Here is a 144,179-nt window from a genome sequence, read left to right as displayed (position 1 = left end):
GCAACTTACCTTAAGTTATGTGGAGGTCCTGTCTTAGACAGTTCCTGATACTTAAGTACTGCAGTGTTCTTTTGTTGGTACTTATTAAGTTCTTCTATATAGAAACATGGTGAACGACCACTGGCCATTTTTTCCTACAGTAACCTACAATAAGAGAGATGTTTGAAAGAGGTGATACACTCAGAACATACTTAATCTAATTATCCCAGTCTAGTTTAAGAGACAAAACAGGATAAGATGACTCTCCTTTATACAACTCATCTCAGTCCCACATAAACCCAGAGAAAACTTATTACAAAATCTTTCTTTCTCTCTCAAGGACTACACAATCAAGCTAATTTCTCCAAGATTTTCTACTTTCAAAACTCAACTGGCCAAAAAAAGGCTGGAGGTCCTTCTCTGTAACTTTTCTTTCTGCTTCCACTGAGTGTCAAGTGCAAGTCTGTCCACCTGCTTGAGAAGTTAAAAGCCTGCAAGAGTAGAATTATAATTATTTATGTTGAGAAGAAAAAGGTTGAGAGTATATATAAAGTTTATAAAATCATGAAGGATTTAGCTGTATGGACATTGATTCTTCTATGAAATCCCCCAAAATCCCCCCTTTGAAATTGTCAGAAGTCAGTTTTAGGACAATTTACTTGGCAGGCAAATTATGCCCCTGTTTATGGTTCTCACTGGAGCAAGATAGTAGCAATGATTTAAATTACAAACAAAATCTAAAAAATATAGAATCTAAATATAAGAGCCAAAGCTATAAAACTTTAGAAGGAAACATAAGGGTGAATCTTCACAACCTTATATTTGGCAATGGAATCTTAGATATGACAGCAAAAGCACAGCAACAAAAGAATACATAGATAAATTGGGCCTCATCAAAATTAAAAATGTTTATATATCAGAGGACACTATGAAGAAAATGAAAAGACAATCTACAGAAAGGAATTTTTATAAATAATATATTTGATAAAGACCTAGGATCCAGAATATATAAAGAACTTTTACAGCTCAACAACAAAAAGAGTTAAAAAATTAAAAATAGGCAAAGGACTTGAACAGACATTTCTCCAAAGAAGATATACAAATGGCCAACAAGCACATGAAAAGATGTTCAATATCATTACTTATTAGACAAATGCAAATCAAAACCACAACTAGATACTATTTCACACCCACTAGGCTGGTAATAATAATATTAATAATACAGAAAATAAATGGTGAGGGTATAGAGAAATTGGAAACCTCATATATTGCTGATGGGAATGTAAAGTAGTGCAGCCTCTATGGAAAAGAATTTGGTGGTTCCTCAAAAAGTTAAACTTAGAGTTACCATATGAGCCATCAATTTCACTACTTTGGTGTATACCCAAAGAACTGAAAAACAGGTTTTGAAATACTTATGCAGGAATATTCATAGCAGCACTATTCACAATAACCCAGAAGTGGAAACAAATCAGATATCTATCAACTGATGAAGGGTAAACAAAGTGCTCTATATCCACACATGGGATCTTATGCAGCCATAAAAAGAATAAAGTATTGAAACATGCTACAACAGAGCTACATGTCAAAAACATGCTAAATGAAAGAAGTCAGACATAAAAGGTCACATAGCGTATGATTCCATTTATGTGGAACAACCAGAAAAGGTAAATCCATAGGCAGGAAGCGGACCCTGTTGATCTCTCGTTTCTTATTAGAAAGCTCTTTTGATTTTCCTTCTTCCATGGTCACTCTTTCTAACACTCCTTAATCTTCACAGCCTTTAAATGCTGAAGTTTCCCCAAGGCTTGGTCCAAAGACGCTATTCTCTTCACTCTATACTTTCTCCTCAAGGTAATTTCTCTCATGACCATGATTTCAAAGATCATCTATTTGTCATTAACTCTAAAGTTTATACATAATTTATGAACCTCTTACTGAGTTTCAGATCTCTCTATCCAACCTCTCCACTTGGACAACTTGAATGACTTTTAAACTCAAAAGATCCAAAATTGCATTTTTAATCTTCCCTCAAGCTGGTTTGGAGTTTCCTTTCTCAGAAAATGACTCCACTGTGCATCCATGTCTGAAATCCGTGAACCTGGGAGGCATTCTTGACATGTCCTTTCCCTACCTTCTGATCTATACCTAAGTCCTGTCCTCCAAATCCTTCTACTTCTCAATGACGTCTATAGCCACCATCCTGGTTCAAGCCATCACCATCTCACTCCTGGACTGCTACAAGAACGTCAGAACCAATTCCTCACAGCCGCTGCAATTCCTTCTCTACACTGCAGCCATCATGATTTTTTTAAACTTTTTTTCATTGTCGTAAAATATACATAACATGAAGTTTACCCTTTTTACCCTTTTTACGTGTACAATTCATGGGCAAAAAGCATTTTCACAATGTTGTAAAGCCACCACCGCAATCCATCTCCAAAACTCTTTACATCTCCCCAAACAGAAAGTCTATACCCATTAAACAATAAACATTTCCCTTCCCCCTCAGCCCCTGGTAACCACCATTCTATTTTCTATGCCTATGAATTTGCCTATTCTAAGTACCTCATATAAGTGGCATCATACAGTATTTGTCCTTTTGTGTCTGGTTATTTCACTTAGCTAATGTCGTCAAGGTTCATTCATGTTGTAGCACGTATCAGAATTTCCTTCCTTTTTAAGGCTGAATAATATTCCACTGTATGAATATCCCACACTTTGTTTATCCAGTCATCTGTTGATGAACACTTGAGTTACTCCAACCTTTTGACTATTGTGTGTAATACTGATATGAACATTGTTGTACAAATATCTGTTCAAATCCCTACTTTCAAATCTTTTGAGTGTATACCTACAGGTGCAATTGCTGAATCAGATGGTAATTTTATGTTTAACTTTATGAGGAATTGCCAAATTATTTTCCACAGTGGCTGCACCATTTTGTATTTCTACCAGCAGCGCACAAGGGTTCCAATTTCTCCACATCCTCACCAACAGCTGCTATTTTCCATTTTTAAAAGAGTCACATCATAACCTTTTTAAAACATCAATTCAATCATGCAGCCCCCACAAACCACCAAAATTGTTCTTGTCAAGGTTACCAATGGCTTCTCCATCTCTAAAATTAGTAGTCAGTAGTCAGTTCTCAGCCCCTGTCTACTTGACACATAACCAGCATGTGACACGGCTGCTCATTCCTTTCTCCCTCCTTATTCCTTTGCTTGGACACCCAAGACACCACCTTCTCCTGGTTTCTCTCCTTCCTCACAAGATATTCCTTCTCTGTCTCCTTTCCTCGTTCCTCATCATCATCCTTTCTTTTAAATATTATAGTGTGGCAAGGTCCAGGTCTCAGATCTCTCTGCTCTCCTTACACTCATTCCCCTGATGACCCCCTTGAGGCTTGTGGCTTTAAATTCCACCTACACAGAGATAGTTCTCAAAAGAACGCCTCCCCCACTGACTCTTTCCTGGCTCCCAACTGCTTCTGTCCAACACGCTCCCTCCTGAAGTGCTCTGGAGTCTGCTTTGCCTGGTTAACTCCTGCTTCCTATAGATCTCAGCTCAAACGTTACTTCCCAGACACCCTAGAAGAGGTCCTGGTTTGATGCTCTATCATAGCCCTTGTCTCCTTTATTACAATTGCTAATTTAACCAACTGTCTTCCAAAAGAGACCATGAGCTATAAGAGGGGACAGGCTTATAACAGGTGCTTAATAATGAATAAATGAATACCAAAATATCTGCAGATCTCCTGTACCTCCATGACTTGTAACATGCTTTTCTCTCTGTTTGGAACGCAACAGCTGCAACCTCTATCTACCAGGAAATTCCCACTCATCTGTGAGGATCAATACATCCTTCTTTGATGCTGAGAGAGCAGCTAGTACCCCTCCACGGGCCTGCCACCCACCTTGCTCAGCTCCCATCATAGTCGAGGCTGCTTTTTAAACCAGTTAGTGAGCTCTCTGGGGAGCTAGTTCTATGTCTCACTCATCTTTGTATAACTGACACCCTGTGACAAGTGGTAAATGATGAACACTTGGATAGTATATAGGTAAATGACAGAATGATTCATTAAAATTAAGTACTCCACTTTAAACCTCCTCACCGTCTCCCTTTTCTTCATCTGCTGTTTTCTTTGCATCCTTACTTCATTCATTCGGTAAATGCTTAGTAAGTGTCAGGCACCGTTCTGATGCGGGGTATACAGATGTGTACTAGACAAATCAAGCCCCTACCTGCATTCCACTGAAGAAAGAAAGAAGATGACCAAGTCCAGAAACAAGTAACAGGAGGGGATAACAGTTGGCTGGAAGTGCTACAATGAAATGAAATAGAGCTATGAGATAGAAGAGTGTTAATAGGTGGGGGCAGAGAAACGAGGGAGGTGGTTTTGATACAGTGGTCAGGGAAGACCCCTCTTAGGAGGCAATATTTAAATCAAGCCTGGATGATGAGAAAGTCCACCATAATTAGATATGAGGGAAGACCATCTCAGGCAGAGGAAGCCTGGAGGCAGGCACCAGCACAGCTTTCGGAGGAATGACAAAAAGGTCAAGGAGATTGCTGCACAGTGAACAAGGGGAAACGGTGGGAAATGAGTCTGAGAGGTAGGCAGGTGCCACAGCAGAGACCTTGAAGGCCAAGGTGTGGATTGTGGAAGTTATTCTAATTGCAGTGGGAAGCTATTGGAGGGTTCTCAGCAGAGGGGTGATGTGGTTGGATTTATGTTTTTTTTTTTTTTTTTTTTCGGTACGTGGGCCTCTCACTGTTGTGGCCTCTCCCATTGCGGAGCACAGGCTCCGGACGCGCAGGCTCAGCGGCCATGGCTCACAGGCCCAGCTGCTCCGTGGCATGTGGGATCTTCCCGGACCGGGGCACGAACCCGTGTCCCCTGCATCGGCAGGCGGACTCTCAACCACTGCGCCACCAGGGAAGCCCTGGATTTATGTTTTTAATGGTCACTCTAATGTTATGTAAAGAACAGAGTATGAGGGGTGGGTGTAGAAAAGATGAGTGGAGCATGAGTATAAGTCAGGAGACCAAGTCGGGGCTGCCGCAGTGGTTTGGGTGAGCAATGCTGGTGGCTGGAAGGGCTTAGATCTGAGCAAAGGTGCTGTCTTCACATCACCGCTTAGTGTTGTGAGAGGGCTATGCTTTAAAGCCACATAGATCTGGGCGAGGCACCTCTTTGAACCTTTGATTCATGACCCGAAAACACCTGATTCACAGGTTGTTGTGAGGAGTAAATCAGACAAAAAGCATCCAGCAGGGTCTCCCACACCACTGGCCCTCAATAAACAGTGCTTCTGGTCTACAATTCCAAAATGCAAAAGCACTGAAAACTGAGGTTTACTTTGTTTTCATTTGTTTTGTTTTTGGTGGGTGTGTAGCCCCGCATCTAGACCTGAACTGACATGAGCTATTTAGAGTCTTAATCGTACTCTGTTGTCAATTTATACATTTCACTGCAGAAATGTTTTATGATAGAGCGTTGCCCCCAAACCCTACTGAGAACATTACAAATAGATGGGATTTATACTGCCTTGCCTTTCTAAAATCCAATAATCTCTGAGTACCACAACATACCTGGCCCAAGGGTTTCAGATAAGGATCTGTAGCTGTACCATTATTTTCAGGAACCGAAGTGTCATTTAGTTTAGTCAAGAGTATGAGACCATACATCCAACTGGAGGAGGTCATAGATCTCAGAACAGTAGTTATGGAAGAGTCCTTAGCAATTATTTAACCTGAAGTCCTATCGAAATACCCTAAATCCTCAACACTTTTAACTTTAAGTAACTGCTGATCTTCAGAATGACAAGCCAGTTTGAATTTAAGTGAAATATACGTGTAAACAAATAAGGTGTTAAATTGGCATTTTTGAAAAAGTACTTACAAGTTTGGAAAAAAAGAAACAGGCGTTTCTTTTCAACTGTTTTTAATAAATCTTATTTTAATACTATGTTACCATCTTCCTAAAAGAAATCTCCATCATAATCACTAATAAATATTACGTGTCCATCTTACTCATGCCCAGAAGTTACTTTGGCTGTGCCTTGATACCCTTAGGGCAGAGCCAAGCCCCTGTGGACCTAGCCCCCTCAAAGGGCCTGTGCAAAGCTTGGCAAACAACGTGCATTCAACTAATATCTGATGAATTGAATGAATAAACAGTGTTAAGGATCTTCAGGTTCAAATAAGCAAACAGAAGAACAAGAGCATAAACTGCCCAAGATTCTAAGTTCCTAAGATTCTAAGTTCCTAACTGACAGCAGGGAGTCTGTCCTTTAGCTTCCATCTGGCAAGGCATTTTTAGTACTAAAGAAATCACAGGCAATAGGAAGTCTCATATTCTGGAATTCAAAAGAGAATTTATGAATCAAAAACAAAGATTTAATGAATACCTATTACATACTGGGTTATACTGGCGAACAAAACCCTGCTCTTGTGAACTTACTAGTGGAGGAAAATGGACAAACCCATAAAAAATGTCACAAGGTGATAAGTACTACGTTGAAAACTAAAGCAGAGTAGGGGGGACAGCAAGGGAAGAGTGGGGTTTCTTACATGCAGGTTGTTCAGGGAAGGCTGCTCTGATACAGTGACATTGTATCTGGGGGAAGAGCTTTCCGGGAAGAAACAGGCAGTGCAGAGGTCCAGAGGCAGCGACAGTGCTTGGCTCTGCCCCAAGGACAGCCATGAGTCCTGTGTGGTCCGAACGCAGGGAGCAGGCAGCCTTGTCTGTAGGCCAATAACCTTTTATAGGATTCTGATGAAGCTATTGGGGAGCGGGGCTGGGGAGTGTCCTGTTCTGCCTTAAAGGCCCTCGGGCGGCTACGGTATTAAGAAGAGGTGGCGGGGCGGGGGACAGAGTTGGAGCGGAGGCTAAAGATGGGCAATTGGGGAACGATTGCAACGACCCAGGCAAGAGATTTGTGGCTGGGGATTCTTTTGGCCAATGTTTTGGGCAATTCAGGCCTCCGTATTTCCCATCTGTCTGTCAAGCCATAGGGCTCTTCCGTTTTCCACTAGTTGCCCCCGCCCCAGTCCCGGACCGGGGCTAGTAGTCGCTTGCTCTGTCAAGAGTTGTTCGCGGGAAGAAAATGACTTTCAGCGCCCACCGCGCTGCACGCTCCTTTCCCCGGATCCAGCAAGGGCTCCGCACCTCGGCTGAGGGCCTCGGACAGCATTATCGAGGCGGCGGCGCAGGGGTCAGGGGCATCTTACCAGAGTCCAGTACCGGGCTGGGGACGCGGGCTGCGCACGCCTCAGTGGAAGCTCGGCGGGGTCTGGGCAGTTCGCTCTCGGTTTCGTTTTCCCCGTGGACTCCGCCTTCCTTCCTCTCCGCCTTCCTCCCGCCCTCCCGCACGGGTCCGTACGGGTCCGCACACGTCAGCCCACGTCCGCACAGGCTGAGCGATAGCGGGAAACTGGCGCCTCCACCCCGAGCCCGCGTGGGCGGTACCGCGGGGCGGACCGGGCAAGTCCAAGACCTTGCAGCCCCACCCCTGCTTCTGGGGGTGTTCCCGGAACCCCGTGCGGGCAGGGTACTCTGGCAGGTGGGGAGGACATTGAGGTCTCCGAGGCCCGCGACGTGGCAGGCGCTCTGTGATCAACGCTCCAGTTTCCTCTTCAACACAAATATTTGGGATGGGGTTGGGGGGCTGGATATCATCAGCTCCATTTTATTAATGGAAGAAAACTGAGTAAATTAACTCTCCCAGGGCAAAGCCAGGATTCCTTTTCCCATAACCACCATTTCTTTGCCCTCCTCCTTCTCCTCACGTTAACCAGGCTGGGGATGAAGAGGCCTGGGGGCATAATTTCCCTATCTGTTTCCACCCATCCATCCATTCATTCAACAGGTACTTGCCAGCTGCTGTATCAAGTACCAGACAATCCAGCAGTTAGGAGAGCTACCTGCTGCCTTCGGGACCTCCTGGAGTTTACCACCAAAGTCCTTACCAGTAGTTCCAGATTTATAAGAAATCCTACTCACCTAAGGGACTATGACACACTCCCAGAGTAATACTGGCACCTTGACGCAGTGACTGAGGAGTGCTGAAGACTTAACCTCATAACAGTACTGCAAGGTAGGTGCCATTTAACAGATGAGAAAACTGAGGCCTGAGGCACAGAGAAGTAACAGCTGGTGAGCAGGGGAGCTGGAATTAGAACCAGGATCCTGTACCTCAATATCCCAGTGAGGGTGAGGGAGAGAGGCAGTTCCAAGATGGACTTCAGGTACACATTACATATTGACCATTGGCTCCAGGCATCCTTTCCCACATCTCTTCTGCACACACACCCCCCACCCCCATATTGCAGGGTATCAATGGCTAAACACTATTTTCCTTGATTTAAGTTCCCCAAATATGAAGCACTGGTGGGAGGTTTAGAAGGCAGATAGGAGGCAGAGACATCTTTCTGTGGCCCTTTGAGATGACAGGAAATCTCCAACTGTAGTGGCCGTTCGTTTGCAGGAGTCCATTTCCCAGCTTCGTGGGTGTGGGGTGGTTGTTTCAGATGCAATGGCAGTAGCAGTGACATGTTTTCTGACTTTCTGAAGCCCCTGAACTGTCCAAAAGAGCTTAAAGAAAGAAAGCTCCGACAAGCTCAAGCATGGTCAGAGGACCCAAGCTTTTATGACTGCCCCAGAAGAACCTCTTACTTCATGTAGTCTCAGGGCTGATGGAGCAGAAATTAGCTACAGAGTCCAGTGCTGCAGGGAGCCGAATTTCTATATAACTTTAATTTGCAGCCTCACCAGGTCTCTTCTAGGAACATTGAGGCTATCGACTGGGAAAGAATGAGGACCTGGGAATTTGGGTGGATTTGAATGAATGCATTGCCCTCCCAAATTCTGCTCAGTCACCACAGTCCTTCCATCCTTGTTGGATAAGTCTGGTACAGCCAAGCTTGAAGAGCCTGAATTGGTCACCTTGCAAGGACGTGCTGAAATTTCCAAACGCCCCATTCCTCCCTCTTGTCGTCACTCCTAGAACTAGAATCAGATGCTAGAAGGCCCCAAGAGGATACAGACAAGATCTGATCCAGAGGATATAGTTTACATAATGAAAGAATTACAAGATTTCGCTAATTTTCATCAGCAGAGACCCAAGAAAAGTGCATGGATATGCTTCTAAAGGTGACATGAAAGACGGAACATAGTTTAGATTATGCACTCAGTGTGCTGGCTCCAGCAGCTGGGAATGGTTCTAAGAGTCTGTTTAGTTGGCTTACTATAACCTGGGCTCAGTGGTGGCCCACATTAAGTGAAATTGTGATGCCAAGTATACAGATGAAGAAATCAAAAATACTTAAGGAGTCAGGAACATTAGAGTAGATTAATCATATGTAACCTATTCCTTCATTTTCTAACTGTGCCCCCCAAGAATGTCCAAAGGACCCTCCTTCACCAGGCATTCAGAAATATAGTTTCATCTTTGAAAAGCTCTGTATTGGCTGCCCACTGTGCCTGGAGAATTGATGGGAGATGTTGCCATTGAAAAGCTACCTGATTTCAATGGGGATTATGGCTCCCAGAGTGGCAAAGGCCATGTGGCAACACTTAACTCCACCCGCCCCTCCAAAAAAAAAGGGCAGCAGGGTCAGAGCAGTAGTCAGAAAGGTTTGCTCACCAGAGATCTTAAGTGTTGGTAAACTGGTCCTGGAGTTTCTAGTACTGAAATAGATGGCAGCCCACAGGTGTGTTACATGAGCAGATATGTGAGACCCCCATGGCACTCACTCCCACTCTATCAACCCACATCCCTGGTCTCATGGGGAGTTCCTTGTGAACAGGTGACTTAGAAAGAAAAATTCAGTTGAAGCACAATACACTAGCAATAATTGGAAGTAGACTGATATATTCCGACAGCACTTCAGGGAGGTAGCCCTAAAAGATAATGGGAAAAAGGAAAATCTTCCCAGTTCGTGGAACTTTGAGCAGGTGGAACTATATTTAGCTGTCACTTGGAAGACGATAAAGCTAGTGGCCTGGACAGTACCAGTAGCTAGCAATTTACCTGGATATTCAGAGATTTGGAAAGAGCAAGATCAGAGGGTTGATCTGGGGAAAAGGATGTGGGTGATCACTTGGAATGGACAAAGAGGATGAGTGTATTGGGTCCCTCTGTGAATATTCATCAAAGGTACCCCCTGCTGAGGAGACTTTTGAGAAGCAGGTGTGCAAGAAACCTTCTGTAGATGTCAGTCGGCCTTTTCCCCAGCTACCCCAGTGCTTGCTTGTTCCACACAAATGAAGAGCCTTCGGCAATAGGAATGGATGATATGTGTGAATTCATCAACATGGAGTTCTTGTCAAGGTTGATCTGGCTGCTGAGCACCCAGCCTTCCAACAGCAAAGACCAACACTGAGCTCCCAGCGCAAGTACCCCGTACACTGAAGGAGACCAGCCTGCCACTTGGGGACGGGTGGGTAACGTGGAGCCCTTCCATCATGGAGTGGAGAGGGATTTGCCCTCTGTGGAGTAAGCATTTATTCCAGGTATGGAATTGCTTTTTCTTCCTCCAGTGCTTCTGCCAGCACCATTATTGTTGGCCTTTCCAAATACCTTGTTTGCCATAATGATATCTGTCAGTAAGGAACCCATTTTTATTTCACATCTTTATTGGAGTATAATTGCTTGACAATGGTGTGTTAGTTTCTGCTGTATAACAAAGTGAATCAGCTATACATATACATTTATCCCCATTTCTCCTCCTCCTTGCGTCTCCCTCCCACCCTCCCTATCCTACCCCTCTGGGTGGACACAAAGCACCAAGCTGATCTCCCTGTGCTATGCGGCTGCTTCCCACTAGCTATCTATTTTACATTTGGTAGTGTATATATGTCCATGCCACTCTCTCACTTCGTCCCGGCTACCTTTCCCCCTCCCCGTGCCCTCGAGTCCATTCTCTACATCTGTGTCTTTATTCCTCTCCTGCCCCTAGGTTCTTCAGAACCCTTTTTTTTTTTTTTTTAAGATTCCATATATATGTGTTAGCATACGGTATTTGTCTTTCTCTTTCTGACTTACTTCACTCTGTATGACAGACTCTAGGTCCATCCACGTCACTACAAATAACTCAATTTCATTTCTTTTTATGGCTAATATTCCATTGTATATATGTGCCACATCTTCTTTATCCATTCATCCCATGATGTACACTTAGGTTGTTTCCATCTCCTGGCTATTGTAAATAGAGCTGCAATTAACATTTTGGTACATGACTCTTTTTGAATTATGGTTTTCTCAGGGTATATGCCCAGTAGTGGGATTGCTGGGTCATAATAGTTCTATTTTTAGTTTTTTAAGGAACCTCCATACTGTTCTCCATAGTGGCTGTACCAATTCACATTCCCACCAGCAGTGCAAGAGTGTTCCCTTTTCTCCACATCCTCTCCAGCATTTATTGTTTCTAGATTTTTTGATGATGGCCATTCTGACCGGTGTGAGATGATATCTCATTGTAGTTTTTATTTGCATTTCCCTAATGATTAATGATGTTGAGCATTCTTTCATGTGTTTGTTGGCAATCTGTATATCTTCTTTGGAGAAATGTCTATTTAGGTCTTCTGCCCATTTTTGGATTGGGTTGTTTGTTTTTTTGATATTGAGCTGCATGAGCTGCTTCTATATTTTGGAGATTAATCGTTTGTCAGTTGCTTCGTTTGCATATATTTTGTCCCATTCTGAGGGTTGTCTTTCCGTCTTGTTTATGGTTTCCTTTGATGTGCAAAAGCTTTAAGTTTCATTAGGTCCCATTTGTTTATTCTTGTTTTTATTCCCCTTTCTTTAGGAGGTGGGTCAAAAAGGATCTTGCTGTAATTTATGTCATAGAGTGTTCTGTCTATGTTTTCCTCTAAGAGTTTTATAGTGTCTGGCCTTACATTTAGGTCTTTAATCCATTTTGAGTTTATTTTTGTCTATGGTGTTAGGAAGTGTTCTAATTTCATTCTTTTACATGTAGCTGTCCAGTTGTCCCAGCACCACTTATTGAAGAGGCTGTGTTTTCTCCATTGAATATTCGTGCCTCCTTTATCAAAGATAAGGTGACCATATGTGCGTGGCTTTATCTCTAGGCTTTCTATCCTGTTCCATTGATCTAGATTTCTATTTTTGTGCCACTATCATACTGTCTTGATTACTGTAGCTTTGTAATATAGTCTGAAGTCTGGGAGCCTGATTCCTCCAGCTCCGTTTTTCTTTCTCAAGATTGCTTTGGGTATTCGGGGTCTTTTGTGTTTCCATACAAATTGTGAAATTTTTTGTTCTAGTTCCGTGAAAAATACCAGTGGTAGTTTGACAGGGATTGCATTGAATCTGTAGATTGCTTTGGGTAGTAGAGTCATTTTCACAATGTTGATTTTTCCGATCCAAGACATGGTATATCTCTCCATCTGTTTGTATCATCTTTAATTTCTTTCATCAGTGTCTTATAGTTTTCTGCATACAGGTCTTTTGTCTCCTTAGGTAGGTTTATTCCTAGGTATTTTATTCTTTTTGTTGCAGTGGTAAATGGGAGTGTTTCCTTAATTTCTCTTTCATATTTTTCATCATTAGTGTATAGGAATGCAAGAGATTTCTGTGCATTAAGTTTGTATCCTGGTACTTTACCAAATTCATTGATTAGCTCTAGTAGTTTTCTGGTAGCGTCTTTAGGATTCTGTATGTATGGTATCATGTCATCTGCAAACAGTGACAGCTTTACTTCTTCTTTTCCGATTTGGATTCCTTTTATTTCCTTTTCTTCTCTGATTGCTGTGGCTAAAACTTCCAAAACTATGTTGAATAGGAGTGGTGAGAGTGGGCAACCTTGTCTTGTTCCTAATCTTAGTGGAAATGCTTTCAGTTTTTCACCATTGAGAACAATGTTGGCTGTGGATTTGTCATATATGGCCTTTATTATGTTGAGGTAAGTTCCCTCTATGCCTACTTTCTGGGGGGCTTTTATCATAAATGGGTGTTGAATTTTGTCAAAAGCTTTTTCTGCACCTATTGAGATGATCATATGGTTTTTCTCCTTCAATTTGTTAATGTGGTGTGTCACATTGATTTGCGTATATTGAAGAATGCTTGCATTCCTAGGATAAGCCCCACTTGATCATGGTGTATGATCCTTTTAATGTGTTGTTGGATTCTGTTTGCTAGTATTTTGTTGAGGATTTTTGCATCTATGTTCATCAGTGATATGGGCCTATAGTTTTCTTTTTTTGTGGCATCTTTGTCTGGTTTTGGTATCAGGGTGATGGTGGCCTCATAGAATGAGTTTGTGAGTGTACCTCCCTCTGCTATATTTTGCAAGAGTTTGAGAAAGATGGGTGTTAGGTTTTCTCTAAATGTTTGATAGAATTCTCCTATGAAGCCATCTGGTCCTGGGCTTTTGTTTGTTGGCAAATTTTTAATCACAGTTTCAATCTCAATGCTTGTGATTGGTCTGTTTATATTTTCTATTTCTTCCTGGTCCAGTCTCAGAAGATTGTGCTTTTCTAAGAATTTGTCCATTTCTTCCGGTTGTCCGTTTTACTGGCATATAGTTGCTTGTAGTAATCTCTCATGATCCTTTGTATTTCTGCAGTGTCAGTTGTTACTTCTCCTTTTTCATTTCTAATTCTATTGATTTGAGTCTTGTCCCTTTTTATCTTGATGTGTCTGGCTAATGGTTTACCAATTTTGTTTTATCTTCTCAAAGAACCAGCTTTTAGTATTACTGATCTTTGCTGTCATTTCCTTCATTTCTTTTTCGTTTATTTCTGATCTGATCTTTATGATTTCTTTCCTTCTACGAACTTTGGGGTTTTTTTGTTCTTCCTTCTCTAATTGCTTTAAGTGTAAGGTTAGGTTGCTTATTTGAGATTTTTCTTGTTTCTTGAGGTAGGATTTTATTTCTACAAACTTGTTGTTAGAACTACTTTTGCTGCATGCCATAGGTTTTGGGTTGTCGTGTTTTCATTGTCATTTGTTTCTAGGTATTTTTTGATTTCCTCTGTGATTTCTTCAGTGATCTCTTGGTTATTTAGTAGCGTATTGTTTAACCTCCATGTGTTTTTATTTTTTACAGTTTTTTCCCTGTAATTGATATCTAGTCTCATAGTGTTGTGGTCAGAAAAGATGCTTGATATGATTTCAGTTTTCTTAAATTTACCAAGGCTTGATTTGTGACCCAAGATATGATCTATCCTGGAGAATGTTCCATGAGCACTTGAGAAAAATGTGTATTCTGTTATTTTTGGATGGAATGTCCTATAAATATCCATTAAGTCCATCTTTTTTAATGTATCATTTAAAGCTTGTGTTTCCTTACTTATTTTCATTTTGGATGATCAGTCCATTGGTGAAAGTGGGATGTTAAATTCCCTACTATTACTATGTCACTGTTGATTTCCCCTTTTATGGTTGTTAGCATTTGCCTTATGTATTGAGGTGTTCCTATGTTGGGTGCATAAATATTTACCATTGTTATATCTTCTTCTTGGATCAATCCCTTGATCATTATGTAGTGTACTTCTTTGTCTCTTCTAATAGTCTTTATTTTAAAGTCTATTTTGTCTGATACTAGAATTGCTACTCCAGCTTTCTTTTGGTTTCCATTTGCATGGAATATCTTTTTCCATCCCCTTACTTTCAGTCTGTATATGTCTCTAGGTCTGAAGTGGGTCTCTTGTAGACAGCATATATATGGGTCTTGTTTTTCTGTCCATTCAGCCAATCTGTGTCTTTTGGTGGGAGCATTTAGTCCATTTACATTTAAGGTAATTATTGATATGTATGTTCCTATTCCCATTTTCCTAATTATTTTAGGTTCGTTATTGTAGGTCTTTTCCTTCTCTTGTGTTTCTTGCCTAGAGAAGTTCCTTTAGCATTTGTTGTAAAGCTGGTTTGGTGGTGCTGAACACTCTCAGCTTTTGCTTGTCTGTAAAGGTTTTAATTTCTCCATCAAATCTGAATGAGATCCTTGCTGGGTAGAGTAATCTTGGTTGCAGGTTTTTTTCCTTCATCACTTTAAATATGTCCTGCCAGTCCCTTCTGGCTTGCAGAGTTTCTGCTGAAAGATCAGCTGTTAACCTTATGGGGATTCCCTTGTATGTTAATTGTTGATTTTCCTTTGCTGCTTTTAATATTTTTTCTTTGTATTTAATTTTTGATAGTTTGATTAATAGGTGTCTTCACATGTTTCTCCTTGGATTTATCCTGTATGAGACTCTCTGTGCTTCCTGGACTTGATTGACTATTTCCTTAAACATATTAGGGAAGTTTTCAACTATAATCTCTTTAAATATTCTCTCAGTCCCTTTTTTTTTTCCTCTTCGTCTTCTGGGACCCCTATAATTCGGATGGTGGAGTATTTAATGTTGTTCCAGAGGTCTCTGAGACTGTCCTCAATTGGTTTCATTCTTTTTTCTTTATCCTGCTCTGCGGTAATTATGTCCAGTATTTTATCTTCCAGGTCACTTCTCCATTCTTCTACCTCGGTTATTCTGCTATTGATTCCCTCTAGAGAATTTTTAATTTCATTTATTGTGTTTTCATCATTGTTTGTTTGCTCTTTAGTTCTCCTAGGTCCTTGTTAAATGTTTCTTATATTTTCTCCATTGTATTTCCAAGATTTTGGATCATCTTTACTATCATTACTCTGAATTCTTTTTCAAGTAGACTGCCTGTTTCCTCTTCATTTGTTTGGTCTGGTGGATTTTTACCTTGCTTCTTCATCTGTTGTGTATTTCTCTGTCTTTTCATTTTGCTTCACTTACTGTGTTTGGGGTCTCCTTTTTGCAGGCTGCAGGTTCGTAGTTCCCGTTGTTTTTGGTGTCTGCTCCCAGTGGGTAAGGTTGGTTCAGTGGGTTGTGTAGGCATCCTGGTGGAGCAGACTGGTGCCTGTGTTCTGGTGGATGAGGCTGGATCTTGTGTTTCTGGTGGGCAGGACCACATCAGGTGGTATGTTTTGGGGTGTCTGTGAACTCACTATGATTTTAGGCAGCCTCTCTGCTAATGGGTGGGGTTGTGTTCCTCTCTTGCTAGTCGTTTGGCATAGGGTGTCCAGCACTGTAGCTTGCTGGTCGTTGTATGGAGCTGGGTCTTAGCATTGAGATGGAGATCTCTGGGAGAGCTTTCGCCATTTGATATTACATGGGGCCAGTAGGTCTCTGGTGACCAATGTCCTGATCTTGGCTCTCCCACCTCAGAGGCTCAGGCCTGACACCCGGCCAGAGCACCAAGACCCTGTCAGCCACATGGCTCAGAAGAAAAGGGAGAAAAAAAAGGAAATAAATTTTTAAAATAAAATAATTAAAATGGAAAAATTATTAAAAATTAAAAAGCAATTTAAAAAAAAGAAAGAGAGAAAGAAGAGAGCAACCAAACCAAAAAAAAAATCCACCAATGATAACAAGTGCTAAAAACTATACTAAAAAAAACAAAACAAAACAAAAGTACAGTCAGAACTCTAGGACAAATGGCAAAAGCAAACCTATACAAACAAAAATCACACAAAGAAGTATACATATACACACTTACAAAAAGAGGAAAAGGAAAAAAATATATATATACAAGGAAGAGAGCAACCAAATCAATAAACAAATCTACCAATGATAATAAACTGTAAATACTAAACTAATATAAACATAAAACCAGAAACAAATTAGATGCAGAAAGCAAACCCCAAGTCTACAGTTCCTCTAAAAGTCGACTGCTTCAATTTTGGGATGATATGTTGTCTATTCAGGTATTCCAGAGATGCAGGGTACATGAAGTTGACTGTGAGATTTAATCCACTGCTCCTGAGGCTGCTGGGAGACATTTCCATTTCTCTTCTTTGTTCACACAGCTCCTGGGGTTCAGCTTGGATTTGGCCCCTCCTCTGCATGTAGGTCACCTGAGGACATCTGTTCTGTGCCCCGACAGGACAGAGTTAAAGGAGCCACTGATTAGGGGTCTCTGGCTCACTCAGGCCAGGGGGACGGAGGGGTACAGAATGCAGGGTGAGCCTGCAGAGGCAGAGGCCAGTGTAACATTGCAACAGCCTGAAGCACGCCATGTGTTCTCCTGGGGAAGTTGTCCCTGGATCACGGGACCCTGGCCGTGGCAGGCTTTACAGGCTCCTGGGAGGGAGGTGTGGATAGTGACCTGTGCTTGCACACAGGCTTCTTGATGGCGGCAGCAGCAGATTTAGCATTTCATTCCCGTCTCTGGTGTCCGTGCTGATAGCTGTGGCTCATGCCCGTCTCTGGAGCTCATTTAGGCAGTGCTCTGGATCCCCTCTCCTGGCGCACCCCAAAACAATGGTCTCTTGCCTCTTAGGCAGGTCCAGACTTTTTCCCAGACTCCTTCCCGGCCAGCTGTGGCGCACTAGCCCCCTTCAGGCTGTGTTCACGCAGCCAACCCCCATCTTCTCCCTGGGATCTGACCTCCGAAGCTGTAGCCTCAGCTCCCAGCCCCAACCCGTACCGGCAGGTGAGCAAACAAGCCTCTCAGGCTGGTGAGTGCTGGTCCGCACCAATCCTCTGTGCGGGAATCTCTCCGCTTTGCCCTCTGCACCCCTATTGCTGCGCTCTCCTCCATGGCTCCAAAGCTTCCCCCTAGCCCACCCGCCCCCGTCTCCACCAGTGGAGGGGCTTCCTAGTGTGTGGAAACTTTTCCTCCTTTACAGCTCCCTACCAGAGGTGCAGGTCCTGTCCCTATTCTTTTGTCTCTGTTTTTCTTTTGCCCTACCCAGGTACATGGGGAGTTTCTTGCCTTTTCGGAAGTCTGAGGTCTTCTGCCAGCGTTCAGTAGGTGTTCTGTAGGAGTTGTTCCACATGTAGATGTAGTTTTGATGTATTTGTGGGGAGGAAGGTGATCTCCACGTCTTACTCCTCCGCCATGTTGAAGGCACCCCTATATCTTTTTTTTAAACCAGCAAAACTCCATGCAGTTAAATATCCTAACAGAACCTGAAAATGCAGAGTCACTTAAATATCTGAGAAATATTTTATGAGAGAAATTCTTGTCAGTATAAGAACTCTGTGTTTGATTCGTTTTTGTAATCTACTTCTACTGATAATTTAAAAAATAAGCTACCTGTTGAATCTGCCAGGGTGATGGCTTTTAACTTAAAATCAGACCTTTAGTATATGTTACGTGTGTGGGGAGAGCTAAGGCTTTGTTTAGTTCCATGCTTGTAGGAGGCTTTCACTGCTCGGTCACATTATTTCAAGCAATGAAATGATATTTAGACATTTATAGTCAATTGTTCTGTGAAAAGTTAGTAGAGATCCCAACTCAAGCAAAAGGGCAAAGAATGACTTAAAATTTTTTTTTTAAATCAATGATATGGGTCCAAGTGATGATTAGTAGTCATAATACTTGATTTATTTCAAATTACACTTTTCCGTTTTGGAAGTGCTTTTACATTCATTCACAACAGTCCTCTCAGGTAGATATTGTAATGCCCATTTTAGAGATTAACAAGAGGCTTTGAGGTTTTAAGTGCTTTGTGCAACAATCACACAGTTGGAAATTTTCTGATTAAGTGATAGAGTGCCATTTCCACTAAACTGCATGGCAAAAAGTCACTTAAAGACATGAGAAAAATCTTAGAGTTCCTAAAAAGATTAGAAAAATATCCAGGGGGAAAATGGATTAATTGTAATAAAACTAGATAAATGTAGATATGTTCATGAACATATGTGATATAGCCAAACTGTAAGCAATGTAAAGACAAGATATAGATATATCTTAAGAAAAAATATATATAGTTTAGGAAAATTTTCTGTAAAGTGAATTACTATTAAATGAAGCTTATCTTTTCACTCATTTCCATTTTAAAATAAAAGGCACATTACATAGAAAAGTATCTTTGTGTATGGTGAAGTAAAAATTAAAATGCAAAAAGTACTTTTAACAATACCCAAAGAGAAAAATAAACATTTTTGATAAATTATACGTATCAAAAGACTTCAAAACCCAAAATACTACACTGAGTTAAAACATTTTCCAGAGACACTGGAGCTAGAATCATGTCTCACTCACCTTGTAGAACATTTTAATGCTAATTTAGGTGGTTCTAGAAGACTTCCTTGGTTTTCAAAATCATCTGGATCTTTTTACTAAAGCTGGGAATTACCTTAACAGGAAGTGCAACTTTGTATTTCATATTAGAGCTAAAATTTAGAATGCAAGTATCAAATTATCTTATTTCTCAAATTTCTCCTTTAACAAGAGGCAGTGCTTCTTTTTAAATCTAGACTATTTTCCTTACAGAACAGTGTTATACTATAGAAATGATTGTTTATTGTATGTCATATATTTTACCTTAAATTAATGAATATTTTCTACAGGAGCATACAATTTTGATTTTTATAAAAACCCAGCATCAATTAAGAAAAAGAAAATACGAAATGGAGTTGGCTTTAATAAACAGAGATGAAATAATAGTTTAAAACTATCAAAAGTAGTCTGTGTAAAATAGAGTAATTTAGTTTCTTAACGTCTTATCCTCCACTGATGAAGGACCATTGTAAAACTGGTTTGAGAAACTGGAAGACTGGTGTTTGATCCTGAAAAATAAACTATTACAGGGAGGGCATAGAAGTCTACAGACGTGGACATGCTTGTCTTCAGTCAAAAATCAAGATGAAAATCTTGACTACTCTCAGCGCTCCATGGCAGCTGGACTTCCCACATCCCTGCTTTTGTTTGCTAATCCCACCAGGCAGCTCCTTCTATACTCCTCACCCACAGACCTCCTCCCTCAGACATGGGGTTTCTAAATCTAGCAGTTCTAGTCATGGATTTTACAAGCTCTGTTCTGACCCATCTTGGCCATCTTCCTCACCAATTTGTGGCTTCATGCAGAGATGAACTGCCCTCCTCCCACCTTCTCCTTGCACTTTCCCCACCTACTCACTATGAAAAAGTGCCCTTGTGAAAAGGATTTGTTAGTTACCACACTTTGGATAAGATGCTAGCACTGTGTCATCGCTTCTGGCTTCAAAGGCTTCCAAGGCTTGGGAAGTCTCTGAGGTGCACATGATGATTGGGTAAGGAGTCCCCTGATAGGTGAAAAACAGGTGTGACAGTGCAGTTTCTTTTGATTTTTCCAAAGCTTCATCAATGTAGTCAATAAATTTGGAATTAGCAGTCATGTTGGCTCCCTGCTAAAGAACCTGCTCTTTGATTGTCCAGGGACAGTGGTAGCTTTTAATGGGGTTTTTCAGGAGGTGGAATAAAGGGCTCCTCCCATTCACATGAGAGAGAAATAACTTAATTCTCATCCACCCCCACCCCCAGCTTTCTGCATACCCACCTCTGACGAAAGGCACACTGCAGGTGCAAAACAGGCTGAGGATCAGGGAGTATTACCCCAAGGGTTGATTATATTACCATTATAGGCAACCCTCCCAAGGAAAGTAAGAGTAGAATCTCTTAATAGACAATAATAGCTACTAAATATCTAACACATAGGTATTTAATTGAATCAGGTATAAAATTTTCCTATTAGCAAAAAGCAATTTATGGATGAAATCTCTCTCCTTGGTTGATAGCTTTGAACATACATCCTCCATGGTGTGATGCAGGGGTGGAAAAATTTTCCCTTTTTCCCTTCTAGGTTTTTTGGATTGTCTAATAATTAAATTGATATAAGATAGATCAACAGGAGAAAAAAAGAACAAAATTCTGTACTTAATGGGGGTTCCATTATAATATGCAAACTCAAAAGGCCATCAGGTAATTGAAGCTTATATAACATCCTGAGTTTGGGGGTTTGGGGATACAAAGGGGAGGAAAGCCACTCACACAAGGTAGAGAAGATGTTTAGAGAACTAGGGTTGCCCTGTTTTGCAGATAAGTTTTTTAGGTAAAAATGTATCCCTGGTAACATGTCTCTTCCCGTACAGCCCTTATTTCCAATGTAGACTTAGGTAACTGAGGGGGAAAGTAAAGAGCTTTTCCTGAATCTGCTGGGTTTTTTAATTGCCTTCAGCTCAAAATAATCCTCATGCCAAAGTGGCATGTTTTGGGGTGGCAAAACCTGGTCTCCTTCAGTAGTGACAAGGAAGTGATGGAATTGCTCAGTAATTTAGTGGGGTGGAAAAGAGGCAATCCTAGGTACCAGTCTCAGATCTGTCATTTCCTGCCTCAATAGATTTAGAAGTCTGCAGACCCGAGTTTGAGTCTCGGCTCTACCACTTACTAGTTGTGGTTTTTTTGTTTGTTTTATTGAAGTAGAGTTGATTTACAATGTTGTGTTAGTTTCAGATATACAGCAAAGTGATTCAGTTTTTTTTTCAGATTCTTTTCCATTATAGGTTATTACAAGATACTGAATATAGTTCCCTGTACTATACAGGGTCCTTGTCATTTATCTATTTTGTATATAGTACTGTTTATCGATTTTATATATAGTAGGGTGTATCTGTTAATCCCAAACTCCTAATTTATTCCTCTCTCCCTCCTTTTACCTTTGGTAACCGTAAATTTGTTTTTTTATGTCTGTGAATCTCTGTTTTGTAAATAAGTTCATTTGTATCATTTTTTTAGATTCCACATATAAGTGATATCATATGATATTTGTCTGTCTGTCTTACTTCACTCAGTATGGTAATCTTTAGGTCCATCCATGTGGCTGCAAATGGCAATATCTCATTCTCTTTTATGTCTGAGTAATATTCCATTGTATATATACCACGTCTTCTTTATCCATTCACCTACTGATAGACACTTAGTTTGCTTACATGTCTTGGCATTTTAAATAGTGCTGCTATGAACATTGAGGTGCATGCATCTTTTCAAATTAAAGTTTTCATCTTTTCCAGATATATGCCCAGAAGTGGAATTGCTGGATCATATGGCAACCCTATGTTTAGTTTTTTAAGGAACCTCCATACTGTTCTCCATAGTGGCTGCACCATTCCTACCAACAGTATAGGAGGGTTCCCTTTTCTCCACACCCTCTCCAGCATTTGTTTTCTGTTTTTTAAAAATTTTTTATACATTTACTTTTGGCTGTGTGGGGTTTTCATTGCTGTGTGTGGGCTTTCTATAGTTGTGGCGAGCAGGGGCTACTCTTTGTTGCAGTGCGTGAGCTTCTCATTGCGGTAGCTTCTCTTGGTGCAGAGCGTGGGCCCAGGCACGTGAGCTTCAGTAGTTGTGGCTCATGGGCTCAGTAGTTGTGGCTCGTGGGCTCTAGAGCACAGGGTAAGTAGTTGTGGCGCACAGGCTTAGTTGCTTCTGTGGCATGTGGGATCTTCCCGGACCAGGGCTTGAACCCGTGTCCCCTGCATTGGCAGGCAGATTCTTAATCACTGCACCACTAGGGAAGCCCTCAGCATTTGTTATTTATACCCTTTTTGATGATGACTAGCTGTGTTATTTTGAGTTCATAATACACCTTCAAATGTATATGTAAAATAGAGATAAAGAAAGCTGCCTTTCCTGACCTATTTAACAATAGAGTTTTATGATTTCTAGAAGGGAGATGCTTTGTCAAGGGGAGCACACAATGCAATGGTGTCTCCTGTCCTCTCAGTCCATGCCCTGCTGGTTCAAGGTCCCTGGAGTGAGAAGCTCACTCTCTGTGACACAGTTTTTCCCCAGCAGTGCTCTCTTATTTTTCCTTTGGATGAATCGGACTAAGATCCCCGCCTCCTTTGCCGCTTGGTATGGCCCTGGGGCTAGTGAGAAGTGAGCGGAAGTAATGTGTGCAAACTCATGGTCAGGACCTTGACACAGGAAGTTGATTGTTCTCTAATTTTTCTCTCTCCCCTTTCCAATACCTGGAGGACAGATGTGATGCTTGCAAGACAGACTTGCTAATTCAGAGGAAAGCAACACTCCAGGGGATGGTAGATACAGCAAGTGGTGAGTCACCCTCCCAACACCCACCCTACGTGTAACAAACCTCCTGAACTGTGTGTGAAAGAATACAATTATCTATCTTGTTGCAGCCACTGGATTTTTGCAGTCTCCTTGTAACAGCAATTTAGCCTGTATCCTATCTAGTACACTTTCGTGGTCAAAATGTACTCTCTTTGGCTTCTTCTTAAGTCGGGTTTCCATAAACATCTACTGAGCTTTTTTTCTTCTTTCTCCCATTCTCTTCTCCTCATCATTCTTCTTACTCTTCCTCTATTTTTTTTTCACTAACGCTACGAACATAGTTTTTTGAAAAGTCTATTTACCTTTCTCTGAAGTAACGCTAACACTGACAAAGTTAACTCCTAGTTGTGTGTAGTTACCTAGCTGCCACAGTCATTCATATATCATTTAAAATAATACCCAACATTATTGATCACTTGTATGTAGCAGACATCCTGCCAAGCCTGTAACATTACATGGATGACTTAATGTAGCTTCACAACAGCCCTGTGAAATCGGTGTTACTATTGTTACCATTTTACAAGGGGGTTCACTGGAGTTTTACAGAGGCGTAGTGAGCCATTTGAGGAGCTGGGGTTGGAATGCAGGCAGTGCAGGTGAGTCACCTGGCAAAAGATAATTACAGCAAGATCCCTCTTAGAGCCCCCAGTGTAGTTGTCAGTATTACTGCATTCTTCGTGCTTCTTTACCTGCTGTGAGAAGGAAGGCCGCGAGACTTTTCACTGAAAAAAAAAAATACCTTACCTTCTGAGGAGACAGATTTTTATGACAAGTCATAAAATTCCCTGGATTCTAAAACATTTTAATTAATAACAGCATTTTGGGACAAACACTATATTAAATGTATCCATCGATTGTGAGATGCATTCCAATTTCAGAAATGTAAACATACGGAAGCATCATAGAATTGAGGAAATTTTACCTGTCAACATAAAGTGTCTTAGTGAGGCAGGTGGTGGATGTGGGAGAGGAAATTTTAATCTCCATTTTACTGAAGGGAAAGAACTGATCCAAGGGGTTTCCTAGATAAGAATGGGTATCTAGGGTTCATTATATTTGTGATTATATTTTTGAGGTTTGTAAAATTAAAATATTTGAGGGTCTTGTTGTTTTTCTCTTTCCATACAGCACTCTCCCTTGAAGGTCTTATTACATTACATTGTAATAGGATGTTATTCAGTGTAGGTGGGAAGGTTGTGTATTTCAGAATCTCCCTCCCAAAAAAAGAAAAGGTGTAAGACCGGACCCCTGCCAAGCTGCTTCGTGGGATTGTCCCTTATATTGTAAAGAGTCTGTTTCCCTGGGGAAGGTAGAATTTAAGACATTAATTCAAACAGTGACGTTAAAAAAAAACATGGCTGGATCCTGTTCTGACACTAATGCCTGTAATTACAGGAGGATTTGGGGGATGTCTGGAATTGGTAATGTGATCTCTGATTCTTGTTAGTCTCCCTAGGTTCACAGCAACCTGTCAACCTTACAATTCTGAGTACTTGACTCTTGATTGTCTGGCATGCATGATTGCATAATAACCCAGATTGGATCATGCATTTGCACTAGTGAGCCTTTGACTGCAGGTGGGCCTGATGTTCTGTGAAATCCCAGCTTCCCGTTTGGCTCCTGGGTCCACCCAGGCCTGAGGTAAGTGGTGGTGGACCTCTCAGATGGTGCTGCCCTGGCTTGGCTCTTGCCTCTGGTGGCAGCAGCCTAGGAGGCTTATTATATTATATTTTATTTATTTATTTTATTTTTGGCTGTGTTGGGTCTTCGTTGTGGTGTGCGGGCTTCTCATTGCGGTGGCTTCTCTTATGGAGCACGGGCTCTAGAGCGCAGGCTCAGTAGATGTGGCGCCCGGGCCCAGTTGCTCCGCGGCACATGGGATCTTCCTGGACCAGGGCTCGAAACCCGTGTCCCCTCCATTGGCAGGTGGATTCTTAACCACTGCACCACCAGGGAAGTTCCATGGGAGGCTTCTTTAAAGCTCCTTTACACAAAGGGGAAAGGAGAGGGAGAGAGAGGCCTGTGTGTGGAGAGAGAGCACAAGCACAGGTGATCTTTAAAAAGTCTAAGGTGATTGAAATCGAGGCTGATTAGTAAAGCAGGGTTTATGTAGCAGAGGGCTCCTGTGTGCCGATTGGCCCAAGGCTGGTTTTTAGGGGCAGGTAAACCTGGCCCTTCCTGTGCCATCTTCCTCTCTACGTAGTGGGGTGCCCCTTCAGATTAAGTTGTGTTTTGGGTTTTTATTTCCTCTACTTTAGCAAGAGAAGTGCTACTTCTCAGTGCAGTTCAGGATTGAAATTTAGCTTGGAATCCAATATGTAGGGAGAGGGGTGTAACCTCTGTATTTGGGGACTTTACTAAAAACTGGCTCCCCTCATCAGAAGTTGACCATGAGGAAGTCAGGAATGGAGTCCATGAAAAGTGGATGCTGGAAACATTCAGGATCCAGAACGGTTTATCTGGTAACACTTTGGTCTCCTAGACTGAGGGTGATGGAGAACCACTCCACTCCAGAGGCCAGCAGCCAGCAGAGCCGGGGTCCTGCTCCCACCGCCCCTGCTTCAGGGACAGTGCCCCAGAGGCCACAGCTCTCCACTGCTCTGTGTCCTGGGCCATCTGAAGGGAAGGCTAGGCCAACCCCAAGTTCCTGGGCCCCTCTTGTCCAGTAGGTGCCCTTGAGCAACCAGCAGCAATGGGTTATCTAGAGTAAAATTTCCTAGGTACTTGGTTTTTATTTTTTTGTTTGTTTTTAATTGAAGTGTTTATTTACAATGTTGTGTTAGTTTCAGGTTTGCAGCAAAGTGATTCAGTTATACATACACATATATCTATTTTTTTTCAAATTCTTTTCCCTTATAGGTTATTACAAAATATTGAGTATAGTTCCCTGTGCTATACAGTAGGTCCTTGTTGGTTATCTGTTTTATATATATGTATATGTTAATTCCAAACTCCTAATTTATTCTTGTTAATGTGGAGATCCCTGCTGCCCTTGCATTTGTGACCATTACAGCAGACTGGAACTTTAGCCAGCTTCTGTGTCTCGGGCATGATGCAGCAAGGAGGGCTTTTTCGTAGCCACTTGCATCCCTCTGCTAGAGTTAGCAAATCAGGACCACACTGGGAATGTGGACCCTTTGGGATGGGTGCTGGAGACTTGGAGGAGGATGGCCGGGACTTCTGAATGGGAGAGCTTGAGTATTTGCATTCTGGGGTTAGGGATGGGGCAGGTTAGTTACCTTCTCACCCGGATTATGTAGAGGCACAGCCCTTATACCTGCTACTTGTGAGTCCCTCCACTTGACGCTTGTGAGAATCAGTGCCACTTTGGAAACCTGCCACCAGAGTCTCTCCCACCTCCCCCAACATCCTCTGCCTTCTACTCCAATTCAGTGATCGAATCAGCTTGGTAAGAGTCTCCACTAGAGTTTAGTCTAGTTGTCAATTAACAACCTCCATTAATTAGTTTATATACATTCCCCAGTGGAAGTGATTGAGTTTCTGTGCAATTATTTTAGTCTTTGTTATCAAGCTTTTTTATTTTCTTTCTTTTTTCAGTCTGAACCATTCGAGTTACCTTCCTAATTTGTTTTGTCATCCTGGTTCCTTTAACACTGAGGCTCTAATATTTCAAACCAACATAGCAGGGCCTGGCAGCTCAAGGCACTGAGTAGTGCCTTAAGTGATGTATAGAGGTTGCTTTTTTTTTTTTTTTTTTTCGGTACGCGGGCCTCTCACTGTTGTGGCCTCTCCTGTTGCGGAGCACAGGCTCCGGACACGCAGGCTCAGCGGCCATGGCTCACGGGCCCAGCCGCTCCGCGGCATGTGGAATCTTCCGGAACCGGGGCACGAACCTGTGTCCCCTGCATCGGCAGGCGGACTCTCAACCACTGCGCCGCCAGGGAAGCCTGAGGTTGCTTTTTACATGAGAAGTATTTATTGTGGATGAGTCTTTGAATGGGAATGAATCTCTAAAGATTGTGCATGTCCTGGTTGGAGGGGAAAGCGAACCTCAACAGAGTAGGTAACGCCTGCGGGGTGTAGGTCTGAAAAGTTTTGAGAAAAATAGGTTACGACAGCAAAAACAATAACAGACAAAATAAAAAGCATCTTAGTACTAAAAGAGATCTTAGGAAAGCATGAGAGAAAGTCAGACACAAAATGCTAATAAAATGGAGGTTCAAGTGAGAGACAGTTTCTATAGAGCAGATAGATCAAAAGATTGTACAGGGCTTCCCTGGTGGCGCAGTGGTTGAGAGTCCGCCTGCCGATGCAGGGGACGCAGGTTCGTGCCCCGGTCCGGGAAGATCCCACATGCTGCGGAGCAGCTGGGCCCGTGAGCCATGGCCGCTGAGCCTGGGCGTCCGGAGCCTGTGCTCCGCAACGGGAGAGGCCACAACAGTGAGAGGCCCGCGTACAGCAAAAAAAAAAAAAAAAGATTGTACAAAGCCCAGACGTTAAGAGGATACCAGTAGCGGGAGGGATGGTTTGGGGCTCTGGATCTGTGTAGCCCTGGGTGACTTTGACTAATAATGACATGCTTTAAACGAATATAGCTTACGCGCCCATATTTCTCACATGTATCTATCACATTTATGATTGTTCAGTTGTGCCAGTGAACCATATCAGCTGACTGTGGGGCTGACCACAAACTGGGTCTCCTCTTGGTGGGTGTCAGACCAAAAGACACAATCAAGCCGAAGATCGGGAGAAGGAAGGACTTATTACTTGCAGTGAGGAGAACACCGGGGACCTTTCCCAAAGCAGTGTCTCCCTGAACAGCAAGACTGGGGAAGTTTTAAGCTAAGGGGGTGCATGCATATTCATGAAGGGGTTTGGGTGGTATATGCATATTCATGGAGGGGCTTGAACAGAGGAGAATTCAGCATAGAATTGGGGCACAGGCTGAGAGAATCCAAACTTTAGCTGATTGAAGTCACAAGTGTCAGAAAAGGTCAACTCATCTTCTTTAGGTTCCAGTTGATCTTGTGGTTGAGTTGGTTTTGAATTCTGCAAAACAGCTCAAGAATGTGCTTCAGGCTAACCTTTACCACTGAAACAGAACTGGGAGTCTTTACAGCCTGACTTATTATCTTGCTATTGTTCCTTCTCTTGCCCCATAAGAGTCATTTTGTTCCCTTAAGATTATTAATTACTGAGACCTGTTCAAGGGCATGCATTGTGGCCAGGCTTGGATCACAATATGGCTTAGGCCAAAAATGGCTTCTCTTATGTCAAGAAAGCCATGCCTGCTTTTCTTTCTCCAGGGACCCCCTACCCTATCTGCTCACGGGGGTTGAGTAAGAAAATTGAGGCAGTCACAGAAAGCTCCTCAGGGGCATTTCCTTTACCTGGCATTAACAACACTCCAACTATTACACCTTCATGGATCCCTCAAATCAGAACAAGACCCTAATCACGGTGTACTCTTCATTAGTTATTTGTGGATATATTTTACCCCCCATTTGACTATAACTTCAGTGAAGGTAGATCTGTGTCTAACTGTTTTGAGTATTTCAGGCTTTGTCATGCACAGGTGTACAGTCAGCATTGAAGATGGCTGCTCTCTTGCTCTCTACCTCCCCTGCTTGACCAGTCCCTGCTTCACTCACATGACTATCCAATCCTCTTAGTTATAGGGCTTAATTAGTAACTGCCTACTTGCTTGCGCCCGGCCCCAGCTGCTGGTTTCCCTGATGGGCCAACCTGATGTCAATTCCACCTGTAAATGGTAGCCTCCTTCACCCCCTCCCTTCCAAAGTAGCGAAGATTGCTGCCATGTTCTGTCCACTCTCTGCCACACACAGTGGGGTGTTGCTCCAGGACCTTGCTTCAGATGTGTAAGATCTGCTGTCCGTAATCTATTGATGTCTCTGTTGCTGTCTCCAGGCTGTTTCTTCGGTTTCCAGGCTGGCAACTACAAAGCTTGCAGGCCTGTGGGGTGTAGCCCAACCACATGGAACCTTCATAAACCTTTATATTCCTTTTCTCCTCCTCCTACCCTTTCCCCTTGTCATTCCCCGCTTTTCCTCCTCTTATTTAGTAGGCAGTACAGGCAGTGACTCAAATTTTGATTTATGAACGAATTGTTTAGGGATCTGGCTAAAATGTAGATTGACTCAGTACGTCTGCAGTTCTAACAAGCTCCCAAGTGATGCCAATGTTGCTGATGCCACTTTGGGTTGAAGGGTGTAGAAAAATGATTGAGCACAGGCTTTCCAGTCAGTGCCCTGGGTTCAAATCCAAGTTCTGGCTCTTACTAACTGTTTAATTGTGGGCAGGGTTAAACTCTCACCTCCTCTGTAAAATGAGATACTCATAGCACCTATCATGACACAAAGTTGTTGGGAGGATTAAATAAAACAATGTAAGCAGCCTGCAGTCAGGGTAGACTTTTAGTAAGAGAACAATAACAGGTGATTACGGTGTGGGGCGGGGCGGGGCGGGGCGGGGCGGGGCGGGGCGGGCCCAACCCGGGAGGGGCGGGGCTCTGCCAGCCCTGGAGCATGCGCAGCCCGGCGAGTACGTGCCTCAGGTAAGGCCTACGTGCGGGTCTCTTGCTCGCTCAGCTGCCTCCCTTGGCAGGTCTTCAGAGCGGGGAGCAGAGCAGGCTTTTGGGGGGACCTCGGCAGAGTTCTGGGGCGATACGAAGAACACTCGGTGTCACTGTATCCGTCCGCCGGAGGGGCGCCGGCCCGGCCCGAGTGTTTCCGGGTCGCTCAATGACCTTGGCGCGGCACCGGTGCAGTGCTGCTTGCGCTGCGCGTGTGTCGGCGCCTGGCTGGGAGCCCGGGTGGGGGCGAGAAGCCGGGTGTAGGGGGGAACCGGGGCACCGGAGATGCGGAGGCCGCGAGGGGCTGAGGATCGCGGGTAGCCTCCCCGAGGCCACTCTCGGAGGCGTCGGTGGTTGCTTGGCGCTTGACCGTGGGAACCTGGAAAAAGTGCCCTTGTAATTGAACCCGGGGTCGTAGCAGGGAGACCTTGTCCCACATCTGGAGTGTGAGGAAAGACCTTGCTGTTTGAAATGTTGCCTGGAGATGCTGAGCCGCGTCGATCTCCAGCTTTGGTGCATAGACGAGGGGTTTTCGGACGCAATCATTGCACATTTGTCTTAAGCTTGTGCACCCTAAGTCAGCTTCTCAGCCCAGTGTGATGTAAACTCATGACACACAGCCCTGCTTTTCTTCGAGCCCATCAGAGGACTGCTTCATTTTAAACTTCACCTGAGTTCCATCCTTCTCCAAAATCTTGTCTAGTCTTAACTCTGCCTCTGCCCGTTAGTAACCTAACTGTCGTGGATGGCTATGCCTTTGGTGGTCTTTATCAAATGGGTTTTATCAGTCATTATAAACACCTTTTCTGAAGTTGAGGGACTTGGAATATAAAATGTATGTATATCCGTTTTTAAGAAAGGTAAATGCTTTACTATACAGTTACTTGGACTTTGTTTTTTGAACCCTTATCCTCTCTCCCTCCCAACAAAACAAAGCAAAATTCTACTTGGAGTCCTTACACTGTGGATCTGGCTGCAGGCAGGCTTTGTTTTGTTTTGTGTTTCACCCTTTGAACATTAAAAATAACCCCAGGAGAGCTCCCTGTACTGATCATGGCTTATTTCCTGTCAGTTATGTACAGCATAGTAGTAGACAAAGCAAAACAAGTCTCCCACTCCCTCACCGCCTCTTGGTTATGTGTAAGTTCTTTTTTAACTCCCTCCACTTCACTTCTCTTAGGTAAGAATAATGAAGTTTTAATCTTTTAGTCCCCAGGGTGATCACATTATCAAAATGAGAGAAGGGAATCTGGGGGCTGGGGGGGAGGGACACCTGGTTACAATATTAGTAGGATAATCCTACCAAAGTAGGGTATTTAATTATGCCCACCCTCAGACATTGTGAAAAGGAGTTAAAATTGAATGGAATGAGCGGGAGAGCTGGAGCTGTGGAGTATTAGAGAGGAGGTGCCACCTCACACGGAGAATGGAAAAGTGTTACAGAGCATACACAGGACAGTTGAAATCCTGAGTTTAAAAAACACTGTTCTCCTGTCCTTCCTGACTTTGATGGGCACAGCCAAAAGGAAAAAAAAACAACAACTTGGGTTTACATTTCATATATTGTCATATATGCTATTTTCTTCACTTGTTATATAGCCCTTTCCTTGTTAGCTTTTGCTTTAGTGAAAGAGAATAAAGACTTAAGCCCTTCCTTCTGAATGGCTTTTAATTATAGGAAGAGAATCAAGATTTGAAGTCTAGTTTTGCCACTTACTGGGTGATGGTGGTCAGTGTTCCCCTCACGTGGTCCAGAGGCCTCTTGTATAAAAGTCACTTGGAGTTGCCTGCAAAAGGGCAGATTACTGGGCACCAACCCTAGAGTTGCTGAATCAGAACCTGGGGATTGGGGAATTGCTGAGGCCCAAGAATGTGCATTTCTAACAAGCCCTTTGGGTGACGTAATTAGTTTGCAGCTTAGAATAGCAGCTCCTCAGGAACAAGAACCAGTTTATTGCTCAACTTTATATAAAATGCCCAGAACTGTGGCACATAGTTCAGTATGTTGTATAAATAAATGAAAACTTCTAGCTATAAAACATGTACAACGACTTGCAGAAGAACCATACTTTTGTAAGGTACTTCATAAAGAATTTCACATATTGTGCCCATTAGATCATATCTTATTTAATTCCTAGTTCAGCTAAAAAAAAGTTTTACCCTAACTCGCACCATTCTATATTCTTAGGCAATTTAAAAATCTCAGTTCCATAAACTGTTAGTTCCTTTCACAATGCCTTCCATTTTGTCTCCGCGCTGTGCTTTCTCCGGTCATGTCTTTGGTTCACTTGTGCCTCTTAGGCATGGAGGTTGAAAACTAGGAAAGTGAGACATGTCTAGTACAACTAAGGATACGGTAACTTTAGGGTTTTATTTCTATATAATCATTCAAACTATGGGAATGAACTGGCAGTTATTTTTATAGAAGTGGTACTAAGCTTGTATATGCTTATTCAGGTTTACATTTATTTGTTATTGTTAAACTTAGGATGGCCCGTACTATGGATCCACTGGCAAAGAAGATCTTTAAAGGAGTTTTAGTAGCTGAACTTGTGGGCATTTTTGGAGCATATTTTTTGTTTAAAAAGATGAACACAAGCCAAGGTAATCATAATTCAGAAATTAGTGTTTTGTAGGGGGGTGTACAGTTTGCTTATGCATTTTAGGTTAAATGGCTTCTTTAGAGAAACTGCCTTTTCAGATTCAGTGTATTGATATTAGCCATTTTATAGGCACAAGGGGAAGAAGCTAGGTGTTAATTATTATAGAATAAATTACTCCTCTCCCTAAAAAAAAAAAAAATTAATGTTTGTAGACTAGGGAAAATGTTTCATACTTCCATGGATTTTACTAATGGGGGGCATAGAGCAGTGTCCTTGGTCTGGCTTAGCACAGATGGAAAAAATCCAGCCTGCCCATTACACCTCATTGTTTGGTAAGACTGGAAAAGCAAGAGGTAGCATAGCTGAATTGTCAAGTAACCAGTTTCTCAAGCTAGCAGAGTGCTTCCTCTGCATCAACACTAGCCACTAAAAGCCTTTCCCATGCCACTGGCCATCACCAAAAGTGCTTTGTCATTTTGTGGGGGAAATTTTATATTAGCGCCTTCAACTTGTAAAATCAGAAAGTGCTACTTTCTCTTTCCCTAAAGCAGGGAATAGTAGTCCTGGGGTGGTGGCCATCTTTGAAACTTGTCATTTGCCTTCTTAACGGATGGAAGGGTATAAAAGAAAACATCCAAACGGTATTTAAAAGCAAAGTAAAGTTTAAGATCACTTCAAAAATTGGGTGTAGTGAAGTCTTATGTCTAATTCTCTAAAAAGGTAAAATGGCATCCATAAAAACAATTTATAAAATTACACAAGGGAATTTCACATTAACACTGAAAATTTGCTTTTAAATACCATTTCAAAATAAATTACATCATATATATAGGCCAAGTTTTAAAAACTCCAAAATAACTAGGGAAGGCTACATATAAGGTTTAAGTGCAATTTACACCCTATTTAAAAAGATACAGTTCCTGGATTACCAAGAAGGACTTTAACACAAATGTCTAATTTATAGGATTCCTATCTTATAGACCCTAAAGCTAGCACTAAACTATGCCTCCATGTGTTAAAACAATGAATTTCTAATCATACCTAATTTTAAGACTTTTCTTTAGATTTCAGGCAAACAATGAGCAAGAAATTCCCTTTCATCTTGGAAGGTATGTTTTTCCTTAAGTGAAATTAAGAGTACAAAACAACTTCTTCAGGTAACCTTTATAAATTGTTTCTTTATGACCAATTAAGGGCTAAATGGCTTCTTAATTTTGTGATGCCAGTTTCCAAAAATACTGTTCATTTCGATTTTCACTCCTTCTGAGAACACAGTGGAGAAAATTCTCATCCCAGTTAGCCAATGGGTGAATCCAGCTAACAGGCTGGATTCTTAATTCTTCCAGTGGGTTAAGAATGTAGACTTTGGAATGAGACTCATATCTGAGTGTGATGGAATCAAATCCACAGCTTAAAACTTAAAACCAATCTCTGGTTTGCGAACGGGCTTTTTCTTTCTCCGTCAAGTAGAGATAATGATGCCCATCTCATGAACTGTTGTAAGGATTAAACAAGATAACATTATGTAATTAATTACTGCACACAGTATCTGGTATAAAGTAATGCTTAGTGAATAGTGTTCATTACAATGATTAGCAGAGATGCTAGAGCTTATATACAACACATGTATCCTACTGTCATCCTTTTCATTTTACCATGTAGAAATAAGGGGAAAAAAGCTTGATTTTTTTCTCAATATAGTTTAATTTTAACACTTTTACATGATTTCATAAATGACAGCTATTTCTATTTATAGTTTATTACAAATCCATTGAACACTCTGGAATGTATGGCATCAGAGAGCAAGATCAAGAAAAATGGCTGAACAGCAAAAACTAGGAGTAAGTAGAATTTTAACTTGTAATTTACTTAGAAAACACTCATTTTCTTTGCTTTTTAATTTTTTGAGTGGTTTTTGGCCTCCTCTTTCTAAAATTTTTCTTCCTCTTGATGATGCTTTTCACATCTCTGTTGTGTAACCAGTCATCGCGTTCAGCCTCCCACCTAAGCTGTTTGAGACCTTTGAGGAGGGAGAAAAAAGATAAGCACATTGTAGACTCTTAGAGGCCCCACCAAACATCCTAACAGGAACTTCCAGTCTGCCATGACCTACAGTCATTTCCCATCCACTATGCAAAGCCCTCCTTGGTTGTTGCTTTCCTTCCATATTTACCGTCAAAGATTTACTATTTACAGCAAAGGAACAAATGCTTCACAGATTTTATTTCCCCGAACACTTACTGGTGAAAGAAGAGCAGCCAGTAACTATCAGTATCAGAAATAATTAAAATGCCTGTATTTATAAAGTTACTTAGCAAATTCATATTATATAAAAATAGCCTGCTTCCATAAAAAAAAAATTAACTTTTGTAGGCTGTAGTCTTTTTCTGTAGTATAAATACTTTTTAATCCCATGTGCTCTGCAGACAGAGGTGGAAAAGCCATTCTTTTCAGGTTGTGAGGAACCATTTATCCCTTCTTACTATAAAAAGGTCCTCCAGGGCTTCCCTGGTGGTGCAGTGGTTGAGAGTCCGCCTGCTGATGCAGGGGACATGGGTTCATGCCCCGGTCCGGGAAGATCCCACATGCCGCAGAGCGGCTGGGCCCATGAGCCATGGCCGCTGAACCTGCGCGTCCGGAGCCTGTGCTCCGCAACTGGAGAGGCCACAACAGTGAGAGGCCCGCGTACCGCAAAAACAAAAAAAACCAAAAAAAAACAAACAAAAAAAGGTCCTCCAGAAATATTCAGATTTTCAGAAATTCTAAGTTAAAGCCTAAGTTAGTTAACCTAATTCGAAGTTAAAACCTAATAAAAATTCAAGTTACTTACTTGCATTATCTTTGTTAGCCATGGCATTCATGCCAATGTTATCAAACTTGGATCCCATATTTTCATCCAACAGCTGGCCAAACTTTAAAAGAAAAAAGGGGGGGATGCATGTATTAGAAAACTTAAAAAACAATGTATCAACAGAATAGCTAAGTGCTTAAAGCAGTACATTAGCCTTACCTCTTCAGCAGATACAAATAGGTTGGAGTCATTGAAATTTCTTTTTTTTTTTCTTGGTCCTTAAAAAAAAGTATAAGTCTAGATTATTAAATTGTAAATCCAATGATTTTGGATAAATATAATCTTCAACATAGTTTTGTTAAAAATATATATATATTTGGGTTAAAACACACAATTATCTCCTAGTATCATTAGGTAGCTGGCATTTAAAGACAGAAAAATAACTTAGAAGTTAGTTTAAGGTTTTTTTTTTTAAGTTAATATCCTAAATAGGACTGTTCAGGTGACAACAGTGTCTTCTTGTCTTTCAGATTTGACCATCGATCAAAGTTCGTCCTATTTCATAGTATCAGGCAAGATTACAATTCTAAAGTTGACATGGATAGATTTTAGACTATTTAAGTGTAAACTCTAAGTCAGAGGTTTCGTTCTAAGAAATTGATGGAAGGTTTATTATGTGATAAATGGAGTTTTGTTTACTACTCAAAATAAACCTGTTCTTTAAAAAAAACTCCCCTATAATTCTAAACATATAAACCTTTCAAAATAGATAAGATAGTAAAATATCTATTTTTAATATTTATTACATTTTTTCTTTTCCATTATAGTTTATTACAAGACATTGAATATAGTACCCTGTGCTATACAGTAGGACCTTGTTTATCCAATTTATCCTCCTCTCCTTTGCCCTTTGGTACCACAAGTTTTTCTTCTATGCCTGTGAGTCTGTTTCTGTTTTCTAAGTAAGTTCATTAATGTTTATTACATTTTAACTCACACTATCTAAAACTATATTAACTAAAAATATTGCTTTTATCCATTTTCACTTTACCTGAAACAATACTTAAAACTCTACATCAATGTCTCTACTAGAGCCACTTTGGAATAAAATTCGTCATAAAACATTTATTGTGCTTTCTACATTTTTATCAAAAACTTAATATTGTCACCTGATATAGTACTTTTTTCCTTTTATTAGCACCATAGAAATTACACTAAAAGACATAATCTGTTATCATATACTTTAAAAATTCCTATCTGTTTTATATATTTTTGAGGTTATAATCATTTTGTCATGGCAGATCTCATTAGAAAAGGAAAATGAAGTTAATAAAGAGCATGGGTTTTTAGATGGGTCAAATGGGAAGGATAAGAGTTGATAGAGAAAAGGAAAAAGGCAACAGGTGTCTATGGAAAATCCATGGCTTACGTATTATTGAATGGTTTAAACATGAATGAAATGATGATCTAGAGCTATTTAAATGAGAGGAGTGAATGTGGGAAGAAAAAATAATTGAAGGTGGATGTGAGAAACAACATTTTTCATATATTAAAAATATGTTTAAGACTTCTTATCCTTTAGAAAAGTTAATTTCCCAAAATGATAATGAACAATAGCTTTCCCATACTCATTGCTTAGGTTTAAAAGAGACTCAATAAATTTTCTTACCTTGAAATGACCCAGCAAAGTCAAAATCATTTGCACCTTTTCTCTTGCTTTTCTTACTATTGACTTTGAAGCTGACATCATCATCAAGTTCTGTTACCAAAAAAAACACCGCTGTTATTAAGCAATTTAAGAAAACAGTAGAACTGCTGTAGGGCTCTGATGATGAATATTGATTAACTTTTAAAAACTACAAATTACCATTACCAACATTTTAAAAAGGCAATATAACAGCTCGACAGGTATAGCACAGATAGCCTCATTGCTGATTAAAATAAAAGCCCAAAACAGAAACTCAACTGCTGATAAAACAACAACAAAAAAACCCTTCAGTTTCAAATGAGAGGAGAAAAAAGGTCCTCTTTAAATTTCTGTCTGATCTGAGTATTAATCTGAATACAGGGTAATATTAAAAAACCTTCAACAGAAAAACTAGCCTATGCTGAGGAAGAAAGCTCCAGTTTGTTTTTGTCTTATATTTTAAAAGTTTACCTGGAATGCCCTCATTTTCATCATCTAACACATCCATGAATGTTCCTCCATCTTCCTCAATTTCACTAAATTCTTTATTCATACTTCCTAAGGAAACTTCATCATCATCCAAATTACCAAGGTCCTCATCTTCTGAATCTTCATCTTCTAAGTCATCCTTAGCTCCTTTTGCTTTCTTCTTCATGTTGCTGAAGAAAAACAACAACTTGAAATGTAAAAGAGGACTTTGTTTTCTCAAGTATGTTTTGGTGACCAGCAGGGCATTAGGCTGTTAACAGAATTCAAAGGAGAGTGACAGACAGCTCAGAGCCTTTATTTAATATACTAACGGGCATTATAAAGGTCCAAAATGAAAGTACTGTGTCCACTTCGCAAACTTCCTTCAATACCTAATACCTTTCTCCTATACAACACATATTCCTGTGCTCCACTGTTCCGAGGGACAATAATTTGAGAAATGCTGGGAAAAGTTAAAAAAAAGAACTGAAGAACAGTATTTTACCTAGCAAAGTCAAGGTCATCCTTTCCAGAGGTGAAACAATTATCATCTTCAAACATGTCTGCCAGAGAACAATATACAAATTGTAAGATGTAGCAAGGAATAACAAAGTTGACATGTCTTATATTTGAATCAATCAACACATCATGATTTGGCTGTTCATGATAAGTAAACACCAAAATGATATACATTTGACACTGCTGGTGTTTTATTAATCTAAACAAACCCATGAATATGCTGACCTTAATTAAATCCCTAAACTAAATGCGTTCCAGTTAATTTTAGCTTCTTTCTACAGTTCTTTTATGGAAAGAGGGAAAATATCAAATAAAACAGTATTTAGCAATTGCAGACCTTTTTACTCCATTAGAACTATTTATGTGCTTATTTTTAGTAGGTATAATATGATATGCAACATGTGAGCTCAATGTAAGCTTATCTAATTTCCCATTTTATTTTCAGTCTAAATTCCAATAAAATTTTTCTAACTCTGTGGATTATAAAGGTAAACAAATTACCAATCATCTTTTCAAATTCCTCATCATCCACATCTTCTATACTTTCTTCATCTTCATTCCGTTTTTGTTTCAGTTTAACACTAGCAACTTTTTTATAATACCTAAAATAAAATGCATGTTATACATTTGATAATTTTATCATAGGGCCCATTTTACTATAATCAAAGCACCTATGGCCAGTGTCACAAACAAGTGTAAAAACTGTTAGCTGGATATAAATGACTAAAATCTGTATTTATTATAGAAAAACTAGTTTTGAATTCAAAACATTTGAAAACTTTTGAAACGTGAAGTATAGTAAATTTCAATGATTTAGGCTTGGTTCTTCATAAAAACACCTTAACTCATCTTAATTAAATGGCACCGTAAAAGGTTGTTTTAGCATCAGCACGATTGCAATGATACAAGTATTCGAATATTAGAAACTGGGGCTCTAAATGACCTGTAATCACAATATTTTATCAGTTAGACTTTTTCTTCTATCAGGGTACAGTGAAACTTAGCATTTTGCAGATGGGATCATAGCCTCAAAATTGTTTACACAAAAAATTTTTAAAAAAAGCAAACCAGGGACTTCCCTGGTGGCACAGTGGTTGGGAATCCGCCTTCCAATGCAGGGGACACGGATTCAAGCCCTGGTCCAGGAAGATCCCACGTGTCGCAGAGGAACTAAGCCTGTGCGCCACAACTACTGAGTCTGCGCTCTAGAGCCTGCGCGCCACAACTACTGAGCCCGTGCACCTAGAGCCTGTGCTCTGCAATGAGAAGCCCGCGCACCGCAACGAAGAGTAGCCCTCGCTGCAGCTAGAGAAAGCCCGCACACAGCAATGAAGATCCAGCGCTGCCAAAAAAAAAACGGAGCAAACCAAATCGAACCCAATTACCCAATCAACCAGATGAGATACTAGTTCCTTTACTATTACAAGGCATTAGTTTTAATACTAGTAGGTTTAGGACTTCTCTCCATAGTAGTGCAGTGTTTTGCTAATTCTACGCAGAGCCATGTTTTGGACAAATAACTCATGAGTTACAGATTTAAGCCTGTAAGAAAATTACTAGAGTAAAAAAACTTTTTTCAAAGTCAAGGTTCTTAAAATTTATGCTAAATTATTAAAAACAAAACCCTCAAATTTACTTGTTTTAGTTTCATTTATACATCTCAACATTAGCAAAATGACATTTCTAAACTCCCCTCACAAAAATGGATTGACATATCGTTTGCCCTTTTCAAGATAGGCCTATGTTAACAAAGCATTTATGGAATCTAAAAATTTTAAATTTAACAGTTCTCCAAATGAAACAGTATTAAATATATTACCTGTAGAAAAACACTTCATCCTCTGGTATTTGACTTTCTTCTTTTGCAAGGAACTCCTTACTGTTAACTAGGAAAACAAGTTAAGAATTTTATTTAAGTAATTCTTTTTATGTTATTCAAGCTCTTAAGACTAAATACAGAATACCTATAATTCTTTAGAATCTCAAAGATTCTAAAGTCTCATAATGTGAGGAAGTTGAACAGAAGGCATCTTATAAATTTATTTATTTATTTATTGGCTGTGTTGGGTCTTCATTGCTATGCACGGGCTTTCTCTAGATACAACGAGCAGGGGCTACTCTTCGTTACGGTGCGTGGGCTTCTCACTGTCGTGGCTTCACTTGTTGCGGAGCACAGGCTCTAGGCACGCAGGCTCAGTAGTTGTGGCTCACGGGCTCTAGAGCGCAGGCTCAGTAGTTGTGGCGCACAGACTTAGTTGCTCTGCGGCATGTGGGATCTTCCTGGACCAGGGCTTGAACCCGTGTCCCCTGCACTGGCAGGCAGATTCTTAACCACTGTGCCACCAGGAAAGTCCCTGGACAGAAGGCATCTTATACGGCAAAGGACAACCTCTGGAAAAGTCTGTGTAGAGGAAAACCAACATTTGAAACTTCATCGGCTACAATACAGTTTGTAGCCATCAGTGCGTCACAGTGAAAGAACAGGGTTCTCTTGTCCTCCAATTGCATCCAGGATCCAAATTTCAAGAGAAACAAAGACTCAAAAGAGTTCTAACTCGTCATTCTTCACCTTGGAAAAATGACAACAATGCCTGCCATTCTGGGAATAGGAAGCAAACACAGAAGTATCCACAATTTAACTTAATACTGAGGAAAACTAAGAAACAAGAATAAGGAACTACAATATATTAGTGTTTCCTCATCAGAATAAAAATTTCAGGCTCATCTTGGTTAAAAGAGTATTTGGCTTCTGATTCCAACTCTAATTTTGGGCAAGTCCTTTTATGTCTCTGGACCTCTGTGATATAAGTTAATTAGAAATTAAATGATTTATAAGTTGTAACTGAACCCTAGACTGTGAAAAAAAAAGGAGCTGGGATCTAGTGTGTAAAGAAATACCTGCTGTGAATACAAAAGCAGAATTAGATCCACAAGATTGGTACCAAATACCTGTTGAAATAAGTTTAAAATGAGGCTCTGTGACAAAATCTGTTGTGGGTATTTCCACCAAGCCCATTAGAGAGCTTAAAACGGTCTGAGCTGTAAAAGGTAATTATATATGGGGGGTGGCGGGGGCAGTGTCACTGATAAAGCTATAGCTTTACCTATAGATGATACAAGAATGGCAAATGCTAATTGTTAAAGATGGGTGATGGTTATGGGTGGGGTAGGGTGGGGTCCATCATATCACTTGTGTATATATGCTTTGTATGTTTGAAATTTTCTGGAAAAAAAAAAAAGGCCCAATCTCAGTAAACTTGAAAATGCATACCAATCTTGGCAACAAAGATGGATAATATCTCTGGTGCTTAGGTTTTATTCTGATAAAGTAGAGCAAAGAATAACACAATTTATGTGTTACTGACTTGTACTGTTGTCAGGTTCAACTGTCCAGGCTTTATACTTACCAGCAAGACTACGAATATCCTTCATAAAATGTTTTCTTTTTGGCTGCATCACAACACTGTCTGTGTTTTCTGAAATGTAAAATCAAGACAGTGTAATGTAAAACCCAGTTATATAATGTTGTTTATTGAATGTTAACAGGGAAAGCCAAAAAATTCATCAACTAGAAGCGTACCTTTGCCTTTATGTGGCTTTGGATTTCGGTATACAAATCGATCCAAGAATCTCATTAGTGTGAAATCCTGTAGTGGATCCCCTGAATACTCAACATAATTTCCCTGAAAGGTAGGGGGAGGGAATTAAGAAATTATATATATACATCCAGAGAAAAAACAAGAAGAAAAGCATAAACATCTATTACATTGCTTCGAAGGCACAAATACGCAATAAAAGACCCTTCAAATATCCCTCTCATGCATGTTATTCTTTTCTTGAAGAAATTAAACACACACTCATACATATTCTACAATGCACTGCTGATTTTATGAATAGTCAAATAGTATTATGTAGGTTATCTAACTATTAACCAGGAACCAAACCCCGACTGGCAAACACCACAAAAGGGAAAGGGGAGGGCAATCTTTCTTCAGGAGCAAAGCCAGGATGTAGTAAATAACTCTTGTGGTTTTGTAATATCCTATATTTCCATTCATCTCACAGTGGGAAGAATTATCTGCTGCTCTGTATCAAACAAGTCATTGCTCCTTTACAACAGCAGAAAAATGTACACGATTCTATCTAGTAAACACTGACTAATTATTATCTAAAACTGGATTATTTTCTTTAATTTCTTGTCTTCTGAATATTTGAGACTTACCTGAAGGATAGTCTTTGCAAAAAGGGCCACAGAGGGATGAAAATGCTCAGAAAGCTAAAAAGAAAAATGTGAAATAAGGTCAACTTCTACCACAGTTGCAGATTATTTAAGAAAATACAAAAAACTGAAACTTAAGCCGATACATCAGAAGAGTGATTCAAAATTTTGGTCTCAGGAACACTTTATATACTTAAAAATCAAGGACCTCAAGAGCTTCCGTAATTTAAGTGGGATATATCTATTGATATTTACCTTATTAGAAATTACAACAGAAAAATTTTAAACACTTATAGTTCATTTAAAATTAACAATAGGGCTTCCCTGGTGGTGCAGTGGTTAAGAATCTGCCTGCCAATGTAGGGGACACAGGTTCGAGCCCTGATCCAAGAAGATCCCACATGCTGTGGAGCAACTAAGCCTGTGCGCCACAACTATTGAGCCTGTGCTCTAGAGCCCACGAGCCACAACTACTGAGCCAGTGTGCTGCAACCACTGAAGTCCGTGCACCTAGAGCCTGTGCTCCACAACAAGAGAAGCCACCGCAATAAGAAGCCTGTGCACCTCAACAAAGAGTAGCCCCCGATCGCCGCAACCAGAGAAAGCCCGTGCACAGCAACAAAGACCCAATGCAGCCAAAACTAAGAAAATTTAAAAAATAAAAAAAAGTAACAATAAACCTATTACATATTAAATAAATGTTTTATGAAAAATAACTTTCAGAATAAATATTAGTGATAAAAGTAGCATTATTTTACAGTTTTACAAATCTATTTAATGTCTGGTTTAACGTAAGAGTGGATTCTCATATCTGCTTCTGTATTCCATGTTATTTTAGTTGAAGTATATGAAGAAAATCTGGCTTCACACAGATATATAGTTGGAAAAAAGAGGATTAACCAATAGTCTTTCACATAATTGTGGGTTTTCCTTTGATACTATACAAAAATTGAAGATTAGTTGCAGTATGGAATCTGAAACCCTATCAATCAGCTTTTGGTACTTGCTACTTAAAATTAACTGTTCTACAGTGAATGGATCTTTTATCCATGCTTGACTTCATAACACTGTGTATTAGTCATATGGAAAATACTGACTTTGTGAGTTATGCAATTCTTCCAAATGCTGGTCACATTTCATTCAGTATCACAAAAATCACATTGTTAGTATCACCACTCCTTTCAATCAGAAAAGGTATTGAGAAACTGTTAAGCTCAAGATGGTGGTTACAGGAGTTCTAAAATTTTAACCTTTGCTTAAAAGCTTGAACTTTATCATTGACAACACATACTGTCAGCTGTTTTGATTGAAGTAACAGGTTCACGTCATTCATTTTCAAGAAAATATCTCCCAAATACCCAAGTCTGAGTGACCAGCCTGTCTGTCAGCCAGACAGCTTAGCTGCGTTTCCAACAACTACACAGGCACTTTTCCTTGAGACATGAGACAACCCTCATACTTAGGTCTGCAGCAGAGTGTGTTCTTGTTTTATATATATACACACAGAATGTTAAAAAGACATGTATGTACTCTGGAGTCAAGATAATAAAATCAACAGTTTTTCCTGCCTCATCATTCTTATGTGATACTACTGGCTTTCTTCCCCCGCTGCAAGTATATGGCAATGAAGAATGTAATGCCCATGAGTGCAGCTTGGTACTACTGTCTGTATTTGCTTTAAGGCACCAGCAGTTTTATCCATTTAATACCATCAGCGCCACTGTCAATAGTGACAAAGGCAAATAATGTCCTGGTATCACTATGAAAGTAGTTGTGACCTTGCAGACTCGCTAACAAGGTGTCAGGGACCCACAGGAGTCTGCATGGGTAGACACTTGCTTTAGCAAAAAAAATCATAGAAAGCTTATTAGAAATATGCGTTCCTCTCACATATTTAAAAAGTAACTTTGCTTGCAAAAAGTTCTATTATCACAAAACCTTTCAGAGATATCTAATGCATAAAGCAAAATTTATCCATTTTACAGAGCCATTATATGCAATAGTGTGCTTACAAAAAGCAAAATTTACTTATAGCCATGTATAACATCCTTATTTTGCATGCACATTATTTAAGATTTTCTACACGTGAATGTAGAAATGTGTAAATTTAATGTTTTTCAGAGGCAACAGAAATATGGGTTATAAGGCATTACAGCCAGGTGACATACTTCAAATTGCTTTCTTCTGCCAATTAATGTCTAAATAACTAAACTCCTATATTTATCACTTATAAGAAAAATGGAAACTTCAAGGTGTTAAATCCATGGGGGCAAATATATAGCACAGTTGAATTAAGAGACAATTTGAAATTATTTTACCTTTTTGAGTTCCCAAAGACTTGTATTTTCAGCTCCACAGAACAAAGGGTTTCTACTGAATGGATCATATGTGTTTAACTGTTTGCCACCTGAGAACACAAATATAGTATTTCTCAAATGCTCTATTCCTAGCCCAAGAGGTCACTACACCCACCGGGATCAATGCTGTCACTGATAATTATTAAGTATCAGCATTTTTAGTTAGCCAGAATAACTACCTAGAATAAAAACTCCAAGCCACCAGAATTTATCTTGGTACCTAAGCTAGCATTTGCTATTGAGTAAACCAGGCAGCATATTTATCCCAACTACTAAAAGCTCCCCTTCAAAATTTATCCCCTTTCAAATAGGTACCCATTTCTCAGTCAATTAGGTCATAAGTGTTAAGATGACAAATGACCTGAAGATGAAACAGGTCTAAATTCTTTTGGAGCTTTACAGTACACTGAATGTTTGTCATTAAATTATGCCCAGAAGTAAGTCTCACTTGGAACAGGTTTTATATTATCTTCTTCATGTTTTTAGCAACTCCGGATTAGAAAATTTAAAACAAGGAAACTTCAGAACACGCAAGGAACTGTCTACTTCACAATGCACGTGCTTGTCATCCTTCTAAAGGATTATTCCCAGTTTAGCCTTCAGGGCAACTGATGGATTCTTTTAAAAACTTCCTGGTGGCTACCATATTTCTCTTTTATACTTCACAAGCAAACTAAAGTTCAGAGAGATGAAATAATTTGAACAAGAGTCCCACAACAAGTTTGAAGAAATGGGTCTGGCACCTTTCTTGATCCCCAAGGCTAGTGTGCTTTTCTTTACAGCCTCAAATGAAAAGCCTGCATTTCTAAGATTTCTTTTGGCTCTAATAATCTATTAATAGACTTAATTCAGTTTGTGTGTATGGAAAACATAGTTTCTATATCAAGAATGTTTTCAATCCTAAAACATTACTTGAAGGAACTACAGAGGGTAAACATGATGCTTGAACAAAGTAACCACAAGTTCCACACTATTCACAATATGTAACCAAATACCTCTGTAAATCAAACTTTGTGTGCACACGTGTTGTTTTCATGTATGTTCCATGCAAGAGGCCTTTACATGTACAGATAAAGATCAAGAAACTAAAACTCATTCAAAAGTATAAACTTATTACACTTCAGCTGAAGGAAAAGAGATCTACTGTGCATCTAACATGGCCACATTTTTCTCACTAAATCTTCACAGCTCCAAAAGGTATCTGCTTTAATTTCTAAGATTTAAATTATTTTAAAAGATATATTTATTATCTGTAGTACTGTTCATAAGTAAGTCAACGATTCATTATATTAAAAATTTACTTCTAGGATCCTAATTATATCTGATTATGCATGCTCCCATCTAAAATAAAGCAATATTGAGGACTTCTAAAATGGTATAATATTAATTTCTATTAAGATTAAAGGGGAATCCAGTTCCTCGGTTTAAAAATTCAAGAAAATAATTTAAAGATTTAAGAAACTCACCTTTCAAATTATCAAAGTGCACCCAAGAAGCAGACTCTAACTTTTTGGTTTCCACATGACGTTCAGACACAGTTTCTTTCATCTCAACTTTTTTCATGGTATCTGTATCTGTTTCTTTATCTGCATCAGTGAATTTTTCTGTTTCTTCATCATCTCCTATGTCAATAAAATTTTCTTCCTCATCAAACTCCTAAAAAAAAATGGTTTAATGAATCTGGGTTAATCAATTAGAAAAGTATTCAATTACGTGAAGTAGTTTTGAAGATTCCTTTATTGCAATTCTGATGAAACGTGTAAGTTCCATCAATGGAATTTAGAATGAGAGGAGGCCACATTCTTATTCCTAAATGTAACAAGAGTTAAGTTTTGAGCCAAGAATTCCTGAGACTTTGAAAGCATTCAGCCCTCAAATGAATTTTTGAGTTGTTGTAAATAACCCTACGGGGTAGGTGCTATTATGTCCATCTCACAACTGAGGAGATAGGCTTAAGAGATCTATTAGCTCTATAACTGTAACTATCTCATATAATCACATTTTAGGGTAGTTTCTTATGTGTAAAGGGGTGAAGCAACATGCCCACCTAGTAAACTGTACACCTGGGACTAAAATCCAGGTCAGTCTAATTCCAGGACTCACACTCTGCTCCAGAGAACTAAGTAAGTTATTGTCACTGAAGCAAAGAAGAAAAATACCAAATATATTTCAGAACCCACTCGATTTAAAAAGCAATTGTAAAATATACCGGAGGATCATCTAGTTGACTTCTTAAACCTGGTTTTGCTTTAAGGATCTCAGACACGAGATATAAAGCTCCACATATAAATGGCGGCATCTGTTCACATGTAACTTGAAGTAACCTCTTCACAAAAGCCTTCACCCTCCGCAACACAATGTCAGCTTTCAGAGACTTGTAGACAAGGTTAAGAAACATGGCTTGCTTAGAACACAACATTAACCCCGGATCCAGCATCTTCCTGCAAAACAGAAACAAGATTGTGTGTATTCATAAAACATCCCCATACCCAGCAACTACTAGAGGCAACTACTAACCTCATCTTAGTCAGGAATAACCTTGCTGCTTATTTTAGAACAAGAGACCATTTCTGCCCTAAGATGGAAGATGGAAGTCAATGACCAGAATAGAAAGAGTGATGATAGTACCAGGGGGAAGAAAAGCCACAGAAGCACGACATTCTTTTTTGTGTGTGGTTTCTTTTCTCTTTTCCAAGTGGTTTTCTATTCTCTAGACCAACAGGGCACAGCCCTAACAGTATAATTTTTCATATAGATAAAGAACTCCACAAGGAAGGCTAATCCAAAACCAAACAGTGAAAACTGACCTATGAAAGCAGTCAACTAGACCAGGGTTCTTATCCTTGCATCACTACCTACTAGCTGGGGGACCAGAGGCTGCCTCCACATGGCTCTAGTGAAGACTGTACATGTATAGTAGAAAACTGAATGGTGAGAATCTCTTGTTCAATGTACTACCTGTGTAAATCCTTCCTATACACTATTCTGTGCCCAGAATGCTATTCTCCAACTGTCTGCACATCCATAGGTTCCTCCATTATTCTCTCTCTCTGTCCCACGTTTATCTTCTTTATAGTTTAACACCTTTTGTTTCCTTTCTCTTTTTCCCCTCAAAGTCCAATGGAACAGGGACTGTGCCTGTGTTATTCACTGTTGTAACCCCAGTGCCTGGCACTTAATAAGCACTCAATATTTGTTGAATAAGTGGTTCATTCCATGGCAAGTGCTTGTTCAATATCTCTCGTGACTGGGGACTGCTCACTCTCACTCTAGGAGCACAATCCAATTTTGGACAACTCATTTTTGCCAGAAAACATCTTCTTTATCCACAGCTGAAATTTGCTCCTGTGTAATTTCCAACCATTAATTTTACTACTGCCTTCTGAAGCAACACAAGCAACAAGAGCAAAGTAAACAAGTGGGACTACATAAAACTTAAAAGCCTTCTGCACAACAAGGGAAACCATCAACAAAATGAAAAGGCAACATATGGAATGGAAGAAAATATTTGCAAACCATGTATCTGATAAATGGTTAATATAATAAAATATATTAGGAACCTCATACAATAGCAAAAAACTCCCAAATAATCCAATTTAAAAATGGGCAAAGGACCTGAATAGACGTTTTTCCAAAGAAGACACACAAATGGCCAAAAGGTACGTGAAAAGGCTCTCAACACTACTAATCATCAGGGAAATGGAAATCAAAATCACATCGAGATATCAACTCACACCTGTTAGGATGGCTATTATAAAAAAGACAGGAGTTAACAAACATTGAAAAGGATGTGGAAAAAATGGAACCCTTGTACACTGTTGGCAGGAATATAAATTGCTACAGCCATTATGGATAACAGTATGGCAGCTCCTCAACAAATTAAAAATAAAACTATCATATGACCCAGCAATGCCACTTCAGGGCATATATCCAAAGGAAATGAAATCAGTATCTCAAAGAGCTATCTGCACTCCCACATTCACTGCATTATTCACAATAGCCAAAGTATGGAAACAACCTATGTGTGTGTCAACAGATGAAGGGATAATGAAGATGTGGTATATACACACAATGGATTATTATTCAGCCACAAGAAAGAAGCCCTTTTTGTGACATGTATGAACCTGGAGGACATTATGCATGGTAAAAAAAGAGAAAGACAACTACTCTAATGTCATGTATATGTAGAATCTTAAAAAAAAAATCAGATTCATAGAAACAGGGAACAGATTGGTAGGGGGTGGGGGAATGGGGAGATGTTGGTCAAAGGGTGTAAGCATTCAGTTGCATGGTGAATATAGTTAATAATACTGTATCGAGTACTTGAAATTTGCTGAGAATACATCTTAGGCATTCTCAACCCCTCCCCCCAGTAGTAACTATGTATGTGAGGTGATCGATGTGTTAATTAACTTGATTATGGTTATCATCACAATGGATACATGTATCAAATCTTCATGTTGTATGCTTTAAATATATACAATTTTATAGGTCAACAGACTGGCTAAAAAACCCACAACAAAATAACCTAATTATATTTTTACATAACAGCCTTTCAAATACTTGACCATTTACTATAGCTATTATTTGTCCTTCTCTCCCCCAAAGTCTCTCTTCTGCAGGTTACTGAGATATTATCTCATACAATAATTTTTAAATTCTCTCTTTATCCTGTTTGCTGAATCCTAGAGATGCTCCAAATGGTCTGGACCCCCAGACATTAGGACACCCAGAATTAATACAATCCTCCAGATAACCACTCCAAAAGTGGAATCAATCCTTTTGTTCCAAGCACTTTAATTTTTTTCTACTAACACCAGAAATGAAAATATTTAACCTTGTGAGGCATTTTCATATTGCTCACATACCTAGTTTTCCCCATTTGTCAGTTCCACAATTCTAGTACCTATTGGTGATATTCTGAGAAAGTCTGTGTTATTCATATAATCTTTGCTATTCCACTTTCTCTCTTCTCATTTGAATTTTCAACATTGCCATCCATTTTGGCACTCATTTTAAATCATAAGTTCCATTACGCATCAAGAGAAAACTTGAGAATTTAGATGGTTGTTGTCTCCACCATTTGACCCAGAATATGTTCCTGGAGTTTTTGATAAATCACGTTTTTGTAAACCAAATCACTTCTTCATTTCTTTTACCCCTCAACTAATATCAGGGAATTTTTATTTAAAGGATTTTTAATAAAACCAAGAGAAAATAAATACTTTAAAAAGGCTTAAAAGCCCTTTGAGGGAATCCATCTGTGAGAGCTCTTGACAAACAGTAATTTAAAGAGTTTAGGAATGTACTCCTCAGAGATGTTAGACTGTTGTGTTAAACTCTGAGATGTTAAACGGATATTAGAAATATGTTTTCCAATAGATTCCACACACTTTCTAAAAATTAGAAATTCTTATGACCCTCAAAAGTTACCAAAAAACCTAATCCTAAAACCTCTACATTTTCAGCCTTGGAAGTCTTTCCAAACTAAAAAAAGTTTTAAAGTATTTATTACTTTATTTTTATTTATTTATTTTTTTGCGGTACGTGGGCCTCTCACTGTTGTGGCCTCTCCTGTTGCGGAGCACCGGCTCCGGATGCGCAGGCTCAGCGGCCATGGCTCACGGGCCCAGCTGCTCCGTGGCACGTGGGATCTTCCCGGACCGGGGCACGAACCCGTGTTCCCTGCATCGGCAGGCGGACTCTCAACCACTGCACCACCAGGGAAGCCCTTGGATACATTTTTAAGGAATAGTCAGCATGCTCTCCTGATGGATTGGACTGGGGTATGAGAGAAAGAGAGGAGTCAAAGGTAACTCCAAGATCATTGGCCTGAGCAACTGGAAAAATGGAGTTGCTCTTGACAAGATGGAGAAGAGTGGATAGACGAGTTTGGGGAGGAAGATGAGAGGAGTTCATATTTCTTCCTGTGAATTCGAGATGTCCACTAGACATCCAAGTGGAGAATTTGAGAGTGCCTTTGGCTGTGCAAGTCTGGAATTCATTGGAACTGGGGTAGAGGTGTACATTTGGGTGTCATCAGCAGATAGATGGCTTTTAAGACACAGGAAGGAATGAGATAATCAAGGGAGTGAATAAGGCAGAGTAAAGAAGAAATCAAAAGCTTTGGGGCAGCCTAGCATTAGACCCAGTCTAAGAAGTTAGCAGGGAGGAGAAGAAAGCAGTAAAGGAGACTGAGAAGAAGGAAGACCAGTAGGACCTAGTGACCCCTAGTCATGTGACCCCTTACAAGATCAGGAAGGAATGCTATCTTTTTTTTTTTTTTTTTTTTTTTTTTTTTTTGCGGCACACGGGCCTCTCACTGTTGTGGCCTCTCCCGTTGTGGAGCACAGGCTCCGGACGCGCAGGCTCAGCGGCCATGGCTCACGGGCCCAGCTGCTCCGCAGCATGTGGGATCTTCCCGGACCGGGGCACGAACCCGTGTCCCCTGCATCGGCAGGCGGACTCTCAACCACTGTGCCACCAGGGAAGCCCCCTGCTTTATTTAAAAAAAAAAATTAAAACATTTCTTTTTGGCCACAGTGTGTGACTTGTGGGATTCTTAGTTCCCCAACCAGGGACTGAACCCAGGCCACGACAGTGAAAGCGTCAAGTCCTAACCACTGGACTGCCAGGGAATTAGGGTTACGGTACTTTAAAAGACTGTAGACTCTTAAGAGTTGTGGAAAGGCCTCTGAGACTCTTTTTAGTGTATCAGTGCAATCAGGGCCATGAAACACCATGAACTCCAAGTCAGTAGGCCTGGATTTGCCACCTAACTTGGCCTCATACTGTCTGTGAGACCTTGCACAAATTATTGTACCTCACAGGCTGGACAGCTGTTAAGAGGATTACATTTAAGAAATGTATGTGAGTAGTAATAATAATAATGATGATGATAATGGTAGCAGCCAGCATTTACAGAGCACTTACTATGTTGTTGGACATTGTTAAATTCATACCATACACTGACGATGACATGGGTTTACAAATACATTAACTCCTTAATCTTATTAAAACCCCAGTTCTGTCATTTTTTAGCTGTGTAACTGTGGGGAAGTTTCGTAATCTTCATAATAACCCTACGGGATAGGTGCTTCTCTTGACATTTTATAGATGAATAAAAGCACAGTAAAATGGGATTGATCATGTTTACCCATATGGTTTTAATGAGGATTAAGTAATTTGTCCAAAGTTACACAGCAAGCTAATGGCTGGTATTCAAATCCAGGTCATGTAACTTAGGTCCAAGATATTAACCACTATGTTACATTTCTCACAAGATATATGTATGTAAAATTAGAAAAACTTATTAGAAGGAAATACATAGCTTGTTGGTGTACTTCAACAGTTCCCAAGTGTACAAACTGTTCAAAATATCAGCCCTCAGTGGGTGCACTGCAGGACAGTTGCAAAATTCAGTAAATCTAGTACCAAAGTCTTAATCCCAATATTTAAGAAAAATTCCAAAACTGCAACCCCCAACCCTCCTATCTAAAAACATTCTTGTTTACCATTTGTCCTCCGCAATTTGAACGAAAGTGCCTCTAGAGGTGCGAATTTTGTTCACTGTGCTATATCCCGAGTTCTGGAATAGTGCCCAGCACATAGTTGACACTCAAAAAATTCTTGTTGAATGAATGACTAAATGGCTGTGCGAAGGACAGGAGGAAAGAAATACAGGACGGAGGATGGGGACTTCCCAAAATAAAAAATAATAAATGACGTATTCAAAACATATAATACAGATGCCCAACAGGGAACCAAAGATTAAATGACTCAAAGTTGGTGAAGAGCAAGTTGCTAAGAGGGGCCAAAGATCCTACTTTCTAAGTCTTTCTATTGCCCCACAGAGGGGCACTGCGTTATATTAGACCACATTACTTCTCATTCACACACTGGAATAGTAGGTACTTACCGATATAATGCTGCATAATATCGATCTGATATCGTCTGCTGAGAATTCATTACTTGGAAGAGCAACATTAAAGCCTGCACACTGGTATTAAAATTCACAATATGCAGCACTTTGAACAGCGTGTCAACCTGCTCCCTCACTTTGTCATCACCAGTCTGGGCATAGGGATATGCCCTATTCACTCCTGTTAAAAGGGCACTGAGCATTTTTGACTCAATATCTTTTTTCTTGATGCAAGTCCGAAAAAAACAAAAATAAAGAGTTATTAGTTTGTTAGCTAATTCACTTTCTTCATGGGAGAGGGCCATTTGATTTAAAAAGCAAATTGCATAATACTGGGCTTTGGAGCTGATATTTGAACGGAAAAGCAGTCTTTCTACTTCACTACACACAACTCCTTTCATATTGGGATGTTTACAAAGCAATGTCTCCAATAGATGGGAGGCTTTGGTGGCTATTCTGTTCTGAGGATCTCCCAGTTTATTTACCACCTGCACAAGAAGGGCCTTTTCTTCCTCGGGTTTGTTACAAAGCAGCTCATGAGCCACTACAAGGGCTCGAATTTTGGTGGTTACTAATGAATCATGACTTAAAGTTTCTAAGACTTGCACAAATTCAGCCACTAAGTGTTTCAGCTGGTGTTCAAAATACCATAATATGAGTCTTCTATCTCTTGAGTCCTTGTTGCCACTGGACAACTGTTCTAGTTTGTCGAAAGGATGCTGGCTGAAAATCCGTAGCTTTCGACTGTCTGGCAAAAGGTCTGTAATGAGTAACTCTTTGAAAGTATCCAAAGCCATGAGGCACTGCTGTTTGCTGCCCTTCTTTTTAACAAGGTTCAGGAGAGTTTCTACAAACTGGAGTGTGTGAATAGCATCATCCTGAATAAGAAGAATCATGGCTGCCATTCTGTCACCTAGCGTCCCTGATGACACAATTGCCTTCATCCAGGTAGAAGAGGCTCCCTTCTGATTATGTGTCTTATTTTTGAATAAGTTGATTTCATGTTCATACAACTTCTGAGCCAAGGTTTTGTACTTAGACACAACATCCCGAGGCTGGGGTCCCAAAGAGTATTCATTGCTATACTCCAGATCATACCATTTGCCTCCAGACTTAAGTAACAATGTCCATCTCTCAAAAAATTCAAAGATATCCTGTTGCTTCTCTCTCTTTGCTTTTGTTATGGCACTGCTGTTCTCATCAGAATGTTGTTCTGGCCTCTTCTTATTTTTCACCTTACTTTCACTTTCTACTGTATTTTGCTTTTTATTATCTACTTTAGATACTCTTGCTTCTTTTTTGCCGCCTTCTTGTTTTTTAGCTGGTTGATCTTCTTCAATTAAGAAAGCTTTTGCATACTTGGCTAAACTAAGATTCTGAATAAATGCTTCCAATTCACCCTGCTGAAGATCATCAATTGCTCCTTTTTTGCCTCCATCCACCACTTCCTCATTCTCATCCAAAGCAGCCAGCATAAGGTAATCTTGCTGCATAAAAATATAAGTTAAAAATAAGTTACAATTCCAACAGTTTAGTTAAAACCTCAAAAGTTAATTTGATACCTATATCCTTGAAATCAATTATCCATGAAATTGAGTTATCACAGTATTGCCTAGGCTCCCACCTACACCCAAAGTACTTACTTGATAGATCAAAGATTTAAATGTGAAAAATAAAACCATAAAGTAATAGGAGAAAGCACAGCATAATTTAAAAAATAATTCCAGGGACTTCCCTGGTGGTCCAGTGGTTAAGATTTCGCCTTCCAATGCAGGGGGTGTGGGTTCAATCTGCTGGTTGGGGAGCTAAGATCCCACATGCCTTGTGGCCAAAAAAACCCCAAAACATAAAACAGAAGCAATATTGTGACAAATTCAATAAAGACTTTAAAAATGGTCTGTATCAAAAATAACTTTAAAAAATAAAAATAAAATAAAAATTTTTAATTAAAAAAAGAATTCCAGAGTAGGGAAAAATCTTTCCAAATGTGACATAAAACTCAGGGTCCATAAAGAAAAGAATGGATATATTTATCATTCTCTTACAGACAAAACATATACAAAAATTGAAAGACAAATAATAAGCTGGAAAAAACAACTGGCAACTCATATCAAAGTAATTTGGCTTAATATGTAATATAAAAGTTCCTATACATCAGTTAAGGAAGTGACAAACCAACAGAAAGATGTGCAAAGGATATAAACAAACGGTTCATAGAAAAAAAAAAGTGGTTCTTTAAAAATGTGAAAAGATGCTCAACCTCACTGATATTTAAAGGAGTCCAAATCAGAACCACAATGATACATCTATTTTTTAATCTGCCAGAGAAGCAAAGATAAAATTAAGACAGGTGGTGTTGGGGAAAGGGTGGAGGAAAAGGCACTTTCCTAAATGGTTGATGGAAGTATAAACTGGCACAACTTCTATGGAGAGCAATTTGTCAACTTCAGTCGAAATACAAGACACATCCTTTGACCCAGCAGTTCCATTTCTATAAATTTAGGTTATGCATACACTTACAAATGTGGAAAAAGATATATATGTTCAAGGTTATTTACTGAAGCATTATTTAAAATAGCAAAAGACTGGCAACTTAAATATCCACAATAAATGGCTAGTTAGATAAATTAAGAAAATGATGTTATGGGCATAAAACCAAAGACAGAACTTTATACTGATGTGCAGGGATCTCTAATAAAACAGTAAGAAAAAAAGACTTAAAATATTATACAGTATGGTACCTTTTGTGTAAAAAATAACAAACATAGGTGTGTGTGTGTATTTGCTTGGAAGATATAGAAGACACAAAAATAATTGCTTCCTGGAAGGGAAACTGCATAGCTGGAGATAAAAGTGGGAAAGAAGATTTTTCATCATGCACCCCCCCTCCTTTAAACAAAACAAAACAAAGCAAAAACCAAAACAAAGCTTTTCGTAACATGTGCATATATTATGTACTCAAAAATTAAATACAAGGGAGACGCAAGAGGGAAGAGATATGGGAACATATGTATATGTATAACTGATTCACTTTGTTATAAAGCAGAAACCAACACACCATTGTAAAGCAATTATACTCCAATAAAGATGTAAATAAATAAATACAACCCAAGTACAGAGCAAACTGAATCTGCCCCAGTAAGTTGCATTTCTCCTGCCTCTAATCACTCATCCTCCCCGTCCCCATGTTGCCCAGAAAGTCTAGTCTGAAAACAAAACATTTAATAAAAAGCAAAGCTCTGTCACATATTTGCTACAAATCTTCTAAGGTTTCCCATCAAATTCAGAACATAAGCCCATCTTCTTACCTCTCTGACCTCATTTCTTTTTTTTTAAACATCTTTATTGGAGTATAATTGCTTTACAATGTTGTGTTAGTTTCTACTGTATAACAAAGTGAATCAGCTATACATATACATATATCCCCATATCTCCTCCCTCTTGCATCTCCCTCCCACCCTCCCTATCCCACCCCTCTAGGTGGTCGCAAAGCACTGAGCTGATCTCCCTGTGCTATGTGGCTGCTTCCCACTATCTAGTTTACATTTGGTAGTGTATATATGTCAATGCTACTCTCTTACTTCGTCCCAGCTTACCCTTCCCCCTCCCCCTCCCCGTGTCCTCAAGTCCATTCTCTACATCTGCGTCTTTATTCCTGTCCTGCACCTAGGTTATCAGAACCATTTTATTTTTTTAGATTCCATATATATGTGTTAGCATATGGTATTTGTTTTTCTCCTTCTGACTTACTTCACTATGTATGACAGACTCTAGGTCCATCCACCTCATTACAAATAACTCAATTTCGTTTTTTCATGGCTGAGTAACATTCCATTGTATATATGTGCCACATCTTCTTTATCCATTTATCTGTCGATGGACACTTAGGTTGCTTCCATGTCTGACCTCATTTCTTACGGCTCTCCTCTCACCTCACTTGCACTATTTTTATTGTTCCTGGAACTACAAAACCAAAAAGGCTCACTCCCTTCTTTCCTTCAATTTTCTGCTCGAAAACTCGGGGGTGGGTCCCCCGATCACCTCGTTTAAAACTGTAACGCCTCTTCCATTTATTATCCTCCCTCCCCGTTTTAATTTTCTCCACTCAGCGTCTGATATACAATGTATTCCAAAGTTTGGTTACTGTTTCTTTGCCTTAATTAGGATGTAAATTCCAAGAGCGCAGAGAGCTTCTTGGGCGTAAACTGAGCGTGTGGGTGTACTTTGTGAGAATAGAAGTTAAATTCCAATACCAGTGGGGCTCCAAACACTGATACCACGAGGTCAGGACCAAAAAAAAGGTCAGTCCTCTCCGACCTGATGGAGTGCCAGTTATACTACGTCAATAAAATGAGATGACGCCTACATCCTAAGAAAAGACACGGCATAAAAACGTTCAATTCTAAACGACTTTTCTCTTGCAAAGAGCAATGGGAAAGAAGTGCGGGAAGCGCACCGAGCACATTTCGAAACTGGGATCTTGGTCCACGACGCCCTCCCACTCTGCAGCTCGGGGGCTGCCGCGCCACTTGCCCGCGCCACTCGCGGGACCACTCCACGCGCCTGTGTCTCCCTTCTCCTGGAGTCCAAGGCCATTACCTTGGTGCCTCCGAGCCGTAAAACCTCCTGCAGGGAGAACCCATCGTCGGCTTCATCGTTAGCATCCTCGTCGTCTTCGTCCGGATCTTCCACCGCTTCCTCCGGGAGCCAGGGCCGCTTAGCGTGGAACTCCAAAGGTTTCTTAGCAGCCGCCATAGCAAGCAAAGCTCACGCGCACGGCCCAAAGCTTCCTTCCGCTTGGCCGGGTGACGTACTTCCTGCACGGGGCGTGTCCTCCCCCGGAAATAGGAGCACTCCCTACCTACGGGTGGCTGGCAGCTTCCTGCGGTGTCTGAGATGAGCTTCTTGGCTGCGGCAGGCGCCGGGCGGCTGTACGCCGTGCGCGCAGGTAAGCAGTTGCGGTGCCCGAGCCCCCGTTGCCGCGAAAACCGCCCGGGGCGCCTTCTCCAGTTGAGGGGGCTCCGGGGCGCTCTGGGCTGCAGCCTGGAGTCCAGCGTCAGACACGAAAGGGCTGTGTGGTCGTGGGCCAAGCGCGTGCCTGCTGCGCCCTTTGGGCGTGCTGAGGGCCCGAGACCGCTTTCCTGGCTTTGGCCGAGGTGGAGGGTTGACGAAGCCGCTTTGAAATCACTCCGGCTGCTGTGTAGATGCCAGTACTAAGGTTTCTAATGAATGCCGTTTAATGTGTGTTTTCTACAGTCTTTACTTGTCTTTGGAGAGGAAAGTACTTCAGCTCCGGGAATGAGCCGGCAGAAAACAACCCGGTGACCCCTATGCTGCGGCATCTTACGTACAAAATCAAGTCTACTGGTCCCATCACCGTGGCCGAGTACATGAAGGAGGTCTTGACCAACCCAGCCAAGGTATGGGTCGGGGAGCCCGGGGGCCAGGCCCGCTCTAGCTGCGCTGCGAGCTGTGAACCAGGAGGATATGCTCAGAGAGGACCCCGAAGGTCCTCAGCCCTGGCAGTTGCCTTCCAGGGGAAGAGCCACGCTCGAAGACCTGGGGACACATAAATGAATCTGTCAGTTGGTCAGGGCTGGGTCAAGTCAGCGGCAGTGGCTTTAAAGAGAGGACAAGTTACAAAGATGTTCAGGGGACGATGTAACCGATTGGATTTATGAGGTGAAGGAATGATGACTTCCCTACCTGGGTTTATGGTAGATACTGGAGTCATTTTTCAGGAAGAAGTGAGTTCAGGTGGAGGTAGAGGTAGGAAAGAGTTCAGTCCGAACTCTTTGAATTTGAAGTGTTTATGGGACTCAGGTGGAAATGTCCAATAGGCAACAGGAAATACGAATTTAGTGCCTGGAAAGCTGTGTTGGGATGGCATCAGCAGGCGCTGGAAGCGTATTCCATTGAGAATGGAAGGTCTGGGCGTTTACGTTCTAGCATTAGGCATTGTCACAGGTTTTTGTTTGGTTTTTTTGGGGGGGGGTTTTTTGCAGTACGCGGGCCTCTTACTGCCGTGGCCTCTCCCGTTGCGGAGCATAGGCTCCGGACGCGCAGGCTCAGCGGCCATGGCTCACGGGCCCAGCCGCTCCGCAGCATGTGGGATCTTCCCGGACCGGGAAATGAACCCGTGTCCCCTGCATCGGCAGGCAGACTCTCAACCACTGCGCCACCAGGGAAGCCCTGTCACAGGTTTTTGACCTTCATTTCCTTGTCTGCTCTACAAAGTCACTTGGTGAAAGCCTGTGGTCCTTTTATTTTAGAATGTTTCACCTTTTGTTGGGTTGAAATATGAGATCTGTGGAATCCTGGGATTCGTTTGGCCTTTTGCTGTTGGATATAGTAGAGTGACTCAGGGTCCAGAGGTTTAGTAATGGAAGAGATCCTTTAATGCCTGAATGCAGTGTTACAATGTACCAAAAGCTCAGATAAGGAGAAGCTTTAAAACAAACATCTCTGGGTTAGAGTTGAGGTCCACTCATCATTTATCCATTTATTGAGGCGCCATATGTGCCAAACACTGTCTCAGGCTCTGGGAATACTGCAGTGGACAGTGGAGCATGGCGCTTATGTTCTAGTGAGATAATGAACCATAAACAAGGAAACAAATAATTAAACAAGATCATTGTGGATTGTTGTAAGTGCTTCTGAGGGAGGAAAAAACAAACAAACAAAACTGCGTTAATAGGGATTGAAAGCAAATACTGTGGTGGGAATAGGGATTGTAGAAGTTCCTTAGGTAGGTGGTCGGGGAAGGCCAGTACATTTGAGCTGAGGCTTGAAGGATGGGGATGGGCCAGCCCGGCAAAAGTCTGGGAGAAGTGGGTTCCCAGCAGAGGATCCAGAAACACAAGGTTTTTAAGCTGGGAAATGCTTTGGTACACAGAGAAGAGAAGGGCACCAGTGTGGCTGCAGGGCAGTGACTGGCGGGTGGGAGGGTTTGATGATGAGGAAAGTAGTATGAGATGAATTTGGAGAGGAACCAGTTCATGCAGTGCTTTCATGAAATTTAGATTTTTGTGTTAGTGCAATGGGAAACCTTTAGGAGGTGCATTCATGTACATTGTGTTGGCAGTGACATCAGGTGGAGATAGTAAGTGAGCTGTTGGCCATAAGAGTCTGGAGTTGGTGAGAAAGATTGGGCATGCATATATAAATTTGGTCATCATCAGTATATAGATGACGTTAAAATAAAAAGGAACCAGTAAAAAAAAAAAAAAAAGGAACCAGTGAGAGTATACTTAGAGAAGAGAAGGTTTTTCAGGAGTAAGCCTTGAGGTAACTCAAATGTAAAGTAGAGGTTCTTAACCTAGGGATCCTTGAATAGAAATCAGGGGGTTTGTAGACGTGGATGGGAATAAAAATTACACTTTTATTTTCATTAACCTCTAACTGAAGTTTAGTGTTTCTCTGATTATGAACATAGGCAACAACCAGTACCATCAGCAATACTCTGATTTTAGCGTCAGTGGAAATCACTGACATTGTCATATCACAACAGAGTGATCATGATATTTCAAAATACTATTGTACTTCTCTGTACTTCAAAACTTCATTATTTATTAGAACTTCAGCTCAATTTTGCTTTTTAATACACTTATAAAGGTGTATATATATTACTATATCACAAATTTATTTTTAAAATATTTGATAATTATTTTTCTTTTTTTATAAATTTATTTATTTAGTTTTGGTTGTGTTGGGTCTTCGTTGCTGCGCTCGGGCTTTCTCTAGTTGCGGCGAGCGGGGGCTACTCTTTGTTGCAGTGTGCGGGCTTCTCATTGCGGTGGCTTCTCTTGTTGCGGAGCACGGGCTCTAGGCACGCAGGCTTCAGTAGTTGTGGCTCGCGGACTTAGTTGCTCTGCGGCATGTGGGATCTTCCCAGACCAGGGCTCAAACCCGTGTCCCCTGTGTTGGCAGGCAGATTCTTAACCACAGCACCACCAGGGAAGCCTGATAAGTATTTTTCAATTGATTTCATATTTAGTCCTGTGTGTTTTAAGTCCTGTGCATTTAAAAACATTCTGTGAAGGGTCTGTAGTGATCATTAGACTGCCAGAGTGGTTTGTTTCTCACACACACACACACACACCCCACCCCTGAAATACTTCCTTACGAAGGGAAAGAGAAAGGCTAGAGGGGAGATGCTGTATGGAGTGAAAAAAATTTTTTAAAGATGGAAGTGACTTCATTAAATTTCTAATGCTGAGGGGGAAAAGTTGAAGCTGTAAGAGAAAGCTGTGATAGAAAGATCCTGGCCCATGGGGGCTATGTGAGGAATGGTGATTGAGCCAGAGCACAAGGTTAAGTTTGGAAAAGAGCAGAAGGTGTAGGTGTTTCATCCTTTGAGTCCCAAGGAAAGAATGGGAACAGTGGAGGCTGGATGGGGTCAGGAACCTGAGGAAGTCTATTTAATAACATTCTTTAATTCCTGTGTGGGCCAGAGCCCAGGTCACCTGCTGAGAGTAAGCTGGTAGAAGAAGGGGCTTGAAGGGCATAGGGAAATTTTAAACAATTCTTGAGTGTTTCTTGAAGGCTAGACACTACGCTAAAACTTGGTATATGAAGGTAAATAAGACATAGTCCTGTCCTCCAAATGACTAATCCTTCTGGTGAAGAATTTAGATATATAAAGAAATAAGTTTAGAAAAGGAGGCATGCGGTTTTGCCTGAGGTTGGAGGGCTGGAGGAGGAGGTCAGAGAAGATGGCATTTGAGCAGATTCAGTCTTACTGAGTAGAAGATTGCCAGGGAGAGATGGGAGAGGAGAAAGGAGAACATTTGTGATGGCAAGGATGTATGGCCAGGCAGGGCAAATTAAAAACAAAACAAAACAAAAGCAAACAAAAAAATCAACTTTTTATTAAGATATAACATTCACATAGAAAAATGCAAAATCACATTTATACAGCTTGATGAATTTTTTTTTTTTTTTTTTTGCGGTACGCGGGCCTCTCACTGTTGTGGCCTCTCCCATTGCGGAGCACAGGCTCCGGATGCACAGGCTCAGCGGCCATGGCTCACGGGCCCAGCCGCTCCGTGGCATGTGGGATCCTCCCAGACCGGGGCACGAACCCGTGTCCCCTGCATCGGCAGGCAGACTCTCAACCACTGCGCCACCAGGGAAGCCCCGGCTTGATGAATTTTGACAAAGTGAACACTCCTGTGTCACCAGCACCCAGGTCAAGAAGCAGCCTCAAGAGCAGGCAGGGCTGATTTGAAACACAGTGGGAGAGGTTGGGCGAGGGGCTTGCGGGGCAGCCAGGGTCTTTGTGTGGAGGCAGGAGAGGGAGGGCAGCTGTGCAGTGTGGAGAGGGCCCCTGCTTGGCTTCTGCCTTTGTAGTCAAGGAGTGATTGTTTTTCTACCAGTTCTGCAAAATGACTGTTACTTTGTAAAATTTACGTAAAGACGCTGTTTATTTTGCTTATTTAGAAGACAGAACTTTCTTATGAAATAACTTGTTTATCTCATTGTATACATTATGTGAGATTTTGGAGGGGTGTTTTAAAAAGCTTATTTGAAAATTAATTTGTTTTCTCCATTTTTTCTTTTTACTTAGGGCTATTATGTGAACCGTGACATGCTAGGAGAAAAAGGAGATTTCATTACTTCACCTGAAATAAGTCAGATCTTTGGGGAGGTAATATCCAACGTAAACTCTAGAAGAAACTAATTATCAAACATTTGAGAGTAGATCAAGTAGTAGTATTCTACAGTAGTGTTTTACAGCTTTGTTTTCGGTGATTCATCGAGTTTTAATTTTTTAGTGGTTTATATACTGAAGGAATAGAGAGTAATAGAGGTATCGAGGACATTTGAAAGGTTTATACTTTACTGTAGAAAAGGAAATGTAGAGATACAAAGGCCAGAAGGAAAGAAAAAGAAAAGAAATGGAAGAAAAGGTGTTGGAAAAGAGGAGAACTAGATGAAAAAATGAGAATGGAAAGACAAAGAGAGACAACAGGCAAGGTGAAGAAGAAGGTTGAGAGTTCCCTCAAGAAGGAAGAGAGAAAAGATTAAAAATACTGAGGAATTAGTGGAATCAAAATGCACTCTATAGCCTATACCCCTTATTTAGCTCTATTTACAGTAGAAGTTTCCTTAAGAACTTTGAATTCTTTTCAGGAATTCTAGTTCATTTATTTCTATATATAACCTTTGATCACTTTAGAAATAGAAAATAGTACACAAAAGGAAGAAAAATCTAGAGATTAAAAAATATTAATTATGACTTAAAGCCATGTAATTATTGAAATTACATGAATATGAAGAAATGGCAGAATCATATTTCATATGTCTGTTTGCTTTCAAATACTAGTACCTTTTGGTAAGTGATATCTTCTTATCTATGTCATGGGACTTTTTATAGTAGAGGCTGCCTTTTAACTAGGTGTTTTCTTCTGTTATTAAGCTTCCTAAGTGGTGTGTGTTTTAATGTAGTCCCAGTGAAGTTCCTGTGTGCATATACATATATTAACATGTTAAATAACGTGTATGGTTGTTAGGAAACATTTTGCCTTCCGGCGTAAAGTCTATTTACATAGAGTTTTATATTGTGGTATACTTTTATGCTTTTATAATGCTTGAATGTAGTTCTTTCCTTGTCACAGCTCCTAGGGATATGGTTCATCAGTGAATGGATAGCTACTGGAAAAAATGCAGCTTTCCAATTGGTGGAACTGGGCCCAGGCAGGGGTACCCTCTTGGGAGATATTTTGAGGGTAAGTAATAAAAGAATGTCTTAAAGTCTCACGTACCTGACCCTTGTTACTTTTGACTGAGTTTGAAAACTTGTTGATTTCCTTGGTTTTCAGTCTTATCTCCTTAATCTCATATTTCTCAGCTAAAATGTAATGTCAAAATAATATAATGAATCATTACTTATTATGTTTCTAATCTTAAAAAATGGGGGTGAGGGGAGAATGTAAAAGCTAAAAGTATAAAACATTTAGAAGATATTATGGGAGAATATATTCATCTTCTGAGTAGGGAGTTTTTTACGTTATATAAAAAGCAGAAGCCATAAAGGAAAAGATTAATAACTTCAAATACATTAAAATTAAGAACTTTTTTGTTCTTTAAAGAAACTAGGAACATTTTGTTCTTCAGAGACACCATAAAGAAAGTGACAAGACAAAACACAAAGTGGGAGGAGTTATTTGTAACACATATAACTAACAAAGAACTGGTAGTTAGAATACATAAAGAACTTTTTTCTTTTATAGATTTATTTATTTATTTATTTTTAATATTTTGGCTGCGTTGGGTCTTCTGTTGCTGTGCACACTTTCTCTAGTTGCGGCAAGCTGGGGCTACTCTTCGTTGTGGTGCGAGGGCTTCTCATTGCGGTGGCTTCTCTTGTTGCAGAGCACGGGCTCTAGGCTCGCAGGCTCAGTAGTTGTGGCCCATGGGCTTAGTTGCTCTGTAGCATGTGGGTTTTTCCTGGACTAGGGCTCGAACCTGTGTCCCCTGCATTGGCAAGCAGATTCTCAACCACTGCGCCACCAGGGAAGCCCCGAAGATCTCCTTTAAATCTGTAAGAAGGTGACAGATAACTCAGAAAAGTCACGCCAAAGATGTGAACAGGCCTGTCATAAAAGAGGAAATCCATGTGGCTAATGAAAACAAAAAGATGCTCAGACTCATTGCTAGTCAGGGAAATGAAAATTAAAATCACAGTGAGTAACCCCTGTACCCTCAAAATTAGAAAGTCTGACAACACCAATGTTGTCAGACCTTGGTTGGTGAGGATGGGGAGCAAGGGGAACTCTCATGTACTGCTTGTACTGCTTGTAAGTATATTTTGGTACAACCTGTATGAATAGCTACTGGGCATATTCTACTAACATCAAAGTTACTTACATTGTATGTTCCAAAATAAATTGTGAGTTTATTTTGTGTGTACCTGACAAATCAGTGTAAAAAAAATGCATATTCAATTTAAAGAAATTTAAATTTCTTGGGCTTCCCAGGTGGCGCAGTGGTTGAGAGTCCACCTGCTGATGCAGGGGTTGCGGGTTCGTGCCCTGGTCCGGGAAGATCCCACATGCTGTGGAGTGGCTGGGCCCGTGAGCCATGGCCCCTGAGCCTGTGCGTCCGGAGCCTGTGCTGCGCAGGCGGGAGAGGCCACAGCAGTGAAAGGCCCACGTACCGCAAAAAAAAAGAAAGAAAAAAAGAAGAAATTTAAATTTCTTGATGCTATATGATTTCTGCTTGAAATTAAGTATTGAAGGATTTTTTTTTCAAAGAAAATTTACAAATATCTGACAAATAAGAATCCTTATTGTATTGTATGTTTTTGGTGGTGGGGGTAACCCACTGATTTATGTTTCCAGGGCTCTATTTTGTATCTTTTTAAATTGGCAAAGTCATTTGAATATAAAATATTTAATAAGATTCTCACACAATATTTTGTTTCAAGAACTTTAAAAATTAAGCCCAAAGCTCTTTTTTTCTTAAAAAAAATTTTTTTTAATTGAAGTATAGTTGATTTACAGTGTTTCAGGTGTACAGCAAAGTGATTATATATATATTTTCAGATTATTTTCCATTATAGGTTATTATAAGATATTGAATATAGTTCCTTGAGCTATACAGTAGGTCCTTGTTGTTTATTTTATATATGGTAGTGTTTATTTGTTAATCCCAAATTCCTAATCCCTGTCCCCCATAATCCATTCTTTATGCTTGTCTTTTGGAAAGAAAACGCTTGGCTTTATCATTCCCCTGTGGAAACATCTTTGGCAGCTACCCTCTTATCAGTACAAGATGTTCACAACCAGACTTGTTTCTGTGCTCTACCTTGAATTCCGTGCTCCAAACTATATGCACCAAACTATACCCACAGCTCTTAAAATGTCTAAAGGATGCTTCCCTAGATCAAGTCCTGAGAACTCTTAAAAAGCCAAAGAATTTAAAGGAATGTAAAGAAAATAGCCAAAGGTGTAATTACAGACTTTATTTTTGATCATATTTCTGAAGGATTTTTCTCTTGGGGAGAAGTTTTTCTATGTATAGTTTCATCTCAAAACTAAATTTGGAAAAGTCGCCTTGTCCTAATCAGTCTGTACCTGCATATTCAGGTCTCAAAAGTAGGAGGCAAATCACCAGTGAGTATTAAATTCAAATGAAAAAAATATTGATGTACTTTATGCAATTGGCATTGAATTTTTAGCATTAAGATACTGATAAAACATTAGTATATTCCCTTTTTTCCTCATGTTTACAGTAGCAAAAAAATGTGTGTGGCTAAGAAGAAATTGAAAATGGGAAAGAACCTCAGAGTTAAACTGTCAAGTAATTAGTGCCATTCAAATCTGATTTCTTGTGGATACAGTCTGATCATCTCAGGGGTGAGACTTTTGTAGGCATAGCAACTTTTTCGTTTTCTTTTTTTCTTTATTTTTTTTTCAAGCTGTTGCCACAGCTTCCTGCTGCCCAAGGTTTGCTGGCCTAATCACTTGAGATACAGCAGTTTGACTTTCGCATCACTTTCTAGGGCCCTACTTGCTGTATCAGTGGCTAGTCAATGATCTTCTTTGGGATACTCCCTTCATAGCAGCTTTTTATTTTTATTTTATTTATTTATTTTTGGCTGTGTTGGGTCTTCGTTTCTGTGCGAGGGCTTTCTCTAGTTGCGGCAAGTGGGGGCCACTTTTCATCGCGGTGCGCGGGCCTCTCACTATCGCGGCCTCTCTTGTTGTGGAGCACAGGCTCCAGACGCGCAGGCTCAGTAGTTGTGGCTCACAGGCCTAGTTGCTCCGCGGCATGTGGGATCTTTTCAGACCAGGGCTCGAACCCGTGTCCCCTGCATTGGCAGGCAGATTCTCAACCACTGCGCCACCAGGGAAGCCCCCATAGCAGCTTTTTAAAATCAAGCCTAGCTCTTTACCCATGAACTTGCTGTGTGGCCCCAGGTGTGATGTGTATAATAATTTTCAGGTCTTATAAGTAATAAATCTGTTTTTTTCAAAGTTAAAAAAAATCAAGGCTATATACATTTTATTTCTTGGGTCTTTTTTTAGACTCCCTAATCTGAATCATTGTTTTTATTGGATGCTAAAGCTTTTATTTTCATTTGTTAGTCCTAATTCTCATTTTTATCAGTAGGAAACCAAACTGTACTGTGTACTATGTACTGTTTGTTTCTTATATGGACCATGTTTAATAACTCCGGTAGGTTATGATGCTCATAGACTGCTGGAGAGTGACTTGTGTGAGGTTCTCTGAAACCAATTATTACTTTTGCTGTGACATGAGCAAATTATTGAGGTAAATGGTTAGAAAACCTAAAATCTACTCAACAAGCTTTTGCCAGTTTCTTCTTTTTATATTTAGGTGTTCAGTCAGCTTGCATCTGTGCTGAAAAACTGTGACATTTCAATACATCTGGTAGAGGTGAGCCAAAAATTAAGTGAGATTCAAGCATTAACGTTGACGGAAGAGAAGGTCCTATTAGAGCGAAATGCTGGATCCCCAGTATATATGAAAGGTGTCACTAAGTCTGGAATTCCAATTTCCTGGTACCGAGATGTGCAAGATGTTCCAAAAGGTAATTATTTTACATTGATTAATTAAAGAATTTTGATCACAACCCCTCACAGTAGTGATGGGTGACCACAACCTTGTAGAGCAATGTAGTAGATTGAGTTAGGGCTGCCAAGTCCCTTACCTATAGAGAACAGCATTGTGTTAGAAAATAATTTCATGTGGTGTTGCAAAAACCAAAGCAAACCAAAACCAAAACATGGATCCCGGTTGTACTTTTTATTTTTTCCCTACCCCTCAGATAGTACTGATGATGAAGTAGCCCAAGGCAGTGGGGCCCAAAGGAAGCAGTGTTAGTAGATGAGTTTACTTTAATTATCTCATCTTTTGATCATCCTTACTTGCCTAGAGGCAAGCAAGGGGTGGTAGGAGAATCCCTTCACTCCTCAAGAATGTTATATTGACGAGCCCCAGCTCAAACCTAAAGTGGTGGTCTGACCTTGGCCAAGGCACCACAGCCATTCCTGGCCTTAAGCATCTTGGATGATTTTAGGAAATTCAAATCCTCTTCCAGCTAACAAATTTGAGTTCTGATTTCTTTTGGGCCTGGTGATGAATAAAACATTAAACTGATAACTGGGATATTTCAGCTCTGACCCTCTATGCGGAAAGTGGAAATAGTAATAATTGTTCCTATGTATGTTCTGCACAGTAGGTTTGCCATGAAGAGGTGGGTGATTCTGTGGAAATTATAATTATGGAAGCATCACAAGTTGCATTACGAAGAACTATGCATTTTCTTTTTGTTAATGTTCAAAACAACCAATTGATTGCCTTGAAAATGCTGAAATGTTAATTTTTTTCTTCTGTTTTTAAATAGAGTACAGCTTTTATCTTGCACATGAATTTTTCGATGTTCTTCCTGTGCATAAGTTTCAGGTATTGATGGGAAAGAAGTCACATTTATAACTGAATAACAAAGGGCCTTATGTTGTAAGAATAAACATTTATGGTGTTTAATTATTGTTGAAGTTAGCTATATCTGGAAGTTTGATGAATATAAATAATTGAAAGGCAAAAGTGAAATATTAAGAATTCTTAGTTCTTAGGATATTAAGGATTCTTAATTCTTCTGGGATAAAGATGTATGAGAATGTAAGATAGTAAATCACTGTAGTGCAATGAAGGATTATTTTTTAGCAACTATTTTTAAATTCCAAAAATTAAAAATTTTCTTCATTCTTTCTGTGAGGAGATTTAAGATTTGGTGGTAATGCACATGTACTGGTAACTTGTAGGGCTAAGAGTATATATTATTATGTAGTAATTTGTTGGCAGAAGCGTCTGATTAGTCCTCCTAAGTCTGTTTTCCATTTTGGGGGCACTTTCCATGTTGCTTATTTCCTCCTCCATTTCTTATCTAAACAGCATTAATAGTTTGCATCTATCATTCTACTCATACTGTTAAAAGGAAATGAAGTAATGCCTTTAAATAATTTAAGTGGTAAAGTGCTCTGTAAATGTTAGTTATCTATCTTGTATATGCTAAGAGGAGAAAAGTTATTTTGGTAGAGGCAATTTTGAGAACTTGCAAAAATTTGTTCTTATGTGTTATTTTGTGTTTAGAAAACACCACACGGATGGCGAGAAGTACTCGTTGATATTGACCCACAGGTTTCTGATAAACTGAGATTTGTTTTGGCGCCTTGTGCCACCCCAGCAGAAGCCTTCATACAAGTAGGAATAATTTTTTTTTTCTTAGTTTATTGCCAACCAAATCTTCAGTCTTATTTTCTGAGTTAGTATTTTAGAGTTCCTTGTAACATGAAAGGTGCTTTTTATTAATAGTGAAAACGCACAGGATTTAGAGTCAGGAGACTGGGTTCAAATCATTTCTTAGCTGTGTAACCTTAATGTAATAAGAAAGTAAGTGCTTACTCAGCAGGTCCCTGACTGTCTGTGTTTACCTCAGTTCTCTATCAAATGGTGACAATATTGTCTACTTGACAGGAAGTTATGTATCTGTGAAAACAATGTAGTACAGTGTAAAGTAACAATATTTATTGAATATTTTGTATGTATTACTCTTTTTTTTTAAATTTATTTTTGGCTGCACTGGATCTTCGTTGCTGTGCGCTGGCTTTCTCTAGTTGCAGCGAGTGGGGGCTCCTCTTTGTTGCGGTGTGCAGGCTTCTCATTGCGGTGGCTTCTCTTGTTGCAGAGCACAGGCTCTAGGTGCGCGGGCTTCAGTAGTTGTGGCATGCAAGCTCAGTATTTGTGGCTCGTGGGCTCTAGAGTGCAGGCTCAGTAGTTGTGGCTCGTGGGCTTTAGAGCACAGGCTCAGTAGTTGTGGCACACAGGCTTAGTTGCTCCGCGGCATGTGGGATCTTCCCAGACCCGGGCTCGAACCCATGTCCCCTGCATTGGCAGGTGGATTCTTAACCACTGCACCACCAGGGAAGCCCCTGTTACTCTATTTTCTCATTTAATTCTCAAAACTATTATTAGGTAAGTTGTATCACTCTCTTTGGGCTACTGTTAGAGCATGCCTTTTTTCTCATGCTTCCACCCAAATTAAAATTTGATTACTCCTTCTTTCTATTGTCCTCAAGGAATAATTGCAAGAGCTTGTGTATCTTCGGTTTGAGTTTAAACGTTCAAAACACCTGTACTTCTCAGGAATGTTTGAGCTTTAGATTGCCTGTTTTATTCCCTTTTTTTCGAGCTCAGAAAAAGATGATTTCTACTTTCTGGACCATAACTAAGAATTTCTGCCTTAGAAGTTATCGATTTTAAAAGCAGAAGAGCTTTTAAACGTAAACCTATGAATTAAGTTTTCATTGCAAAGCTTAAGTTTAAAATGTCAGCCTAAGTGCTTGTGAGCATTTCTACTTTTTCATACTCTGGCTAATTTACCTGAGTGAGAAACAAATTCATAAAGCTACTGAGAGCTAACCCGCCGGGAGTTCATTGTTTTTAGGTCTTCACTTGAACAGTGTACACTTATGAGAAAGGGAGTGATGATTTCCCTCTCATTTGGATGGAGCAAATGGTAATGGAACCTCTTGTCTTGAAGAGCAGTCTAGGATATTAAGAATGTCAGCATGGAACGCTGAGTCGTGTCACCTTATGCCTGAAGCAGCTGACCCCATGGTTTATATAGTCAAACCACAGTAATTTATTTAATAGCACTGGAGGCTTAGTGGTTTATTATTTCATTTAATTCTCACAATAAGCCTAGTATATGAAATAGACTGTGAAAGGTTAAGTAACTTGTCTCTAGTAAGCAGTAGATGAGGTGAGACTCAAGGGCTGAGTCTGCCTGACTGTGTACCTCTTCGACCTGTGCCATTATAGGCAGAGACATCAGAGCAGGTCAGTACTTCACTTGTACTAGGTGTTAGGAGGGAGCAACAGTTAATGTACGTTTGCACAATGAGGAAAAAAATTCTTTCATTATCATAGGAATTAGTGAAATTTCATATCTGCTAGTCCAGTTGGTAAGAATTACTATTTATTGTCAATACACGTTTTAAGCTAGTATGTACTTCTTGAGGACCCTTAGTTGAACATCTTGGGAAATTAGGGCTTCAGGTACATTGACACTAGTTTATAAGCTGGTATTGCTAGATATAGGGCATATCGTTGAGGTACCTTTTCCCGCCAAAGAAGGCAGATATACTTGCTTTAATAGGGTCTGTTTTGTTATACTGGATTTATATCATTTGTTCCGCCAGCACAACTTTTCAGTGTCTCTTATGTGTCAGACACTGTTCTAGGCAGACAAAAATTCCTTTTCCATGCTTTCAACCCAGTGGAATATATTTATATGAATTACGATACAGAAGTAAAATCACCATAAATAAAATGATAATGTTCTTAGCCATCTGGAGGGTTGAGGGGGCATATGCCTTTCTATAAATGGCATTAAAATTAAAATGTCTTTGTAAACTGAATGGGTATCAGAGAACCAAGGAGTTCTGTATAATAGAAAGGATGTCATGTGAAAAGTTGAGTGTAGACAACATATTCATATTGAGAAGGAATTTATTTTTTTTATTTAAAAAAATTTTTTTTTTTTTTTTTTTTTTAAATTTTTTTGGCTGTGCTACATGCGGGACTTTAGTTCCTTGACCAGGGACTGAACATGCGCCCCCTGCAGTGGAAGCATGGTGTTCCAGCCACTGGCCCACCCAGGGAAGCCCTGAGAAGGAATTTATTTTTATTGTAACTAAGAAATGCTCATTGTAGAAAAACCCTAAGGAAACAGGTTTTTTGAATGATGTATTTTGATTCAACTGTTCCCTTACTAGTGTGATGAAACAAGGGATCACGTGGAAGTGTGTCCTGATGCTGGTGTTATTATTCAGGAACTTTCTCAACGCATTTCAGTAACTGGAGGTGCTGCCCTGATTGCTGATTATGGTCATGATGGAACTAAGACAGATACCTTCAGAGTAAGTATAATTCAGTCACATGATTTATCAGAATTTAACTGGTAGTTTACTTACAGTTGTCATTTGTTAGGTTTGAAGCTCACTGAAGATCTTTTATCTTATTGGTTTTTACAGTGCTTAGCACTGTTGTATTACATTATTTTATAATTAATCCATGTTATTATAATTACCCTTAACCCTGTATCTTACTGTCCACCTCTCCTTTGAACAGGGTCTGGATTGTCTGCATTATTCCTTAAGTTGCAGAACCTAGGTTTGCATAGATCCTAGTAAGCATCTGAATAATTCAAATTGAAAGATTTTCTTAAAAGTTCTTAAAAATTTCCCCTCCTTCATTTAAAAAAACATTGTTACTTTATTTTTTATTTTTTTTTTTTTTTCGGTACGCGGGCCTCTCACTGTTGTGGCCTCTCCCATTGCGGGGCACAGGCTCCGGACGCGCAGGCTCAGTGGCCATGGCTCACGGGCCCAGCCGCTCCGCGGCATGTGGGATCTTCCTGGACCGGGGCACGAACCTGTGTCCCCTGCATTGGCAGGCGGACTCTCAACCACTGTGCCACCAGGGAAGCCCCCGTTGTTACTTTTTATAGATTTGATCTAGCTACTGTAATCAAACCTTTTCTGTCATATTTTCAACACGTTTTTTCCTTTCCAGGTGTATTGTTTTATCCTTCCTAAACATCCTTTCTTACGCTTTTGGAACAGGGGTCCCCAACCCCTGGGCCTCAGACCATTAGTGGTCCTTGGCCTGTTAGGAACCGGGCTGCACAGCAGGAGGTGAGCAGCAGGCCAGTGAGCGAAGCCTCATCTGCTACCCGTCGCTCCCATGACCACATGAACCATCCCCAAAATTGTCTTCCACGAAAGCGGTCCCTGGTGCCAAAAAGGTTGGGGACTGCTGTCTTGGAATATGATCAGTTCTGTTCGATATACTTTAATTATACTGAAATACATTTAACTAGATGTTATTAGGTCATTTTCTAGATCGGTGTTTCTCAATTTCTAACTTTGTTCATTTAAAGAAAAACCTGGAGAGTTTTTTTTTCTTTAAGCACTGATTCTCTAGGCTTATCTCCAGGATTCTGATTTGCTAGGTCTGGGTAGAGTCCAGTAACATGTTCTCAGGTGATTTTTTTTTTTAATAATTTTTATTGGAGTATAGTCACTTTGCTGTCAGGTGATTCTGATGCATATAGTTGATGGATACACTTTGTAAAACACCATCTAGGTTCTGGTATCCTGAATTCATCTGGAGAATTCTCTCTTATACTTCATCACTATGGGCATTAATGAAAATTTTAAACTGTCAAAGGCAGCATCTTCAGGCACTATAACATAGCACTTTATAGTGGGTTTTCCACATAGCATCTCATTTGAAGAAAGGGTGCTATTTGGTAAGAGTTTGTAAACCACTGATATCGGCTATATTTTCCTTTTTAACAGTTGTTATGTAAAATGTACTAAAATGATAGCATTTCTTTAATCTTGATAATGATAACCATAAAGGTACAAAAACTCATCATTTAAAAAATTATGTTCAAGGGGTTTTGTGGCCACAGGCTTCATGATGTCTTAATTGCCCCGGGAACAGCAGACCTCACAGCTGACGTGGATTTCAGTTACTTGCGCAGAATGTCCCAGGGGAAAGTAGCTTCTCTGGGTCCAATAAAACAGCAAACATTTTTAAGAAATATGGGCATTGATGTCCGGCTGAAGGTAATGATTTATGTTATTTCACTGTTATTAAATATTTTAATTTCATACTATTTCAATAAATATTTTAAGTTCACTTGGCCTTAATGCTCTTGTTGTTAGTCAGATCCTTGGTATTCCAGTCTTTTCAGTAGTATAGGGTTCAGTGTAACCAGACAGCCTGGGGGTGGAGCAGCCTGGTAAGTTCCATGCATCTCTTCTGAGGTAAAATGAAGACTTGCAGATAATATTCACGTTTGTTAAGAAAACTTGACTGCCTGTATGAGTATGAATTTTACAACTGTTTTGAAGACATCTTAACCCTTCAGTGTAGATCAAAGCACCTGGGAATATTTGCTAAACATACAAATCCATAGGTTTGGGTCACAGCAACCTGTGTCTTTAATAAACACACCATGATTCTAAGGTAGATGATCAGAAATTACATTTTAAGCACTGTTTTATTGAATAGCTAATAGTCATTAGTATTGCTGCAAATAACTAGGAATCCTTTCTCCTGGTTATTTTCACTAAGAAATCTTTTTCTTTTCAGGTTCTTTTAGATAAATCAGATGAGCCATCACTGAGGCAGCAGTTACTTCAGGGCTATGATATGTTAATGAATCCTACGAAGATGGGAGAAAGATTTAACTTTTTTGCCTTGATACCTCATCAGAGACTTCATGGTAGAAATCATCAGATGAATGCATGTCAGTCAAAACCCTCTCCATCACCCGTAGCTGGGTTTGGTGAACTTGCTTGGCGGTGATATTTCAGTTTGGACTTTCTACTCCCAAGTTGGCCTAAGAAACTAGAATAAAGGGAACACATTTTATATATCACAGGTAAAATAAGTATTAAAATATTTTCTCTCTTCACAGCCAATAAAAATAGCCCATACAGTACAACTGAAAATTGATCTTTTAAGATTGTGTTTGATTCTTGGTACAAATGTGTGTTCTCAATTTAATGAAACTTATTATTGGGTTTCCTCTAATTAATAAAGCTAGTTGCTGTATTTTTATTTTAAAATGTAAACGTGAATTCTGATTGGTTTTATAACTGGAAACAACTGGCCATTCACAGGGGACTGATTAAATAGAACTATCCATATATTTTTAAAATGAGGTAGAGTAGTATGTTCTGACATAGATTGCTAAGATTTAGTAAGTGAAAAAGTAGGGTGCAAAATGTTTTGCAGTTATGATTCCATTTTTGTTGGAGAAAAGCTACGTTTAAAGAAATAATTAGACGTAATTTCACAGCAATTAAAACACTAAATGCGGACTGGTTGTTTTCTGTTCAGTGATACTTACTTTTATATAAAAAGTAAGGAAAGGATGCCCAATAATCACTAGTTATTAAAGGGACTGTCTTCTCCATTGTATATTCTTTCCTCCTTTGTTGTAGATTAATTGACCATAGGTGCGTGAGTTTATTTCTGGGCTCTCTGTTCTGTTCCATTGATCTGTGTCTGTTTTTTGTGCCAATACGCTGTTTTGATAACTGTAGCTTTGTAGTCAAGTCTGAAGTCAGGGAGCATGATACCATCAGCGTTGTTCTTTTTTCTCAAGATTGCTTTGGGAATTTGGGTCTTTTGTGGTTCCATATTAATTTTAGGATTATTTGTTCTAGTTGTGTGAAAAATGTCATGGGTATTTTGATGGGGATTGCATTAAATCTGTAGATTGCTTTTGGGTAGTATTGACATTTTAACAATATTAATTCTTCCAATCCAAGAACATAGGATATATTTCCGTTTCTTTGTATCATTTTCAGATTCCTTCCTCAGTGTTTTATAGCTGTCAGAGTATAGGTCTTCCACCTTCTTGATTATTTATTCCTAGATACTTTATTCTTTTTGATGCCGATTTCAAATGGGATTGTTTTCTGGCTTTCTCTGATAGTTCATTATTTGTGTATAGAAAAGCAACAGATTTCTGTGTATTAATCTTGTATCCTGCAACTTTACTGAATTCGTTAGTTCTAACAGTTTTTTGGTGGAGACTTTAGGGTTTTCTATGTACAGTATCATGTCATCTGCAAATAGAGACCATTTTATTTTTTCCCTTCCAATTTGGATTTTAGAGGGAAGATTTTCAGCTTTTCCCTATTGAGTGTGGTTAAGTGGCCTTTATTATGTTGAGATATGTTCCCTCTATATCAACTTTGTTGAGAGTTTTTATCATGAATGACTGTTAAATTTTGTCAGATGCTGCTTCTATCTCTTTTGAGATGATCATATGATTTTTATCCTTTTGTTAATGTAGTGGGTCACACTGATTGATTTGCAAATATTGAACTATCCTCGTGTCCCTGGAATACATCCCACTTGATCATGGTGTGTGATCCTTTTTATATATTGTTGGATTCAGTTTGCTAACTTAACGAGGATTTTTTGCATCTATATTCATCAGAGATACTGGACTGTAATTTTCTTCTTTTGTTAGAGTCCTTATCTGGTTTTGGTACTAGGGTAATAATGGTGGTCTTGTAGAATGAATTTGGGAGCATTCCATTCTCTTCAGTTTTTGGAATAGTTTGAGAAGGATAGGTATTAGCTTTTCTTAGTATGTTTAGAATTCCCCTGTGAAGCCTGAACTTTGGTTTGCTGGGAGGTTTTTTATTAATTACAAATTCAATTTCACTACTAATGACTGGTCTGAACTGTTCAGATTGTCTGTTTCTTAACTCAGTCTTGGCAGGTTGTATGTTTCTAGAAATTTTTCCATTTCTTCTAGGTTGTCCACTTTGTTGGCATATAATTATTGGTAGTATTCTCTTATTTTTTTTTGTATCTCAGTAGTACAGCTGTGTCTCCTCTTTCTTATTTTGTTTATTTGGGTCCTCTCTTTTTTCTCGATGAGCCTGGCTAAAGGTTTATCAATTTTGCAAAATGGTTTATCAATTTTGTTTATCTTTTCAAAAAGCCAGCTCTTGGTTTCATTGATGTTTTCTGTTGTTTTTTGGTCTCTATTTTATTTCCTCTCTTATAATTATTATTTCCTTCCATCTACTAACTTTGGGCTTTGTTCTTCCTTTTCTAATTCCTTTAGACAGTAGGTTAGGTTATTTGAAATTTTTCTTCTTTCTTGAGGTAGGCCTTATATTGCTATGAACTTCAATAATCACTAGTAAATATCCCAGTCTGGTTTGAGGGGTGGAAAAAGACTTACTTTTTTTTAATTTGTCCTCCTTTTTGGTATTTGAATTTTTTACCATATTCTTCTGTGAATTTTATAATTAAAATTAGATTAAAAAATTTTTAAAGTCACAGTAAAACCAATAAACCTAACAGGTATTTAAAATATGACTTAGAATAAATCCAGACTGCTTAGGAGGAATAATTTTCTAAATTGAGTTAATTCTCTCTTATTTTCAGATAATTGTCAAGATTTAGTTCTATAAGTTCTCATTTTTTGGTTCAAAAAACTTTTATTAATAGCAGACATATGGACTTTATGAAGGACTGTTATATAAGCAACACAAATTTGTGAAATTAAAGAAAAAGAATACTAGCTATATGTCTTGAATTTATAGCTTAACTATATTGGAAATTCATTGGCAGAGTGATGAATGGTTGTTTCTCATTGCTTCTTTGGCTTCACTGAGAACAGGACTAGCATTCTCTATCTCACGCTAAATTATAGGAAGATGGAGGCCTTATTTTTCAGATGCTGCTCAACTTTGGGCCATTCCTAGCCACCCTTAAAGACTCGGTTGGAGAATTTTTAGAAGATTAAAATGCCCATAGTTGGCCCTTCGCAATTATTTAATAGTTTTTATGATTAAGGGGAAAGAGGCAATGCTTCTTGACACCTATACATGTACTTTGGTGTTAGGTATTTAACTTAAGTCTTTCGGTAGTTGCAGTAGTGGAATATTTGATGGTAGTTTCTGAAAAACCTAAAATTATTCCAAACTTTCATTCCAAGAAGTGAGACCTTGAGGTTATTATCTCAAATTTTGTATAAAATTGTAATAATGAGTTGTTTTTTATTTTAGTCAGATTTTAAAAAAAAAATCTGTGTTCTTAAATATAGCATTGGTTTCATTTACAAATACTATTTCCAAAACAGTTCTATTACCAAAGCCTGGGAAAAGAACACAACCAAATAAAATATTCTTTGGATACCTCTACTAGAGATAGGCTCAGGTTTTCACATGGAAAAGTATGGTGATATGGAAATACATTTTATTATCAAGCTTCTTTGAGGATATTTACAAAAAGTGGGATGTAATAAAAAATAAAAATGTACTAAACAGTGTCATTATAGACTACTTTGTACATTATCAAATGTTTCTAACAATTATTTCTTATACAAACACAATGACTTCAAGACAAAAAAAGGTTATGCAGGTTATACAGTAACTGGAGAAATTACTCAACTCCAAATTATGACAGTGCCTTTACATTTTTTTTTTTTAGAAAACTTCTTAGGCATTCAACAGAAACAAAAAGAGTGCAATTAATTTCATGGCTTGTAAAGTTTGATTATGTAAGTATAGCAAACAAACGTCATTCCAGTTAATTATCATTTTATGCAGTAAAACCACAATAGGGTGCCTAGTGACTCAGAATTACTTCATTTTAGCATACTGATATAAACACTTACTTTAGAGAAATTTGGGGAAGTTATCCTCTATCACGGGGAAAATGCACTTTCCAGAGGTTTTGCAAAATTAATTTGGTTTAATTTTTTAAACTCCTCTTTGACAATGAAATACTGAGACATTGTCGAGTGTCTCCTGGAGATATTTAGGGGTAGGCAGTATAGTAAAATGGTTAGGAGGGGTAAGAAGGACTCTGGAGCCTCATTGCCTGGGTTCAAACCCACATCCTAACTGTGACCTTCAGCAGCTAGTTACTTAATTTCCCTGTGCCTCAGTTTCCTTATCTGTGAGATAGAGTTCACGTGCACTTACCTCATGGCTGTTGTGAGGGTAAAACACATAAAGAGCTCAGAAAAGAGGAGCACTGTGTGTTTCCTTCCATTCTCTCAAGGATATTTTAGTCCTAGATAAGGCAGTAGCTTCAGGATCTCTAAGGGCCCTCTCAGTCTTAGTCTGTTCACAAGAAGAACATTCTTTTCCTTTGCTACCTCAAATTCTGTGGGCAGTGATAGTTAACACATTTATAACTTTTAGCTTATCAACATCTGATCTTTACAACAACACTGTGAGAAAGGTACAGGCAAGAATTATAATCTTTATTTTATAGATTGAGGAACTCAAGGCTCAGACAGATTGTCACCTGCCGAGGCCAACATAGGTAATTAAAGAACGGAGCCAGAGTTTTTGGCTCCACATCTTTGGCTCTTTTTGGAGGGAAAAAAGTTTACAATGATTACTGAGGAATCAAAAAACAAAAAGTCCCTAGATTTTTTATAAGTGAATGGTCCCACCAGATCTTTAACTTTTTTGGGGGAAAACTGTTAGTAACTTTTAAAAAGCTATGAAAAAATCTAACCTCTTAAATAACCTCTTAAATCTGGGTAGAAAAAAATGTCTTTAGCTGGCTGCTGAAGCTGCAGTGTTAAAAAAAAAAAAAAAAAACTTATTTCATTCTTTCATTTGCTCAGCTGATAATACAGCCGTACTCTTACAAACTGTTTCATGCTCCACCCTGTCCACTCCCTCAAACTGCTTAAAATATAATTGGTTTTAAAACATTCCAGGTATCTGTAAAGCCTTCCAATAAGCTAAGGGAAGAACAAAAGGATACTGTTATTCTTTCCTGTAGCATTAACTGACTCTGCACTGGCCTACTTCTAGCATATATTTAATTTTCTTCCTCAAATTATTCAACCCTGTGTAAAGATAAATTGTGTAATTAGAGTTCAGATCTACACCTATTAAATGTTGGAATCCAATTGTGGCACCACAATGGCGTCAGTGGGAACGTGAATAGTTAGCAGCAGAGTTGAGCTATAAGAAGACATACATAACAACTCAGCACTGAGACCAGCAGTTCCTACTCCTGGTTTTGTACATCAGTTGTCCCGAATGACCTTAGGGGCTGTTGCAACATATCAATACTTACAAAAGGTGACAACTTAATTTTCATGTTCCAAAGAGCATATTCAGAATTTCAACTCCAAAAGGGTTTAGGGATCACTGTTTTGGAGTCTTGACTGACCTAAAAAAGAAAGGTAAAACAGTCCAGCACTCCCTTTCCAGGAGTCTAGGAAAAACCCCTCAATGCCTCTATGGTCGGTTAAACAAATGTTTATAAAGTCTATAGGAAATGGCATGCTGGCAGCCTCTCAGTTACCGCATAAATGCACATCTGTTTAGTAATCAACCTTGTAACTCTTGTATGATTTGGTCAAGCTATGCAATAACTGGACTCTAGCTTGCCTTTTTCTCCTTTTTAAAAAAATGTTAAGAATAGGAAAGGGAAGATAAATTAAGTGCCACTATTGTACTAAAATGAACGATTAGGAAAAATACAAAAACCAGTTATTGCTTATGCTGTAAAAATTTATGAAAAGCTTTATCTTGGGTTCCATTATGTGTTTTTATTACTCAGTTTCCCCTCTTGTACCTACTCAATATGAACTACAGTATTGGTGTCACTGATTCCTTATCATATTTCCTCATGTCTTTGCATCCTTTCAGATGACAACCTACAAAGAACAACAGTTATGCAGCAAAATACCAGTCCATAACATGAAATACTTCCTTATTGAAGTTAGCTCAATAATAATTAAGGATCCTCTTCCATGTCATCTGGATTGGGAGCCATAATGAAGTGCTTTGGGTATACAAGGTTGTGTGTATATGCATGTATTTCCCAGCGGGCATCGTCACTTTCGTGTGTAATGTAACGTTCACCAATGCGAGTTTCAAATTCTCTAAGGTCAAGCCAAGTCTGATAGTCCTAGGGGAAAAAAAAGATTATGAACCATAAAAGAAACAATACTGTCAACCTTCTTTTTTTTTTGCTCAGCACCCTAGTCATAAAATTGACAACCCCTACCTCCTAAATACTTGCTACACAATAAGTTCATTTGTAATATTTTAAGTTAGCAATGTTAAAGATAAATACTTTTTCAAATTTAGAGTCTCTCATGAAGGAAGGAACTAGTTTCTAAAATTAAAAAAGAAAACATTGCCTCAGGCTTCTGAGGTGGCTAATAATAACCACTAAAATATTTTGTTGGAGAGGCCTACACCTTACTTCTCAAAATAGGGGAAAGTGCTTAGAATCTGTTATCAGGATAATTTAATAACTGCTGAGACTAAATATGATTATATTTGTTTTGAAGTTATTTCTACCCCTCATTCCCTTTAAAATTGTTCTGAAGCTTCTCTCTTTACTCTGAAGTTTGGGGGTATCTTTTGACAAATCTATGCAATAGCTTTTGGGGGGAATTAAGCCAAACATTTTAAATGGCATCTCTGATCTCTTCAATGCAAATATAAACCTTTTAGTGGACATTTTAAAAATAAAATATATTTGACAACATAATGTGTCATGCTCACCTTACAGAAAGGTAAAATGAATACTATAAGGCCCTAAGACATGTAGAATCTATTGCTTTTAAGAGTGGTTTCATTAAGACAATCACCATGAACTGCTCAAATGAGAATCGCCGAAGAGAGGTACATTTTTTTTTTCTGCCAAGAGAAATACTTTTTTTTTTTACCTGCAGCCAGGGATGACTAAGAGATTTGTCCACACTGTAACGTTTTCTCATCTTCACTTGAAGTAGGTTGTTTATCAAATCAATTGCTAAGGGAAAAGACAAAATTAGATACATGCATTTGAGCGTATGGAGCATCTCAAACCTGTGACTCTGCCTGGAAAGCAGTTCAATCCATAGAAATATAAGGTTGAGGATTTTTGCTTCTCAAGGACATGGCCTTTAAGCTAACATGCTGGTGATCCATAAATATTTACTGAATTCACAGTGTATCTGGTTTATTAAGGAGACAGTATAGAGTACAGGTTAAAAGTACAGACTGGAGCCAGCCTGCTTGAGCTGGCGTTGTTACTACGTGTGACATAGGGTGAGTTACTAAAGTATACTGTGCCTCGGTCAACTGTAAAATGAGGTTGTTGAGAAGATGAAATAAATTTAATACACATAAAGGGCTTAGAATGGTGCTCAGCATATAAATGCTGAGTATTAACTATTATTTTTTAAGATGAATAAGACAGACTCTTATTATAGGCTGATTTTTTTTGTTTCTTTTTTCCCGCCCCAATGATGCCATGTTCTTCTCTAGTCTCGGGCTTGGTCTGGAAAAGTAGCCGAAGCCATTGCCTTGCTTCTACAGATGTGGTTACAGTAAGGTGATAACTTATTACCAAGAGTTCATACTTAACAAGTTTTAGCAAGTTCATGGTATTTTGGTGTATGTGGCGAGATCTTGGCATACATATCTTATCCAATTATTTGGAGAAATGGGCCAACTGCAAAACCAAAGCAACCAGGTAACTATACACTGACAACATCCCTATGTAACAATACAGTTGTTACTAAGACATGGATCCAGGGATGAGCCAAATGAACGACTTATACTATACTATTTCTAGTTCTAAATACCACCAAACTAGCAACGATTTTCCATATTTTTGTTTTTGCCCTAATCAAGTTATTTTTTTCTCATAAGTATTTTAATTATTAATTTCTCTGTATTCTAAATACTTCAGACTTCTATCCATTGTTCCTTAAATGGCGGTCCACTATGTGCATCAGAATCATTCAGTGTATTTATTAAAATGTATTCAGTGTATTTATTCCTGGGCATCAATCCAGCTGGTGAGTCTGAATCTCTGGGATAGAGCCAGTGGGATCTTCTCTTTAATAAATTCACCAAGTGATTCTGATTTAAGAGGTCTGCAGACCACACTGTCCAAGGAGCTCTAAGATGACTTTGGCAACATCCCCAAACCCTCATATGTACTTCTTTAGTTAGCTCTGTTCATTACCAGGTAAGCCTACTATTTATATGTTGTTCCTCAAACTTTTCCCAGTTTAATGGGCTATATCCCTATGATTAGGCACTTTTGGGAAAACAAAAAAAAAGACCCCCCTGTTCCAAGGGTTGGCTAAATTCAGGTGGGGATGTTCCCCAGTACTGGTTCTATCAAATGCTATGGGAATGTTAAACAGTGTTTTAAGTGGTATATAAAGAACCTAAGTTACAGGTCTCCATTCAAGGAGATCAGAATCTAGTTCTGAAGATAAGTGGTCGTGAAAAGATACGCCCAACTAGTAGCCTAAGTAGATCTTACAGTTTGGAGGAGGAGTTCAGGGAAGACTTCTCAGATGAGCCACAAGTTAAGGGATCTCTGAAGAACTGGAAGGATTTCAACAGCAAGGAGGAGAAACGGGTAGGCAGGGAAAAGACCTAAGCAAAATGCAGCGAATAGTTGTAAGTACCTTGCGTAGGGCAGTAATGGCAGATGAGGCTAGAAGGCAAACTTGGGCCATATCACAGAGACCTACACGTGCAGCCTGGTTAGAGGGAGGCTGAGATTAATGTCCGGGAGCAGCGTAAGATGAAAGTAGTGTTTCCTGAAGAAGGATTTGGCAGTGGTGACTGAGAAGGACAGTTAAGCTATTTGAGTAGTTTCAAAATGAGGCAGTTGGGGCCTGGATTAGTGCCCTGCCTGCGAACTATAAAGAAGATAAAGAAAAGATAATGTAAAAGGAAGCGTGCTAAAAAAATTGGTAAACAGTTGAATTTGGAAGGTGAATGGGAAATATTAAAAAGAGAAGTCAGAAGAGACAGGGTGATTTGGGATCACAAAGATTTTGACTAAAAGGCACAGACCTAAAACATTTTTTTTTACCTTCACCAGAAATTTCTCTCCATGGATTTGGTGGGTACATAAATGCAGCATTTTGGATTTGGTCGTTTATGTCTTCATCTTCATTAAAAGGAAACGTGCCGCTGAGGCTCACATAGACAATAACTCCCACTGACCACATATCTAGAGAACGGTTGTAGCCTTTGCTCCTGAGAACTTCAGGGGCCAAGTATGCAGGAGTTCCTACCACAGATCTCCTGAACGACTTTTCACCAATGATGCGTGCAAAACCAAAGTCACACAGCTTCACCTGGAAATTAAAGGATGATGTTAATTTTATATTATTGATATATGTATCAATCTATATATACATACCTGTCCCTAAATATGATACTGTATCATTTCAACACATTTGCCAACTGTATTATGAATGTCAAGATTATAGATAAGGAAATTGTAAAATACCCTTTTCCCAATATTTAGATACATTTATAACGCTGTGATCCATTACTAACAGTATGAAGAGCTTTGCTAATGCTCATTTCAAAAAACCACTTTTGAATTCTAGCTTCCAGAATGCCAAATACCAGACTGGTGTTATAAGTGCTCAGCGTTTTTGATGAAATGGAGGGTGCTGATCTTTTATCATTTGGCTTTTAGGAGATCACTTTCTATTACCTGTAAGCAGGAACTATATGTTTCACTTTTAAATGCTCAGTGGCCTCTCAGTGCCTGGATAGAGGTACTCAAATGTTTGCTGAATGAAAAATAAGTTATGATATTTAAAAACTTACCCTTTATTTTGCTTAACCCTAGAATCTCTCTTCCCAAGGATACTATATATTGGCAAGTAAATGAAATTGAGGTGTATTAAAGATAAGTATTAATGTGGCCAGTAGAAGAGTCATATTAGAGATTGTTTGAAAGAGTGTTTTCTATGACTACGGAACAAAATATTGCTAGTTAGATGTTCAGATTTGAAACAAGTTATATCTGGGGGTAGCTGCAGTCACTACCATGCCCCTTTGGGAAGAGAGTTCTGGAAATGTAGTAAGATTGGCAGAGCTCAGAATACTTATCTTGCTGCCCATCTTCTACGAGGTTCAAATTTTGGTGATTAATGATACATCCATGCTGAACAAGCAAATGCCAAGTACCGTCCAGGGGAAATGCCTTGATTCACAAAATGTCTTCACTAAAAACTTCAAGATAAATTGGGAGGCCTCTACAAACCAGTGGTACAAACAGTGAGTGGAAAGCAAAGACGGACCTTCATACATGTTTTTATGATGATATTTGTTCTGTGTCATTATTGAATTCAACTACTTCCTCTGAATATTTGAAGAAGACGATTATTGACCATGAAGAAATAACTTTTTTCATTAAATGCCATATTTCAGTTAGCATTTTGATGAAGATATTTTGGCAACTGAATAAAGAAGAGGGGCCATGGCTAGCACTTGACCAAAAAAAAGAGTATCAAGTAAGTGACATTATTTTCCCTTTGTTCCTAATGGAGGTCAGAAAGCTGGAGTTTTAGCCTTAGCTGTAGGGGTGTACATCCTTTGTCCATACTCTCTTGAAGATCAAATGAAATAATACATGAAATAATAATTCTTTAAAATATTGCACCAATGCTTATGGAACCTTTTTGACCTCACAAAGATAGAGGATTATTTTTATTCACATAGGCATTACAAAAGGAATATGGTTACTTCCTTAAAAGAGTTGAATAATTTTTCTAAATACATCTTTTTCTTGAAAGAGAATCTGAGTTGTATTTACCAAGTGAAATAGTCATCTGTTGTCCTTATTCTAGCCACTTGTCTAATTGTGTTTTAAATGTACATAAACAATAATCTGGCAACAGATTATTCTAGCTGATGACAATCATGAGAAATATTCATAGGTACCACCAATATATATTCCTCAGGACAAATGTTTCAGACTTTGGGTTAATAACTATTTTTAGGTTATGAAATAAATTTGGATCAAGATCAACACTTTTTAATGAAATGAAATTTAGCCAAGTAAAACAATGAATGCATCACACGCAGCAGAGACACACACATACATATCGTAATACGTATGTGAGCACTGGCAGTGATGGGAAATGTAATTCTTTCATAGGTTTTGCTGAAAATGTTTGAAATATAGTAGTACTCTAAAGAGGAAGAAGTGTTGGCTGCCTGCCTCAACCAAAATCTAGTCTTCTCATTTCAGGGTCATCCCTCAGTTTGTTTCATTTCATGGGGAATTTGTCCTGAGTACTGAGCACCAACCAAGGCTGACTCTCCCTACTTCATTCCCAACCCACAGGGAGGGGTGGATTGTGCAAAAAGTGCAAAAAAATTATTCCTTTGAGAACTGGTCTAAAAAGTCATTAAGTCTAAAAAGTCTTCATGAAAATAATATAATTAGTAAAATCTGAATTCAGACTACTCAGGTATACATCCTCAATGGCAGTTATAAGGTAGAAACTTTTTTTCTGTAAGATGGTTATGTACTGAACCTACAGCACTGCCTTTCATTACGTGGGTACTTCATAATGTTGTCAGACAGATACTTAAAACCGTACTTTAAAAAGGTTCTGAATATCTCACCTGAGGAAATGGCTCTGCTGATGCGAGTAGCACATTTTCTGGCTTTAAATCGCAGTGCACAATATTCTTAAAATGTAGATTCCTTAATGCAACAAGTATCTGTTATTGAAGAAAACAGAATTTTTTCCTATTTCTGGAAAAATCACAGCTAAACACTAACTGGACCCCTTGAGTGGTATAATAATTTAAAAAGTCCACTACAGTTCATCAAGATTTAACTAAAAGTGTTATTCTGTTCTTCAAAGTTAACAATTCCCACAATGTTACAATATGTAAAAGCACTACCATTTCTTGTAGTTTTTATTATTTTCTAGTTTCAAAAAAAGTTAAAATACCTGTGTGACCATGAATTTAGTTATTCGTTCTGGTAGTCGACTTTTCTCACTGGATAGAATCATCTCCAACATATCTCCATGCAGCTTTTCCATTACTACAAAAACTCGTTCTGGGGTTTCAAACATACATTCCAGGTTTACAATCCCAGGATGGTGCAAATTCTGAAGAGTTGCAGGATATTTATGTGACCAACTTGAGTAAAAGTTTTACTGTGCAAATATTAATATCTAACAATGTGCTGCAATTAATTGTATGGAATAACGGCACAGAAAGCAAAAAATAGCTTAGAAAAATAAATAAAAGCAAACAAAAAGGATCATAGATTTTGATTTTCCAAGTTCTGTACTGGAGAGTGGATGCACTGAAGGGAAAGAATATCTTCCCAGTTTTTCCAATATAAATGCCCTTGTCCATTACTACTTCTATTCCTTCCTTCTCATCTTTTTAATCTTCTGATAGTACTCCAATTTTATGCTGTCCATCAATAGGCACCAACTGCCAATCAAAGTTTAGCCAATTACACAGAGCTTTGGTTCTTTGGGGCTGTTTGTGAGGGTCTTAGCTCAAACTGGTGGTTTTGTCTTTAAGGTAGTTATTTATCTAAGTCTTGATCTCGTTGTATTATACCTTGATTTGGTCTTCCCTCTTTTAGGCTCAGCATGTCTTTACTACCATCACCCCTTTTTCTTAAGCACTACTAGGTTAACAGGGTTGGAGAAATACAAAGCTGAGTGTGATACTGTATCTGCTAATAAAAAAAGCAATCTATCTTAACTGATATTTAAAAAAGAAACAAAACTTCTTCAAAAGCAATTTGAGAAGTCAGCCATACACAAAAAACATTCAATGGTTCTTTATTTCTGGACATAAATCTAAATTCCTCTGTGTGGATTTTAATATCTTCAGTAGTCTGGTTTCATTCTTATTCAGTCTCAAATATTGGCCCAAGTGATTAAACTTTTTAATACTTATTAACAGAAACATATTTTTCTTATGCTTTTTTTCCTTACTATGGGTATCTAAGTATGCCAAGAGGGCAAACTTTTTTCGGCCTATGTGAAGTTGGGCTCCATCTCTAAAATGTGTTTTGAATACACCATCATTTCTCAATTCCCACTGTAATGCCTCCAGTTTAGCTCACGTTGCCTCTCTTCCAGACTACTGCAGTAGTTGCCACTGCACTTTATGCAGCACTGCTTATCCCATGGTACTGTATCACGTGTATATGTGTCTTACTCTGTAGCCTAGTAAGTTCCTTGAGAGCAGAGACTGTGTCTTAGTCACTTTTAGCTCAACTTCTGAATCATGGTTGGTGTTTTAAAAATGTTTAGAAAGTGAATAGCAAATGCAAGATAAATACTGTTTACTAATCAGCTTAAAACAAGTTAATGACATGGTGTTCCAGGTAGCAAAATAAAAAGTGACACAATCTTATAGTAGATACATGAAAGTGAAATACCCCACAGTGGTGGGGCATGATAATGGCAGTAAGCAGAAGATTCAGAACATCATAACTCTGACCGATTTAGAGTTGGAAGTGTGGTTGGCTGTCCCCTATGTTGCAGCTGACTACCTCTTAAGTTTCTTTTTTCCCCCCACCATCCTTGGAAACACATGCATGCACACACAAAAATAGAAATATGCTGTAACATAAATTCTTTTAACCACTTCTTCTATTTGTTTAAATGTCCTATTTCCTCTAGAGTCTGTTTTGGTAAATTACACTTTCATAGAGAATCATTTTCTCCAGGTTTTCAAGTTTATCTAACAGAGTTACACAAGATAGTATCTTAAGATTCCCTAAAATTTTTTCAGTATTTGTGATCGTCTCTCCAAAATGTTGTTATATCTTCTTATATTGATTTGGTTGGACTTATCTTATTGTTATCCACTCCCCACCCCCGCCCAATAATCAACTTTTGGATTTATTATACTAAATTTATTAATTTCCTTTTTTATCTTTGTTAATTCCTTCTGTTTTCCTCAGGTTGACTGTTCATCCTTCAACTTCTTGAGTTAGACTCTTAATTTATTTATGTTCATTTTTTCTTGATTAAATGTTTGAGGTTACCAAGATTTCTGTAAGCAATAGTCCAAAAGCTCTGATATACAGTATTTCCACAATTATTTTCTAAATACTCCAATCTTGATTTTGCTCTCTGATTCAAGAATTAAGACTCAAAAAAAAATTTTTTTCAGGTGGTGGGAGTTTTTGTTTTCTGATTTTATAATTTATTCCTAGCTTTAGTGCATTAAGACCAAAAAGTACTGTTTATTCTACTGGTTTTTTTTGAATTAATAGGGTGCTTATTTGTTTTTAGGGTACAGTGTTCAACATAAACTGGTTAGATCTACCTTATACTGTTTAGGCCTCCTATGTTCTTTTGTCTATCTCATCTGTCATGGACTACTAATGTGCTCCCTGTATGGTCTCTAGTTTTCCTTTATAGATGTTGTTGATGCCATTTGGTTTAGTGTGATTTGCACTCTTCCACTGTTAAGAGTGCCCTACTTCAGTTCACTTCATGTGTTTTCTCTTGAATTAAATCTTATTAGATCATGACTCCCTTGGCTTTCTTCTATTTGAGAGGAACTAGAGAGAGGCTGTCACGACTGTAGAGCCAGAAAGAGCCAGCAAAACCAGTTTTTATTGTGCGTCTTCCTACATTTGCCTGGTCCATTTCCACTGTTTTTGGAAAAACTTCCACCTATTTTGTAGGGCTGAACTCTTTTCTATTTTTGTTAAAGATAGAGTATGCTTTTCTGTTTATCATTTTTCTTGTAGCTTTTGGGTGATTTCCAAGAAGAGAAGGGGAAAATACTGAATTTATACTACAACAGTCAAACTAGAAATTTTGCTCTTAAGTTTCTGAGAACGTTTTCCCCTTTACATAGGGACCCATGAGAGTGCCTCACCTTTTCTCCCACTACTCTACTACCCTCTTCAGGCAACAGCAAAAGGACATTTGACATTACTATAGCCCTGTGAAATGAAAGTGAAAAATCCCACAGGCGACAATTATTTAATTCTGAAATATTTTCATTCTGAAAATAACCAGAGGGCTATAATAATAAAGTGTTTACATTGTGTATTATCTGGAAATTCCTAAATTCAGTTATTAAGATTTGCAGTTGATAACATGTGGGAAAAAAGCTTCAGTATTTAGTACAGAGCTGTGTTTGTGATGTGATCAAAGTAACGAGAACTTTTACGTGGAATCTAAAATACGACACAAATGAACGTATCTACAAAATAGAAACAGACTCACAGACACAGAGAACAGACTTGTGGTTGCTAAGGTGGAGGGCGGGTGGGGGCAGGATGGATTGGGAGCTTGGGATTAGCAGATGCAAACTAATATATATATGATGGATAAAAAACAAGGTCCTATTGTATAGCATAGGAAACTATATTCAATATCCTGTGATAATGGAAAAGAATATGAAGAATACATATATGTATAACTGAGTCACTTTGCTGTACAGCAGAAATTAACACAACATTGTAAATCAACTATACTTCAATAAAAATATTTTAAAATGACAAGGAGAAATCAATCCTTATGAATAAATCCTTAATATTTATTTTTTTGCATATTGATTGGATATTGAGAAAGAGTCCAAAATTAGATATGAAAAAAGATCTCTAACAGTATATTCAAACCCTAATGCAGAGTCTGAATGCTGTTAATATCCTATTTTAAAGGTAGCTTTATAGGAGGAGGCAGCCTTGAAGTGACCACAGGTAGCTTGTAGACCACAATCTTTTGATTATCACTCCTCTGAAAAAAAGTGAGGCAAATGTTACTAACAGTGACCAATAATGTAATAAATGTAAAATTAATTACATGTTTATAAGTTTCTTACCTTCTTCTCCAAAGAAGCACAAGTTCAATAGGCTGTGTCCTCTTGAACTTCACCCACAAGCAAATGGGGCTCTGACAGCATTAACTATCATATCACCATGATTTCTTAAATACTATGCAAAAGCTACACAATGAATTAATAAATATTTGCATATTATAAATTAATTATATGATATTCAGAAAAATAAAGCTAAATTTTACTCTTCTAGATGACGTCCAAAAGAGATAAAAATGCTAAATAAAAATACACAGTAATTTATTTTATGGGATTTAAGTCATTGCCAATATATCTTTAAAAATATACTTTAATGGACTAAACTATTATAATGAAACGTGGTGGTAGAAGTATCAAAGTATTTTGAGCTCATGGAGTGATGAATTAAGAATGAAATTTGAGTTTTTTTAGTTTAAGATTTTCCTTAGGAAAATGTGTTCTAAACAAACTACTACCATAATGGCAGTCCTTGTAACTCCTAGATTATTGTATCCTAATTTTGCCTTTAAAAAAAAAAAAAACTTAGGGAGTTAATTCAGATGCTCACCAGCCTCTCACTGAGCCAAAAGGTCATAAAATGAGAACGAAGAAAAATGAGAACAAAGAAAGCAAAAACCAAAATCTTATCAGCACACTAACTAGACTTGGATTTAAAAGCTCATAAATCAAAAATTAAAACCAATACAAAGCAACTTTTTGGGGTTTTTTTTACCTGTAAAATAGCCACTTCATTACGGAGCTGACTCTCCTGTTTTGTGGGGAATCTCATCTTATCAATTACTTTAATAGCCACATCCCTTCCAGTCTTCCTGTGTTTTCCTATTTTTAAAAAAAGTACAGAAAAGAAAGACGACACAAATTGACATCCCACATACAGTACAAAAGCTTTATCAGGAAGTTATCCACAAACAAATTGATATGTATGTATTTTTGTATTTCTTTTTTTCAGCTCATTTTGTTCTTTCTCCATCACTAACCTTTAATTTTAAGAAATAAATTATATTTTCCCTTATAGTAACTGCCCCTAATAAAGGCTGTTTCATTATTTGAAACAGCAGGAGGAAATTTGAATGAACCTGTTTGCTGAAAAATAATCCACTTTATTAAAGAAATGATAGTTAAATATGTGACTTAGTCTTTAGAAATTCTGTCAAGATAGAAACATTGTACCAATTAATTAATTTTATTCTAGGTTTACTGGATCAGCACAGAGTGACTTAACTATACAACCTTCAGGCAGAAAGGCCAACTAGTCTCAGTAAGGAATGAAAGGGTTTAACATTACTTTCCTTTTATACCTTGTTTCATAGCTTATAAAGTACTTTTATATATAGTAGGTTTAGAACTATGCAGGTCAGGTTTTATTAGCTCCATTAAACTGATGAAGATACTGAGGCACAGTGAGGTTAAATGACTTTGCCAATGGAAGTCACAGAGCTGGATAAGATTCCATGTCTTCAGACCTGATACCATTCATGCCAATAGTAGACAAACGGTGCCATTTGTGTGAGAAAACCAGTGGGGCATATACTTCAATAAACAAACTTTCATAGTCCAACATAAACTTCAAACCATTTATTTTTCCCAAACATCTTTATGTGTAAGCTACAAGAAAAGATAAAGACTATTGTGAATTTTCTTATTCTTTCTGTTACTTTTTAAAGTTCTTAGTTTAAATTGAGGAATTAATACTCAGTTATAGTGAAAAGAGCTTAGCTAAATGTATGTAGGTTAACCTTTGAGAAAAACACCACTTGACGAAACTGTGACAAGATGTTAACAGCTGGTAGATGTTTTTAAATTTCATAATTTTTCTATGTTATCTACAATATGCAAAAGGCTGTAGTTGCTTACCTCCATAAACGATACCAAATTGGCCTGAACCAAGCACCTCATCTGCAAAGATCTGGTAAACGGTACTGATGTCCTATTTAGGGAAAAAGTAAGCAGTGTTATTACCTCTGTGAAATAATGTCAACATCTCAGACTCTTTTCATTCAAATACTTAAATACATTTTAGTTTTTATGATTGACAGAACTAATTTTCACAAAATGTTTTATGAAATATAGGCTTTCTATGTCCTAAAAAAGCCCAACTTTAATACAATGACTCAATGCACAACTATAATGTATTCTGTAAGAAGACACTTGGGGGAAAAATGCTTTGAATTAAAAAATATATTTATTGGGCTTCCCTGGTGGCGCAGTGGTTGAGAATCCGCCTGCCAATGCAGCGGACACGGGTTCAAGCCCTGGACCAGGAAGATCTCACATGCCGCGGAGCAGCTAAGCCCGTGAGCCACAACTACTGACCCTGCGCTCTAGAGCCTGCAAGCCACAACTACTGAAGCCCGTGTGCCTAGAGCCTGTGCTCTGCAACAAGAGAAGCCACCTCAACGAGAAGCCTGCGCACTGCAACGAACAGTCCCTGCTCGCCGCAACTAGAGAAAGCGGCACACAGCAACGAAGAACCAAAGCAGCCAAAATATATATATATATATATTTATTTATTAAGTAGTGATCTATAAAAAGTAAATTAACATAAAAAATTAAGAACAAAGTTTTACCTACTTTACCATTAAAGAGATTTGCTATCTTTGATTTGAAAGAAAAACTCAAAGGTTCATATTATTGAGATCAGACTAATTTTAAAGACTGATGAAAAGAGTATGTGTAGCTCATATCCACTCCTCTATCTCCTCCCTTCCGCCCCTCCCTTCCGTCTTCCTTTTTCTTCGCTAGTGGTTGTCGCTGTCAGAGAGCTCCTGGAAGGCGCTTGGCAACGCTCCCCACAGGTCTTCAGTCAAGGTCTGTCTTTTGTTTGGGTATGTGCTACAGTCTCCATGAAGCCAGGGACTACACCTGTCTCGTTCAGTGTTACATTCCCAGACAGTGCGGGTCTCACTGCAGTCACGTGACTGGATAAACCAAATCTCCTAGGCCTCATTCCCTCATTGGTAAAGTGGATATAATAACATCTATCTCACTGGATTTTTAAGTGAATTAAATGAGAATATATACAAAGTGTCAAATCCAGTGCCTGGCATATAAAAATCAGTAATTCTGGGCTTCCCTGGTGGCGCAGTGGTTGAGAGTCTGCCTGCTGATGCTGGGGACACAGGTTCGTGCCCCGGTCCGGGAAGATCCCACAGGCCGCGGAGCGGCTGGGCCCGTGAGCCATGGCCGTTGAGCCTGCGCGTCTGGAGCCTATGCTCCGCAACGGGAGAGGCCACAATAGTGAGAGGCCCGCGTACCGCAAAAAAAAAAAAAAAAAAAAAAGTAATTCCACAAATCCTAATTTCTGTTTAAATTAGGTAATCGTAAGTAAGCTGAATTCTCTGGGACTGGTCTTCTTATCTGTAAAACTGAAATGAGAAAACGTCTTTCTCTCCCCAATAATCTGGTACCTATTCTACCTACCCCTAGGACAAGAGAGACACGGATTAAATCTCACTGAAACCCTCTATCTCCCATAGCACTACTGGATATCAGTCTTCACTGCAATCTTAGAAAATCCAACAACATTTACATGTTATAGAGCAATAACAGCTGGATGCCCCAGTTAAAGAATAAGAGATTTTATCAGAGAAATTTATATATAGCTAATGAACAATTTTCTGACTTCTTTTTCTAGGCTTTTTTCTTTCTAATCCAGGGGTTGGCATACTATGGCTTGTGGGCCAAATCCAGCCTGCTGCCTCTTTTTGTACAGCCCCTGAACTAAAAACAGTTTTAATTTTTTTTTAACAGTTTTAATTTTTAAATGGTTAAAAAACATCAAAATAATAATGTCTTGTGAAACATGAAATTATATGAAATTCAAATATATGTGACCACAAATAAAGTTTTACTGGAAAACAGCCATGCTTATTCCTTTAAGTAGTGCCTACAGCTTTCTCACGACAATGGCCAAGTTGAGTTCATAACTGTATATGGTCTGCAAGGCCTAAAATATTTACTTCTATCCCTTTATAGAAAGTATGCTGATCGTACTGTAATCCCCCACATGTACCTACATACACCAGCTGAAGTGAGTCTTGACTCTTCCTTAAAATCCTACATTTTCTGCTTCTCTGTACTTGCATAAAATGTTCCCCCATCCATATCCTCTCAGCACTTGTGTCAAAACTCTTTTCCATCCTTTTAGGCATATTTCAAGTTGTACTTCCTTTGAGAAGCTTTCCCGGCTCTGACCCAGAAAGAAGTAGCCTCTCCCTTCTCTTTGAACTAGTCTATCACTTTGTGATATTCTAATGTCACTTACAAAAAGTTAATTTTATTTTCATAATTTAAAAGGAAACTGCCTCAGTTTCCTTCATAAAGCAGAACTCCTCAGGGAAGTTATCACCCACACATCCTAGCCTAGTGTCTTTAGGCAAACTGCACAACACTTTGGGCTATAAACTTATTTTCCTAATAAGATTTCACATTTTATTTTCCTTAATCACCCAATTTGCCTATTTTAGCTGTAATGTTTACTCACCACATTCTCCTGGATCTGACAATTAGATACAGAGATACTGGTAGACAAATCTTCTGTAAAATATAAGAATGATGTACGGAAAAAAAACCTGTTAGTCCATAACTTAGTAATAATAATTACTGACATGTGAATGCTCACAATATATTAAATTTTAAAAACTAGCTAACATACACTTAATATAATTAAATTCATTAAAACAAAATTAAAAAACAATTTATCCATATACAATACTAATCCATCAACAGGAAACTGGTTAAATAAAATACGATACGTCCATACAAAATACTACCTAAACATTTAAGGATGTAGGGCTATAAGAACTGAGTCAGAAAGCTATTTATGACATTATTAAGTTAAAAAGGTAAGTTGCAGTGTAGTGGCATTTGAATCGAAAACAAACAAAATATGATTACTTCTGGTGAGTGAGAGAGGTGGGGTTGAGGAACAAAGGTTTAATCTTTATACACTTTTAGACTGCTTACATTTTAAAAAATGCATAAAAAGTATTACTGTCATAATAAAAACATATCTATATACTGACATTGAAATATATCTGATATAAAATAGTTGATGAAACCAAGTTGTAAAGATCACACATCTTTTATGACAAAAATGTATTTTTGTGTGAAAATAAAATTATAACAATGTAGTATAGACTCCCCTCCCCACAAGCCATCCCCAAATCAAGACATATACACCAAACTGTTAATAATGGTTTTCTGAGGGGGGAGATATATGATTGGGAATAGGGGGATGTGTCACATGTGTATAGGGAGGAATTTCTCATATTACATATTTCTATAAAGTTTAAATGTCTGTATTACTTTGGTAAACAAAGGAAGAAACTGACAAGAAAAAGGAAAAAGGGAAATTTGGAAAGTAAGCAAGAGACTAGTTGTCAAAAATCTAGAATCTCAGTGACAACTCAAAGATATGAAATTTCCTTCATAATTCCAAATATAAAAATGTAAAACTTCATTAAGAAGGAAATATAAGCAACTATACATCAAAAATAAGTCAGATGACTGTGGAAAAACTCCATTTTAAAATATAAGGCCAATTTTAAAATATTTTTAAAAATCCAAAAATTAAATATTAATGAAACAGACATAAAAGGCACAGCATCAACTAAATTAATGAGCCTAAAACTCTGCTTTTCAGTAGTTCCAGTTTCCTAGTTTAAGTCAATATTTTATTTTCTTTCAAAGGCCTCCACTGTCTAACTTCACCCAGTTTTAATTTCTGTTGCTTCCCAGGAGAACTCTACTCTAGACACGTTACAAGGACAGCGGCAGCAGCAACACAGTAATAGTTTCACTAATGGGTCAGGAATGATGCGAAGTGCATCATATGCATTTATTATCATTTCCCTTTCAGATTAGAGAAGAGAAGAGGCCAAGATCATGAAGCTAGTAAAGCAGCAGAACTGGGCTTTCATCTTCCAGAGTTCTCACTCTTAGCCCTTCTGCAACCTGTTTTTAGGGACTCTTAATCCTAGGGAAGAGGTCCATGGATGGGCTTGAGAAGGTCCCTAAATCCAGTTATATATAAAATTTGTGTGTTATGTGCCCGCATTATTTTCTGGGGGAAGAGGTCCATGGTTTTAATTAGAATATCAGACAGTTCTGTCTGAAATTCCCTCAAATTTAAGAAGCACTGTGGATATCCATTTATTCAACCTTTAGGAATCAATATTCAACACCAAACATTTTCATGGTCATTACCCTCATCCCTTTGATCACACTTGTCTCCTCAACACCAGTGACACCCCCTCCACCCCTCCCAGGTTAGCTCTGCCTATCCTAACTTACTTGAGATCCAAGGTCAAGGTTCAAATCAGGCTCCGCTATCATGAAGTCTCTGCTTACTCTTCCTATCCATATCTGGGTTCCTCGAGAAATGCACTACTCATTTTTGCACTCTACTGCTTTATGCTACCATCTAACACTTATATACGTTACGTCCTATTTCCCTTAGTAGCTTTTAAATTTTCTGTGTTTCTTTCGTATTCTAGCTCAGGGCGTAGCATAATGCCGGGAACAGGTATACCAAGTAGCATAGCTGAACTGAAATAAAGAACATTTAGAAACTGGTTGAGGGAACTCCCTGGAGGTCCAGTGGTTAAGACTCAGCATTTTCACTGCCGGAGCCTGGGTTCAATCCCTGGTCGGGGAACTAAGATCCCGCAAGCTGTGCAGCGCGGCCAAAAAAGAAGAAAAAAAGAAAATGGTTGATACTCTTTCAACTTAAATATTGTTTGTCTAATGAATGAATGATGTTTCCCCATAAACGAAATAATGCCAATGGAAGGGAAAGTGACATTTTACTATGGCTTTCTGATTAAGTGTTCACTTGAACCTTTATCAAATTTAGGTTTTACTTTATAAATTTTGTTAGTGCAAAGGACATATGTTTCAATATTTTTTTAATGTTTCTGAATGTTTTAATTCAGTTAAAAGAAATACAGCATTTCTGACTTCACAGATTTCCTGAGTATGTGAACTGTAACACTTTATAGCCTGAAAATCCCACCATGAAGCAAAATTCTAATACTAGTCGTTTACTCAACACCTTATGGTTCTCTTTCATTTAATGCTGACAACCCTATAAAGTAGGTACTATTACAGAGAACGAAAGTACTTGCTAAGATCACATAACAGGTTGGCAGAACCAGAATTTAAACGTAGTGACACTGACTCTGGAACCTAGCTCTGGGGATTGTATACATATATTATAACCAACATAATTTTGTAAAGGAATTAACTAATGGTATTGGTTACTAAAAATGAAGCTTAAAATGAGCATTAAAAATAAATACAAAAACACAACTACACCCACAAAATGTTTAAGAACCAAAGGGGGAAAAAAGCCATCAACAAGCTTATTGCTTACTGTGATCTTTCCCTTGCCCTGGAGAAGTACAAACACTTGCTTGAGGGGTAACAGGCATGAGAGCTTGGCGAATTGCTTTTTCCCAGCTCTGTGCTACGTCAAGTCCCACTCCAGTGGCAGCAAGAACAGGATTGTGAGAGCTGTCCCCACTGTTCTCGCCAACAAAGTATACCATAGTATCAGTGATGATTTCAAAACAGTGTGGGTTGCTGCCTTGTGAAATGTTCGTGAAATCTTGTGGGGAAGATATGCGAAGAATCTCTGAAAGTGGAATTTCCTGAAGCAAAAATTAAGCATTATAAAATATGAATACATCTTTTTTTAATTTTCAAATACACTAAACATCAAAGATATGTGTTTCTAGTGAATACCATTAAGACAAACACAAGTACGTGACACATGGGACATACAGTCAAGTCTTAATGATGGCATCTGCTTTGAATGATCTGCATGTCCATCAATGCCAGAGGCAGAGCATGGGGTGTAATAATCAAGCTAGTGATTCAGGCCTGTAGCAGATCATTAGAATGAAAGGAAGGAAAGGATTTAGGAGGGCACTTGCCACTACACTTGTCATTTCCCAGTTATCACTGAATCAACTCAACAGCTACTACTCTACTGGCTATCTGCAAGATACAGCCCCAAAGGAGTACGAAACAGAAATAACAGCAGCAAAAGAAGAATGTCACTGTTAAGTTATTCAAGCACTCCATTCTGGTTCTGTCCATAACTGTAACAATCATTTATGTTTAGTCCCCTTCCTAAAGCAAAAAACTTATTTAAAAAAACCCAACCAGCTCAAAGCAATTCACTAGTTTCTATACTTTTTCTTACTGATACAACTGCTACACTGACAATTTTGTTGGGTGTCAGTCTGTGACACGGCAAAATGTGAAGCAAGTCAAGCAAAGAGGACTATACAAAGGAAAAGAAGAGCCAAAGGAAGCATCTAAGAACTGGGGTCTGAGGTAAAATGGAAGATGGGAGAAATGCCGAATACCACATTTGCCTCTTCTGGACCAGCAATGATCATGGGACTTTCTTAACAGTCTAATCTAAATCATAGTATAGTCATCCCTCAGTGTGCAAGGGGGACTGGTGCCAGGACTCCCCGTGGATACCAAAATCCACAGATGCTCAAGTCCATTGTATACAATGGTTAGGCATCCACAGATATGGAGGACCATTTGGTACCCAGAAGATAAGCAGCAGCAACCTGACAGGACAAAAACAAACACGCAACGAAAACAACCTTTGGTAGCAGGGCTGCTTATGGGGGGTGAAATGGAGGGGTAGAGGACAGTTGCTTCAACAAGGAACTTAACAGTGACCTCTATAAACTACATTAGGAACAGTTGTATAAGCCAATATAACAATTAATAAATATTATTTGGATATATTTGGAAAACATACAGTATTTTAATGTACATATTTTTTTAAAGATGTGAAATCTTTACCTTATAATATTTTGATCCCGATTCGTTTTGAAACAATGTTAGACATTTGCTGTCCAGTCTCCAGTAATGCCTCTTTCTCTATAAAGAGCATAAAACTGTGAGGTTCAAAAGTAATGATTCCCCCAAAGTGCCTGAACTTTCCTTCCCCTTTCATTTCTATCCATAAGTTTGTACTTTTGAATAGGTTTAAAATTCGTGAGGTTCAAAATTCGGAGAATTAAAAGGATATATAGTGAAAACTACACTTGCATCATCACTCCTATCTCACTCCCACCCTTACTCCAGGCGAGCAATGTTATTAGGTTTTGGGGATTCCTTTGCAAGAATCTTATGCATGCATACACAAATACATATGTATTGCACACACACTGATGTGTAATTTACCTATAGGCTAAATTTCTAAAGGTTGGCTTACTGGGTCAAAAGATACATGCACATGTCATTTTACTTGACAGTGTTAAATTATCTGGCACAAGATGTGATCGAATTTACAGTCTCATCAGCAAACATGCCTAACTTGCTCAAACCTTCACTAATGCAGCATGTTACTAGACCTTTTGATCTTTTGCTACACTGATAAATAAAAATTGGTATTTTGGTAAAATTTTAAATTGTATTTTTTATTAAAAACGAGATCAAGATCTTACATTTAAAAGTCATTTGTATTTCCTTGTCTGTGAATGTTCATATTCATTGCCCATTTTTCTATTGTATTCTGGTCTTTTTTTCCACTTGTTTAGAATATGAGTTGAAAATACTTTTTCCAGTTTGTCATTTGTCTTTGCTTTTGTTCTTTGCCATGCAGAATTTTTTTTTTTACGTATGTCTTTAAATCATTTTTTTAAATTAATACTTTACTTTTTGGGAGCAGTTTTAAGGTTCACAGCAAATTAAGGGGAAGATACAGAGATTTCCGATATACTCCCTTGTCCCCACGCATGTGTAACCCTCCTCATCATGAACACCCCTCATCAGAGTGGCACATTTGTTACAACTGATAAACCTACACTGATATATCATAATCACAAAAGTCCAGTTTATATTATAGTTCACTCTTGGTATTATACATTCTATGGGTTTGGACAAATGCATAATGACATGTATCTATCATCATGGTATCATATAGAGTATTCTCACTGCCCTAAAAATTCTGTGTTATGCCTATTCATACTTACAAGTCTCCACCCCTAACTGTGATCTTTTTACTGCCTCCATAGTTTTGCCTTTTCTAGAATGAATATCATATGGTTGGAATCATACAGTATGTAATCTTTTTACATTGGCTTCTTTCACTTAGTAATATACATTAAAGATTCCTCCATGTCTTTTCATGGCTTGACAGCTCATTCATTGCTTTTTAGTGCTGAATAATATTCCATTGTCTGGATATACCACAATTTATTTATCCACTTACCTACTGAAGGACATTTATTACTTCCAGGTTTTTGGCAATTATTAATAAAGCTACTATAAATATCCATATGCAGGTTTCTGTATGAACATAAGTTTTTATCTCCCTTGGGTAAACAGCAAAGAGTACAACATATGGATCACATGGTAAAAGCATTTTAGTTTTGTAAGAAACTGCGGAACTGTCTTCAAAAGTCAGCAATACCATTTTGTGTTCCTAAGCAGTCAAAGAAAGTTCCCGTTGCTCTAATCTTGCCAGAATTTAGTGTTCTCAGTGTTTAGGTTTTTGGCTATTCTAACAGGTGTGCAGTAGTATGTCACTGTTTTAATTTGCATTTAATTTGCCTGATGACATATGATGTGGAGCATCTTTTCATATTCTTATTTGCCATCTAAGTACCTTCTTTGGTGAGGTACGAGTTAAGGTCTTCGGCACACTTTTTAATCAGGTTGTTTTCTTACTGTTGAATTTTAAGAGTTTTTTGTATATTTTGGAGAACAGTCTTTTATCAGATGTCTCTTTTGCAAATATTTTCTCCAAGTCTGTGGCTTGCCTTCTCAATCTTTTAACATTGTCTTTTGCCAAACAGAAGTTTTTTATTTTAATGAATCCAGTGTTATCAATTATTTCTTTCATAGATTGTGCATTTGGTGTTATACCACCAGACCCGCTTTGAATCTCTACTGCTCTACCAGTTTATAAAAATAGTACATTAAATATTCCACCTTTGAAATATTCTTTACAAATGTAATGATAGTTCCAGTACTATGATGTCTTAATATATATCTCATTCTCATTTTGATTTTAAAAATGCACAAAATAAAGCACATAACAAAGTTTCACTACCATAATAAAATGCCTGTGATTACTGACCAGGGTGTCCCTGCTGGTGTAATGGACCATCCACCCTTCCTTCACCATCGTGCTGCTCTTCCTCTTTGTGTGCTTGATGGATTGTACGACCCTCATTAGCGGAATATTATTGCTTGTTGATGGACTAAAAAATATTTAAAATTTATGACAAATATTTACAACTTCAACTTAAAAAATCATAAATACTGTAAGCTCATCAAGCCCTTTTAAAGATAATTAAGCTAAAATTCTTCAAAATATCTTAGGAAGATAAACAATGGCTTAAGAAGAAGAAAATAAATTAGTCCTGTTATGATGATACATAGTTAATTTATAAAAGACTAAGATAATACTGTAAGTCATCAGTATTTGTCATCACATGTTTTTGGAGGGTCACAAAACATAAGAAAACAATGAGGGACTTCTCTGATGGCACAGTGGTTAAGAATCCGCCTGCCAATGCAGGGGACACAGGTTCAATCCCTGGTCTGGGAAGACCCCACATGCCGCGGAGCACCTAAGCCCATGCACATCAATTACTGAGCCTGCACTCTAGAGCCTGCAAGCCACAACTACTGAGCCCATGCACCACAACTACTGAAGCCCGCATGCCTAGAGCCCATGCTCTGCAACAAGAGAAGCCACCGCAGTGAGAAGCCTGCATACTGCAATGAAGTGTAGCCCCGGCTCACCGCAACTAGAGGAAGCCTGCACACAGCAACGAAGACCCAACACAGCCAAAAATAAATAAATTTATTAAGAAAAGAAAAGAAAAGAAAAGAAAACAATGAATAGAGCAGAAAGAATCCTCCCCATTTGGAAAATCTGGAGCCTGGGAGAGGGTCTCATTTGGGATTGCTGCTAGGAATCTTCCTACCCTAGGCAGCATGATAAATTTTATCACAAAGTAGTATATCCTATAGGCTATATCTATAAAAAACTGTATTTCTATAAACATAGGAAGATATTTAAGTCTTATAATCTGGTAGCATTTTTACAAAGTGCTAATAGATTAATTGTAATATGAAAACTGTCCCCAAATTCATCACCATCATCTTTGTGCCACATTCTCAGATATAGATTCTTACAGGTGTTTCCAACATCAGGTAATCTGCCTGTGTGAAGAAATTGGTTGCTTCAACTGATGGTTCAATTTTGGCACTTTGTGATGGATGCTCTACAGCTAGATATTATATCTAGACTATATTTAAATAAAGCATTTTCCTCTTTAAGAAAACAGGATTCTCATACCTTCCCATCTTGAGTGGACAGCAAGAGTAATATAATTTATTTCAGAAAAAAACTGTGGTACATGTAAAAGTATTAGGCACAATTTAACCGATTTTAAATTACATTTTAGGTCCTACTTAAAGAGATGTGGCTTGTTCTTTCTTAACAGAGCTCCTGGACTGACCCTGCATTTGGAAGTAGCTTGCAATCCTTACACAGACGTTACCTGATTGTTTTAACAGCTTCTTCATCTCTTTCCACATCAAGATCAGATGGATCCAGGAAGAACATTTTATCTTCTGGGGGAGATGGTTCCTCCGTGTCATCCAAGCCCCGACTACCATCACTATTCATGTCACTACTGTCAATATCCATTGGTATATCTGTATCTGTTCCCAGAGTAGAAGGTTCTGGCAAAGTTTTAAATGAATTCAGAATTTTATATTAATGGAATATCAATACACCTAAACAGAGACAGTGTATTAAATGTGAAAAAAAGTTTTAAAATTCTTAAATGAAAATATAGGAAAATATTTTTATGATTCAGGATAAAGAAATATTTCTTAGGACAATATAAAATGTACAAACCATAAGGCAGAAAATTAATTTGATTGCATTATAATTTTAAATTGACATGCCGAAAGATACTAGAAGCAAAGTAAAAGATTAGCTAACACTATTACACATCTAGTCAACTGATTTTCTGCAAGGGTCTAAGACAATACAATGAAGAAAGAATAAATAGTCTGTTCAATATATGGTGCTAGGACAACTGGACATCTACATGCAAAAAAAATGAAATTGGAATTCTTCCTTAAACCAATTACAAAAATTAACTTAAAGTGGATCACAGACCTAAATGTAAGAGCTTAATCTATAAAACTCTTAGAAGAAAACATAGGAGTAATCTTTGTGACCTTGAGTTAGGCAAAGCCTTCTTAGATATACCACCAAAAACCTAAGTGACAAAAGAAAAAAATAAATAAATTGGACTTCATCAAAATTAAAAGCTTCTCTGCTGCAAATGATACCTCAAGAAAGTGAAAAGACAGCACACAGTGTGGGAGAAAGCATTTTCAAATCATATATCAAATAAGGGACTTGTATCCAGAATACTTAAAGAACTCTTACAACTCAATAATAAAAAGATAAGTAACCTAGTTAAATGAGCAAAGGACGAGAATAGATATTTCTCCAAAGCAGATGTAAAAATGACCAATAAGTATATAAAAAGATATGCAATATCTGGGAAATGCAAATCAAAACAACAATGAGACATCACTCCATACTCACTGGGATGGCAATAATCAAAATGACAGACAATAACAAGTGGTGCAGGATACACAGAAATTAGAATCCTCATACACTGCTGGTGGGAATGTAAAATGGTACAGCTGCTTTGGAAAACAGTTTGGCAGTCTTCAAAATGTTATACACAGGGTTACCATATGACTCTACAATTCCACTATTGGCTATCTACCCAAGTGAAAGGAAAACATACGTACTCATCAGTACTCAAGTGTTCATAGAAGCATTGTTCATAACAGCTCCAAAGGAGATACAACTCAAAGGACCATCGACTGACTGGTGAATGGATAAATAAAATGTAGTCTATTCATGCAGAGGAATATTATTCATCAATAAAAAAAGAATGAAGTATTGATACATGTTACATGGATGAACCTTGAAAACATTCTGCTAAATGAAAGAAACCAGTCACAAAAGACTACACATTGTATGATTCTATTTATATGAAATGTCTAGAATAGACAAACCCATAGAGATAAAAGCTGATTTAGTGGTTGCCAGGGCTAATGGGGAAGAGTGGATGGGAAGTGACTACTAATAGGTATGGAGTTCTTTTCAGGATGATGAAAATGTTCTAAAATTAGATTGTAGTGATGGTTGCATAGCTGTGAATAAACTAAATGTGTGAACTGTCAGGTATACAAATCATATCTCAATAAAGCTGACAAAGAATTAGTAGAATATATAGCATATGAACAGGTAACTTATAGGGGCAAAACCCATAATTAACCAGTAAACATCTGAAAGATGCTCAAACTCATTAATATAAAGACAAACGCACATTAAAATAAATAAAATAGTATTTCATATCCATTTGTCAAAAGGTAGAGAAGTACAAAAATACATGAACTAGATAAATCTAGAAAAGACTTTAATCATTGAAAAACTGCATCAATTCCAAGCAACTGAAATGAGAAAACCAATCATGCTCTGTCAATGGTGTTAAATAGCAACCACAGAAAACATGCCATAAGAGAAAATGTTAAATTCTTAAGGAGTTTAATTTCCACTCCTTATGCTTTTCTTCTACAGAACTACTTACATTCAATTTTTACTAGTCATGTAAATGTTACGGGAAAATTATGCTGAAAGTTTAGAGTCATTACTCCTTCCTTCCAAAAAGGGTAATCACTTTGAGTGATATAATATTGAAAAGAGAAAACAAACAAACAAAACAAAAACAAAAATAGATGGTAAAAAGCAAAAATGGGGCTGCCCTGGTGGCGCAGTGGTTGAGAGTCCGCCTGCTGATGCAGGGGACACGGGTTCGTGCCCCAGTCCAGGAAGAGCCCACATGCCGCGGAGCGGCTGGGCCTGTGAGCCATGGCTGCTGAGCCTGCGTGTCCGGAGCCTGTGCTCCGCAACGGGAGAGGCCACGACAGTGAGAGGCCCGCGTACCGCAAGAAAAAAAAAGCAAAAATGTTTCGTTAATGATTATTTGATGGAGAAAGAGAAAGTGAGACAGTACATTAAGTTCTAAAAGACTACGGACTAAGAAACCAGACCATATGGGTTCAAATCCCAGCTCTACCACTTATTAGTTGTATTTCTTGGGCAAGTTATTTAATTTAATGTTTTTGTGTCTAAGTTTACTCATCTATAAGTCCTTATCTCAAAAGGTTGTTCTTAAGTTTAAATGTCAATATATGTAAAGAGTTTAGAACAATGCCTGACATACAGTAAGCAGTCAATAAATACTAGAAATATGAAATAGGTCTAAGAACAGCAGGGTTATAAAATAAGTATTAAAGATAAAAGAGGATATGCAGCACCACTGGCCACATTAGACTACAGAGTGATAGGTGGTTAAAGGTAAGACGAAGAGGTATAATTAAAAGTATACTGTTACTGATCTCCGTATTTTGCTTGATTATTAAATCAGAAAAAAGTCAAAGTTAAAAAACAAAGTAAGCAAAATAAAATATGCAAATATAACCTTATACAAAGATAATACACAAAAGAATTGTGATCTTTTCTGGAAATTAAGAAAAGGACTTTTACCTCCATTGAAAGTAACCTCTCCAAGGCAGTCTCTCGGTACTTTTGATGCACATCGTTTATGGCAGTTGAATTTACAATCTAAAATAAAATATTCACCTTATTAATTTATATAAAAATGTCAGGCAGTATCAGAATATGGTTAAGACTTTCTTTACTCACACACAGAGTATTATTAATAATGATGATGAAATAATAAAGATTTCCTCTACTAAGAACTCTGGCTTTGGATTAAAGGTCTGGTTTCAAATTCTGAAACTACCTCTTAAACAGTTGTTTAATCCCTCAGGGCTCAGTTTCTATATCTGTAAAATGAAGTTTATACTACTTGTATAACACTTTGCCAAAATGTTGCTGCAGCTCCATGTTTCCTTCCCTTACCTCACATTCTTCTTTCCACATACCCCTTAAGAGTTTCTCAGGCTGATTAAATTCCTTTCCAACATATGTCAGGCACTTACTTTCAATTCCTAATTATTAGGACCTGGTGCACATGCAGAAAAGGGATTGCAATTCTACAACCATTTATTAGGAATTAGTAAGGGCTTTCCCATACAACCCTGTAAGGAAGGCCTAAGCTTCTCATGCACAAGGTCTCTCACCTGCATTACAAAATGGCTCTGTTCAGCCTGCAAGAACCTCAGAGCTGATTGCATTGCAGATCAGTGTCAGATCCCAACTGTACCATACTACTGTGTAACTCAGTGGTCCCCAACTGTGGCCATCAGACCAGCAGTAGCAGTATCATTTGAGAACTTGTTAGAAACGCATGTTCTTGGGCCCTACCCCTAACATTTGTAACTCTGGGAGTGGGGCTGAGAAATGTGTGCTTTAATGACTTCTTTAGTTAATACTAAAACTGAGACCCACTGCTATAACTACTGTCTAACACAACCTTCGAAATACTTCTACCAACAATAGATGGGTAAAAATAATTTCAAGTCCTGCTTTAGAATAATTCTGTAACCCCTGTGATTCAAGAAAATTCTGGGAATCATGCCAATAGCACAGGGCAAAGGTCATTACAAGAAAAAGCTCCATGAAATTAGTATTTTGGTGGAGGATAAAACTTGCATTATATAGTAATGTCTTTAAAATAAGAGACCCTAATAAATTCATATATGATATTAATATCTTGCATACATCTTAAATAATTAGTTTTTTATCTCATGAGATTTGCAAATTCTGAAAATAACAAGGTTTCCCTTTCCCTTTGAAATGTAGAGCCAAATTTGTGGCCCACCTGCAGCCAAGTATGTAGGTTCTAATGACAGGCATTTATACTTCTCCATATTCCTACCTATGTTTTTATTAATTAGTTTATGCTTTCTTTTATTCTATATATGCTTATATAAGCTGCCTTGAAATTTTAACATAACAAAGTAGAAAATAAACAGATGAATGAATAAATGAACTGCTGTTCTTAGAATTGTATGTTTTCTTAAACGTTCCAGCATAACTGTTTTATCTTAACTATTTTTTTTCTTAGCTTGACAAGTGAATGAAAATGACTACTTTACTTTTTAAGTATCTTAATTCATATTATAAAAATACAAGGATCCCTAAATTATGATTTTTTCATAGATAACTAAAATACTTGAAGAGAAATATAACCTGATATTTTCTGAACCAATATAAGCATAAAACAGTATTCTTTTAGAGCTCTAAGAAGTTAAACTAATAACCCAGTGGTAGAGTTCACTGATTTTATTTCAAAATTCATTAATCTACATATTTATTTTAGTTCCTTTATAAAATACTGTATTTTTTTGCATGTGGTTTTAGAATGTTTCTGTTCTGCTCAGCAGAACGGTGTTATTTACTACCTTTACTAAAATTATCTGCTGGCTAGAATTTGTACATCTGTTCTTAATGTTCTTTCCCAAAACATTCCTTAGTGGCTGCTTGCCAATCCACTTTAGTGTTGATATTTTAAAGTATTAATTTATATATTAACTCATATTCAAAAGTAAGCTGTTGAAATAAAATTTCAACATTTAATTAAGCCTGCCTGATGGTTATTAAATATTGGCAACAAATGTACAACCTATTCTCTATTTGATATTATCCTATGTAGCCATATATTGCCAAGAAAAGTTTTCTTATATATTTAAGTTAAATTTACATATAATTATTTGATTCAACATTGTAAACAGGATTTATTGTTGCAAAGATCTCAACTGTAATGTTTTACCTAGATAAAACTAGGTAATTCAATTCCACAAATAGTTCTATATAAAAAGTATAGTATCAAGAACTATTAAAATAATCACATGAAAAATAAGTACATAAGATTATAGACAAATTAGTTATGTCTTATCCTGGCTCAATGCCTTAAAACATATTTGAACTCTATTTTGGTTTCACATAATTGTGTAGCACTGTTGAGAAGAAGATATGTGACAAAAAGATAAAAGCATCTTTAAAAAGCATTAAAACATTATGTAACTAGAGGAAAAACTTATTCCATTGTTCTATTAAAAACCTAGTTCATTAAGAGATGTTTTTGGAATACTATGATAGTGTTCTGGGTTAGTATCCAAATACAGGTGGTCCCCATTACAATTCCACTGGCTTCTACTATAGTCTGCCTATTTCAGTGTGATTACTGTCTGGAATGACAATTTTTGTACAGCTCCATAGCTACGTAATTAGAAAAAAAAAACAAAACACCTGTAATATGTTGGTGTGCATGTGTGTGTATGAATATTTAATGGCAAGAGGAGGGCATTATTTTCTATTTTGGGTAGGGTCTGGCTTTGAAATTAGAAAGACTTAAGGTCAAATATTAGCTTATCTGCTTACTAACTGCTCCATAGTGGCAAGTGTTAAGCAGCCACACCTCAGATCCAAATTCTAGTTTTTCTGTTTATACTCCAATTTTTCTTTAGCCCAGCTCCTGGTACAGAATACACATATTGCAGATACTAGTCGTCGCATACAGGTGCGTGCATATTAATTTTATCTTTTTTAAGTTAAGTATGAGCCCAATTTACAGGTATCTGCTTAATGCTTCTGAAATAAAAAATATTTTAAACCTGTATTTGCTAACAAAAACAAATATAAATTTTACTTAAGAAAAACATCCAATCCTACCTTTACACTGCATTCCTTGCCGAAAGAGTCCTTTCAGTAACCGCTTGCAGTACTGACATATGGTGGGACGGGTATAAGAGTGAACAGCAAATGTGTGTGGAACTTTTACCCTGCACATGACCATCTTTTCCATCCAAATTGGGCGACCACTCCAAGAAGGAATTCTCTTACTGGGTTCCTGGTGAACATGTGACTAAAACATAAGTAATTTCTATAAGTGTAAGTCGATATAAAAACAAAGTATTAAGATCAGGGCTTGACCACAAAAGTCATTTATTTCAAACACTAAAGCCAAAAACCTAAAAATGTGCGTCTCAGCAGTTTCCTTTGGAAGCTTAGCTTACCAACCCTTGAATGAGAAAAGTGCAGACTTTTTTTGCTATTATTTATGCTAGAAAACAAAAAGATATTTTCATCCTCCCATACATATATTCACTGATTAACTATTATTTCCAGGCACATATGACATTTTACAAATAAAAAACAGAACTTAAAATGAATTTATAACATGTTCAAATACCTTCAAAAACCTTACCAAGAAATTAGTCACAGGAAAATTAAGTAAATTCAGAAAATGTTAGTGCTGCTCACGCTGAGTTACTGAATACAACGTCTGAAAACATTCTGAAACAAACCTTAGTTTTTCTAATTTATTTTAACAAATACTAAAACAAGCATGTGAAAATCTAAGTTTAATTAATGTTGATGATACAAACAATGGCAGATACAAACTAAAACAACTTTACCCTTAGTAATTATGCTTTAGGAAGTTCCTTAATATTTTAAGTATTTTCCAATTATTTGGGTTTTTTCTCTTAGGTGAGCAAAAAGGAAAGTTAAAGGTGATGTTGGTTAAAATTTTTTGTGTAATCTGAGGGATAAATGGATTATTTAACTATGAACCTTTCTAAGTATACAAAAGAAATAATCAATTTAAATTATAGGTCAGATGAATATGGTTCATCATATTAATTCAGCATTCACTGATTATAACTGGCCAGGCTCTATGAAAAAGAATACAGTCTATATTCTCAAGAACAAAATCCAAATACCTAACTACCACCTAGATGTATAACAGATTTTGTTGTAGCTGCTTGCATCTTCACTGCCAAAACTTCCTTCTATAACTGGTAATGTCTATAACTCAGAGAAGCTGAGTCATGGTACATTGATATGTTCAACCACTAGAAGCAAAAGAAGCCAGAAAAAACCAAGAGATAGAGAAGTATACAGGAGAAATGAGGGGAGGAGAAAATAAAAGGCTTTTTTGAAAAAAGTAGGAAGAAGGAAGAAGAAAAGGACTGACCACTGGAGGACAGCACTATAAAAATAACACAGATACAGCCTCTGATGGATAGTTTTTCACTAAAGTGTAGCCAGAAATGTTCTAAAGAAAATTATGAAGCAGTTTAAGAAAAGTACAAAAAGATGGGACTTCCCTGGTGGCACAGTGGTTAAGAATCTGCCTGCCAATGCAGAGGACACGGGTTCGAGTCCTGGTCCGGGAAGATCCCATATGCCGCGGAGCAACTAAGCCCATGCGCCACAACTACTGAGCCTGCGCTCTAGAGCCTGCGAGCCACAACTACTGAAGCCCGCATGCCACAACTACTGAGCCTGCGCTCTAGAGCCTGTGAGCCACAACTACTGAAGTCTCTGCGCCTAGAGCCCGTGCTCCGCAACAAGAGAAGCCACCACAATGAGAAGCCTGAGCCCCGCGATGAAGAGTAGCCCCTGCTCGCCGCAACTAGAGAAAGGCCACGCACAGCAATGAAGACCCAACACAGCCAAAAATAAATAAATTAAATAAATAAATTTTTTAAAAAAGGAAAGTACAAAAAGAATGTTAAAACACGAACCAAACTTACATATTTCAGCTGTCTAAGGTATCCTGCTCTAGTGTGGCCCACCCCTCCTCCATTTACACACCACCTTCAGCAAAAGGAGCACCACAGTGATTCTGCAGAGCTGATAAAGCAGCCAGTGGGAACTAGAAACAGATGCTTTAAGCTTTTGCTCATCCCTGGCCCCCTAGTCTAGTGGTGACTCAACACTGTGCTTCTCTTGCTTCTGCTTCTACCACTCAGTTTGTCTCAAGTTTAAAACATGTAACATGGAAAGGCTGATTTAGCCAGTTTTGCCTTTTGTCAGGTCCTGCTGGGATTGGGGTATCAGGGACATGGTACAGAGCATGTTTATAAGGAACTACTCAGGGGACTATGGTTGTAGGAGCCACCCAATTTTTCATGTCTAGTACAAGTAGTTATTTATGTTGTTAGCCCTATTTTACATATGAAAAAACGGGCTCAAAGGGATTAATACTACTAAAGCATTAGTATTAAAATCAAAACTTAGACCTGGGTCTTCTACATAGCAGTCCAGTGATTCTTCTTTTTTATAAATTTATTTATTTTATTTTTGGCTGTGTTGGGTCTTCGTTGCCGCGTGCGGGCTTTCTCTAGTTGCGGTGAGCAGGGGCTACTCTTCATTGCAGTGCACAGGCTTCTCACTGCGGTGAATTCTCTCGTTGTGGAACACGGGCTCTAGGCGCGCGGGCTTCAGTAGTTGCGGCACGCAGGTTCAGTAGTTGTGGGTCACAGGCTCTAGAGCACAGGCTTAGTAGTTGTGGTGCACGGGCTTAGTTGCTCCGCGGCATGTGGGATCTTCCTGGACCAGGGATCGAACCCATGTCCCATGCATTGGCAGGTGGATTCTCAACCACTGTGCCACGAGGGAAGCCCAGTCCAGCGATTCTTAACCTTTTCCCAATCCCAGCATACCTGGGCACATACTGCAATCTTACCAGTAACAGTGGTTTACCGTCTATTTAGTGAGGAGCTTTGAGCAAATGTAGGGGGGAAAGGGTGTGTTCAAGGAATGATGAATATTACAGACTGTCGGAAACACAGAATATATAAAGGTGTCCTAGTGGGGAGTAATCTAATCAGAGTTGTTGTATATTAAGCTGTAGTGAAGTGTGGAGACCAGGAGTCAGGATACTGGTTAGGAGGTTGATCTTATGGTCCAAGTGATAAGGTTATCACGAAGTATACAAAATGCAATTCATGACTATTGGTAAGCCCTGTCTACAGTAATACATTTTAATTTTTTTAAGTGTAGGAGTGTTACTATTTTTCAGTATATAACTTATGTTTTAAGATGATGTTATATATCCTGCAGAAACGTAAGGAGTAAGTAGTAAAATGCCCTCTATTACCTTAGAATACATACCTCTTCAGTGGGAAGGGCTACATATTCAGTCTGCAGGGGTCTTGGAACTGAGAGGCCGGGTCCTGGCAGGGATACATTTGACAGACGTCTCTTTCTTACACCACTACAGTTATTTGGAATCTTGAAGGCACATCGTTTATGGTAATTTAATCCACAGCCTAAATATATTTTAAAAGGTTAAAAAAATTTTTTTAACTTTACTATATAAGTGTGTACATAAAAAAATAGGTGCTTCCTTTATTTATTTTCTCTGGCAGCAATAGTTATCCTAATGAAGAACCCAGATGACAAGCTAAGAAGAATAGTAAACGTGTAGAAAGGTTAAGTTGGCTAAAGCAGTGGTTTCTTCAAGTGTGCTCCTCAAGGCAGCACCTGAGAATTTGTTAGAAATCTAAATTACTGGGCTCCACCACAGACCTACTGAATCAAAAACTTTGGGGATGGGGCCTAGCAAAGTATGTTTCAACAAGTCCTCAAGGTGATTCTGATACACGATAGAGTTTGAGAACCTCTGGCTTAAAGAACTTCAGCAAACTGTAGACTGTGTACCAAATTACTCCTATGACATGTGCAAATTATATTAAATTCAAATTCCAGTGTTCATAAATAATTTTATTGGAACACAGCATACTCATTTGTTTACAACCTGTCTATGGCTATTTTCATGCTATCAATACAACAGCAAAGTTATTAAGTCATTGTAAGGAGACCACATGGCCAGCAAAATTTAAAATATGTACTCTCTGGCCCTTTACAGAAAAAATTTATTGACTAATCAGAAATGTGCACCCGCATCCCACCCCCTGGTAATTCTAATACAGGATAACCATACCTCTCCAATTCTAAACCTTGGGTACTACCTAGTCACTACCAATGATCTTGTTTTTTCATTGATGATTACTGAACGCAAATGTGAAATCCTATTTCAAATGAAACAAAAATTTAGAACACATACCTTCACATTTCAGTCCCTGACGTACCAATCCCCAGAGCATCTCACCACAGTAATCACAAAAAGTAGGAGCTTTGTAAGAATGTACATAGAGAGTATGTGGACGAATCTGAAAGTCTTCTACTGTGGCCAAAGCTTTTAAAAAAGAAAAATATTCAAATAAACCCTGTACTTGTAATTGTGATGAGATTAAGAACATTGACCATATTCATTTGTCAAAGTACACAGAATCTTTTTTTTCTGAAAGTTTCATCTGACCATAAAAATAAATTATTTTCAGCAGCTAATACTGTGGTTTTCAAACTCTATTTTAGGAACTTCACCAACTTCAAATAATTTGAGCTCTAAAAGTAGGTCTATAGGTAGGTATTTTGACCTCCAAAAGCATTTTCTCGGAGTGGTAACATTGCAAATAATTGTCAAGATTTATTTTAGCTAGTTAAAAACTATTTAACTTATAATGTACTGGGAAATAGAACACTAAAGTTAAAAAAAAACTGTGGAACTTAACATTAAGTTATAGCAATGTTTCTGTGGGAAACACACTCAGTTCTAATTTAGGATCCCAGGATACACTCTGTTCTCCAGAGTCCTAGTGGTTAGGATAAAGAGACTCTTCTTCCCTTTGTGGGCAAGCCAACAGCAGACGCAACCACCATCAGACATCCTCTCAACACTACCTGCAAGTCATTAGTGGATATCCCCATGGCCTGATGTAGGGTCCAGGGCAAGAGAGGAATAGATGTGAGCATGACCTCCAGGGAGGACCGGGAGTGAAGCCCCTCTGGAGTGAAAAGAAAGACAAGGATTGCGATGTGTATAGAATTTGGGGTTGTGGCAGAGAAGATGAATGGGAAGGATAAGAAACTAATAAGGAAAGGTGACAGTCAGAGAGGATCTCAAGAACAAGCTGCAAATATGAATCTGGGAAGAGGAAAAAAAATGGTGGCAGGACTCTGGACTCCTGACTGGCTTTTCTTCCTTTCTTTCTCTTCCATTTCTTTCCTTTCCTCCCTCCCCTGCTCCTCTCTTCCTCCCTCTTTCCTTTGCTGCCAAACAAGAAGTTCTGCAGGCCTACTATATACATTCTTTGTTCCTTTACACTTCTCACTAACAATCCTGCCCACTTGTTGGATGAGATAATAGCAGGAGCTAAAGACAATGGATGGCAAGAATGGGTGAGAGAGGAAAGGAGAATAAGAAAATGTCCACAGAGAACAAAAAGAGAAGGAGCATTATTTAAGTCATGGAATCAACCAGTATTGCAGTTTCCTCTTCCAAATCTTCATTATTTCTCCTTTTTTTCTCATTTTCTTTTCTGAACCCTAATTCTCTTCTATGCTCTTCAAAGAAACGGGGAAAGGGACCAGAATTTCAGTGTAATTGTTTTATTTCTTTGACTCAAGAGATGAACATATTCCTCTTCTGGTTCAACTGATAATTCCCTTAGCTTAGTAACACTCAAATAAGTAATTCAGGGCTTATTTTCCTACTTTCTCATCTGTGACATAACCTTCCTGAAAGTACAAATCACATAGTAACCATTATTACAGATGAAAGAAGTAAGCAACTGTAGTACAAAGTATAATTGAACACAGCACTTAGTTAAATGCAAAAAATAAGGCTCGCTGAAAAGAAAGGCAACAAAATAAACTATTTACTTACCTGAAAGAACAACTTCTACTAGGTCTCCTTCATGTATTTCTTCTGCTGAGGTAATCAGCTGCAAAATATTTTCTGAGTTCATGTCATGGCGAAAGAGAAGAATTTTGTCATACATGCCAAAGAATCCACACTCTGGAAACTGCAGGAAAATGGTCCTATATCAGTATACCTACAGCTTTCTATTTTTATAAGTAAATGTCTCAACCTTATAAAATAATTTTAAATGTAGTTTTTAGCCTAACACTATTTGCTAACAATTCTATTAATATCCAAAAAGATCAACCATGAGCATCCTGGTTAATTCTCAAGTTCAAAAATATAAAAGTAAGCAATATAAATAATCGTTGATTATCTTAAAACATGTGTTTCTTAGAAGTACAGAATTCCTTTATTCAGTTACTGATGGAGAATACAATCTTGAACTTAGTGCTTCTCTTAGAAAGCCTGAAAGATAAGCAGTCTTTCCTGTCCTCTAGAACTGAGCTTCCCATATGGTTAGCTACCAGCCACATGCAGTTATTTAAATTGAATTAAAGTTAAATAAAATTAAAAGTTTAGTTCCTCAGTCACTCTAGCCACATTCCATGTGCTCAATCACCACCTCAGCTACTGGCTACCATTTTGGACAGTGGAGATACAGAACACTTCCATCATCACAGTAAATTCTATTGAATAGTGCTGGTAGAAGATCAATAATTCCCAAACTACAGTCACAGGAGTACCAATTCCTACATTTCTGCCAAACGGACCTATAATTCCTAGCATTTATCTAATATTTTCTTTAATATACTCACTGTAATTACAAATACATGATTCCTTATGGTAGCTTTCTTTTCAAAAAATCTTTGCCCAGAGCAGGACTTACAGATCTGTTGACATATGCCCTTTGTGTAAATATTTCAAGGCTTCTACATTTTGAGACTACATTACTGAGACACTTTGGGGATTAGTATACCAAGGACTAAAATATGACGGTGTGAGTCTAAAATGTTTTATAGTTACTAAAGTTGTTTAAGAGACAACTTTAAGTACTTGCCTTACAAAATAACTTTAATTTTTAAAACAATTTTTAAAAAGACCATTTTCTAAACTATCAGTACCTTGCAAAATGCTGCTCCAGACAGTTCTAATTTCTTTAGCTGATTTCAAAACTGTATACTCTGATTTATTTTGACTCCTCACAGAATATCCTTTAACGCACTATACAGTATGTCACTGTCCTGCACTGAACGGCTTGATATATATCTGTCACACTAAACTGTAAACGCATTTTTGCAGGGATGTTGCTGAGGATGGTTCACCTACTTCATATAGTAGCCCTTCTTTGTGAGGGCCCATAAAAGAAATTTCTCTGATTGGTTTTATAATATGAACAATTTGATCATGTAACTAATCATGTTTTCTTGTTTACTTTGCCCACTGCAAAACGCCAAGCCTAATTTGTAGCCTAATTCTAACATCAGTCTAGGATCTTATGGCATATGTTTTAGGTGCAGATACCAATCTAGCTTCATCTTATTTTGTGACCTTAATTTTCCCATTAAAAATTCTTACATGCATCTCTAAAAAAGTCTCAATTTTTTGGGGAAAAAGTTGAATTTTTAAGAATTGAAAATAATGACTTAATTAGAAATTTTAAAGTTTATTTGCATTTTAAAAAACCTACTGAGTAAATAATGAAAAAGTGCAGAAATATTTAGAATTTTTATAATGCTCATTCTCTTTTCAAATATTTGAGTTACCAACATTTATAAAACCTCATAATATGCTTTAAACATATCTCTAACAGCTTAAAAATTTCCCTTTGAAAAGAGTAAAAATATAGAATCAAAATTATTTTCATTAAATTTTAATTTAAAATTGAAATGTTATTAAGTTTGATTTAGTTATTATTAAATTAGAAAACATCTAATGGGAAGTAAAACATCCCTATAACTTAGCTGCAATAATTCTTAAGGATTAATAAAAAGGATTTCACATTCCATCCTTACAAAATCTCTAACAAAATATTTGTATGAATAAAACTCATTTTAAAAATTCACTTTTTAAAAAATTCACATCCTCTAAGTGTAAGGCCCTATGGTTTGTAAAGGTAAGACAGTCAGTCTTTGCCTTCCAGGGGCTTACAATCTAGTAAAAAGAGAAAGAAAACAAATATATAACATGATAAGAGAAATGCCAAGAATGAAAAATAAAATTCTAGAAGAGGGAATAAAAACTTTAACTGGGAATGTAGACAATCACTTCAACATTGATATTTGAGCAGAATCATAAAGAGAAGCAAGGTTTCCATGGGTAGAAAGTGAAAGTGAAAGGGTCATCATTGAGAAAGTACAAGGTAAATGAGAGAAGGTAAGTCAGTGGACCCATACGATTGGAGAATGAAGTGCGTGGGTAGAAAGAAGGCAAAAAAGTACACAGGAGCCCAACAGGGACCATACAAACAGAGAAGCCTGGAATCAACAGAGCTGGGTCCAAGCTTTGCAACCTACCAACTACAGCACCTTACATAAGCTGCTTAACCTCTCAACGATCAACAGGAATGGTAACTTTAAATGGTTCTTATCAAAATTAAATTACTTGATGTTTATAAAAAATGAAGCACTATGATCAAGAAACACTAGTGGTTTATATTATTCTATATCCAAAGGGGGAGAGATAAGGGGTTCCAGAGCAAGGCAGTAACATAATCAAATCTGTATTTTAAAGGGATAATGCTGATAGCACTGTGTAGCAGGAACTGGAACAAGAAGAGACAGAGCAAGCTCCTAAATAGAAGGCAGAAGCTATCGGTCAGGAAAGAGGTATCAGGGTCTGGATTTTACCGTAAGAAGATGGAAAGCAAGACAACAAGGAACACTTCTCTCTAGAAACTACCTCTGGTAAATTATATGGATCACTTATACTGTTTTGACCAAACTAAAAGTCCCCATAACTAAATAACTAAATAAACACATCAATGAGAGAGGAAAAATATTAAAATAAAAAATTTATGTCTTAGAAAAAATACATATAAAATAATCTTGATAAACACATGACCCAATGAAGTCATATTAGCATTATTAAGAGACTAAAGAGCAAACAAAAAGAATTATAGGGAGTATTAAGAATATTTATTTAAAATAAGCATTTGTGTTCCAAGCTGGGAAGTCTTCAGTGATGATAAGGAATAAAGTAACTTTCTAGCAAATGTTTACACACTATATTCATCTATATAATTGAGAAATTACAGAATTCCAAGGGGGAGGAAATATAATAACTAGCCTGTGAAAAAGAGATTTCTGCTATTCATAATTATGATCCACAGGTGTGTTTAGCAGGATATTCAGGAATTCTCTGAAAACAAAGGTCCCCACAAAATGAAGTAAAAGAAAATGTGGCCTGAAGAAAAGCCAGAGAGAATATTAAATATTGTCACTGAACATCAGGAAACACTGTGGCCAACCTTTAAAAATATTATGAATCTTGAGGCATGAGTATATTAAACATTTAAAAAGAAGAAAACAAGGAAATAAAACATAAACACACATTTTTAAAAACCTAAACAATTGTACTGAGGGAAAACCCCACAAAAAAACGAAAAATAAAACCCTGTTAATAATTATTTGAATATATAGGGATTGACTGTTCATGATTTTTTAAAATTCAGAAATTGGTTTTCAAGCAAGAGAACCATTTCCTAAGACAATGTCTCACCTTTGGTCACACACTGGAATCATCTATGGAGCTTAAAATCACATCTGGTATTTTCATCCCAAGCATCTTTACCATAGACCTCTTTGCAGCAAGCATTTTTGCCACATAACTAATTGGCCATAAGGCAATTTTGCCATCAAAGATAAAATAACTGGTTGACAGTTTGGTTTCAAAGTTCATTAGCATTTTTTTAACTCCTTTATTGGAGTATAATTGCTTTACAGTGGTGTGTTAGTTTCTGCTTTATAACAAAGTGAATCAGTTATACATATACATATGTTCCCATATCTCTTCCCTCTTGCATCTCCCTCCCTCCCACCCTCCCTATCCCTCCCCTCTAATGTGGTCACAAAGCACCAACCTGACCTCCCTGTGCTATGCAGCTGCTTCCCACTAGCTATCTATTTTAAGTTTGGTAGTGTATATATGTCCATGCCACTCTCTCACTTTGTCACAGCTTACCCTTCCCTCCCCCATATCCTCAAGTCCATTCTCTAGTAGGTCTGTGTCTTTCTTCCCGTCTTGCCCCTAGGTTCTTCATGACCTTTTTTTTTTCCCTTAGATTCCATATATATGTGTTAGCATACGGTATTTGTTTTTCTCTTTCTGACTTACTTCACTCTGTATGACAGACTAGCATTTCTTCTAGTTAGCAACATTACTGATTGCTTTATTGAGCTGACAAATGAGGATGATTTGCACCAAGAGTTGGTTTCTTATTTTAAAATACACTACACATTGGAGGAGAAAGAGGCTGAGGGCCTTAAAGGTGCAGAGTTGATCCCACATTTCTCATACAATTTTGCAATGTCTACCAACAGACATGTGATAGAAACAACAATGTAGAAGGCTTTCACAACACAATACAAAGCTCAGTTACAAATATGCATCCTAGTATTTAGAAACTGATACCTCTCTTAATGAAGGAAGACATTTTAATGAAAAAGTGGAATGATGAACAAGAAGAGGAATGAATAAGCAAGAAACTGTGTACGGTAGAACAATGTGTGCACTAGGAGTGCTGACCCCTATGCAATCAAAAATCCATGTATAACTTGACAGTTGGCCTCTGTTCTGCAGTTCTGCACCCAGATTCAACTGACCATAATCATGTACTACTGTAGTATATATGAACAAAACACTTGAATGTTTGTAACAAAAATGACTGCAGCAAAGTTATCTACAGCAAAGATGCTTAGGGAAAGTATCCAGAACGCTTAAAACAAAAGATGCTAAGCCTTTCTTCCCAGGTTTATGGTTAAGCTCTGGGGAACAGGACATGGACATCTGATTTTTTTTTTTTTTGCGGTACGCAGGCCCCTCACTGTTGTGGCCTCTCCCGTCGCAGAGCACAGGCTCCGGACGCGCAGGCTCAGCAGCCATGGCTCACGGGCCCAGCCGCACCGCGGCATGTGGGATCTTCCTGGACCGGGGCATGAACCCGTGTCCCCTGCATCGGCAGGTGGACTCTCAACCACTGTGCCACCAGGGAAGCCCCTGGACATCTGAATTTTAAATTTGCTTTTATATTACTCAGTGTATTTATTATATATACTCTTTTAAAAAAATAGACTTTTAATAGTTTGAGTTATAGAAAAATTGAGACAATAAGTACAGTGAGTTTCCATATACTCCATACCCAATTTCCCCTATTATTAACATTTTCACTATGGTACATTTGTTATACTTAATGAACTAATATTGATACATTATCATTAACTGAAGTCCTTAGTTTTTTTTTTTTTACCCAATGTCTTTTTCTTGTCCCAGGATCCCATTTAGGATACCGTATTTCCTTTAATCGTCGTATCTTCTTAGGCCCCTTTTGGCCATGACAGTTTCTCTGATTTTGCAGGGTTTTGAGCACTCTGACTGTTTTGAGGAGTACTACTGTTCAGGTGTTTCGTCAGATGCCTCATTATTGGAATTTTTCTCATTATTAGACTGGAGTTACGGGTTTGGGGGAAGAAGACCTCAGAGGTAAGGTGCCATTCTCAACATATCATCATATCAAGCATACCTACCATCAACATCATTTATAACCATTGATGTAGACATTCATGATCTGGCTGAGGTTATGTTTGTCAGGTTTCTCCACTGGAAAGCTATTTCCCCCTCCCACCAATACCTACTCTTTAGAAGTAAGTCACTATGCACATCCCACACTTAAGAAATGACAATTTATGTTCCCTGTCCTTCAAGGCAGAGTATCTATATAAATTATTTGGAATTCATCTGTATTGGAGATTTTTCTATTTCTTACCATTTATTTATTCATCCAAATGTAGTTCATATATATATATATATATATATATATAAAATATATATATATATCTCAGTATGGACTCATGGATAATTATTTTATACTTTGGGATATAATATATACTCTTTGAGGATATAATTTTATTTATTTTTTAGTAGGCAATTTATTCACATGGTTCAAAAAAGTACAAGAGTAGAGGGACTTCCCTGGTGTCACATGATTAAGAACCCGCCTGCTAAAGCAGGGGACACGGGTTTGATCCCTGGTCCGGGAAGATCCAACATGCCACAGAGCAACTAAGCCCGCAAGCCACAACTACTGAAGCCTGCACACCTAAAGACCGTGCTCTCTAACAAGAGAAGCCACAGCAATGAGAAGCCCACATACTGCAACAAAGAGTAGCCCCCGCTCGCCGCCAACTAGAGAAAGCCCTCATGCAGCAACAAAGACCCAACACAGCCAAAAATAAATAAATTTATTTTTTTTAAAAAAAGGACAAGAGTAGAGTTCAAAATCTATGCCCTAGTTGCCCAGTGATCTCTGCCATAGTCAACAACATTGCCAGTTTTCTCAGTATCCTTTTGAACGTATTTTGTACCTAGATAGTAGACATGGACATATCTTTTCCTCATTTTACACAAATGGTGGCATACTATAAACAGTGTTGTGTCTTGTTTTCTTTTCCACTTAGCAATATATTTTAGAGATCATTCCATAACAATATACAAAGAACGTTTTTATTCTTTTTTTTAACAGCTGCATAGTTTTATTTTACCAGTTCCCTACTGATGGGATATGGGTTGAGGAGTAAAACTAAAGCCAATCTTGAGTTCAAATCCTGATCCATTTCACTTACTAACTATACAACCTTGGCTTATTTAACTTCAGTTTCTCCATTTGTAAAATAGTACCTACTTTGTAAGGTTGTCATGAAAATTAAATAAGTGAATATATGTAAACAGCTTAGAACTCCTGGTATGTTCTGAGTGCCACATGAATTGAAGCTACTATTTCGAATCTTGTTATTACAAACAATATCCAGTGTATAATCTTATATACACATTTTTTTCCATCTTTTGAGTATATGAGTAGGATATTTCCTAGAAGCAGATTTGCTAGGTTAAAGAACATGCATATTTGACATTTTTAGACATTGCCAAAATGCTCTTTACAGAGGCTATACCAATTTATAAGTAATATAATAAGAATCCATTTTTTTTTTGTCTCTCTTTGTGGTTGTTCACTGTCCTTTGTCTCAAGGCATTTTTAAATTTCCTCTTTGATTTCATTGTTGACCCATTGGTTTTTTAGTAGCATGTTGTTTAGTCTACATGTAATCGCTGAAATGGTGACTAAACAACATGCTACTAAAACACCAATGGATCGGGCTTCCCTGGTGGCGCAGTGGTTGAGAGTCCACCTGCCGATGCAGGGGACGTGGGTTCGAGCCCTGGTCCGGGAAGATCCCACATACCGCGGAGAGGCTGGGCCCGTGAGCCATGGCTGCTGAGCCTGCGCGTCCAGAGCCTGTGCTCCGCCAACGGGAGAGGCCACAACAGTGAGAGGCCCGCGTACCGCAAAAAAAAAAAAGAAAAACAACAATGAAAACACAACCATATAATATCTATGGGATGTAGCAAAAGCAGAGGGAAGTTCATACCGATACAGGCCTTCCTCAAAGAACAAGAAAAATCCCAATTAAACAACCTAATCTTCCACCTAAAAGAACTAGAAAAAGAAGAACAAAGAAAACCTAAGGTCAGCAGAAGGAAGTAATAAAGATCAGAGAGAAAATAAATAAAATAGAGATTAAAACAATAGAGAAATCAATAAAACCAAGAGCTAGTTTTTTGAAAGGATAACAAAACTCGCAAACCTCTGGCCAAGCTCACCAAGAGAGGACCCAAATAAGCAAAATAAAAAATGAAAGAGGAGAAATAACAACCAATACCACAGAAATACAAAATACCATAAGAAAATATTATGAACACTTATATGCCAGAAAAATGGACAAGCTATAAGTAATGGACAAGCTTCTAGAATCATACAGCCTGCCAAAACTGAATCAAGAAGAAACAGAAAATTTGAACAAACTGATCACTAGAAGTGAAATGGAATCTATAATTGAAAAAACTCCCTGCAAACAAAAGTCCAGGACCAGATGGCTTCACCGGGGAATTCTACCAAACATACAAAGAAGAACTTATACAGATCCATCTCAAACTCTTCCAAAAGACTGAAGAGGAGGGAACACTCCCAAAGTCATTCTATGAAGCCATCATCACCCTGATACCAAAACCAGACAAAGACACTACCAAAAAAGAAAATTACAGGCCAATATCTTTGATGAACATAGATGCAAAAATCCTCAACAAAATATTAGCAAACCAAATCCAACAACACAGAAAAAGGATCATACACCATGACCAAGCTGGATTCATTCCAGGGTCACAAGGATGCTTCAAATCTATCAATGTGATACACCACATCACCAAAGCAGAGACAAAAATCACATGATCATCTCAATAAATGCAGAAAAAGCATTTGATAAAATTCCACATACATTTATGACAAAAACTCTTTGCCAAAGTGGATATAGAGGGAACATATTTCAACAAAATACAAGCCATTTTTGACAAACTCATGGCCAACATAATACTAAATGATGAAAAGCTGACAGCCTTCTCACTAAAACCTGGAACAAGACAAGATACCCACTCTCACCACTTCTATTCAACACAACACTGGCAGTCCTAGCCACAGCAATCAGACAAGAAAAATAAAAGGTACCCAAATCAGAAGGGAAGAGGTAAAACTGTCATTATATGGAGATGACATGATACTTTATATAGAACACCCTAAAGACTCCACACAAAAACTAGTAGAACTGATACGTAAATGCAGCAAGGTAGCAGGATACAAGATTAATATACAGAAATCTGTTGTATTTCTTTACACTAACAGTGAGGTATCAGAAAGTAAAAAAAAAAAAAAAAATCCCATTTCAAATTGCATAAAAAAAAAAAAAGGCCAGCCATCAAAGCAAAAAAAAACAACAACAAAACTGCATCAGAAAAACCTGCATCGAAACAAACAAAAAAACACCTAGGAATAACCTTAACCAAGGAGGTGAAAGACTCATCTGCTGAGAACTATAAAACATTGATAAATGAAACTGAAGTTGATTCAGGGAAATGGAAAAATATCCCATGCTCTTAGATTGGAAGAATTAATATAGTTAAAATGTCCATAATACCCAAAGCAATCTACAAATTTAATGCAACCCCTACCAAATAACCCATGACATTTTTCACAGAACTAGAACAAATAATTTTAAAATTTATATGGAACCACGAAAGACCCAGAATTGCCAAAGTAATCCTGAGGAGAAAGAACAAAGTTGGAGACATAATCCTTCCAGATTTCAGGCAATACTACAAAGCTACAGTAATCAAAACAGGATGGTATTGGCACAAAAACAAACATATGAATCAGTGGGACAGTATAGAGAGCCCAGAAATCAACCTATGATCAATTAATCTTTGACAAAGGAGGCAAGAATATACAATGCAGAAAACGACAGTGTCTTCAGCAAGTGGTGCTGGGAAAACTGGACAGTGGCATGTAAATCAATACAGTTAGAACACTCCCTCACACCACACACGAAAATAAACTCAAAACGGCTTAAAGACTTAAATGTAAGACATTACACCGTAAAAATCCTAGAAGAGAAGACAGGCAAAACATTCTCTGACATAAATTGTAACAACATTTTCTTAAGTCATCTATCAAGGCAATAGAAATAAAAACAAAAATAAACAAATAGGACCTAATCAAACTTAAAAGCTTTTGCATAGCAAAGGAAACCATCAACAAAACAACAGACCACCTATGAAATGGGAGAAAGTATTTGCAAACGAAGGGACTGACAAGGGCTTAATGTGCAAAATATACAAACAGCTCATACAACCCAATATCAAAAAAACAAACAACCCAATCAAGAAATGGGAAGAAGGGCTTCCCTGGTGGCGCAGTGGTTGAGTCTGCCTGCCAACGCAGGGGACACGGGTTCAAGCCCTTGTCTGGGAGGATCCCACATGCCGTGGAGCAACTGGGCCCGTGGGCCACAACTACTGAGCCTGTGCGTCTGGAGCCTTGCTCCGCAACAAGAGAGGCCGCGATAGTGAGAGGCCCGCGCACCGCGATGAAGAGTAGCCCCTGCTCGCCGCAACTAGAGAAAGCCCTTGCCCAGAAACGAAGACCCAAAACAGCCAAAAATAAATAAATTAATTAATTAAAAAAAAAAAAAAGAAATGGGAAGAAGACCTAAATAGACATTTCTTCAAAGCAGACATATAGATACCCAACAGGTACATGAAAAGATGCTCAACATCGCTAATTACTGAGCAATGCAAATCAAAACTACAGTGAGGTATCACCTCACACTGGTCAGAATGGCCATCACCAAAAAGTCTACAAATAATAATGCTGGAGAGGTTGTGGAGAAAAGGAACCCTCCTACATTGCTGGTGGGAATGTAAATTGGTGCAGCCACTATGGAGGTTCCTTAAAAAACTAAAAACAGAGTTACCATATGATCCAGCAACCCCACTCCTGGGCATGTATGTGGAAAAAACAAAGCTCTAATTCAAAAAGATACATGCAGCCTAATGTTCATAGCAGCACTATTTACAACAGCCAAACCTACTGTATAGTATAACACAGGGAACTCTACTCAATATTCTGTAATAACTTATATGGGAAAGAATTTGGAAAAGAATGAATATATATATATATGTATAACTGAATCACTTTGCTATACACCTGAAACTAACACAACACTGTAAATCAACTATACTCCAATAAAATTAAAAAAAAAAAAAGCCAAGACATGGAAGCTACCTAAGTGTCTATCAACAGATGAATGGATAAAGAAGATGTGGTTGGTAGATAGATAGATAGATAGGCAGAATGGAATATTACTCAGCCATAAAAAGGAATGAAATAATACCATTTGCAGCAACATGGATGGACTAAGTGAAGTCAGACAGAGAAAGACAATATATAATCACTTATATGTGGAATCTAAAAAATAATACAAATGAACTTATTTACAAAACAGAAACAGACTCACAGACACAGAAAACAAACTTACGGTTATCAAAGGGGAAGGGGGGAGGGATAAATTGGGAGTATGGGATTAACAGATGCACACTACCATATATAAAATAGATGAACAATAGGGATTTACTGTATGGCAAAGGGAACTATATTCAATATCTTGTAATAAACTACAATGAAAAGAATTTTAAAAAAAGAAATATAGATACATACATATATATGTATAACCAAATCACTTTGCTGTATACCTGAAACTAACACATTATAAATCAACCATACTAAAAAAAAAAAAAAAAAAAAAGGGCTTCCCTGGTGGCGCAGTGGTTGAGAGTCTGCCTGCTGATGCAGGGGACACGCGTTCGTGCCCCGGTCTGGGAAAATCCCACATGCCGCGAAGCGGCTAGGCCCGTCAGCCATGGCCGCTGAGCCTGCGCGTCCAGAGCCTGTGTTCCGCAACGGCAGAGGCCACAACAGTGAGAGGCCTGAGTACCGCAAAAAAAAAAAAAAAAGTCTGTTTCTTCCACATACTGTTTTACAGTATTATACTAGTCAGCTCAGGCTGCATAACAAAATACCATAGCTGAACAGCTTAAAAACAGAAATTTATTTTCTCATATTGCTGGAGGCTGGAGTTGAACATCAGGGTACCAGCATGGTCAAATTCTAGTTGAGAGCCCTCTTCCTGGCTTGCAGACAGCAGGCTTCTCACTGTGTGCTCAGATGACCTTTCCTCGGAGTATGCACATGGAGGGGGAGAGAGATCTCTTTCTCTCTTCCTCTCTTCTTGTAAAGCCACCAATCCTACTGGATTAGGACCTCACCCTTACGATCTCATTTAACCTTAATTACCTCCTAAAAGTCCTATTTCCAAATATAGTCACACTGAGGGTTAGGGTTTCAAAATATGAATTGAGAAGGAAGAGGAGCACAGTTCAGTCCATAGCAAGTATATTACCGAACTTGTTGACTTCAGGTAAAAAATGTATTTCAGTATAGTGTTAATAAGAAGTGAAGTTGAGCATTTTTCACATGCTTAAGAAACAGCTATATTTTCTGTAAATTGGCTATTCATATTTGCCTATTTCATGGATTGATGATCTTTAAAACACCAAATCCAACCATTCCTCAGAATGTTTCTCTTTGTGTGGGAGATCCTTAATAAGGCCTGAACAACATATCAAAAAACACAAACAAAATCCCTGTATATTTAGCAGTATATATGTTGAATTTCTCAAAATGATCTGATGCCAGTAAAATACCCTATACAGAAAAAGAGAGCTTTTTCAAGATAATGGCTTCTTTTCCTAAGCCAGCCTCCAGCACAATAAAGGAGAACTTTTTTTCCCCTTTCAGTTGTATAATTTTTTAAGAGGAAGAAATATGTTACCATACTAATGAAAATCAATTCTTGATTACATTGTGAATTTCTATTTTCAATGGGCTCCCTTCTATTAATCATTCCAGAATACAAGTCTCACCTAATAAAATGGTATAATGCTTTCTAAGTACCCTTTTCTTATGAGGGAGGAAAAAAGCTGCTTGTAATAGGGACCAAGATTAGAAAAGCAGCAGAGGTGGTAACAAGCTTAGTAACTCTCAGCAATTGTCACTGGCTATTTATTTAGCTTATTCCTCTAGGGCAGTAGTTCTCAATTGGTGTGATTTTGCCCTCCAGAAGATATGTGGCTACGTCTTGAGACACTTTTGGTTGTTACAACTTGTGGTACTGATACCTGGTAGGTACAGGCCAGGGATGCTACTAAACATACTACAATGAACACTACACAGAACAAAGAATTCTCTGGCCCAAAATGTTGACAGTGCTGAAGTTGAGAAACACTGCTCTGGGGAAAAACGGGGTCAAGAATATAGAGGGACTGGAAAATGTGGAAGTAAGGTGATAACCTTCTGAAAACTAGACATGCCTATATTTCCTTCCCTAGCCTATTTCAGCCTTGATTAAAAGAAGAGGAAATGAAAGAAACAGTAAAAGAGCTAGCAGGGCAGAAGCAAAAGAGGCCTTTAGTTTGGCCTCTTTCCAAATCCCCCCCCCATCACTGTGCCAATGACTTCTCTTGACTGTGCAAAATGAAGTCTGTTCCCATTCCATGTGGGAAAGTAACAGAACTTCATAAGTTATCAAATGCTCACCCCTTCCTTATGCACTCACTTTACCCACTTTAGACTTGTCTGTCTTTGCTTATGCATTAAAGATGGTTTCAAGAATAAAAAACAGATCATCTTATCTTTCTATGCCCATTTTGTGGAAGTTACTTTTTATGGTATTAACTTATACTTATCCTAAGTAAAAAAATTCCTTCAAGCAACACTATATTTTGAGTTATTTAATGTGAATAGTTTAAAGTTCACGCCATTAAAATTCTGTCAATAAAATATGTTAGATGAGGTAGGAAGTTTCCAACTTTTTAATTCTACTTGGTCAAATACAATTTTTACATATTAATAAAACAGCTTCAGAATTTAACATTATCTGACATATAATTTATCATTATACACTTTTAAAAAGGGAATATGAGTTTTATTCTAAATGCAATGGAAAACCATTGGACTTTTTTTTTTTAATTTATTTTTGGCTGCTTTGGATCTTCGTTGCTGCGCTCAACCTTTCTCTAGTTGTGGCGAGTGGGGGCTACTCTGTTGCAGTGTGCAGGCTTCTCACTGCGGTGGCTTCTCTTGTTGTGGAGCACAGGCTCTAGGTGCATGGGCTTCAGTAGTTGTGGCACGCGGGCTCAGTAGTTGTGGCTCGTGGGCTTAGTTGTTCCAAGGCATGTGGGATCTTCCTGGACGAGGAATTGAACCCTTGTCCCCTGCATTGGCAGGCGGATTCTTAACCACTGTGCCACCAGGGAAGTCCCACCACTGGAGTTTTACTGTACATTTAATTTACTTTAAAAAGCATTTTTAACTGAAGTATAATGAGCAAAGTACACTAATGTTAATTAGAAGATAGATAACTCTACATCCCCTACCCCATGTAAGCACCACCCAGATCAAGATATAGAACATTACCAGCAGCACAGGTTTTTTTTTTATGTTCACTTAATTTGAAAGGTTGAATACTAAAGTCATTTGATGCCAAGTAAATCTTCACAGTAAGTCTTTCTAATAATAAACCAGATGATAGTAAATAACCTCCAAGAAGGCAAGGACAATCTCTTTTCAATGTTCCCTATTGATGGCCCAGCACCTAGAACTTAGTATCTAACCGGAACTTACTGAAAAAAGTTGTTGCCTACTGAGCAAAGGTAAACTAATTTAACACTAAAGTATTTCTCAGAAACAAATATAATTATTACTTTAACATCACTTTTTAGTAAAGTATTTAATTGAAGAGAAGAATTTCAAGGACTCTGTTTCTATACACAGATAGAAGGCACTAAAGTCTAGATGAGCCAATGAGAAAATTATTCAATGTGGACTCTGAATCTCATCATTAATCTCCAACAGGATTTTCTAAATATGGCATTCCAGAGGAGTTGCTTCATTTAATACCATTTTCTTTGACACAATCCAAAACATTCATTTTATTTTTTCTTTGTTTTTCAGTTAGTTCTGATTATCTTTAATTCGAACTTCTTGGAACTTTCTATTCTAGTCAAGGTCTTAACCTGAATACCCAGCAGAATTTAAAAAAAAAATCCTTCTTCCAGTTTGAGGCTCCAGATTAGTTAATGGTTGCCCGACACTGTTTTGCCAAGACAAAAAAATGTAGGGATAGGGTAAAGAGTAGTATGTCACCTAGTGACTGCAACACAGCTGTAGTGCAAAGAACGGGATGGCGGGGGGGGGGGGGGAACAGAGAATGACAACTGGTTTCTAGAAAACAAAAAATACAGCTGGGGCTTTCACTCTATTTTGGCAGGACCTGAAAATTACACCATGTCTGCAGAGACAATGTATTCAGTCAAAGTATAGACCAAAATCCTCCTAAATTAGGATACATAAAGAGCCTTCAGGTCTAGTGTCATGTAAATGGTCAAAACTAAAAACAAATGTTTTAAATCAGTTAAAAGCAAACAGTCAGCTTTAGTTAGAATCATTTCAATTTCAGTAAACATCATTATAGCTTAAAATGAATTGCTGTCTGCCAATTTCCTCTCCTACTCCAATTACATCTACTATCTTCATTCAGCAATGAATTAGGTATTTCTAAGCCTCTTGGCAATGTGAAATCAAGGTAAGAAGCTAACATTCATTGAGTGTAAAAGTTGCTATGCATCAAGCATTATGCAAAGCACTTGACATAGGCTATCTCATTTAATTTCCTCAAAATTCCTAAAACAAGTAACCCCACTCATCTATTAAGTGAATATTTCAACTCTATTTTTAAGTTTGTTATATGCTAAATACTAAAATCAAAGGGCAAGAGTAAATCAAAGTTACTGTCACGTGTATAGCATGAATGCTATACATGCTTTGGTATTTACTAAAATTTTAAAAACACTACAGGATCAATGATCTTTCCAGATTTCAAGAGATTTTAAAACCATGAATATTACTATTTTGAAGGTACTAATTATGTGCCAGACGATGTATTAAGGGCTTTATATTTTAACATTGAGGTAGGTATTATGACCCTTGCGTTACTAATCAGGATTAGAAGTCAAATGACGGAAGAAAGGATCTATAATCACAAAAAATAAGAAAGTTACAGAATCAAAATCTTAACCTGCATGTGTCTCTCTGATTTGAAAACACTGTTACCTCTCTCTTGGATTACTATTATCTTTTTAAAATACACACCAGTAACAAAAAATAACAGAACAGATTTAAATGCTAATGTAATTTTGACACTGGGAATCCATGCATGAACACTCTCTTCTTAGATGGGAAAGGCATGTTCCCTCAGTTTTGATTTGCTCATTGTAATCTGACTCTCTCTCTGGTAGTGGCCTCCTGGCAGAGATCTGATCAGCCAATTTCTGCTTGGCTCAATCCCACTTCTACCTACTGCTCCGAGTGTCTGCCTTCTTGTTCTCCTGAATGCCAGTTCTACCAGTTCTTTGGATTTCATCAGTATAAAAAACACTCCCTTCAGCTTATAAACTCCTAGAAGGCAGAGATTCCGTGTGTTGTTAAGTTTGCTTTATAAACCAATATGAAGATACAGAAATCTAATATACACAGGTTAAAAACTTCCTTCCACTGTTTAACTATATCCATACTCATAATGGAAACTGTGTAATATTCTTAAAATAAACACACCCAAGCCAAACTGGAAATCCTATTTTAAAGCTCTCAATCTACAATTCACATCTAGAAGACATTGATTATCACTAATTTACTAAGACCCTACAATATTACTAACAGAAGTTTTCGATTTCTCCAAACTCATAAACTCTATTTCTATATAGTTTAACTCAGGGTTTTTCAACTTCAGCACTACTGGCATTTTGGACCAGATAATTCTTTGCTGGGATGGGGGGTGGGCCGGGCAGGTGGGCTCTCCCATGCACTGTAGCAGCCTTCCTGCCCTCTATCCACTAGATGCCAGTAGTACTTCCTCTCCCCATAGCTGAGACAACAAAAACAGAACGTCTCTAGCCACTGCCCAGTGTTCCCTGGCGAGGGGGCGGGGGGGCGGGCGGTGGTGTCGACCCAGTTGAGACCTACTGTTTTAATTTAATCTTATATGTTAAAATTAGATACTGGGGCTGTAGTATTTGCCAATAAAATTGTCCTAATCTACATTCTTACAAGGAATAAGGATGAAGTTCACTGGTATTCTCAGAGTGAATAAGTTAGCGAATTTCAGAGTTTTCTAGAAGAACCTGGCCTTTTGCACAATCCCAGAAAAGAGCTCTAGAAACTAAATATCTGACCATCTAAACTAGTGGGAGCAGGCTGGACAAAACTAAGGTGCTGATACATGACACAGGATGGAAAAGAATACTGGTGCTTAGCGGCTCATTCGTTTTTCTTTGTGGCTCTAACTATATGTTATTTCATCAAGGGAAGTAATTAGCACCACAGATTAACTGCAGTATCATGTTTTTAGCAGTAAAAGCAGGTAGAATGTGTCTTTTAACAAATGTCTACTGAGTATAAGGCAGTTGGAGGGATAGAAAGAGGAGTAAAACAGAACCAACCTCAGTGTAACATAAATGTTGGAAGCATTTCAAATTTTCAAAAAAAGGAAGCTAACTTTTTGGCTTAAGCTAAAGACAACAACAACAACAAAAGAAACTCCACCCACTCCACCCTCAGGATGTGTCATGAAACTGGACTGAATTCAAAGAGTGATCACTTTTGGTCACATCCAAGTTTTTTTTTTTTTTTTTTTTTTGCGGTACGCGGGCCTCTCACTATTGTGGCCTCTGCCGTTGCGGAGCACAGGCTCTGGACGCGCAGGCTCACGGGCCCAGCCGCTCCACGGCATGTGGGATCTTCCCGGACCGGGGCACGAACCCGTGTCCCCTGCATCGGCAGGCGGACTCTCAACCACTGCACTACCAGGGAAGCCCCACATCCAAGTTTTAAGCAAAGTTCAACAATCAATGATTTGCTGGTTACAGAGATATATTCATTGAGGGGGAAAAAAATCTCAGTGTATATGTTTTATATTATCTGTGTTAGTTAGAAATTGATCCAGTTTTTAACTTTTGTAAGCCTGGAATCATTGATTGTTCTCTATTTCTATGAGGTTTTACCATACCCTGACCTATAATGGAAATACCAATCACACTTTTCCCCTAATTGAGCACATAATACCTAATGTTTATTTATTACTACTATTTTGAACATTTTCCCACATGCTTGTTTACTAACTTAATATCTTTGTGAAATATATTTTTTTTATCAATTGACCAAATATTTAGAGACCAGTGTTTTTCTTACAAATATATGAGCTATTTACAGAATAGATATTAGCTTTATATAATACTTGTTGTAGTATTTCCCCCATCTTATTTCTGTTTTTATTATTCTTACATATGTAAATATTACACTTGGAATATTCAAATCTGCAAACTGTTCTTTTCCCTTTTGTTTCCTTTTATTGTTTTGAAAGTGAAATACCCACTCTCTATTATAAGTTTGATAAATATTCAATTCTACTTTATTCTAATTTTCCTTTGATTTGAATGCTCATATGTAACCTTTAAATCCTCTGAAATTTATCTTGGTGTCAGGTATTAAGTGGAGGTCTATGTTTATGGCCCTTCAACTGCTTAATGAGTTTTCTAAACACAAATTTCTCAAAAATGATTCCTTTTTTTTTCTCATGCCTCCCTTGGCATGTACCTAAAATGTACCATGGATCTATTCCTGCTTTTAGCAGTATTTGGTTTCAGTTATTGTAGTTTTTCTCTTCCCTTTCTCTCTTATTTTTCAGATTTTTAACTTAATGCTTTTGACTACTTTTTCTCCCAGATAAACTTTAGAGAAACATTGTCAGAGTAAAAAGAATCCCAATAACAATCTGAATGGAAAAAATAATTTAAATTGGGGAGTAAAAATTATATACTATCAGCCTTCCTTTTCAGAAACATGATACTACATTTATTTCACAAAGCCTTTTTCTTAAATATTTCAGAAAAAATTTTAATTTTATTTGTAGTTGTATTCATTTATTTCTTAAGATAATTATCAATAAATACTTTTAATCACTTTTTCCCTAATGGAAATATTTATGTACTCTTGGTTAGTTTTCATGTCCCTCTTGTGATATCAAAAGATCTTACATAGTTTCAATGAACGCTCCTCTCCCTATACCTTTATAGTTGCTCTATAGGCTCTTTCTGGCAGTTCAGTCCTTGGGAATATTCATACAGTAAGGAATATCTCAATTCCATTATATTAGATGTAATAGCCTAAGGGTATAGAAATATAGAAAAAGCATGTTTGCTCACTTACTGCTCAACAATAGTAATTAACTAGTTAAATCAGCTGAACTCAAAATTATATGATTCTGAAATCACATCTGTAATCACATTAATCTAAAGAAACTAATCCCCTGAGGAATATATTACAATATTGAAGACAAAAGTCACAGGTTTTCAGGAGCTAAGACTGCACATGAAACTCACACATACAGACCAAGAACAGAAGATTAAATAAACCACAGAATTGATATATCATTAACCTCCAATTTTCTGCATCAATAAAAAGAAGCATTAGTAGAGCTAATATGAAATTGTGAAGAATTTACCCATACAGATCAAGAAAGGAATCAATTGCCTTATACACAGTAGAAAATAGATTATGACACAAATGTATATTCCATAAAGCAGAAAACCAAAAGTTAACATAAACTTAACTGGTAGTAGCTTTCAGCTATTTCTGGATCACCACTAGTTTCTTATAAGCTCTCAAAAGGGAAAGGATCCCAAAGTACAGTGTGGTTAAAGTTTTGTTTGCTTGTTTGTTTAGTTTAGAAGCCACAAAGATCAGACTAATAAATAATATTATTGTTAAGCTAACACTTACTGTGTGATTACTATGTGCTAGGTGCTGGACTAAGCGTTTTATAAATATATCATTTAATGTACACGTACACACACACACACACACAAAACCATGAAATTAGTACTATTTTTAGCCTCGTTTTCCAGATAAGAAACCAAGGTTACACAACTAGTAAGTTGTAAAGACAAACCCAAATTTTACTGATCCGCAAACTCATGTTTTTAACTACCATACTATACTGCTTCATATGGATTCTTTTCTTTACTTATTCAATTATGAAACATCTTAAAAGCTTTTGCACAGTGAAGGAAGCCATAAACAAGACAAAAAGGCAACCCTCAAAATGGGAGAAAATATTTGCAAATGAAACAACAGACATTTATTAATTTCCAAAATATACAAACAGCTCGTGGAGCTCAATATCAAAAAAACAAACAATCCAGTTAAAAAATGGGCAGAAGACCTAAACAGACATTTCACCAAAGAAGACATACAGATGGCCAAGAGGCACATGAAAAGATGTTCAACATCACTAATTATTAGAGAAATGCAAATCAAAACCACAATGAAGTATCACCTCATGCCGGTCAGAATGGCCATTATCAAAAAACCTAGAAACAATAAATGCTGGAAAGGGCGTGGTGAAAAGGGAGCCCTCCTGCACTGTTGGTGGGAATGTAAATTGATACAGCCACTATGGTAAACAGTATGGAGGTTCCTTAAAAAACTAAAAATAGAACTACCATATGACCCAGCAATCCCACTACTGGGCATACGCCCTGAGAAAACCATAATTCAAAAAGAGACATTGGGCTTCCCTGGTGGCACAGTGGTTGAGAGTCCGCCTGCCGATGCAGGGGACACGGGTTCATGCCCCGGTCCAGGAAGATCCCACATGCCGTGGAGCGGCTAGGCCCGTGAGCCATGGCCGCTGAGCCTGCGCGTCCGGAGCCTGTGCTCTGCAACGGGAGGGGCCACAACAGTGAGAGGCCCGCGTACCGCAAAAAAAAAGAAAAGAGACATTTACCACCAATGTTCATTGCAGCACTATTTACAACAGCCAGGACATGGAATCACCTAAATGTCCATCAACAGATGAATGGATAAAGAAGATGCGGCACATATATACAATGGAATATTACTCAGCCATAAAAAGAAACGAAATTGAGTTATTTGTAGTGAGGTGGACGGACCTAGAGTCTGTCATAGAGTGAAGTAAGTCAGAAAGAGAAAAACAAATACCGTATGCTAACACATATATATGGAATCTAAAAAAAAATGGTTCTGATGAACCTAGGGGCTGGACAGGAATAAAGACACAGATGTAGAGAATGGACTTCAGGAAATGGGGAGGGGGAAGGGTAAGCTGGGATGAAGTAAGAGAGTAGCATTGATATACATACACTACCAAATGTAAAATAGATAGATAGTGGGAAGCAGCTGCATGGCACAGGGAAATGAGCTGGGTGCTTTGCGACCACCTAGAGGGGTGGGATAAGGAGGGTGGGAGAGAGACACAAGAGGGAAGGGATATGGGGATATACGTATGCATATAGCTGATTCACCCTGTTATACAGCAGGAACTAACACAACACTGTAAAGCAATTATACTCCAATAAAATGTTTTTTTAAAAAAAGAAATTAGAAAATTTAAAAACCCCATTTAAAACTGCATCAAAAACATGAAACACAGATAAAAAATGATATACACAATTCTGGTAAGCTTTTATGTATAAATCACCAAGCTGATTTTAACATTTATATGGAAATGCAAAGAACGCAAACTGGGATAAATAGTTTCGAAAAAAAGAACAAAGTTGCAGGATTTATGCCCTGACATCATGTCTTTATAAAACTAAAGAATTCAAGACAATGTGGAATTAGTTTAAGGATACAGACACATAAGTCGATAAAACAAAACAGTGTTCAGAAATGGCCCAAGATATATGTGGTCAACTGATTTACAACCAAGGTACTAAAGTAATTGAGTAAGGGAAGAATAGTCTTTTCAACAAATGGTCCTGGAAAAATCTGATGTCCTACAAAAAGAAATGAAGTTTGATTCTTATCTTACCATATACAAAATTATTTTGAAATGGACTGTTGAATTGTGCCCCTCAAACAGATGTTCAAGACTTCCCTGGTGGCGCAGTGGTTAAGAATCCGCCTGCCAATGCAGGGGACACGGGTTCAAGCCCTGGTCCGTGAAGATCCCACAAGCCGTGGAGCAACTAAGCCCGTGTGCCACAACTACTGAGCCTGCGCTCTAGAGCCCACGAACCACAGCTACTGAAGCCCATGCGCCTAGAGCCCATGCTCCTCAACAAGAGAAGCCACCTCAATGAGAAGCCCATGCAGTGCAACGAAGAACAGCCCCCGCTCACCACAGCTAGAGAAAGCCCATGCACAGCAACGAAGACCCAATGCCTCAACTAAGACCCGATGCAGTCAGAAAAAAAAAAGAAACAAACTCACATGCAGGTGTATCAAAAAGAATAAAATACCTACAAATAAATTTAACCAAGGAGGTAAAAGACCTATACACTGAGAACTGTAAGACATTGATGAAAGAAATTGTAGAAGACACAAATAGATATTCTATGTTCACAAACTGAAAGAATATTAAGATGTCCATACTACCCAAAATGATCTACTGATTCAATGCAATTCCTATCAAAATTCCAATGATTATTTTTCACAAAAATAGAAAAAGCAATCTTAAAATTTGTATGGAACCACAGAAGACCCCAAATAGCCAAAACAGTCTTAAGAAGAACAAAGCTGGAGGCATCATGCCTCTGATTTCAAACTACACTTCAAAGTCACAGTAATCAAACCAATATGGTATTGGCGTAAAAATGGACACATTAAATCAATGAAACAGAACAGAGCCCAGAAATAAACCCATGCGTACATATTTATTTACAACAAAGGAGCCAAGAATATACAACGGGAAAGGACAGTCTCTTCAATAAATGGTGCTGGGAAAACTGAAGAGCCAGATGCAGAAGAATGAAACTGAAGCCCAGTCTTACACTGTACACAAAAATCAACTGAAAATGGACTACAGACTTGATCATAAGATCTGAAACCATAAAACTCCTAGAAGAAAACATAAGAGGGTAAGCTCCTTGACATCGAACCCAGCAATGATTTTTTGGATTTGACATAAACAGCAAAAGCAACAAAAGCAAAAATAAACAAGTATGACTAAATCAAACTAAAAGCTTCTCTATAGCAAAGGAAACCATTAAAAAATGAAAAGGAGGGGCTTCCCTGGTGGCGCAGTGGTTGAGAGTCCGCCTGCCGATGCAGGGGACACAGGTTCGTGCCCCGGCCCGGGAAGATCCCATATGCCGCGGAGCAGCTGGGCCCGTGAGCCATGGCCGCTGAGCCTGAGTGTCCAGAGCCTGTGCTCCGCAACGGGAGAGGCCACAACAGGGAGAGGCCACAACAGTGAGAGGTCCGTGTACCGCCAAAAAAAAAAAAAAAAAAAAAAAAAAAAAAATTGAAAGGAAACCTTTGGAATTGGAGAAAATATCTTCAAATCTTATATCTGATAAAGAGTTAATATCCAAAATATATGAAGAACTCATATAACTCAATATCAAAAGAAAACAACACAAAACAAAACAAAAAAAACACCTATCAATTAGATTAAAAAATTGGCAGAGGAGGACTTCCCTGGTGGCACAGTGGTTAAGAATCTGCCTGCCAATGCAGGGGACACGGGTTCGAGCCCTGGTCTGGGAAAATCCCACATGCAGCGGAGCAACTAAGTCCGTGCACCACAACTACTGAGCCCGCATGCCACAACTACTGAAGCCTGCACACCTAGAGCCCGTGGTCTGCAAGAAGGGAAGCCACCACAATGAGAAGCCCACACACTGCAACAGAGTAGCCCCCACTCGCCGCAACCAGAGAAAAGCCCACGCGCAGCAACGAAAACCCAATGCAGCCAAAAATAAAATAAATTTATTTTTTTTAAAAGTGGGCAGAGGAACTTAATAAACATTTTTCCAAAAAAGACATACAAATGGCCAACAGGTACATGAAAAAGTTTTCCATCAATAATCATCAGGGAAATGTAAATCAAAACCACAATGAGGTATCACATCATACCCGTTAGAATGGCTACTGTCAAAAGGATAATAATATATGTTGACAAGGATGTGGAGAAATGGGAACCCTGGTGCACTGTTAATGGGAATGTAAATTGGTGCAGGCACTATGTAACAGCATGGAGGTTCCTCAAAAAATTAAAAACGGAACTACCATGTGATCCAGCAATTCCACTTCTGGGTATACAGTCAAAGGATATGAAATCACTATCTTGACTGAAATCTGCACCCTCATGTTATTGCATCATTATTTACAATAGCCAAGATGTGGAAACAACCTATGTGTCCATCGACAGATGGATAAAGAAAATGTGATACACACACACACACACATACACACACACACACACACTATTCAATCTTAAAAGGAAGGAAATCCTATCATTTGCAACAACGTGGATGGACCTTGAGGGCATTATGCTAAGTAAGATAAGTCAAGCAGAGAAAAAATAAATATTGTATGATTTCACTTATATGTGGAATCTGGAAAAACCAGAGCTGGTGATTACTAGAGACAAAGGGTAGAAAGTAGGGAAATGGGTGAAAGTGGTCAAAGGGTACTAACTTCTAGTTATAAAATAAGTAAGTTCAGGCAATGTAATGTACAGCATGGTGACTACAGTTAACAATACTTTATATCTGAAAGTTTTTAAGAGAACAGATCTTACAAATTCTCATCACAAGAAAAAAAAAAACTCTCATTAACTATGTGAGATGCACCAAAACTTGTTGCAAGTATTAAGCAGAAAGGGTGTGTGAAGCTCCTGACATACAGCAGGTACTCAATAAATGTTGTCAATTATAATCTTCCTCCTTTCCCCTCCCGTATCTTTGCTCATCCTGATTTTTTTGCCTTGGTATGTACTCCTTACCTCCCATATCACTGAAATCTTACTCATTCTTTAAGTATCAGATGAAATGTTACATTTCATATGAAGTCTTTCATATCTTTTATCAACCTGAGAAGAGCACTGTTTATTTTAACTTCACTTTCTACGTCTCATATTTTATTCTGGTAAATGTTTCCCTTACCAGACTATAAGCTTTTTGAGGGAAGGGACATTTGGTTAACCTACTTCTTAAAATTTAACCAGTGCTCTATCTTTAAAAGGTTCAATAAATGTATTTACTAAGAACAGAAATAAGAAAAGCAGGTGTGCCCATCAGAGTCCTGGGAGTTAACCTGGAGCTATGCATGTGTAGGTAATGGAAGTAAGTGATTAGCAAGCAAGAATCTAAGAGAGAATGTAAAAAGAAAAGAACTTCTGACATGGTTCTTCCATCTCCCAGGTGAGTTAGGGTTCCATGAAACCTCTTTATCAAACCCCAGAATCTGAGTTGGTTCCCTTAAGATTTCTTTCCAGTTAGGACCTGAGTAGATCATTCCTTGAAATTCCTTTCTCCTTAATCTGTCTCTAGAGTGAAGACTTAACTTTAGGTTAAATGATTCAGAATTTCACAGCTGGAATTACACACTAGAAATCATCCCATCTCGGGCTTCCCTGGTGGAGCAGTGGTTAAGAATCCGCCTGCCAATGCAGGGGACACGGGTTCAAGCCCTGGTCCAGGAAGATCCCACATGCCGTAGAGCAACTAAGCCCGTGCGCCACAACTACTGAGCCTGTGCTCTAGAGACTGCGTGCCACAACTACTGAGCCTACGTGCCACAACTACTGAAGCCTGTGCTCCGCAACGAAGAGTAGCCCCCACTTGTCGCAACTAGAGAAAGCCCGCGTGCAGTGACGAAGACCCAACACAGCCAAAAATAAAAATAAAATAAAATAAATAAATTTATTAAAAAAAACAAATCATCCCAACTCAATCATTTGATAGATGTGGAAATGTAATACAGAGAAGTCAAATCACACAAAGGTATGCAGTTAATAAACAACAGATCTGGGAATTCCCTGGCGGACCAGTGGTTAGGACTCTGTGCTCTCACTGCTGAGGGCCTGGGTTCAATCCCTGGTTGGCGAACTAAGATCCCGCAAGCTGTATGGGATGGCCAAAAACAAACAAAAAACAATACAGCTGACCCAGTTACAAGCTCAATACTCTTTTTCACTACACTTAAACAAGTTAGGATGCTAGCACATGTCAAAAGGAGTGTGTACTAAGATTATGTCACATACATGTTTTATATTTTTGCCAAGCACATCCCCATATCACTACAATATTGACTCAAATTCAGTTCACCATGATATTAATTTTATGCTGGCTATCTCCATAATCAATAATTCCATTTTACATTTGCATAAAGTTCACCCTGAATTATCTTTTCTTGAGCCATATCTTGTTTATTTCCTTGGCTTCACTAGAATTTTTCATAGATTATGATTTTTAACCTAGCTTCCCAAGAACTGGACCCATCTGACCCACTTCTCACATCTATATTAATGAGGAAGTAACATTAATTCTAAAGTGATCCTGTAGAAAATCAGTATGCCTCTGTATAAATATAAGAACTAAGTCAAATTTCCAAAGGTTGAAAACTGAATAATATAGACTCTACCAAAACATTAGTTATGATTTTCTATGGGCTCAAAAAAAGAGAGACAATAGTTACAAATTGTATTTAAGTTAAAATCTTACCATTAAATTAAAAACCTAGTTGCAAAAATATTTATTAAAACATCTGTTACCACCTGATGAAAGGGAAATTAAAAGCAAAGATACTTAAAGACACAAAGATTGTTCTACAGATCTACAGAAGAATACCTAAAATTACTTTTGGTCACATTTAAATAGATAAGTCATTGTTAACACAAAGGAGACAAGGGTCATTTTCACAAACCACATAACATTTTTTTGACTGTTAATTACTTCTACATCAGAAGATAATGACAAACCATGTAAAGCATAAGTAACTGAAACAAAAACAGTAAGATGAGGAGCATTATCCAAACACATTAATCTTACTGATAGGATTTTTAAAACATAAAGTATACTAAGTTGTTTGAAACATAGGCTTAGTCCATTAAAAAGAAAATGTAACCAATTCATACTACTTATATACAGTTTTATGATAAAACATAGAACATACCAGCTCATGCATCAAATCAAGATTATTAAAGAAATTTAGCTAAGATTCCTTAAAAAATGGTATGGTACAGGGCAGGGGGTGAGTTGATTGGAAGCAAAATAAAATCACCCTCAATTTAAAATTTGAGGGTGATTTTAAATTAAAAATTTTTCTTCTATTCTGATACGTATTACAGCTCATTTACCTAATTTTTAAGAGACAGAGAGAGTGTGGTCCTCTGGCAGTTTAGGTGAAATCAGGATCTAAAGGGGACAAAAGGGCAGCACACAGGGGACCTAGGAAGAACGAGGTATGGACCTGGACTCAGCAGCAGCTGTGTCTCATCCTTTTGGTAAGCCCCCTTGATGCCTTGTGCCTTCTACCTCCTGACTGTTTTCTCTGAAAACAAGTGAGACTGTTTAAGTCCTCTTGACTTTACACTGATTTTCCTACTCTTAAAGAGATGAATTGAATAAGCAGTATTTTAAAGCCTGGATATAGGCTCCAGCTGTTAGACTCTGAAATTTCAGACTTTAGGCTTTTAGTCTATTAGGACTCTCTCCCAATGCTCAGAATTAAGATATAAACAACTGATTGATCCATATGTGTTAACTCACTGTTGCATGTATAATTTATAGAAAAGCAGTAGAAACAATATTACTTAGAAAAACTACTGACATAAATAGCATGCACAGTACCTTTTGATAAACAATGGAGCACACAAGATCCTTGACAGCAGATAAAGATAGTTCCTGGGCTTCGATGGTAATACTCTCCCGTGTAAGGCCAATTTGCAGTAGAAATGAGATTGTATGCACTGAGCCTCTGGAGTTGTTGAGTGATGGTGCACTGAAGCTTCCATTAGAGAGCCGCGCAGAGAGTCCTGTTTTAGGACTTGAACACGGAGAAGGAGCTGGAAGCACAGCAGGAAGAGTTGCAGGTATTACAGACTTCTGGGATGATGGAGGAGAACTGTTTGCAGACATCTGCCTTTCTTTAATCTTTTAAAACAGTTGTCAATTCTTTTTCAATGGTTATGAAGAGGCCTTAAAATCACAGTGGTAAAAAAATGACTGTACTTTCAGATTTAGTTGAAAGCTTCTTTATTTCCTCTTTTAAGCCACTCATGCTGATGATGGCAAGTTCTACAACTGTGAGTTGAATATACAAAAGGTCCCACTTCCCTTAATATCAGTCCCATCAAAGAAGAGTCTTGTCTTTAGGACCACAACCAGGGTTTTGGAAAGGATTTAACATCACTGAATTATCCTCATCAGAAGAGAGTTGACACTGTTTATTTACTAAACATCTTCATCTATTTTCTTTTAAGTCTATTCTTGTCTCTCTCTTTTAATTTCAGAAAATACATAATGAATAAAAGTTGTTTTTCTGTCAAAATAAAATCCTCCTAGTTTAAAAAATAAAAAGTGTTTAGGATTAGTCTATTCAGTACTTATCCTTTGGTTCCTTGATCTAATGGGACACTTTCTCAAATGTCCACACCTTAAATCACCTTCTCAAATGTCCTCATTTTCATTTTGGAGGAGCAAATTTTTCCAGGATTAAGCACAAAGGCTTTTTAAAATAGTACAGGCATATTCCACTTGGTGAATGGGCCCATGGAGAAAAGTTGATGCTTTCTGAAATGTAGGTAGCCTGGAAGAAATTTTTTAGAAACTTTTAATATTTTATACTCACTTAACATTATTTTAAAAATGCAAGAATCCTTGGGACTTCCCTGGTGGCCCAGTGGTTAAGAATCTGCCTGCCAATGCAGGGGACATGGGTTTGAGCTCTGGTCTAGGAAGCTCCCACATGCTGCGGAGCAACTAAGCCCGTGCGCCACAACTACTGAGCCCACGTGTCACAACTACTGAAGCCCGTGCACCTCAACTACTGAAGCCTGCGCACCTAGAGCCCACGCTCCGCAAAAGGAGAAGCCACTGCAACGAGAAGCCCGCACAACTGCAACGAAGAGCAGCCCCTGCTCACTGCAACTAGAGAAAGCTCGGGTGCAACAATGAAGACCCAACACAGCCAAAATAAATAAAATTTATTAATTAATTTTAAAAAAGAATCCTTGTGCTTTTTAAAAATGGTATGTTTTGGCTGTATGTTTATAATTCACCAATAAATCCTAATGGGTAGCCTTTTTTTTTTTTGGTCTAGTTATCAGAGCCCATGATTTCAGGGAGAGCCTCCTGATAAAAAAAAAAAGAGCAAAAAACAAAACCCTGCTATTCCTCACTAATACCTAAAACTTGAAGGTCAAACACTTTTATTCCACAAATACACAACTGAGTTATGACAAAAACAGAAGGGACAAAAAAGAAAAGTAAAACTGACATTGTCATAGAAATAAAATACCACTTGGCCATACAAAAGATGTATAATACTGCCCTAACATAGACAAGAGTATTCTTTTTTATATTAAAAGTTTAAATCTAAGCAGATTTCTTTCAGAAAACTAAGGAAGCATATACTAAACACAGTTACATGACACACAAAGAAGTGTAAAAGACATACTTAAGACAGGAACATAGGAAAAAGCGATCTTGTCATAAAAAATTTCTAAAAGTGAAAAAGAGAACACTAAGCACAGTTACATATGTATCACAATTTTACATAAGGACAGTTCAAAAACTAAAAGTACAACCCCATGGCTAAGTGAAATGGCTCACAAGAGAAGGATCTCTCAATTTAAATTCCATCCATATACCTGTAAACAAGTCTAATGATAAAAAAGAGTGACGCATCCAATGTGGTTGCAGAATGACTCTGGAAAGTAGTTAATGGGGCTAAATAAATGAGGATGAACATAACAGAAGAGCAAAAACATACAGATATAGTATTAGGAATGAGCAAGTTCAAGAAAAAGTATGGCTTAGAAAAAAACTGCTTAAAGATAACAAAGCTTTTAGAACTACATTCAGATTAAGTAATTTTAACCCATTTTATATTGTACAGCACTTAATGTCTTGTAAATGTTTTATATGCTTTATCTCATGATATCTCTTTGGAATTTGACAAGGCAAATATTATTTATTATTTTTGCAGATGAGTTAACGGAAGCAAAAGCAGATAAAGTAACTTGCCCAGCATCAAATGGCCATTAAGAGGTGGAGTGGGAATCAGGACCCAAGTTCCATACTTTCCTACCAAGTGCTGTCTCCACAATCACATACCATTTCTGAAAGAACAAGGAACTGAAAGAATCACCGCTCAGAGAGGATGTTAAGGTTGAGAGAGCACACTGAGAAGGCACGATTGCTCAACTTGTCTTTTGCTTACTTTCTCTGAGTTTTTAAACTAAAGTTGTAGAAGAGCATTGAGAACTGAAACCTGAGCCTCGTGAATATGAGGGACTAACACATCTTTATGGAAGTGCAAGTCTTCGGGTTCAGATGCAATGCACTCCATATTGCTAAAGCAATTAGTCAGTGCAATTACAAAGCTGACTTCTATCATCTTGGAGAAAGAGCTCAGAAAGAGAGAAACAGTCATGGGCTGGAGATGGGTCAGAACGGCTTCAAGTTTTGTGGGCTGGAGGAGTGGGGAAGTGATTTCAGAAACTGCAGACATATAAACTTAATGTTAAACCCTTAGTTAAATCTGAGAATAGATTATGAAAGCAAATGGTTTTCCAATACTTAGAATATAATGATCACTAGAAGTCAGCATGAATTCAAACAGAATGCCAAATCAGCTACATTTACACCTTTTAAAAAAGGGGTTATTGGCCTTTTTAGATGGAGGAAATAATAACTCACAGTAA

The 144,179-nt window shown here is 38.2% G+C and overlaps 5 protein-coding genes across 5 annotated transcripts in view; 2 read left to right on the top strand and 3 right to left on the bottom strand.

The window, feature by feature from the left end:
* Positions 1 to 128, bottom strand: part of EIF2AK2 (eukaryotic translation initiation factor 2 alpha kinase 2) — a 24,567-nt gene extending 24,439 nt beyond the window's left edge. Inside the window, exon 1 of the mRNA XM_065891150.1 lies at positions 10 to 128. Coding sequence (XP_065747222.1) covers positions 10 to 128 — 119 coding nt within the window. The remainder of the gene's footprint in view (positions 1 to 9) is intronic.
* A 31,764-nt stretch (positions 129 to 31,892) lies between these two features.
* On the top strand, positions 31,893 to 33,845 carry CEBPZOS (CEBPZ opposite strand). The gene is made up of 3 exons (XM_065891684.1): positions 31,893 to 32,007; positions 33,071 to 33,115; positions 33,763 to 33,845. The coding sequence occupies exons 1-3, from the start codon at positions 31,893 to 31,895 to the stop codon at positions 33,843 to 33,845; spliced, it is 243 nt and encodes an 80-aa protein (XP_065747756.1).
* Positions 33,846 to 33,886: 41 nt separating this feature from the next.
* CEBPZ (CCAAT enhancer binding protein zeta) lies at positions 33,887 to 56,723 on the bottom strand. Its single transcript, XM_065891457.1, has 16 exons — positions 56,568 to 56,723; positions 51,966 to 53,455; positions 46,257 to 46,488; positions 45,514 to 45,703; positions 44,009 to 44,097; positions 41,694 to 41,747; positions 41,052 to 41,154; positions 40,879 to 40,947; positions 39,291 to 39,357; positions 37,973 to 38,073; positions 37,458 to 37,515; positions 36,956 to 37,143; positions 36,467 to 36,556; positions 35,017 to 35,075; positions 34,837 to 34,918; positions 33,887 to 34,026 (listed from the first exon to the last, which is right to left on the bottom strand). Exons 1-16 carry the CDS (start codon positions 56,721 to 56,723, stop codon positions 33,887 to 33,889), a joined length of 3,168 nt encoding a protein of 1,055 aa, XP_065747529.1.
* A 141-nt stretch (positions 56,724 to 56,864) lies between these two features.
* Positions 56,865 to 73,626, top strand: NDUFAF7 (NADH:ubiquinone oxidoreductase complex assembly factor 7). The gene is made up of 10 exons (XM_065891675.1): positions 56,865 to 56,916; positions 57,225 to 57,388; positions 61,537 to 61,617; positions 62,588 to 62,698; positions 66,315 to 66,528; positions 67,345 to 67,403; positions 68,091 to 68,201; positions 70,778 to 70,921; positions 72,464 to 72,637; positions 73,167 to 73,626. The coding sequence occupies exons 1-10, from the start codon at positions 56,865 to 56,867 to the stop codon at positions 73,380 to 73,382; spliced, it is 1,326 nt and encodes a 441-aa protein (XP_065747747.1). The 3' UTR covers positions 73,383 to 73,626.
* A 5,456-nt stretch (positions 73,627 to 79,082) lies between these two features.
* On the bottom strand, positions 79,083 to 141,390 carry PRKD3 (protein kinase D3). The gene is made up of 18 exons (XM_065891674.1): positions 141,103 to 141,390; positions 113,755 to 113,893; positions 112,093 to 112,224; positions 111,138 to 111,295; positions 107,907 to 108,099; positions 104,814 to 104,891; positions 101,731 to 101,914; positions 100,296 to 100,419; positions 98,012 to 98,089; positions 96,555 to 96,831; positions 93,663 to 93,715; positions 91,034 to 91,106; positions 89,892 to 89,998; positions 85,318 to 85,479; positions 84,983 to 85,081; positions 82,422 to 82,689; positions 80,266 to 80,351; positions 79,083 to 79,496 (listed from the first exon to the last, which is right to left on the bottom strand). The coding sequence occupies exons 1-18, from the start codon at positions 141,388 to 141,390 to the stop codon at positions 79,323 to 79,325; spliced, it is 2,673 nt and encodes an 890-aa protein (XP_065747746.1). The 3' UTR covers positions 79,083 to 79,322.
* Between the last annotated feature and the right edge of the window lie 2,789 nt (positions 141,391 to 144,179).

This window comes from Phocoena phocoena, chromosome 14 (genome assembly GCF_963924675.1).
Source record: "Phocoena phocoena chromosome 14, mPhoPho1.1, whole genome shotgun sequence".
Classification (NCBI taxonomy): domain Eukaryota; kingdom Metazoa; phylum Chordata; class Mammalia; order Artiodactyla; family Phocoenidae; genus Phocoena; species Phocoena phocoena.
The sequence above is the reverse complement of the archived record's forward strand: the minus strand, read 5'-3'. Positions and strand labels throughout refer to the sequence as shown.

Coding starts and splice junctions, on each gene's coding strand:
- CEBPZOS (XM_065891684.1), top strand. CDS start 31,893: ATGGCCCGTACTATGGATCCACTGGCAAAGAAGATCTTTAAAGGAGTT. Junction 32,008..33,070: donor AAAGATGAACACAAGCCAAG/GTAATCATAATT, acceptor ACTTTTCTTTAG/ATTTCAGGCAAACAATGAGC. Junction 33,116..33,762: donor ATTCCCTTTCATCTTGGAAG/GTATGTTTTTCC, acceptor TTCTATTTATAG/TTTATTACAAATCCATTGAA.
- CEBPZ (XM_065891457.1), bottom strand. CDS start 56,723: ATGGCGGCTGCTAAGAAACCTTTGGAGTTCCACGCTAAGCGGCCCTGG. Junction 53,456..56,567: donor TACGGCTCGGAGGCACCAAG/GTAATGGCCTTG, acceptor ATTTTTATGCAG/CAAGATTACCTTATGCTGGC. Junction 45,704..46,256: donor GTCAACTAGATGATCCTCCG/GTATATTTTACA, acceptor ATTTTTTTTTAG/GAGTTTGATGAGGAAGAAAA.
- NDUFAF7 (XM_065891675.1), top strand. CDS start 56,865: ATGAGCTTCTTGGCTGCGGCAGGCGCCGGGCGGCTGTACGCCGTGCGC. Junction 57,389..61,536: donor TCTTGACCAACCCAGCCAAG/GTATGGGTCGGG, acceptor CTTTTTACTTAG/GGCTATTATGTGAACCGTGA. Junction 72,638..73,166: donor GCATTGATGTCCGGCTGAAG/GTAATGATTTAT, acceptor TTTTCTTTTCAG/GTTCTTTTAGATAAATCAGA.
- PRKD3 (XM_065891674.1), bottom strand. CDS start 141,390: ATGTCTGCAAACAGTTCTCCTCCATCATCCCAGAAGTCTGTAATACCT. Junction 111,296..112,092: donor TCAGGGACTGAAATGTGAAG/GTATGTGTTCTA, acceptor AAATATATTTAG/GCTGTGGATTAAATTACCAT. Junction 101,915..104,813: donor AGAGGTTACTTTCAATGGAG/GTAAAAGTCCTT, acceptor AAACTTTGCCAG/AACCTTCTACTCTGGGAACA.